Source organism: Crocuta crocuta, unplaced genomic scaffold, assembly GCF_008692635.1.
Source record: "Crocuta crocuta isolate KB4526 unplaced genomic scaffold, BGI_CrCroc_1.0 scaffold26, whole genome shotgun sequence".
In the NCBI taxonomy this organism is placed as follows: Eukaryota; Metazoa; Chordata; class Mammalia; order Carnivora; family Hyaenidae; genus Crocuta; species Crocuta crocuta.
The window spans coordinates 3,138,877-3,283,055 of NW_027532249.1; the positions used below are offsets into that span (position 1 = coordinate 3,138,877).

Here is a 144,179-nt window from a genome sequence, read left to right on the forward strand (position 1 = left end):
AGAGCAGTTCTACACTAGGTAAGCTGGAAATATCCTAGGAGGACAGAAGCATAACCATGAATTTGTGCCAGACTTAGAATTCTGTTGTTTTTCTTTTTTTTTTTTTAATTTTTAATGTTTATTTTGAACGACAGAGAGACAAAGAGAGACAGAGTATGAGTGAGGAGGGACACACACACACACACACACACACACACACACACACACACAGAATCTGAAGCAGGCTCCAGGCTCTAAGCTGTCAGCCCAGAACCCGACATGAGGCTCGAATTCACAAGCCATGAGATAATGACCTGAGCCAAAGTCAGACGCCTAACTGACTGAGCCACCCAGGGCCCCTAGAATCCTGTTGTTCTAAGAGTTGATGGAGCCTACAGGTGCTGGGCAGGAAAGGCTGAACCACTGATGCTCCACGGCAGGTGCTTCACATGCTACATGCAGCTTCCTGGGACATGCCATTCAATGGAGTCTATTTGCAGCTTTGTTCCCAAGAAAGAAGCCATGTTTGCTGCAAAAAAGACTTAGAATGTTCCTCTATAGCTAAGGAAAAAGAATACAGAAGCTGTTCCCAGATATCACACAGAGAACACAGCTAGAAAAAGAGAAACAGCTTTATGACCCAGAGAACTTCAGCTTGTGAGACAATGAGCAGAAGCTGTGTCTCCAAGGGCTCTGCTTTCATTGGTCTGAGGTGGCTTTTAAAAGGCTCCCACATTTGTTAAAAGAAGCACCATAGGTAATTCTGCTGTGCAGCCAGGTGGAGTTTCTCTGGTTTAGAGCATAAGTAGTAAGTCAAATACAGCTCTTACCATGGTGTGACTCCATCATTCTCAACAAATCTGTTTGTTGCTTTCAAAGGGTCCTGAGTTACTCATTTTTAATAAAAGAAAATAAAATCCAAACCATCCTGAGTTACCGTTTCTCACTTGTCAGATTAGAAAAGTCTAAAGATTTGACAATCAACCCAATGGGGAGGTTGTGGAAAAATGAGACCCTCCTGTATGGGTGGAAATGTAAGAATGATACAGTCCCCTGGAGGGCAACGTGGCAAAATCTAGTGAACCTTCAAGGGCATTCACTCTTTGACCTCATAATACTTCTGGAAATTTATCCTATAAAAGGATTTGCACACATATTTACAAAGCTATCCATTGTAGCACTGTTTGTAATAACAAAAGACCTGAAATGAGCCAAGTATCCATCTACAGGAGATGATTTGAATAAATCATGATACCTCTAGATGAAGGAATACTATACAGCTATGAGAAAACAGTGAAGATACCATCTAAAGAGAAATGTGGAAAGATGTCAGAGCTTAGTGAAAAAGGAAAAGTGCAGGTTTGTGGATATGGATGAAAGTGGTCAAAAGGCACAAATCCCCAGTTATATAATAAATAAGTTATGTGATATAATGTACAGCAAGGTGACAGATAGTTAACAACTTTGTACTCTATATTTGAAAGTCATGAAGAAAGTAGATCTTAGAAGTTCTCATTACAAGAAAAAAATTGTAACTGTGTGTGATGATGGATGTTAATTAGATTTATTGTGGTGATCATTTCACAATATATACGTATATGGAATCTTGATGTTGTACACCTGAGACTGATAAAACATATGTCAATTATATCTCAATAAAAAGCCAAAAATAAATTCAAAAAAGGAAAGATGCAGGGGTGCCTGGGTGCTTCAGCTGGTTGAGTGTCCAAGTCTTGATTTCAGCTCAGGTCGTGATCCTAGGGTCATGGGATCGAGCCTTGCATTGGGCTCCACAATAGGTGTGGGGCCTGCTTAAGATTCTCTCTCTTTCTCCCTCTGTACCTCTCCCTTGCTGAAGTGCTCTCTCTCTCTCTCTCTCTCTCTCTCAAATTAATAAAAATATGGGGCATGTGGGGGCTCAGTTGGATGAGCATCCAACTTCAGCTCAGGTCTTGATCTCTCAGTTCACAAGTTTGAGCCCTGCCTTAGGCTTGCTGCTGTCAGTGTAGAGCCCACTTCAGATCCTCTGTTCCCTCCCTCATTCATGCTCTCTCTCTCTCACTCAAAATTAAACATTAAAAATTAATAAATAAAGGAAAGGTACAGATAATATAAGAATTGGTGAATGACAGGAACACATTTGCTCATATTTACATAAAGAACCACTAGAATAATATAGGGAAGCAGAGATTATAGGGAGGAAATAATAAGGTGATAGAGAACAGGGTGGAAGGGAAGATGATGGAAGTCAGAACCCTCAATCTATACCTTTTTATATTTGACATTTAAATCATGGGTTTTTTTTCTTTTTTTAATGTTTATTTATTTTTTAGAGAGAGAGAGAGAGACAGAGCGTGAGCAGGGTAGGAGCAGAGAGAGAGAATCTGAAGCAGGCTCCAGGCTCCAAGCTGTCAGCACAGAACCTGACAAGAGCCTCAAACTCACAGATCATGAGATCATGACCTGAGCCAAAGTTGGACGCTTAACCGACTGAACCACCCAGATGCCCCTGAATCATGTATTTTATATTTCACACACACGCACACACACACACACACACACACACACACACACACACACACAGGATGATCAAATATAGATATCTAAACTGGGCAAGTCTTACATGATGATTAGGGTCAAGATTCTGGCACCCAGAACATGCAAAATCAAGTGATTCAGAACTTTAACAAAGATTTTTTTCTTTTTTGAGATTGGTATGTTTTCTGTCAAGATTAAAAAACTGGAATAGAGTTATTAAGATTTATTCAAGCAGGGCCGCCTGGGTGGCTTAGTCGGTTGAGCGTCCGACTTTCGCTTGGGTCATGATCTCGTGGTTCGTGGGTTCGAGCCCCGCATCGGGCTCTGTGCTGACTGCCAGCTCAGAGCCTGGAGCCTGTTTCAGAGTCTGTCACTCCCTCTCTCTCTGACCCTCCTCTGCTCACTCTGTCTCTCTCTCTCTCTCCTAAAAATAAATAAAACATTAAAAAAAAAGATTTATTCAAAGCTGCTTAAGAGTTGAAGAAATTTAGAAATAAATTATCTTGTCCATTTCTCTTTCAAATGGGGACACTCAAGTTTCCATCATATGACAAGGGTCACGCAGTTAGGGACAGAGGCAGCTCTGCAGTCATGGCTCCTGGCCCAAGGGGACTGCTCTGTGTTCACTCCTAGATCCCATGGCAGAATGGAAGATGGACTCCAAGACCACCCTCAAAATGCTGTTAGCCCTAAACTGGAGATCCAATGAGGAAGCAAGGAAGTGAAATATTTGTAGACTGGAGAGGGGAAAAAAGAAGAAATTTAATCAAAGTGAATCTTACGTCTAATAAATTGTAAAGGAAACAGCTGTGCTCAATCTTTAGTGAAGAGGGAGCCAGAATTTATGCCAGAACATGAAGGATAAGATAAAAAGAGGAAATTCCTAATCTGGTTATAGATGAAGATATCATCAGAAAGCTGTGATGTTGCCTTCACTGGAGGTCTTTATTTTTTTTTTAAGTTTATTTATTTTGAGAGAGAGAGAAAGAGACAGAGAGAGTGAGAGAGCACAAGCAGGGGAGGGGCAGGGAAAGAGGGAGAGAGAGAATCCCAAGCAGTCTCTGTGCTGCGAGTACAGAGCCCAATGTGCTCGATCCCATGAACTTTGAGATCATGACCTGAGCCAAAATCAAGAGTTGGATGTTTAACAGACTGAGCCACCCAGGTGCCCCTGCAGGTCTTTAAAAAGACCTTTTCCTTTGTCTCTAGTAGTTCTTCCTAAATTATGTTTCATTTAACATATTTCTACAATTTGAGAAAAATCTCACGTAAGGCACCTGTACTGTCCCCCCAACACACACACCAAATACTGACTGTGGAGGCTGTGACCCCTCCTTCAGCACCTTGGTGGACAGAGGCAGTAGGCGGTGCTCAGAGCAGCCCCCCACCAGGTTTCTGGGGTGGGGGTGTGACTGGAGCTTAGAGTGGAGCAGACTGCTTGGGGGTGAAGAGTGCATCCTGAGGTGCATTAGCTGGTTCCAGTCTCAGTTCTGTCACTTGTACATCAGCTGTGACCCTCACAAGTGACTTGAGCTCCATGTAACATGTGCATACCATTCAAACCTGCTACACTTAGCACAGCGCTTGGCCCACCATGTATTTTGTAGCAGAGTCTGCTGTATTCCTCCTTGGCACATAGCTAGACCTTCCCAGGATCTCCTGTAGTTTAGCAGGTGGTATTGACTAAGTTCTGACCCATGGTAGGAAGTGATATGTGATGGCAGATCTAGTCATTTAAGACTTCCTACACATCTGCCTTCATCCTCTTCCACCTCTGGCTTGATGCAGATGAGTGAGGAGAACCTGAAAGTCAGGAGTTGAAAATGACAGCGCCACAAGACGGAAAGAATTGGGACTTGCATCGTGGTTTGGAGAAGAGCTATTCACTGACAGGGAAAACCCGTTGGAAACTATTACATGAGACACAAGAAACCTTCATTCTTTTGAGCCACTGGCGTTATAGTTTTGTAAGTCACATTGGTTAGCATCATACCATAACTTATCTAGAGAATGATTAAGGACAGCGGACTTGGGGGTGGTTTCTTTGATCTGGCATGAATCGATGTTTATCTCCATGCTCCAGAGTGGACACAGAAACCACTGGCCATTTTCCATATGACATCAGCCCCTGATGAAGTAACATGTGGTGCCCCATGCAGCACAGAAAAAAAAAATCCCCTGCTATGAGTAAACATTTGCAGAATGAATGAATGACCTTCATGCCAACTCTTGAAGACATAAAAGGTTATGATTCATTATTTTATGAACAATCTATCTTGTTTGCTACATATTTTACTTGTATTAAACACTAAATTGAATCAGATAGTATTTCTTTCCCTGTGTAACATTTCCCATAAAGTCTTTTGGCACAGGATATTATTATTTCATTAACATGAAACAATATATGTCGATATTGACAAGAGGTTGATATATTAACCTGAAAAGCTCTCCTTTCCCTAGCTGCCAAGTTTCTGATCATTTGAATGTCCTCTGCCCCTGAAACAATAGCCAAAAATGAGACAATAAGTCCCTTTGTCCCTCTGCCATGCGCCTTCTTCATGATCGCATGGCAGTCCCATGGGGAACCATGGTGGGTCACTCTCTTTGATGCTTTCTGGGGCACTCAAGCAGCTTACACATCATATGCCTTTTTCAGCTTCAAGACAGCTTTTGACTTCATGTTAAACATGTGAATCATATGCTAAGCTGTCATGTTGGGTGGGAATTCTTTGTCCTAATTCACTGCAAGTCCACCTTTTTCATGAATATGTCACATCTATTTCCTGTCAATAAGAAAGTAATTTCTAACTTCCTGTGGAACACATTTTTCTAAGACCAATTCAAAGACATCCCTCGACACCCTGTCTTGATGAATAAAGAATTGGATGTTGAAATGTTGCTTTGATGGGTGCTCATCTTCTGTAGCCTCCACACCTAAATCTCAGAACCCTAGAAACCCCAGAATCTTTGTGGGCCTCTGGAGACCATGCTTCAGGAGTTTAGAATTCAGACCATGTGGCCTTCCAAATGGTCAACTGTACTCCCCAATCAACATTGCAAGGAAACCATATTGAAAAATGTATACCATGCAGGCAAAAGCATACAGACAATTTCCCCATAAATATGAAACTATTGGAAAAAATCAAATAATGGAAGATGTCACGCAACATTTTCCTTTTCCATTTAGAAGATCTGAAAAGTCTAATTTGAAATTTAGGTTAGTTCAATTTTATCAACTTACTTGAGTTTGAGGTAAGATTTTCACGGCAAGTATAGTTTTTTTGTCAAATTTTTCCTTCCCTCTGGCATGGTCGTGGATATTTTGCTAGACCATAAACATTGCCTGCTGAGCATCATTTATGACTGGTCTGTGACTGGTTTGGAGAATATGTGCATGGGCTTTCTTAAAAGAATCAGCATTTCAGGTCAGAATGTCAGCATTTGTTCATTCAAGCAGCAAGCCCAGCCAATTGGCAATGACCCCATGACACTAAAATATTAATATGAAGAAACAATCTATTTTTCATCTAAGGTAGTTGTAGCAGATCTGCCAAGGAGCTCTCTCTGCTCCGTTATTCATTCATACTGTGTGGAATCCATCGAATTCCATCTATGTATTGCCCTGTAGGGAAAAATCACGGTGGCTTTCATCCAGCGAGTCTTGGCAGACTCCTGCTATACATTGTTATTTGATTAAAGATTTGGCATATAACTAAGGTAAGCCTTTTTATGGCATTATCCAGAATGAGCTTCCTCATAAATGACATACCCCTCAAAGAATGCTTCCAAAGAGGCTGTCATAAGGCTTTCCATGGATAGAAATTTGATGTGCAGCCTGCTTACTTTATTTCATAAACCTAGTAGAATACCACTAACCCACTCCAGCATTTCTCAAACTTGGGCCTGGACCTCCTGGATGTGCAGGTGGGAAAATCCACAGAGGCTCTCTAAGAGCTAGAGAGCTGTTTTGCGGTAGTTGGTGCAGGTTGTAGTAGATTGCAGAAGAATGAATGAAAGGAGAAATGCTCTATTCTGGGCCCACCTCCTTTTCCATTATGCCTAGATTTTTGACTCAGCTGTAAGGGTAAGAGGAAGCCTAGAGGAAAAGTGATCCAAGCAGCTGTTGGCCATGGGAAGCCTGTAAGAAAAGCTAAGGAGCCTTTTGGGAAATGGAGAGTTGTCAAGTGTTGAGAGATCTGTGAAGTCATGGGGTTCTGCCTAAAAGGACACAGCAAATTTTAAGGACTCTGCCTGTTCAAGAGGCCTTCAAGTCATTCAGGATGACTGAGTCAGCCCTATCTGGTCAGGCTCAGTCCTGCAGGAGACCTTACTGCTGGGGAGGAAGCCAGTGCAGCCTTCCTGAGCAAGTCACTGAGAGACGCAGAGCCAGAAGACAGTCCTGGCCCGAAACTCAAACAGGCTGGCTCCATCTCCTTTCCAGACTCCTCTCATTGCACATTGCCCAAAATATTCCCTCCAGTTCAGCAAGACAGGAACCTCTAAAAGGTAGACATCAGCAATACTGGAAGCTATCTTTAAGGTCAGAGATTAAGTTCCCTTCTGCAAATAAAGTCTTAATGGGACTGTCTGGGAAGTTTCGCTTGAGATAGCAAAGATACCACAAGCATTTGGGACCAAGGAGTTCCGAGTAGAGTAGCCACAACTCCCAGACTACAAGAATTTTCCAGGCAGAGTTTCACAAAGTCTCATATCCCTCTGGGGCTCTCGGTTCAGCAAAGTCAAAAACACCTTCACACGCCAAAGGCAGGAGATGCCCCTTGCGCCCCAGGACTCTCCCACAGACACTGTAAAGCCAGCTTTTGGGCTTCATATCCTCCTACTACAGGAAGGACCCCACTAAGAGGGCCTATGATCAGTCAGTAGGTGGGCTGCTAGGCTTGCCTTTCAACCCCGTAGGTGCTGGAGATATAAAATGAACACTGCAGTTGAAATGCTTTAGTGATTTTTTTTTAAACTTATTTTTTCTCTCTTAGCTCCACTTTCCATACACACCGGTAAAGGATGAGTGAGAGAGGGAAAATTCATTTTCTGAAATTGCACTTATGAATTTCTATCCTTGAACAATGACGTTTTGAAAGTTTGGGCAGATGGTTCAAGCTTCCAAAATCTCCACCTCGTGTCAATTCTATTTTTAGAGCCACTTTGGAACTGTCTGGGGATGGGAAAGTATTTGAAATCAGGGATACCCCCAGAAAATCCAAGCCTCATGGCCTAATAAATCCCTGCTTCTTGTCACATGAGAGCTGGCATGGGTCAGCAAGGGCATGGGGACAGGAACTGTACTTATACTTGTCCCAAGGGCCTCAGGGATGCCTTCCCTCACACTGCCTTTGGGTCTCTCTCCAGCTTCCTGCCTTTGACTTTCCCCAGATTCTCTGTCCCATAGAATTCTTTTTTCTTCCCCAAGTTAAATTGCTTAACTTTGTTTTTTAAATTGAGTTATAATTGACATACAACATTATGTTAGTTTCAGGTATACAATGTGATGCAATATTTGTATCTGTTGCGAAGTGATCACCACCAAAAGTCTATTTAACGTTCTTCACCACACATAGTTATGGAAGTTTTTCTTCTGATGAGAACTTTTAAGATCTAGTCTCTTACCAACTTTCCTATATGCAATACAGTATTATAGCTAGAGTCACCATGCTGTACCTTACATCCGCATGGCTTATTTCTTTTATAACTGGAAGTACCTTTTGGCTCCCTTTACTCATTTCTACTCACCCCAAAATCTGTTCTCTGCAGCTATGAGCTCAGTTTTTTGGAATTTTTTTTAAGATGCCACATAAAAGTGAGATCATACAGTATTTATCTTTCTCAGTCTGACTTATTTCTCTCAGCATAATGCCTGCAAGGTCCACCCATGTTGTTGCAAATGGCAAGATTTATTTCTTTTTATGGCTGAGTAATATTCCATTGTGTACATGTACTACATCTTCTTTATACATCCATCCATCATGGACACTAGGGTTGCTTTCATACCTTGACTATCGTACATAACCCTGCAGCGAACATGGGGGTGCATATATCTTTTCAAGTTAGAGTTTCCATTTGCTTTGGATAAATACCCAGAAGTGGGATTTCTGGGTCATGTGGTAGTTCTATTTTTAAAATTTTTTTAGGAACCTCCATACTGTTTTCCATAGTGGCTACTCCAATTTACATTCCCACCAACAGTGCACAAGAATTCCTTTTACTTCACATCCTTGCCAACACTTATTTCTCGTCTTTTTGATAATAGCTATTTTGACAGGTGTGAGGCGATATCTCATTGTGGTTTTGATTTGCTTTTCCCTGATGGTTAGTGATGATGAGCCCTTTTTCCTGTACCTGTTGGCCATCTGTATGTCTTCTTTGGGAAAATGTCTATTCATATCTTGCCTATTTTTTAGTCAGATTGTATTTTGTTCTGTTTTGTTTTGTTTTTTGTTTTCAAGTTTTATGAGTTTTTTTTATGTTTTATATATTAACCCCTTACCAGATATGATTCACAAATATCTTCTCCCATTCAGTAGGTCGCCTTTTCATTTTGTTGATGATTTCCTTTGCTATGCAGAAGTTTTTTGGTTTGATGCAGTCCACTTGTTAAATTTTTGCTTTTATTGAATGTCACATGGACTTCTTGAAAGCATGAGCTTAAGGGTCATGCAGGCTCCACCACTGACTGGCCAGTGACTTGATTCATTTTACCTACATCCTCTAAACCTGTGCTTTCTTGGTACATAGTCAATCCTCAGTAAATCTTAGCCATTATTAATTTCAGTCTTCCTGTAGATTCTGAATCAAATGAGTATTAGGCACAGGAATCAGAGATCCAAACACCAGATGATTTTCAGGGAAAGCTGAGATGGAGATCAAAGCAGTTTCCCACTCTTTTCTGTTAGGCTGAGACTTTGGGATGCACTAAAGGGGAGAGATGGGGCTGCAAAGAGGTCATTGCCCACCAGACACATGGACAAATGACTTGTAGAAGAACGTTTGCCTGGGAACTCAGGACAGAGTGCAGTGGCTCAGGCAGTGCCCAGGTTTGTTTAGTACCTGGAAGCAGAGGTGATGGGAGAAAGCTTGTAGCCAGAAGACAGGTTCAAGGTGAAAGAGGGACAAAGGCCCTAGAGAGACCTAGGCCATGCATCTTCCCATGGAAAAGACAGAACTCTCATCTTGTGTGTGAGCAGGAATGCAGGAAAGGGGACAGAATGCTCCTTCTTTTGCTTGTGGCGGTGTGTTCATTATTGTTCTCCTCTTTGGCTGAGGATGACGACACAAGGGCCCTTCTTACAAAGAGAGACTTTAGTTCCCTCAAACAGGTATGGGAACCACCAAGAATGTGTGCTCAGGAAGGGAGTGGATCCCAGAAGTTGTCATTAGGGTATGGTCCCCTCCTGCACTTGTTTCCTGGGGTCCCTTCCCCCACCCTTTCTGTCTCTCTTCCTAGTGTCTTCCTCATTTCTGCCCCCCTCAAAGAATCCCCCAGCTCTGAAGTGAACAAAGATGGAGTCTGAGATGCGTGCATGGAATCTTTGAGCCAGGCCACAAGAAATGTTGAAGGCCTGGGAGAAAGGCCCCAGCCCAGGTAATGCTCATCCTCAGAAACTGCCAAAAGGAGGGGCACACTGATAAGGTTCCCCCTAAAATATGCAGGGGAGTGTAAGATAATATCCTAATGCTTCATCCTGGACAACACTATCTTCTTTCTTTAGACCTCTTACCCAGCAACTAATCCACGTAACAAATACAGGTAGGTTGAGGGACCATTTTGTGAAGAAAGCTCCTCTCCATATGGATCAGGGCCACTGGGATGCAGGCAAGGCCAGGCCTTCCCAGATGTCCTCTGAACAGCCAGAAGCTCTCAGTTCTCCATATCGTCCTTCCCAAAGGCCTCTTCTTTCTCATTTGGCATCGTTGAGGCCCCTAAATGTCACTTGCTCTTTTTCCCTTGGTTGATTTTTCCCTTTCAAAACAAAAGTTCCTTCAAGCAACTGCACTTCCACCAGGAGAAAATTCTCAAGTGCTTCCAGCTCTGAAAAACAGAAAATGCTTCAAAATAAAACCCATTGTTAGGCTGTCCGGGAGCTTCTGCTCAGGGTGGGAGATGGGGAAGCAAGGGCAGTGGGGTGGAGAGAGTCACTCCTTCAAAGGCCTTTCCATCTGGAAAGGGCAGTGCATGGGGGTGTTTGGAAAACCCTGGGCACAGGAAATGTGAACTCTTAAAAAACAAACAAACAAGCCAAACAACAAAAGAAAACTGCATTATTATCCCAAAGTGATCTGAATGGAACCACATGTGTCTTCTGGGTGAACAGAGCCCTGGGCCTGTTCTTTGTGCCCTGGCCAAGCCCGTCCTTCCTTGAATTTGAAACAGGCAGCCCTGGGCAGACCCACACTGCAGGCTCCCCCCTCAGCCCCCTGGGACCACTTTCCTGTGTCCTTCTTACCAGGGGCTACCTCCTGCCCTGTGAGACCCCTTCACATCATGGCTTGTTGGATGAGCTCCTTCACCAACCTGTGGGTGAGAGACAGGCCTCTTGGGCAAGGCTACAGTCTCACCTGGGAAAGCTTGGAGTCAGGTGTAGGATTTGGGCAGGAAGAAGGAGGAGTCAGAGTATGGGGCACCAGCCACCAGGCTGTGTGCAGGGGGTGGGGGGTTGGCATATCCTTTGCAAAGCCATTCTCCTCAGGAGTGTGGGACAAACCCGAAGCGGCTTTTATCCAACCACCTGCTTTCAGCCGTGTTCTCCATTCCCCAGTCAGAGCTGCTTCTGGATTTAGAGTAACAACTTCTATTTGGAGAAAATAATGTTTTAGCTTTGGTACCTAGACCAAAGGGCTTTTCTTACCTTGTGTTTTCCCAGTGAAATGGTGCCATTAGAGACCATTTGAGCTGGAAGGATCTTAGAACTCACCCAGGCCAGCTTTTCTACCTTACATACAAGGAAATGCAGTGTGACGTCAAAGGAACAAGTGGTCCTGGCCCCTGACTTTCCCAGGCCTCCGTGCAGGCTCTCTCCCCTGGGCCACACCTCTCACTGCAGCTGTTGTCAGCTGTGGTACTTTGCATTCCGGCCGTAATATTTGCAACATGGTGACGGTGCCCCTGTGGGTCTCTCCAGGTAGAGTGTGAGGTCACTCATGCCTCTGTACACAGTGTGTGTTTAACAAATGCATCTGAATGGCAGGCACCACAGCCTAACTCACCCAGTGTCCCCATCAGGTCTGACCTGCCCTTCTTGGATAACCTTCTCTCTGAACCCTTCGATGTGGCCTTTAATGCTCCCCAGATGTTCTACGGAAGCAGCCAGGAGAACCAGGCCCCAGAAGGGAAGCATCAGTCCACAAGCCGGAGGCCTCAGAACTATCTTTGCACAGAGGTGCCTCGAGCCAAATGAGAGTTTCTGGAATTTTAACACATGACACAGATTCAACAGAGTTGATTGGATGGGATGTCAGTGTAATTCACAGGAAGAAAAATGTTTTAAGGAAAAGTGTGTTTGGCAATTTCTCTGAGCAGTAAACAAGTAAGTAAATTAAACAGCAGACTTCAGGGGCACCAACCAGTAAACTCAAGTCAGGTCAGCTTCTCTAATCCGGTGAATTCTCTTATTCTATTCTGTGCCCCAAGAATGCATTTGTCCAGAGGGAGAGGTGACTCCAGGACAACCAAAGGAAAAGGTTTCTGAAGACTTTTTATTTCTTTCATAGTTTATTGTCAAGTTGTATTGTCACCGTATAACACCCAGTGCGCATTCCAACAAGTGCCCTCCTCCATGCCCATCACCCTCCCTCCCCTTTCCACCCCCATCAGCTCTCAGTTTGTTCTCAGTATTCAAGAGTCTCTCATGGTTTGCCTCCCTCCCTCTCCCCAACTATTTTTTCCCTTTTCCTCCCTCATGGTCCTCCATTAAGTTTCTCCTAATCCTTCTATAATTGGAAGCATATGGTATCTGTCTTTCTCTGTCTGACTTATTTCGCTCATCATAACACCCTCAAGTTCCATCCATGTTGCTACACATGGCCAGACTTCATTCTTTCTCATTGCCATGTAGTATTCCATGGTATAGATAAACCACATCTTCTTGGTTCATTCATAAGTTGATGGACACTTAAGCTCTTTCCATGATTTGGCTATTGTTGAGAGTGCTGCTATGAACATTGGGGTACATGTGCCCCTATGCATTAGCACTCCTGTATCCCTCGGGTAAATTCCTAGCAGTGCTATTGCTGGGTCATAGGAGAGTTTTACTGTTAATTTTTTGAGGAGCCTCCACACTGTTTTCCAGAGGGGCTGCACCAGTTTACATTCCCACCAACAGCGTAGGAGGGTGCCCATTTCTCCACATCCTCGCCAGCATCTAGAGTCTCCTGATTTGTTCATTTTAGCCACTCTGACTGGCATGAGGTGGTATCTCAGAGTGGTTTTGATTTGTATTTCCCTGATGATGAGGAATACTGAGCATCAGTTCATGTGTCTGTTGGCCATCTGGATGTCAGAGGACTTTTTAAAATTATGTTTTTAAAAAACTGGACAGCAAAGAGTTCCTACGGAATATATACGGAGATATAAAAAGGCACCAGACTGCAGTGACCTGAAGGATTCTGTCCCAGTTCAGGGAAGGTTTGTAAATGGGAAGCTTCTGGTCGGCCTGTTCACAGAACTAGCTGGAGAAGACCTGAGCTAAGGAGACAAACCCCAGGCTCCAGTCACAACCCACCCACCACTCTGTCATTTGCGAGTGACTCACCTGTGCTTCCATCCTTTCTCACCTGTGAAATACAACATGCCAGTCCACCTCATGTGGCTACTATGAAGATCGAAGGGAATGCTCATGTGAACGTGTTCAAAAATGCTGAAGCATGATAAAAATCAAGCAATATGGCTCCATATGACTGGCTGGCAACTGAAAAAAGTAATGAAAATTATATTCTCCTTACATGAAGAAATACTGCTAGTATTTGTGAAGCATTCTTCAAACTTAGTCATCACTGAAGTAGATCTCTGTATCTCTAGAAGCCTAAGAATAAAGCTCTCTTGCAGATGCATGAGAATCTAGTTGTGGCCTGAATTTGGCTTTCCCACCTCTCTGACAGAAGTGAGGCAATTGTGGTCACTATGGCTTTGTCCCAGGAATCCTAATCCAGACTGTATCTAATGATTTTTACAGCATAGCTGGCAGCAAAGTTTTAAAACATTTTTCCCCCAATTCCTCCAGAGGAGGAATGCCCTTTGTATGGACTGAAAAGCTTGGCCCAGCAGAAAGTTGGGAAGCTCACAGGGATAGCCACCTACCTCTTCCCTGTATCATTCAGGTGTATACAAGTTGGAACACCATACACATTGAACAACTCCATTGATTTGGGGTTCCTCTGCATTCTGTGCTTGCCCTTTGGGGGCTCTAAGTTAAGGCTGCCCACACCCTTGACTGAGTGGAAGGGTTTCCTGAAAGGAGGGTCTTTCTCTCTCCAGGGCCAGTTATGTGTTTTTTTCTACACGGATTCTCTTCTATTAACCCTCAAATTTAATCAATTCTTATTAACATGATTCCCTGTTCTCCACCGCACAACCGGGAATTAAGGAGAGTGTCTGTACATATTCCTGAGGAAGAGATCAAGAGGACACCAACATCCCTAGACCCATAATGCGGTCAGAGCAATGAGCTATCCAAGGACAGGTGAACCTTGGAGATGTGACCTCTGAGCTACAGCTGCCCCCCACCCCAAGCCAAACTAGAGGATCTGTGATGGGCTTTATTAAGATGACCTGAAGGTATGGGGTGCCTGTATCGCTCAGTCAGTTAAGCATGTGACTCTTGTAAAATGGTAGGTAAGTCATTCAGCATCAAAGTATGAGATTAGCAGTGAAAATCAGGGCTTAGTAGGTACCCCCTCAACTCCTTCTCTCTGTCTCCACCCCCTCCGTGAAAAGAAGAAAATAGCAGAGCCTGCCAGACTTTGTGAAATGCAGCATTGCACGCAGCCATGTCATAAAGGATCCTGCAAGAGCTAAATATCTGAGAAGCAATTCAAATGCTATTGACTTAACAGAAACCGACCAGGCTGCTTTTATGAACAAATCTAAATCATACCACATACTTCAGGGCTGGTTTTAAAAAGAGGCTCCAGGACCTTTTGCTCTTAAAGAGCCATGTGCTTCTACACACTCAAGCCTGGCTGCAGTGGACGTGTCCCGTCTGTGAGTGCCTCTGGTCTGTCTCCTAGAGCGCAATGCTAGGCTAAGGGCTTGTGTTAAATGGATCCCCAAGTGCTCACTTGACACATTTTCTTCTTTTACACTCTTAATGTCTGCATTTACCTCAACTGGTTTGGTGGGTTCAAACCACAGAAACTGGCCAGGTAGGGACTTGTTTATAACATAGCCCCCAACATACAAAACCAACATGGATGCAGCTTGGCTGTGCTCTCAGATCCCCGGTTTAGGGCTTCAGGGGCCCTGGCAGGGTCTGGGCCTAATAGCAGAAAATAGAAGGAAGCTAACACATGGGCCACAGTGGGGGTGCAGCTTCTGGGAATGACCGATTGCAATCTGGGGTCATGGGGAGGTGGGCAGGGGAATGTAGGGGAGTGGTCTACTCAGAAAGACTAAAGCTCCAGACACAGGAGAGGGTCTTACTTCTTCTAAGACGTTTGGAGGACTTGGAGAAAATTTGATTTCAAAGTCTGACACCAGAACGGAGGCATGGTTTTCAACTCGGGCAGGAATTCACACAGTCCTGATGAAGTCCTGGCAGGGAGGAAATAACTCACCTCACCTGCCTACTCTGGGAGATCAAACGCTCCCCTCACCCTGGGGGTATCCGTCTGGGGGCCAGGTCCCATGGACTTCTTCACAGCCTCATCATTCTTTCCAGAGTGGACCCAGCTCTGCATGCTGTGTGGAAACTGCCTGCTTACAAAACACTCTGACCATTGCCAGATGTGGGCACCTGGCCAGCTTTTACATAATTCAGCCTTTTCTTTGCTCAAGATGGTACAATTTAAAGGAGCCTTAGAAGTTAATGTGTTTTAACCTCCTCCCCACCTCACTTCACGCTTCTCCTCATCTCTGCAGTGGACTCTCTCACCCAAGCACACGGTGGCACGGTATTGTGCGTGCTAGAGACATCAGTACATGCGGCTAGAAAGAACAAGACCACGCATTTCCCGTAAGCTTGCTCAAAACTAAAACAAAAATAACTGGGAAGATTTGCTGTCTGCCTCCCGTTGCCCAGGCCTTATTTTCTACATGTCTCTCCCCAGAGTTGTCAGCTCTCGAATACCCAGTTGAGAAGCTCAGTGCTCAGGAATGTGAGAGGGGATGCAAAGCCCAGCATGGTGGAAGAAGATCAATTTTATTCCTGTCATCAGAAGTAATCTTTTATAACTTAAAGTTACTCTTCTCATGTAAGAAGATCAAAGTAGTGCACAAAGCCCTGTTAAATGAACGCCGACAAATGTATATTTGAAAGTCAGAGCTGAGTTGGGGCTTTCCCGCTGATCAAGCAAGGTCATAGGTTCTGGGAATTTTAATTCCCATTTCATTTCTTCATTAAAGTGAGTGGGTCACATTGCTTTTTATGAGGATTCAAGTCATGCTTGCTTTTGTCATCTGGGTCTCATCTGAAAGGCTGTAGGTCAGGGGAAGCCACAACTTTTCTCTGAGACATATGCTCAAGCATGTATGTTCAGGGATACATATATCTCTGATGTATGGAGATGGCAGAATCAATCTCTCCCCTCCTTCCCTCTCTTTCTCCCTCTCTCTCTCTCTCTCTCTCTCACACATACACACACACACACACACACACACCAGTTGACTCAACCTCTCCCAATTAGAACAGAATGTCAAAAATCAACTGGTATTTTATTTTTCCCTCTTTGTTGACTACATCCAACTGCAAGGAGCCAGCAGAATCTGCCCCCCATACATGGGAAACAGAATGTGCAAGTTCTCAGGCACTGCACTGTATTGAGGGAGAGAAGTTTGTTTCAAAATGTGAATGCAAAGTTAGCATTTACCTAGCAATCTCCAGGCACCTTACACTGGCCATGAATTTTTCTTGAAACTATCTTACTACTGATAAATAATTGGGCTGGTAAATAATCCTGAGGGTTTCTGTCAGTTTAGTCAAGATTAAAACCAGCTTTTTACCTATTTTCAAAATGCACACACAGTTTTAGGGGGCTGAAAAATATTCAGAAGGATGTTATTTTGATCTGCATTTTGGAGTTCATATATCTGAACATCTGTTTCTCTAAACTAGCTTAGAAGTGGAATGGACAAGACTCCTGTCTAGGGTTTCTGTACTGGCCAGTGGCAAGGAGGCTGAGAATCATCCTTTAGATGTATATCCAGCTTGATTTTTGTAGACCAGTTTCAGGCTGTGTGAGTGGGATGTGTTTAAACCCAGTATAATCCCATCACTGATATCAGTCAAGCTGAAGAAAACAAAAGGAGGAAAAAATATTATCTTGTCCAGAAGTCTGTCCACAGACCAGCCCTGATTAGAGCTTTGATTGCCATATTAGAAAACCAAAGTGGTCATTCCATGATGAGGAAAACATTCCCTTGGTCAAACACAAACTGCTCACAGATTCTGATTTAACTAATACAGGGCCTGTGGTTATCAGCAGACACTATGATAAAGCATTTCACGTGCTCTCTCATTTACCCTTTAGGGTAACCCAGAGAAATAGGCATGGTGGTTTCCCATCCATAAATGGACAAATGTACACTAGGCTGGAGACAGCCTGTAAAACCAGTGACCTTTTCTATTGGACAGGTGTGTGCTTTATCCTTCACACATCCAGCCCCAAAATTAGGCAGCCCTGCTTTGTGATCCAAACTCTTGCCCCTCCAAAATCATTTTTCACCAAAGTATTAAGAAAATTCCAAACTTTTCCAAATGTGGTGGCTACTGCTCCATGATTTCTCCTTATGTTTACCAAAAAAAAAAAAAAAAAAAAAAAAAANTTCTGATGCTACCTGATATAATCCAGGGTTAACCCGGGAAGGAAGGCTGAAATATGGCTATTTTGGAAGAAAACTTGGAATCCCTTTTCCAACAGAGGCAGAATTTCCAACAGAATGAAGAAACTCAAGCCTTTATGAAAACATCTTGGGAAAAGTACTATGGTCTAGGGAAAAGATCTTGATCACCACTCATTGGACCATCTGGCACCAACAAACAATGGAGGTGACATCAATTCTTGAAAGAGATAGGATGCTGAGACTTAAGGATAATGCACATAGAGTTCCTAGTTCATTGCAAGCAAGCAATAAATGGTGACTTTTATCATCATTTTACAAAAAATATTAGAGGCAGTGGTATAATATGGTTACTTGAATTTGGGAAGTTAAGTTTGTTTTAACCAGAAAATTCTAGTTGTTTCCATTCTCCATGTGGAAGACGTTTCTAAAACATATGCGTGCACTTATTTTCCTGCCACACAACTGAACACAACTGAATTTTTCTGTGATGATTAAGGATCTGGCTGTGCCCGGGGCAATCATTCTGAGAGCGAAGGCTTCTCATTGTTCAGCACTTAGATACAGATGTGGGAAGTCGTGCAGACCCAAGGATGGGCATCAAACCCTCCAAGTTAGTCGGTTGTTTGTTTTAAATAAATCTCTGATATCAGAGCACTTTACTAGGGTTTGCCTTTTACTTATCAAAGCAGGTTGGGAACTATGTGTAAGGGTTGGCTGCATTCCCAGTGGAAGGTTGGCTCCTAGTTAATCCAAGTTTTGTTTATTCTCGTTTATGATGCACATGAGTCTTCCCCAAGTAGAAGGAAAGTCGTGTCAATGGCAGAAGCCCAATTTCAGCTGAACCCAAGACCAGGCTAGACCTTTATAATCAGACTGCAGTCAGAACTCCTTAAAGTCATCTGTCTGCCCAAATTTATTTGTAACGTCAAGCACTTTCTAAGGAAAGGGGAAGTGGAGATGTGGGAGGTGGGAAGTCAGCCCATGTTTTTCTTATTAAATGCTTATGAAGGTTACAGACATCAATTACAAATTCTGGGAAAGGAGAGACACATTTAGGTTGGCCCAAGTCACTTAGGTTCTGGGTTGAAACACTGAAGGGGAGAGTATTGGTCTGACTCAGGAGGGGATGGCCACTGTGTGTCCCATACCCTGTAAAGTTCTGTGACAGTCTCCTCGAGTACCTTGAACACCAATAGCCTTTACCAGACAGCAGTCTGATGACTTAAGTGTAAATGAGTCAGAAACATACGGATTGCATTTTCCTGAGAAAATAGATCTCTTTAAAAATGAAGGGGCAAAGTGCTTGGGAAAATGTATTATGGGTTCTGTCAAGGCCAAAAAGGAAGTAAACTACTTCAAATATTCTCTAAATGCCAAATGTAAGCAAGCATTTTGAAGAAACTGCTCTATGGGGGTGTGTATATATGATCGTGTAAATGTCTCAGTTTGGGAACCTCACCAAGATGATGTACATCTGTATATCGTCTCAGGCCTAGAGAGTGATTTTTGCCAACAGTCAAAAAGAATATACACAAACAGGGGCTCCTGGGTGTTTCCATTAGTTAAGCATCTGACTCTTGATTTCAGTGCAGGTCATAATCTCATGGTTGTGGGATCAAGGCCCGTGTTGGGCTCTATGCTACCAACATGGAGCCTGAATGGGATTCTCTCTCCCTCTCTCTCTCTGCCCCTCCCCCACCTCTCAAAATAAATAAATAAATATTTTCTAAAAAAGAACATACACAGACAAGACAATAACACTGACTAGTATCAAACATTAGAAACTGGAATTTAACTCAGTGTCTCCTGTGAGAAAACCATTCCCACTCCTCATCCTACTCCTTTTTTCTAACATTCTGCGTTTAAAAATCAAATAGGAAAATCGATGCAAAGGTTTGCTATCTGATTTGGGTTGACAAACAAACAAGCAAATGAAAACCCTTAAAAATGCACAGCTGTAAATGGATTCTGCTTTAATCAGGCTAAAGTTTAGCAATCATTTTAAAGATGATTGTCGAAGTGGATGGAAGGGAAACCCAAAGAATCGTTCTTCACAACCAGGTTGCCTAGGGATGAAGTGATGGTGAAATCCCAGGGGGCCATTCCCCCATTCCCATGCCACTCCCGTCCTCCAAAGATGGGCTCCAGGGAGCAAGGAAGGGCTTACTGGTGACCTACGAGGTCTGTATTGGGACAGCCCTACATTATCTTCCAAGCAATGAATCACCTACAACATCATAGTGAGAGCTTAGTAGGGAGAGAGCTTCAGGGCAAAGAAGCTTGGAGGACAAACCAGGTGTGTGGCCCAACTACAGGCACCTTCAGTCTGCCTCCAGGCCCCCCAATTCCTCTTGACCCATCCAGGACAGGATTATTTGTATTTCTTGTCCTGGTTGCCCTAAAAACTCTAATGTGATCTGTCTCTCTCCCTCCCTGTCTGCTTTTCATTGAGTCCCCTTTTAGTCTCCATCTTCCTGTCTCAAAAGTATCTCTGGGTCTTTTCTTTTCTTGAGTATTTCTTCCTCTGTACGGATTCTTCTCTGTCTCTATCTGCTTCTTTTCTCCCGTACCTTCTCTCTCTGAGCCGTGCTGTGTTTGAGAAAACAAGGCCCATGGCCACCCCCTGCATTTAGGCAGAACTGCCTCCATAAGAATTGGCAGCTTCTTCTCCATGTCTCAGTTGGAGAGAAGGGATGCTTCTCATTTCCTCTTGATGTTTCTTCATTCAAAGTCATCTCTATTAGTGTAACTTCTACAGCTGCTCCTCCCCATGGGAAAAGAACGGCCTAACCAGGTGTGTGTGTGCAGCAGCCTCACTTCTTCTCCCACTCAGAGGTTGGCTCTGTCACTTCTCCACACAATGTTGCCTGAGTCAGGTCACAGTACCTCCTGGAAGGGGGTACAGAACACAGACACACTAAGGCAGTCCTCAGAATCAGTCTTGTCAGAAACAAAGATGATCTTTCAGCATGCCATCAGAAGACTCCCATGCCTCATTTCTCAATTGGGTAAGGATAAGGCTGACATTCATTAGACTCCCACAAAGCCCCCCACCCACATTCTCATACCCAGAAGTCTTGACTCTGTTCCCCAAAATGCCTGGAATGTGTCTCCACTCTGGCCTGCAGTCTGTCTTCACTTCTCAAGACTTCCCCTCTTTCTCTTCTGCAATAGAGATTACTTTGATTCACTGATACTCAATTCCCCTCTACTTCTAGCACACAGGAAGATGTGTGTTCTCACATGTTGAAATTAGGCCTTCATCTTGTGTTTTCTGACGAAATGTGACATAGGGGATGATTGCTCTAGAATGTTAGTTACCCACACCACAGGGGAATTTTAAGCATGAGAAATGAGCCTTTACAGCTTAAAATTCCTGATCAAGGGGATCTTTGTTATTACAGCATAACCTCATCCATTCTGACAGATATATATTCCTTGTTTTGTCTCACTCAATCCTAAATCTTTGTGTCTCAACTCTAGGTTCATCATTTTACTAACACATCTCCACTTACTATCCTTTTTTCTCGACCCCTCTAGCTCACCTGGGTTCCCTTTTTTTTCTTTATAATTTGTGTTTATTTATTTTTTAATGTTTTTTCATTTATTTTCTGAGAGAGAGAGACAGCATGAGCAGGGGAGGGTAAGAGAGAGACACACACACAGAATCTGAAACAGGCTCCAGACTCTGAGCTAGCTGTCAGCACAGAGCCCGATGCAGGGCTCAAACCCACGAACTGGGAGATCATGACCTGAGCCGAAGTCGGATGCTTAACTGACTGAGCCACCCAGGTGCCCCCTTATGATTTGTGTTTATAGCTAACACAAACAGATTGGCTTTTATTTTCAGCAAAGATGGGAGAACATAATTTGAAGAACAGACTATTCAACACAGACATAAGAAAAATACTTTTTAAGCCCAGGGGCCTGGAATGCTTTAAACCTAGAATGAAAAACAAAGAAAGAATGTGTATTTGTTCATCTCAGAAATCAGAAGGGAAGGGATGTTGTCAAAGCCTTAATACATCTGAACTACAAGTCCCTATAAGAGAAGAATAGACAGACTTCTTGGACAAATTAGAAAGAAACTGGAAAACTCCCTGTGGCCTTGAAACCTTGAATTCCTCAATGTATGAGAAAAACAACAACAACAGAGGAGAGCAGAGTGACGTCCCAGAAGTTATTCTGCAAGTCAGTTCTTCCTGACCATACAGCTCAAAGGCAAGTGAGAAATTTCAGAGGGGGGGAAACCCTTTCCTCTTAATGCAATCCCACCTTAAATTCCCAGTAGGACACAAACCACATGTTGGTGTTATGGATAAATTCTGAAAAGCATCTGAGGGTAAGTGTTTAATTATGCTTGGCATGCCTACACCTTTTTACTCACAAGAGAGGAAATCCCCCAACTATTAACTGCATTCGACCTCCACACACCAAATGAGAGCCTTCTTGGCTGCTCTCTCCAGGATGCTCGGAGCCGACTTCATTTCTGGGGCAACAGTAGTAGCACCTGAATCCAAAGCCTTATTATGTGGTTCCCGTGGTTAGAGGCCAGGGGGACACCCCCTCCGACACCCTGAATGGCATTAAATAAAAGAATTAAACCTTTTCCAGGCTAAGCTCCACAGTGTCTGCCTGGGAGAGTTCAAGGTGGTTTGGTAAATGGGATAAACTGCTCCAAGCTCACTCCCAGATGTCTTGAAATTCTTATCAGGGGTAACACTGTGGTCTCTGAGTGGCAGAGTGGCTACCCCTGCCTGGGTAGCAATTGTGGGCCAGCCTCAGGCAGAAGTGAAGTAGCTAGAGCACACTGTGCCCCAACTTCTTTTTAACACATGCTGCCTGTTATAAATGACTTCATAGTTCATACACTCCTTTAAGGTTTATTAAATATCGAAACAAAAACCCGGAGGTGCTGTGAGATACTCTCTGACTTGCCCTCCTTGAGAACCACTGTGCTTGAATTTCTAGCCCTTTTTTAATTAATTTTTTCACCTCATCTCTCTGTTTTCAACATCCACCCATCTATACTATATCCATCTATTCAATCAGCAAATGTTTATTAAACACTTATTGTCCACTAACTGAGTCCTGGGCATTAGAGAGATTAAATAGAATAAATCATGATCCTTGCTCAAGGGGAAGATAAACAGAGACAATTTTATTAGAGAATGGCCAGTTCTCTGGTAAGGTGCATGCTGGGTAAGAACCAGGACCCACACGTATCCCAAAGGTGGTGAGATGCAGGGTTGGGGAAGATTTCCCCAAAAGAATGAAAGCTTTGTCCCTCTCTCTGCATCCTATTCAAACCTATTCACTAACCCTTTCATTCAGATGAAGATAAAAATCACAAACTCTCACAACATTCTCAAATCTTAGTTATCAAATAAATTATCTTGATGGTTTAGTCCAATGTTACCCCAATTTACAATACAGAAAATTGAGGTTTGGTCTCCAGCCGCTGGTTCAGGGTCACATAGGTGCTTAGGAGCAGGACAGTGATGAGAGAGAGGTTACGCTAAATAACCAACAATTTTTTAAATATTTTATTTAGTTTTGAGAGAGAGAGAGAGATAGCATGAGCAGGGGAGGGTCAGAGAGAGAGGGAGACACAGAATCCGAAGCAGGCTCCAGGCTCTGAACTAGCTGTCAGCACAGAGCCTGATGCGGGGCTCGAACCCACGAACCGTGAGATCATGACCTGAGCTGAAGTCGGACGCTTAACCGACTGAGCCACCCAGGCGCCCCAATAACCAACAATTCTGAGAGATCTCCCTTCTAGTTACCCATCTCTGCATAACAAACAACAGCAGAACAAGAGCAATCATTTATTTCACTGATGAATCTGCCATCTGTCTGGGCCTGGCAAGGACAGCTTGCTCTAATCTGCGAGGCATTTGGCTGGGGTGAGTCTCCAGAGCTAGAGGATCACTTCCAGTGCTGGCTATGGGCTGGCAGCCCAGCATCAGCTCCTCTTCTCCTGGGCCTCTCCATGGCGCTTCTTGAACTTTCTCACAACATGGCAGCTGATTCCAAAAGCAAGTGTTTGAGAGATAGGAAGTGGAAGCTGCCAATTTCCTAAGGCCTGGTTCCAGAAACTGGCACAGCATAGCTTCTGCCATATTCTCTTTCTCCAAAATCCAAGGCAGTAAGGACATTGACCTCATAGTGGGAAGAATGGCAACTAATTTTTGGCCATCTCTAATTCGCTACATCTGCCTGAGTGATTTTGCATTTTGATGGACTTCAAAGACTTCGTTTAAAGAAATAACAACCAAGTGCAAGGACAGCAGGAACAGCTTGCCTGTGGCCTTTGGCACTTACGCTGCAGGCTGCTTCAAGCTCCTTCGGGGCCTTTTCAGGCATCAGCCAGATGATGAAGGCAAACGGGGAAAGACAGAAAAAGATGGGGTTTTCTGGTCAATGAAGTTACCCACGCAGCTCCCTTACATATGCATGTAAGGTACCCACACTTTGCTGCTTATTAGAATAACCTGAGACCCTTCAAAAGAATATATAGATTCCCACTGCCACCTCCGATTGATTAAACCACAATTCCCAGAGGTGGCCAGAAAGCTATTTTGAAGAAAGACCCCCCAGGTGATGGGAGGCAGTTCTGTGGTCAGCACCTGTTTGCAAATCCAGACGTTGAGACTGCTCCCAGAATCTCTGGCACTTGGTTGAATGAGGGTCCTGCATATTCTTGTAGATGTTTAATGATGAAATGGAGGTACAACCCTCCACCAATTATGAATTCCACTTTGGCTGTGAAAAATTGTCCTGAGATAAGATAAAGAACCAAGGGAAATGTATGGTTCTTTCTGGTCCAAGAGCTCTGCACTGGGAAATACCAAAACACTGAGGCCAAAATAAAAGCCCAGAGGATGGGGAGGAGAGACCTGGACCACTTTGGGGCTCCAGTATAATTATTTTGAAATTCATTCACGTTGTTGCATGAATACAATAATTCATTCTCTTCTATTGCTGAGCAGTGCTCCATCATATGACTAGATAACAAATTGCGAATCCATTCAGCTCTGAGTAGTGTTGGGGAAATAAAGCAATCAGATCCCCCAGAAGACCCCTCCATACCAATAGCAGAAAACACGCTTTATTATTGAGTAATCTTTAACAAATTTATATGCATGTAGCCCAAAAATGACTGCATAGTTTAGGAGAAATCTGACACATTTTATGCAACAAAAGAAAAGGAAAAACAATAATGTCTCTTATCTTCCAAAGACTAAACCACTGCTCATTACCACATTTCCTGTGAGAGAGTCTTGAGCTAATTCCTGAGGTTCCATCTACTTGGCCAGCCCAGAGAAATACCTTTATGTTGCAACACTGGAGATGGGGCTCACTTTCTAGAAACATGTACCTCTACTCCAAACAGAGCAAAGATTCAGATTCTCTATGTCTCTAAGAAAATATTCTAAAATGAACAGAAAAGGAACACGATCTCTTTGCCCTTTATCTAAAGGAGAAAATAATTTTCATTTTTCCTTACAATAAACATTTGGGTTGTATCCTGTTTGGGCTATTTCAAAAAAAGCTGCCATGAACATTCACTTATGGGATTTATCTTTCTGTTTCTCTTGGGTGAAGACCTACAAATGGAAAGGCTGGGCTGAGTTATAGAGTGGATATATGTTTAACTTAAAGGAAAATACCAATAGGTTTTCCGAAGAGGCTGCACCATTTTACATGGCTGCCAGCAGCCTATGAAAGTTACTCCATATCGTTACCGACATATGACAGGCTCTGTATTCTCAACTGTTGCCAATCCAAAGAGAGGAAGTGGGTATTCTGTTATACATTTCATTTTTCTTTCCCTGATACAAATCGTGTTGAACACTGCTTCCTGTACTTACTAGACACTTGTGTGTCTTCTTTTGGAAGTGTCCAACTCTTTTGCCCACTTTTTCCTTGGGTTGTTTGTAACTGAGCTGTACAAGTTCTCAGTGTATTCTCTATACAAATCCTTTGTTGATATTTCCTCCCAGCCTGAGGCTTGCTCTTTCACGTTCTTATGGTATCTTTGGGGGGAAAAATTAACTTTGATGTAATCCAATTAACAAAAAGTACAATTGATCTCAGACTTCTGGCCTCTGGAAGAGTGTGGCAGATTTCTGTTGGTTTAGACCACCAGGTTTGTGGTGATTTTTACCGCAGCCTCAGGAAACTGATCCACCCGTTAGGATGGTTTGGGTCTGTCCTTGGCACAAGTGGCATGGGGGTTAGGCTGAAATGTGTGTGGATTTATACACAGAATTAGTGGAGCCTCTGTCTTGGTTTCCCCTTCTGGGATTATCTGTACCCTTTTTTTCATCTGCAGGGCCCTCTTTTCTTAGCTCCTCTGGCAACAAAGATGGAGTTTCTATTAAAGGATTCAGCATCCTATGACTGGGACCTGCTCCTGTGTGGCATTATTTCTCCAAGTTTATCTATTCTCCACTGACTGCCTGCTCCTGTTTACTTTTCAAACTGCTGAATAGTTGTTTTTGTGGGTTGTCCAGAGCTTTTGTTGTAATTAGTGAGCGGGAAGGGGCGTGGGGAGCTTGTCTGCACATCTGTCCCATCACCGTCAGCCAAGACCCAGTATCTTGCTGTAGGACATGTGAGACAGCCCACTCAGAACAAATCTTTGCTTCGGTGGCTCAGCTTTGTGGCTATTCTTGAACTTCTTAGCCTGGGAGAGGTGGAAAGCAAGTGTAGAAAATGTCAGTTTCAACTAATATATTTCACGGGTAATTGTAAGGCCTTTGCTGTATATAACAATACCCAGCATGCACAATCTATTCTGTTCACAATTAGCTAATTAAGAAAATAGACAATTCTGGAGTGAGGGGGAACAAGGAACCTTTAATGATGACTCACCCCAGGCAGGGTGCTTGGTGCTCAAGTTAGGCGATGGGGTCCTCCCAAGAGGGGCTTAGAATGGGAAAACAAACAAGTTTGCATGGAGTCCCCTTTGATGAGAAGTGGTTCCAAGGAAACAGTCCAGAAACACAGAAAAGGGAGGCATGCATTTTTATTATGTTTGGGGAAAAAAATCCATAGTGTGGTGACATTGGATCTGAACTGTAAAGATGTTCAGATTCTAACACATGGAGGATCAGCCAGGTCGTTTCAGGTTGGAAGCACCAGGTAAGTGGGGCATGGAGGTTTGAGGTGTCAGGCATGGTGCCAGAAGGAAGGCAGCCTGGTATGATGAGAGTCCAGGGTGAGACAGGAAGGCCACACAGAGCCACAAAAATGCCTAGCCGCAGAGAAGCTGTGGCAGTAGTTCAACAGAAACTACCTTTGACCTGATGGGGCCAGAGTCACAGCAAGGTACCATGTAAGTCAGGTAAGGGATGTCTTTTCTTTTCATACTGGGATTGGAAATGGCAGGGAGTGAGCCTGGCTTTATTATGACGGAGGAGACAAGAGGTGTACATGGCAGAACTCTGGATCCATGGCTGTCTTTCTCTTTTCTCCTATTTCCCAAGTCTTTCAGCTGGATAAGCTGGGGTAGGGGTTCTGGCATGTGCAATCCATTCTCAGGGGACAAAGTTTCTCTGTGACAAAGAGAAAATGGCATGTGAGGCGCCCAAGTGCCAGCTGATGTTTCAAAATAACAGTAAAAAGTGTTCCTGGCGACCATCCAGCATCTGAGTCTGAGCCGACAAATATATCAGGCCCAGGGGAAAGCACCCAGCTATGGCCTCCATGGGCCTTATTCTCAGGCAATCATCTCAGCAAAGGGATGAGGTTGCCAGAATGTCCTCAAATGTAACAACAGCTCATGACATGCTACCACATGTTCTGACAAAAAAAAAAAAAAAAAGGAAAATTATCTAAAATGTCTCAGAACTTTAATCTTTTGGTTCCTCCCATCCACCCAAAGAAAGTTATCATTTTGACTATAATCTTAACTTTGGTGGTTTCCAACGGGAATGAGCAGTTGGAACCCATGGGAACTATAGGCTTAGGGCCACTGCAATCTGATGTACAAGAAAATTAAAGAGTCAAAGTTATGAACCATTGTTTCTAGCAGCTGTTGATATATATACTACTTGTAACCCACTTCAGTAAACAACAATATAACAAGAGAGCCTCCAGGGATACAGATGTACAATTAAAATTGAAATTGGACATTGGGGCACTTGGGTGGCTCAGTCAGTTAAGTGTCTGACTTCAACTCAGGTCATGATCTCACGGTTTGTGAGTTCAAGCTCCACATTGGGCTCTGACCTTACAGCTCAGAACCTAGAGACTGCTTCAGATTCTCTGTTTCCCTCTCTCTCTGCCCTTCCCCTGCTTGCACTTTGTCTCTCAAAAAAATTTTTTTTTTAATTGAAATTAGGCACTTTGGAGGACCAATTTTGATGTTATCTGTAGAAGTCGACTTCTACAGTAGAAGTTGGATGGCAAATTCCCAAGATTATCATCTACTGGCATAGTTGGTTCAAGTAAAGTTTCATCCTAAAAAAGAAAGTTAGTGCTGTCATTCCTGGACTCCTGGTAGGGACTGACTGTGTCCCCCACCCCCTCAAAATTCATATGCCAAAACCCTACTCCTTGATAGCATGGATTTGGAAAGCGACTCGGGACTAGATGAGCTCAGAAGGTAGAGCACTCATGATAGGATTAGTGCCCTTGGAAGGGTCACAGGACAGGGGGCTTGCTGTCTCTGCTCTCACCCTGTGAGGAGAAAATGAGAAGTCAGCGTCTGCAGCCTGGAAGGAGGTCCTCACCAGAATCTGATCAGGCCGGCACCCTGATGTCAGACTTCCAGTCTCCAGGACTGTGAGAATAAATGTCTGCTGTTTATAAGCTGCCCAGTCTGTGACAGTTTCCTATAGCAGCCTGAGCCGGGGCATCTTTTATAGGGTCCTTGGGGACCCAAAACATCTTCCACAGTAACAGCCTCTGCAAGTGCTTCTTCCTCTTCTTTTCTACCCACAAATAACCCCACCCCCAGGTCTGTCTCTGCCTTGGGGTCCAGTGACACCTGCAGCAGCCGGGATTCCACCTTACCTATTCCACTGCCACACTTTCCTACCTGCTCCCCTCCTGGCCTGACCCCTCTTCCACCACACACATGCCTAGTCCTCAAGGGAAAGGTGGCATTGCATCATCCATCTGCCCCATAGAGGCCTGACCTCCGGTGCCTGGTTTCCATTCCTCCCCTGCCACCAACTGTCTCGAGTTCTGACTCTGTGTGGAAGATGCACAAGAGGATGAGATCATGGCCCTGTCCTTAAAGACCTCATGGTCAGATGACAAGAAAACCATCACAGCTCCTGTGAATTCAACCACTTCTGTGAATCAGGGATGGAAGAACAAATCCATTCGTGCTGTCTGGAAAAGTGGTGGGAGCCAGGAGGCATGGGAGGGAGAGCTGTGCACTGCATTCTGTACAACGAATAGTATCTTACCAGGTAAGAAGGGCCCCAAGAGAGGAAGCAGGCATGGGCAAAGCTCAAAGAAAGTCCACATCCTGGAAATGGTAAACAGCTGGGTCCAAGAGATGATGTACATAAGGTCTGAGTAATGGAGGATGGCTAGAAAGGCCAGCTGAGCCTAGATCCTGCCATAGTGAGGTGCTTGATCTTTATCCTGTGGGCAGTGGGGAGTCATAGAGGCCTTGTAAACAGGGAGGTGATAGACCTGGTGACAGTGTGGACTGAAGAAGAGAAGGATTGGGAAGAGGAAGGGCAGCTGGAGCCTCCTTCTTCTCTTTCCTTCCTCATTCCTAAACTGCATCCAGACAAACAGCTCTTTCTAATCTCCCCCTCTCTATCCCTGAAGCCACACCCCAATACTTTGAAGACAGCCCCCTCCAAAGTTGCTGTCCCCATACACTTCAATTAACTCCCTAAAACACTACCACATTCATCCCCCATCTGGAAGCTTCTGGAACCCAATTCCACAACAACTTACCCCTGTTGTCTCCATCTATAAAGCCAAGGGGTAACTGGGATGGCCATCTTAACACAGAGGGTCAGAGGCCTGTGGCATGTCCAGGAAACAGAGATGAACTGATGAGAAGCCAGGGAGCCCAGGTCAGAGTAGGTGACCTGCATGGCAAAGCCAAGAAGTTCCTCCGAGCTGGCAAATTGTTCTTAGGCCAAGCACTCTGACCCAGGTTCTTCCTGAGACGTGTTATTCGGGCATCACAACCTGAAGATGGAGGCTCTATTGGCCCTATGTTACAGACCAGGCAGCTGAAACACAGAGTGCAGTACTCTCAGACCACATCCCCATCAGTGAAGGGTCTGGGACCCAGCTGTCCCAAAGCCAGATCTTCGTGCTGACAGGCATCCACTTCTCCAGCATCAAACAAGCACATGTCTCCTTCTTTTTGCCAGTTCACATCAACTGGGAGTAATTATGGCCTAGGATTGCATGGCCACACTCTCTCACCTGGATTCAGCTTCAGAGTCATGGGGTAATAGAATTTTGCAGCAACAAGGAATCCAGCTCTCTCATTTATTGTAAAGTTCAGTGACTTGCCAGAGTTGCATGCTAGTGAGAGTCAGGGCAACAAAATTCGAGGATCCCGCTTCATTCCAAGCTCAAGACTTTCTGGGGATCATCTCCCCTAGCCTGTGACATTGCATTTCTTTTCCCTCTTTTTCTAAAGTAGCCTCTTTAGTTTCTTTTGGTGTTTGGAAAATAAGCTTTATAAGTCAACACCACCTCTATCTCCTGAAAAATGATGTTTTACTGGTCTATTTCTGAAACCTCATATGATTTCCACTGACCATCTTCTAACTATCAAGTTTACACCTGAAATTTTCAATAGTCCCAAGACTTTTCATGGCAGTTTATAACATACCTTCTACATTAGTATTTTTAATTGAATTAGACTTTAGCTGTAGCATGTGTTTGATGAAAATGATTATAAAAGCTTGTTCTATGTCAAAAAATGAAACCTCTCACTTTTTATGTATGCAAAATTACAGGAAAATGTCTTAGAGCTTAAACAATGCCTAATGACATGTATGATGGAAAATCACAAAGCAGGAAAGCTATACTAAATTAATATTAAAAATGATCTAGATTTTGTAGAGCCATCAAAAATTGTTTCATTGTATCTCAGATTTTGAAAGATTCCACTTCAGTACAAGGCAATTGATTCTATTGAATATATAGCTCTTAATTGAATTAACAAGTGCTGATAACCACTAATCTAGTTATCTTGGAAAGAAAATCAGAAAGACATCCATAGCTTTACATACATGTAAGAGTGCACAGAATTTTCTAGACCCAACCTTAGCTCAAGGTTTCTGAGATTATTTTAATTCTTATTTTAAGTTTTTTCTACAGCTACTTTTTTTAAAGTTTATTTATTTATTTTTGAAAGAGAGAGAGACAGAGAGAGAGAGAGAGAGAGAGAATGAGCAGAGGAGAAGCATAGAGAGGGGGACAGAGGATCTAAAGTGTGCTCTGCTCTAACAGCAGACATCCCAATGAGGGGATTGAACTCACAAACCATGATATCATGACCTGAGATGAAGTCAGAAGCTTAACTACCTGAGGCACCCCCACAGCTACTTTTTTGAGAAGGAGGAGAGATGACATTTGTTATTAATCAAGACTGTTTTTATCTCCTTCCTTGAGATGGTGTCATTTTTCTGTTACTTCCCTTGTATTGAGGGCCAATTCCAGTTGAAGAAACGCTACATGTATCCACACTGTTTTTTCTCCAACATCCATGTATTACAATGATTATTTTGCTAGAAATCACCTGCCATAGATTCAATTAATAGGAGTTAGAAATAGGAAGTAAATAGTAAGACTTAAAACCCTCCAGCAGAAAAATGGAAGAACCAAATAGCTTCATCCCTCTAAAGACGATTATATAACATTTATTTCATGCTTTGTAAGTGGCTGTAGAGCTAATGTGTGTTTCCTGATAGGTGATAGGTGGGGTTGGCTGCTATATTTGAGAATTTGAAGTGTAGTTTTACTTCAGAGCAAACATACACAAAATAACTCAGTTCAGTACCCTTCTTGGCTCTACCAGTCATCCTTTGATAAAGGTCACATAGTCTTTCATGATTTCTGAATGACTACTGAGCATATAGAAACTGATAAAGTTCAATTATCATTGTAATGAGCAACAAGAAAATATATCCATTACTGTAGAATTCCTGGGGTATATGTGAAAATAGCCCATAGAAACCTTTGATGAATTATTATCCATTACAATAAGATTTTACCTGTATGAATACTCTACAGTACTCTAAAAAAAAAAAATCACTGGCCAGTTAAAATCTTCAAAACCCTTCACTGAAACATAAAAAGAGAACTCTCAGTTCCAAAGAGTTGGATCTAAAAGAATTACTGTAATTGAATTGCATTTTGCTGCTGTAAGTATGGAACAATGGCCCCCAGGCTAGTAAATTTTCTTTAATCAGGATCTTTATAAATAATTTGGATATATATGGTGTCTACTAAATTTTAATTTGGAGAATTTTTGTAAGTCTTAAGAGTAAAAGTTTAAAAGTAATCTGAAAATCATGGTTTTCTATTTTCCAAAAGAAGAGATACATTTATAATGTATATGTATATAATATATACATGTATGTAGAGGATATATAAATTAATGTTTCCTCTGACGTTTAAGAAGTGTTCTTATTAGCGATGGCAAAAGGCGTTCTTAATTCTAAATTAAATGTATATATTTCTTAGAAAACTTTCAGAGAATTTGAAGTGAGTCTGCTTTAATCACAAATTCATGGACTCATTCATTCATTCAATTCTTCATGAATAACAAACATCTTGGTTTTCTTAATTAAGTCTTAGTTTAACAAAACAAGGCAGTTTTAATTCAGACACCCGGATAGGGGTGCCTGGGTGGCTCATTCGGTTAAGTGTCCGACTTTGGCTCAGGTCATGATCTCATGGTTCATGTGTTCGAGCCCCGCTTCGGGCTCTGTGCTGACGGGTAGCTCAGAGCCTGGAGCCTGTTTTGGATTCTGTGTCTCCCTCTCTCTCTGACCCTCCTCTGTTCATGCTCTCTCTCTCTCTCTCAGAAATAAAACACCGACACCCGGATAAAGAAGACACCATCTGACCCTGTAAATCTGACCCTGTAAACAGAAATCTTGGGACTGTGAGTAGGCATATCTGACAGGAAGACTCTACCTCCTCACTGGTTCACCTGAGGAAGGTTGTTTTAATCTCTCAGCTGCTGCACTTTAGGGACAGAAGTGGAAGGATAGACTTCAGGAAACCCAGTAACAAAGTCCAGAAAAAAATTATCACGAAAGGTGGAAAAAGCCATTTCAACAAGACAGAACAGAATATGGAAAGGGATTCAGTATGAGAGAAGGACACATTGGCTAGGAGCTAGCGTGCAGAGTGGCCTGGATGCCATGTCTGGGAGCTGGGTCTCCCCACAAACAAGTAGGCTCAGCTCTGGGTCAGTGACACTGAGAACCACATGTCTCTGTGCTGGTAGCAATACGTGGAGGGCAGATTGAAGGAGGACTGGAGGCAGGACAGTAGAAACAAATATGGTAAAGGGGCACGTGGATGGTTCAGTCAGCTATGCAGCCGACTCTTGGTTTTGGCCCAGGTCATGATCTCACAGTTTGTGAGTTCAAGCCCCCATATTGGGCATTGGGCACTGTGCTGACATGCAGAACCTGCTTAGGATTTTCTCTCTCTCTTTCTCTCTCTCTCTCTCTCTCTCTCTCTGCCCCTCCCCTGCTCTTGCTCTCTCTGTCTCTCAAAATAAATAAATAAACTTAAAAAATATGTATGGTAGGAAGAACCTCTCCATGGTGCCTCTTCCCAGTTGTAAGATTGATTTCAATATTTTGAGTGCTTTCTTTTCTTTCTTTCTTTCTTTCTTTCTTTCTTTCTTTCTGTCTTTCTTTCTTCCTTCCTTCCTTCCTTCCTTCCTTCCTTCCTTCCTTCCTTCTTTCTCTTTCTCTTTTTCTTTTTAATGTGGTGGGATGGGAATAAGAGTTTGAAGCTGAGAGCCTGGCCCAAAATGAAAACTGTATCTTCACTGGTGAGTCTTGGAACGTTGGGCACAGAGGAGATCCCAACTCCTTCCACTCCTCACATCCATGGTTTGTGTCTACAAGTCTGGAAAGTGCCGGACTCCAGTTTAGTTCGGTGATGAAAAAGGCACAGAGCATAAAAGATGATGATATCTGGACTTCTGAATAAACCTTGGAACTAAAGACATTTGGACCATGTTGTTGGCTCCATACAGAGTTGTGAGTCCATCAGATGAGCTGGAGAAGCAGGATATCTGTGCAGAAAGATCTGAAGTGCAGTATGGTTGGACTCCCCTATCACCCTTTTCTGCCTTCCCTGTTTTCTTCCATGTGCCTTCATTAGTCAAATGGAAAGGGCATGCATGTTGTTTCTTGGCTAAACCAAGTGAAATGATTGCTGTCATGATTATAGTTCCCAAAGGATTTCTGACTGAACATTTTTAAACCACTATGTATGACAGGAAATCCAGTTGGTTGGTTGGTTTTTAAATTTTCTATGTGCCCTTACTGAATGCTACACTTTATTACAGCTTTCCATTTGTTTCCAAAGAATGCTTAGAGCTCTGGATAGAAAGAGACAAAAGAATAAGGGCAGGGGTGCCTGGGTGTCTCAGTCAGTTGAGTGCTGATTCTTTTTTTTTTTTCTTAAATAGTTTATTGTCAGGTTGGTTTCCATATAACACCCAGTGCTCATCCCAAGTGTCCTACTCCATGCCCATCATCCCCCTTCCCCTCTCCCCAACCCCCATCAGCCCTCAGTTTGTTCTCAGCATTCAAGAGTCTCTCATGGTTTGCCTCCCTCCCTCTCCCCAACTATTTTTTCCCCTCTTCTCCTCCACGGTCCTCTGTTAAGTTCTTCCTAATCCACCTATATGTGCAAACATATGGTATCTGTCCTTCTCTGCCTGACTTATTTCACTCAGCATAACACCCTCAAGTTCCATCCATGTTGCTACAAATGGCCAGATTTCATTCTTTCTCATTGCCATGTAATGTTCCATTTTATGGATAAACCACATCTTCTTGATCCATGAACTATTGGGACCTCATCAAGATAAAAAGCTTCTGCACAGCAAAGGAAACAATCAATACAACTAATAGGCAACTGACGGAATGGGAAAAGATAGTTGCAAATGACATATCAGATTAAGGGGTAGTATCCAAAATCTATAAGGAATTCACCAAACTCCACACCCAAAAAAGAAACTAGTGAAGAAATGGGCAGAAGACATGAACAGACACTTCTCCAAAGAGAACATCCAGATGGCCCACTGACACATGAAACGAGGCTCAACGTCCCTTATCATCAGGAAAATACAAATCAAAACCACACTGAGATTCCACATCACGCCAGTCAGAGTGAGTGTCTGATTCTTGATTTCAGCTCAGGTCATGATGTCACAGTTCATGGGATCGAGCTCCACGTTGAGCTATGTGCTGACATTACAGAGCCTGGTTTGGATTCTCTCTCTCCCCCTTGCTCTGCCCATCACTCGAGCTCTCTCTCAAAATAAATAAAATAAACTTATACAAAAAAGAAAGGCAGAAAAGCAACCGTATGGCCTCTTGGGCTGACAACAATGGTGGTTTCTTCTTCATTCTGCTCCCAGACTGAGAATCAGTCAGTTGGGTTGAATTCTTCTTAATGGGCCTGTCAGTCGTTTGTGACAATTTGAAATAGGTAATAGGAAGGCTCCTGGCAATCCTCATTCACTGGATGAGCTCACCAATCCCACCATTTTGTTCCCTACTTTTGTAATCCATCCTACTGCCCTCTCACAAGGGTGACATGTCCCCAGCAAAGACACGGAAATAGAAGCTAAGAGCATCAAATATTCTGACCCTTGACACTTCTAGATATCTGCATCGCCCTTCATTTAGCAAAGAGATGTGGGTGAGGGCAGGGTGAGAAAACTCCTTCTCCAGAGGACTCTTGTTTTCTAGTATGGCCCCACACTGGCATTCATTCATATGAACAGCAAATGTACAAGAAACCTACTGGGTGTTTTGCATCTGGGTGCTGGTAAGGTGCATGTGAACAAAGCTCAATCCTACTTTGGGCAGTAGCCATGTAGACTCATACAAAGGAATCTAGCCATCATGGAGGCATGAAATAAGTGTGGAGGTTGCCTAGAGGAGGCAAAGACTAATTCTGCCAGGAGAGTATTGAACCATAACAAGTCAGGCAATGGTGGGGTTTTTTTTTTTTCTTTTTAATCCTCTAAATTTAAGACTGTATGAGCAACTAGCTGGAAAACTCAGGCTAAGCCTTCTGGTACCCACCCAGGCAGAATTAATCCAAGGGTCTTCTCATTTAACACTTTGTTCTAAGTGCAGCCCTATCACACTGTATAATAATAGGAAGCTGGTTATCCGCCTGTCTACCCCCATTCCTGCCTCACAAGACCAAACTCCTGGTTGGTCTTTAATGCCTATGGGTATGAAATGAATGAACAAACAAACACAGCTGCTGCTACCTGCTTCCTTTCACTTTCTCTCCATACGTTATGATGGAGGGAACTTGAAACTGTATTCATATATTTAAATCAATCTCTTTCCTCCAAAGCTCAGAGACTAAGTCCTGAGTCTCACATTTCTTCTTTATTTCCTAATTGTAATTTATTACAGTAGAGCAAGGCATTATGAGATCATTTCATAAATTTTGCCACTTTGATGGTCAGATGGAATGGGCAAGGGTAGCACTCTGTTACCCACTGGAATATGAACAGAAAGTGCATATCAAACAGAAGCTTGAAATAAGTGTTTGAGATATATGAATATAAGTTTCTTTAAAACTGTTTACAGTATGTAGGATGAGCTAAATGGAGTCCTTTGTGGAATTAGTTATTTTGAGTCTTTTCCAAACATTTCTATGTTCCCTTTTCTTTTCATCAAGGCATTAGTTTCTCACCTTTCGTATGAGATTAAAAAGCCCTGGTGGTCTTGTTTCTTTCTGTATGTACAGAACAAACAGTGACTCATTGTGTGGCTAACGTGTCTGGACAAAATTTGAAGAGAGATCAGAGGGGTCTGGGTGTGTGCATGCATGCGTGTGTGCGTGTATGCACATGCATGTGTGCACATGCGCGTGAGCACACGTGTATGAGCATGTGTGTGTGTGCGTGTGCACAAGTGCACGCCCAATCTGTTTATATTTGTGGGATGATTCAGACAATTAACATTCTTTCCCCTGCTACAGAAAATGAGTATTACTTTTATCTTTAAACATTTGTTTCCCAGAAAGGCTAAAGTAAAAGAAAATAAACTCTTTGCTAAAGACACTGTTGGTAGGGTGGTTTGGGGGATGCAAATTACCTTCCTTCACTCCATCCTCTGGAGAATAAAACTGGTAAAAACTGAGAGTATTGTAACAGAGGAATTAACCTTCTGAGTTCTCCTACTATTTGAGCTGCATAAAATAATTTATAGTTTGGGTCTTTGTTATTTTTATTGTTTGTCTTTATTTCTTAATAATATTATTTTGCTAATATTTTTACATATTTGTCTTCATAGACACCAGCTTGTCTTTGCTCATTGGTTTATATGATCTATTTAAATGATGCTGATAATGACAAGGAAAATGTTGATGATGGGAGGAGCCAGGCAAGGTACCCAGGGCCTTTTACATGGTATTATACACGTATATGACAATGTATATGACAACACTATGACACAGGTTTTATTATTCTCCACTTAATTATTCTCTGGGGAGTTAAAGCTCAGAGAAGTTACATGACTTGCTCAAAGTGACCTAGAAAACAGGGTGCCATCGTGGGCTTCTGCTTCTCCCACTCTATCTGGTATGCCTGAGAAAACTCATCCACATTCCATGTTTTCAACATCTACATATATACACTCATCATGGGGCACTTGGGTGGCTCAATCAGCTGAGCATCTGACTTCGGCTCAGGTCATGATCTGACTCATGTCTTCAAGCCCCACATTGGGCATGCTACTGTCAGCACAGAGCCCACTTTGGATCCTCTGTCTCCCTCTTTCTCTGCCCCTCCCCTGCTCATGCGCTCTCTCTCTCTCTCTCTCAAAAAAATAAACACTTAAAAAAATACACTGATGATTTTAGCCTGGCTGTCTCTGCAGACTTCAGACATATATATCGAACTGCCAACTAGATATTTCTACCTGCACACTGCAAAGTTCCCAAGTCTAGATCTGGATTCATTGCCAACACAATTTCAGAGATTTTCTGAACAACTTCAGAGATTTTCTGATTCCCATATACTCTCTGTTTAATTGATGTCTTTACCTTAGGCCAGGGACTAAGATTATCAGATTTAGGGGGTGGGAGTGGGGAATATATATATGTATATTGCTTCATATATTGCATGAGGTATAGTTACACTAAAAAACTTCTTTGTTTATTTAAAATGCAAATCTCACTGGGTGTCTTCTATGTGAACGGGCCATCCTACCAGATGGCCAGCAGTGAGTGTGGGATCCATCCTTATGCCCTCCCGCAGCCTCACCTTGATGTCATCAATTGACCCCTGCTTATTTTATCTCCTGACCGCTTCTCAGAATCATCTTCTACCTGTCTTTATTCCCATAACCGCTGCCCCATCCAAATCTTCATCATCCCTAGTACGGATGTTCGCTCCCAGAATGTTTTCCCTATGTCTTATGTTGCTGGTTTCTCCAGACTTTTATCAGAAAGACCCTTTCTCTGTTACCCAGGTGACTAGGCCATGCCTTTACTGAGGCTCTTCAACAGCTTCCCAGCCAACACCCACAAGAGCAGTTCTCAGCCCTAAGTGCACTTCAGTCACACAGTTTGGAAAACAAACAGCAACACAGCCAGACCCAGTCCAATTAAACCAGGACCCTTTGTACAGGGACTGAACATTTTACCTTTTTAAAGCACCAAAGGTGATTCTAATATGCAACCAGAATGAAACCCCAGGTTCGTGCTATACAGATCCCTCCATCACCTGGCCCTGAAGACATCATCAACCCTGCCCTTGCTACCCACCCCTCTTCACGTTTCACACTCCAGAAACACAGGCTTGCTTCTAGGTCCTCTTACACACAGGGATTCCTTATCTCTATCCCTTTCCTTTCTGCCTGGAATGCTCTCTCCTATTCTCTTGTCCCACCTTTCTGTGACCTCTTAACTTTCCTTCAGATTTAAAATTCAGATCAAAGGTCATTTCCTCCAAGAAGATCCCCCCATCACTGATTCTACCCCCTGCTCTCAGAGGGATTCAAAAAACCCCCCTTTTTGTATCCTTCTACATATCACTTTACCTCTACACTTGTCACATCTTTAAAGAGTAGCTACTATGTCCTCGCTCACTTTTTTTATGTCCAGAACCAAGCATATTGCTTGATTATATATTTGAATGAATGAACCAAGCGTATTGCCTGATGATGTATTTGAATGAATGAATGAACAAATAGTGTGGCAGTGCCAAGATCCTAACTCAGTCTTCTTAAACCCAAAGCCTGTGCATCCTGATACCATATAGTAAAATTTGTTTTACTGTCTAATAAATTGCAATTCAACACTCTACACTTACAGTAGACAACAGTGATCAGTTATGTTACAAATGATAGTCTAAAAGCCAGTTCCCAAACACATCAGCCCCATTTTCATGTTCACATTTTTGCATATGTGGCTCTCAGCCCTAAATGTCCTTCTCCCTTTGCTCAGCCAGCTTCAGCCTTCAGCTAAAATACTTCAATCTTGGGAAGACTCCAAGGTCTTCCTCACTCCCCCAAATAAAACCATCCATGTTCTTCTGTTTATAAAGCATTCTTTGCTTACTTCAGCTACTGTCCTAATTGTTTGGGACTCTGATTGTTCAAATGTCTGTCTTCCCACTGGGCTAGAAGCTCTCTAGGGCCTTGTGGAACTTTACGTAGAGCACAGTATGGGGGCTTAGCAGATTTCTGTTTCTGAATTATTACATTCCACAGAATTTGTTAAGGATATTTTATATTATTCCAATTCCTTGAAAAACTGGTAAGATCACCTCATTCCATGACACTGTTAAGTGACTAAGAGTTTATGCTTCTTTGATCTCTGCCTTTTTATTTTAAGCAGTTTCAACTGTTTGGTCAAGGATTCTTGCACTTCCCAGTGAAAGTCATAAGAACTTACTTATAAAGAAACCTCTGGACCTTTTTTTCACCATCCACTACCTGCCTACCTATCAACAGTTGTAATTGGATTGGACAAAGCTGGGAAAACAGTGTTTGTCCTCCACAACAGGATTCCCCCAATCCTTTTGCCATGGTTAATTTCATACAGGCCAGAAAGCATGCAATTGAGGCCAGAGCCAGGAAGGAGCAGTGCACACTTCCCTGCTAGTCTTTGATGTGCAGTCTTGGCTCTGTTCCATCTCTACTCCGGGCGGGAGCCACAGCTGGCCACCATGTGTAAAAGCAAGTATGGGGGAGGGTGCCGGTCTGTCCTCTGAGCCAAATGTGGATTCCACAACTGATGTGGAAAATTCACATCCTCCGTCTGATAAGTGCACAGTGTGAGCATCATAGCATCAGTCAATCCTGCGTAAACTGAATGTCCTGGGTTCAATTCCTTGCTCTGTCACCTCTTAGAGACTTGAACCTAAGCAATTTCCCAAACTTCTCTCAACTGATATTTGCACAATGGAGTCCATTTTCTTTACCTCAAGTGTTGATGTAGGGTGTATGAATGAACTACATGGAAAATCCATATACGATATAAATCACAGTGGGCACTTGAATGTTTGCACACTTTCCATTACTTCCCCTTCCAGTAGAAATTTTGAAAACAATATACAATTAACAAAGGCCCCTTCTACATCAGGGTGTCTAGCAAGCAACTTCCATCTTGGTGAAAAATATCTGACCCTTTGGCATCTGAGGGCAGTGATGTGCCCAACTCCCAAGCAGAAAGGAGTCCCCCTTCCTTCCTCTTATGAGCTTTGCCAGGACAGAGGGACCCTGAGGAAGTCTAGGATGCCTCACCTCTAGATCCCCCTCACTGCCAATTTTCCCTGCTCTTCATCCTGCTCATCAAGGCTGGAGTGACCAACAGCAGCCTATGATTCTCAGGTTCTTGTACAACTCCACATTTGGTTATGACTTCTAATGTCAAATGAATTCCCTCCAGCCTTTTTACCAAGTGACTCTAGGAGTCCCAAACATTCCCTGAAAAGGAACCTCTGACACCTTCCTAACAACCAATCAGTCTTCCCAGTGACTGTCTAGAAAACATCCCAACCCTTAAAGGCAGGGATGGGGATCAAAGGCCCTGTGAGGTGCAGTGCGTGATGCGCCCGGGGCAGGTCTGGAAGAAAGGGAGGTGAGTAGACAAACCAGAGTGAAAAGGTGGTGTCTGGCTCCCCTCTCTCCGTCTCTCATCAGTGGGGTCGCCCGCATGGCAGCTGCTGCCAAAGTATTGGAAATACTGGTCTCCGGAGAGAGTGAAATCCAGGCCTTTCAACACAGGATACTCAACTTAATCTCTAGACCTAATCCACTTAGAGAATGGCTTTTAAGTCCCATTTGAAGCGACACAGAGGCCAGGACTAAGGCAGATAAGCCCTTCCCACTTGGAGGGGCTCAGCCACACTAGCACCCTACGGTCAGCCTTTCAGAGGCCTGCCTGCTCACATTACTCCCCATGTTGTGATGTATGTGTTAACGCGGGGGACACGGCCCAAGCAACCGCGTCCCTGGGAGGCAGAGTCCTCTGACTTCCTTTCCATCCCTGGGAACCAGGGTGGCACTAACTTCCTGCCAGCCACCACTGTGCCATCAGGAACAGCTTGCTCCATGAGCAACAGAAGAAAATGCTATTGGAGGGTGCCCTGGATCGTTTCCCACCCACAAGGGGGCCAGAACCTCTCAGGCTGAGGGGGGTGGGGGTGCATTGTCAGAAAAATAATGACCACACTCTAAAAACAAGTAGAGGATTCTGGGCTGTGAGTTTCTGGCAGATGTTCATTCAGATGCAATAAGCAAACAACACTCTCCCTGAAGTTCTTCCGGACAGGCCCAGTCCCAGAGCCCCACTGTGAATGTGGGCCACGGGCGGCCAGACGGTGCAGCCAAAAAATAAATTGATAAATAAATAAAATGAAAATAAACCTCCAGAGTTATTATTTCCAAAGACATAATAGAACCCGGACAACAGAGACATTAATTCATAGGGAGGAAAAGAGATAGTTAGGCCATTTCCTCTTCTGTCCCACCTGACTTTTAAACTGATCCCCACTTTATTTTAAGAACTTGAGTAATTTTAAGAAAGCAAGATTAGTATTTCAGATACTTGAAGTCAGTGTAGTTCTTGCCCTCCCTTCCTAGGATGTAAGAATTGAAGCGAGCATTCCTTTTCCCAATTTTTCTTTCCTTTGTAAAACTAAAAGTGCGCATGAACATGCGATAGTGTGTACCTGTGTCTGTGCGTGTACGTGTATCTTTCTCCTACAACAAAATTTGTAAATACTGGCCTTAGTTTGACCCTTGAAATGGTGTGGAAAGTCCAAGGTGCAATCACGTTGTACACTGTTGGGTCTACATGCAAACACACTGTTTTAAACATAGCTCGGATGGGACTATAGCAGCTGTGTGACATTGGGTAGGACTTGAACCTATCTGGGCCCCAGTTTCCTCATCCATAAAACAAACCCATTGCAGGAGACAATCTTGGAATCTACTATCCTAGTAAGTTCTGTGAGGCTGGGAAAGTCCTGATTTTCTGGACAGGTATGGGAAGGGCTCCTTTCCTTACACAGAAAGACCTTTAGCCAATTGTATTTCGAGAGACAGAGACAACACCCTAGCACACATACTGATCAGTGAGTCAACCTGCCAAAACTCTATCCACACTTACATTTTTAGGAACATGTGGTTTGCAGTAATCTCATGAGGAACTTACTGAGAATCAGTTAGACTCACGGGATAAGAAAGTCAGATCCATTAAAAATTTAAAATTGGCGTGGGGGGGCATCTGCCTGGGTGGCTCAGTCAGTTGGGTGTTCAACTTCGGCTCAGGTCATGATCTCATGGTTCGTGGGTTTGAGCCCTGCATCTGGCTTGCTGCTGTCAGCGAGGAGCCTGCTTCGCATCCTCAGTCCCCCCCTCTCTCTGTCACACCCCCACTCTTACCATCTCTCTCAAATATAAATAAATATTTTTAAAAAATTAAAGATTGAGGTTTTTCTGTAAATGAGGGATCTTGAGCTCGTCACAGTCCTAGATCACGTCTGCTCATCTTCGTTTCCTCACTCTGGCACCTGCATCCATGAGGTATTCTGGAGATGTTTACAGTTGAACTTTGGCCACTGCCAAGTCACAGGTGAGAAACAGGCGTAAGCAAGTATTATCCCACCTAACTCCAGAATGGCTGGTGCCCTTTCAAAAGAGTTCACTGCTCTTTGGGGGGATTAAAGCATTTTATATAAATCCTGTTTATGTTTTCCCAGGAGTGTGTTTAAGGTATTCAGACACAAGTAAATGTGCCTGGCCTCCTAATCTTACCACAGAAGATAAAAGAAACTTTTTTCTTTTGAAGTGAGTACGTAGCAGCTCCATTTAGTCCTCTGTTTCCCTGGAAAGGACGAACTGAACTGAGGGTGTTGGAATGTGGAGGAGGAAACTGGAGATGGCAAAACCAGTCCCCCCCTCCCCTGGAGGGCTTCTCTGCTTTCATGGCCATGGAGCCTGACACCCTCCTCCAGTAGGTTTATGTCTTGCTGTTCTCAGCAGGCAAGGCCACAGACCACCCCCAACCCCCCACCATCCACCTTTCCCATACATAGGTCCAGAGACACCTTGGACATGTGAATCCAACAGAACAAGTCAAGGGGTCCACAGTCAGCACGAGTCAAGGCTGGACTCCATCCTGGGGAAGAATGAGTTCTATGGAGGTCTCGGTCAGGCAGGGACTCATGCAGGTGAACTCAGAGTCCTCATCCCACCTTCCCAGACCACTAAACCTCTCCTTGCTCTCTGAGGATTCTGACATGTTGAAACTGTCCCTCTCCAAAACTGTCCCCGACCCAGACACCTTTTCCTATGCCCAAAGCCCTAAATGCCTGGTGCTGGGAATGCATGAATTTATATTTGCATCAGGTATAAAAGATGTGTGAGAGCAGTTTTAAGAATCATTATGGTAAGCGGGACATCTGAGTAGCTCAGTTGGTTAAGCATCCAACTCTTGATTTCAGCTCAGGTCATGATCTTGAGGTCTGTGAGTTTGAGCCCCGCATCAGGCTCTGCACTGACAGTGCACAGCCTGCCTGGGTTTCCCTCTCCCTCTCTCTCTGCCCCTTTCCCACTTGGGCTCCTTCTCTCTCAAAATAAATAAAAAATTTTTTAAAAAGGAATCATTTTGATAGGAAGACTTGTAAAGAGGTGATGATGGCAACTCCCAAAGTAAAAGAAAGAGTATCACAGAGGGGCAGACTGAATGTGACAGCAGCAGGTGCTACCCACCTTCAAGTGGCTCCCTCTGCTACCCCCCACCCCACCCACCGGACCACGTTCCTTCAGGTGGCTGGAACCTGGTGCTGAGGGTCTGAAAGGCCAGAAGTCTCCAACCTCATGAAAATGAGAGCGACTTTCCCAGCAAAAGTGAGGAGGAGGCCCCTCCCCCCCGGAACATCTCAGTTTGCAAGCATCCTCACTCATCGTGCAACCTGATGAGGGATGTCCAGGACCCCCAAAGTCAGGGCAGAGCTCCCTCAGTGCACATCACTCAAACAGAGCAAATGAGTTTCTTATTTGTTTCCCTGACTGAGCTGTGTTTGAAGCTTTTTTCCCCTAAAGGTGATCTAGGAGAGCAGCACCCAACACCAGTGGCTCCTTCAGATGGGAAGGCTGGCTCCTACAGTTTATTTGAAACAATCATGCGGTTGATTTTGGAGGCATTAGCTACAAATTGTCAATACTTATGACCTTTAGCTACTTGCCTGCTTATGGTCCAAGAACTGGACTGGACGTGTTGAAGCCCTCTTCATGTGAACCCTTTACCTGGCTGTGGGTTCAATCCTCCTCTGTGTTCTCCAGAAGAATGTTTTTCCATTCCTGAGTTCTCTGCATAAACATAATACCAGAATAAAGGAAATAAGCTTTTCCCTACTGAAGACGACTGACTGAAACGCCATGCCCTTCCTTTTACCTTCACAGCAGCCGCTTTCACCAGTAGGCTGGGGAGCTGGTTCTATGCCAAGGGTTTTCCAGTATTTGGGAGGGGAACCTCCTAACTCCTGTGTTTGAAGCCCACTCCACCTTCCTTTGTTTTCCATGGTTCCAAGTCATTATCTCTGAAGCTTCATAAAGACTGAATATTCATGAATGGGATCACTCAGATTCTTTCTTCTGGGCCTCAATTCCACCACTCCTTAGAATAAACTGCCTAATGAGATCCAAATCACTTTGATGTTACTGAAATTTACTGGCAGATAAAATATCTTTCTGGAGATATTTAAAGACCATGTACACGTAATACATGTTAAACTAGAACGACCTGGGATATAAATGAAACATGGTTTGCTTCTTCAAAAAACCCAAATAGAAAAACATGCCATGAATCAGGGTTTGCTGCCTGAGGTGGTTTCATTAGAAATTATTAGAAATAAAAACCTATCTGGAACTATGGTGGACTTTATCCCATTATGCTTGCTTTATGGAAAACAAGAAAATGGCTGCTCCTGAAGGAAATTTGGGGACATGATATTTCCACTGATTTGGTGAAGTCATATATCCCATATTGTTCTTACTCTACATATCTCACCCTTCCACCTCCCTCAGAAAAATATAAGATTACTGATATGGGGCTTCATGTGTTTTCTTATTGCCAACATATTGTTTCACAGACTTGAACTTCTCTTCAACAAAGAATCTGTGTCCTCTCAAGCACATAGTAAGAGAATTGTCCATGAGATACCCAAGAACAAGCTAATAAGAATGATGGTCAGGCAGTCCCTTTATCATACTGTGGAAACAGAAGTAAACTTAGAATGAGCAGTGGTCTCAGAGCCCAACTGTGACACTGTGAAGGTCACATGCAAGGATCCATTTGCTATCTATAAAAATACTCAGGAGCAGCCCAGGGAAATGGGTTCATTTCTGAAATTAGCCAAGTGCCCACTTGCATGAGGTTCTGTGATCAGCCAAACAGCCTTGGGGGAGCGTTATTAACTCTGTCCACACTTCCCACCCACATTCCAGCTGACTCCAAGGCCAAGGGAGGGGAAGGAAGTGGATCTAATTTTGCACAAGGCGTGGGCTCCTGGGAACGCCCTTCCACTTTGCCCAGGAGACCCAGGATGGCAACCAGGACAAGGAGGGGAAAATGGACTGCATCTGTTTTATTTTGGATCCATTCAAGTGCCTGTCAGATGGAAGGGAGGTTTGGTCAAGAGCCCTTGCACAGAGACCAGGGAATATTTGCTCACCAAATATAGATGCCCTGTAGGCCAGCAGGCAAGGCTGTGCTAGTGCAGCCAGTAAATGGCTGCTACTGATTTATCCCACTTGAATATTGGAACAAAATAACGACAAAGGGCTCTTCAGTGGGACAACTATTATCTGCTCATTTGAGAGATGTGAAGTTAACGAAGATAAGGCAGGAAGGAGTTCGCCATCTCTCCAAGCTTGAAGGTTCCACTTGAACAAGAAATATGTTTACACATTCTACATGGTAGTAGTTGTATCTCTAAGACACACTGATTGAAAACACATAAGATGACTGTCATGACAGGAACCTGTCATGAGTTAGTAATTTTTAAATAGATTTGTATTTACCAATTACAACAGTATCAACATACGTTTGAAATATAGTGTGAGAAATATCACTTTAAGTCTCCAAATGAAGGTAGGATATACCAAAATTCATCCCTCTGCACCCACTGTCATTTTCTCTGAAGCTTCATGAAGGTTCTTCTTTCATGAAGGCTCTGAATACTTATGAACACACCTGGAGAGGCATGGCTGTGACATTTTGACTCCACCGAGTTCCAGTTATTTCACAGAACCAAATGTGGTACTCGAGCTTTCTTTTCGTTGTTGTGGTGGGGTTTTTTAAACGTTTATTTATTTATTTTGAGAGTGAGAGAGAGCATGAGTGGACAGAGGGCAGAGCCCAACTCAGTGCTAGGTCCCACGAACCGTGATATCACAAACCTGAGCTGAAATCAAGAGTTGGACGCTTAACTGACTGAGCCACCCAGTCGCCCCCAAACTTTCTTTAATTTTTTTAATGTTTATTTATTTTTGAGAGAGAGACAGAGCATGAGCTGGGGAGGGGCAGAGAGAGATGGAGACACAGAATCCCAAGCATGCTCCAAGCCCTGAGATGTTATGATGTACAGAGCCTGACAAACTTTCTTTGAACTATATACATATATACATACATACAAATATATACATATGTACACATACACACACACATATAGATAGATAGATAGATAGATTAGATAAGATCTGACCTGCTTTGACTAAAGGGGGTGCAGGGAGGAGAAGGTTTCTTGTCTCTCATCTTCTCAGGACTCCTTTGAGCGCCTCCTGCAACCTCCTAGCTTCGTGGACACGTCTATATTTCCAGAAGAAAGTTTTGCCTTCACCATTCAAGGAAAAACCCATCCTTACCCTGTGACATTTGTCACATTCAGGGTATTTATGTCAAGACGACTGCCCTCCATGTGACAGATGGGCAAATGAGCCTCTAAAATAGAAATACCTTAGAGGTTCTTTATACTTTTGAGACTATTTTGAGTGCTTTGTTCCTTCAGAGAGGAATTTTGGTCCCTTTAGAGATTAATATGGGAAAGTTGACACTTGTTTCCTTTTTCAAATGCAAAAAAGATACTCCTAATATATTTCTGGAATTGGACACTGGCCAGGTCAAATGACCAAGGTGTCACCATGATTCCTCTTGCAAGAATAAACATTAGAAATGGGGAAGACCAAAAGACCATAATGGAATCAAAACCAAGCTGGCGTATGACACAGAAAATACTAGCAGATTTAGCCTAACACAGCCAAAGCCATCAATAATGGTATAAGATTACATTGATTCTGGTGATAGTGTCAAGAACAGCTGCAATAGAATACTGATAATGTAATCAGTGATTGCAACCAGTAGCCTTGCCCAGGAAGACATGGCAATCACAGTGATCTTGACCAAGCATGAGGAATGGCTGCACCTGGACTCGGGCATTTCTTGCCCATCTGATTCACATCACAACCAGAAAACCCTAAAAATCTGTCCCAGCAAATGGAGGGCAACTCTCTTGAGTTGCCCTGAATGTGACAGGGTGAGAACAGCTTTTCCCTTGTAAGGTGAAAGCCATAGACCCAGTGGCCCTAGAAGAAATGATCTTTCTGCAAATACAGACCTGCCCAGACATGCCTGGTGGTGACAGGAGGCACCCAGGAGCCCCATGTTAAAGACCAGTGGCTGACTCCGAGGCTGACCCAGGCCTTCAGGTCTAAGAACACTTAACTCTGGAGGTCAAGGTGAGTCCTTGTTCTTCCCAAACTTGTATGGGGTCAGAGGGGGTCTTTCCTGATATGAGGACAAGGGTCACACTGAGGTGAGAGCCCATTCGGTGCCCTGGGATGCCATCCAATCCCCTTTGGAGTGGAGCCGGCATCCTCAGCAGAGGCACATGAGAGAGCTGCTTATCATGGAGCTTTGGCAGTGGGATTCAGGCAGCACTAAGGTGAGCAGGCAACATGCTTGGTAAGAGAGGAGAGGAGAGAAGAACAACCATCCCAACCACAGTGGTGTGGAGGCTGCTAAATCAGAAGGAAAGACTGGCTGACAGGCTCCCTGTAAAGACAATGGGGAGGCATGTTCCAATCCTTGGAGACAATAAGGACTATCTTGAGTAGACTGTACAGACCTGCCATGCAGGGGACAATCTCAGTAGTGACCCAGGCAGGTGACTGACTCATCTGGAGGCCACAGAGGAGAGGAGATGATACAGAAAAAGTTGCATGCTCTTCACTGGTTAGAGGATCCAGTGTAAGGAGTCCCAACCTTAACTGAGAGGCTCTGGGTCAGCCTGGAGTAACGACTACTTCAACAGCAGCAGACCACTCTGCACATGAGATGGGCAGGAACTGGAAGGAAAGGAAGGCAAGTAAGATGGCCGATGTCCCAAATCCAACTATTTTTGCTATTTTTTAAAATGGTTATTTATTTTTGAGAGAGAGACAGAGTGTGAGCAGGGGAGGGGCAGAGAAAGAGCAAGACACAGAATTCAAAGCAGGCCGCAGGCTCCAAGCTGTCAGCACAGAGCCCGATGTGGGGCTTGAACTCACAAACTGTGAGATCATGACCTGAGCCAAAGTGGGATGTCAAACTGCAACTATTTTAAATACCCACAGGACTTCTAAAGATCTGGATTTATATTTCCAACAATTGTGGTAGCTAACATCAGACCCAGTCCTAAATGCTTTCTATATTTATCCCAGTAACAATTTATGAGGTAACCCTTCACTTACAATTACCTCTATTTGGCAGATGAGGAAACTGAGGTTTGGAAATAAAGGTCATGTAACCTGCTAAAGATCATGCAACTTATGAGAGGCAGATGACCTTCAGTGCCCAGATCCTTTGTCACCAGAATATACCAATAGTTACATAAGTCTTGCTCAAATTTAGGTGTATCACCTGGCCCTGAACTTCAACTAAAGTCTCCTAAAATTCTGAATCTATCTCTAAGCCCTCTGGAAAAGGAGAAGCAATTAGAATGTCAAAGAAGTTTCAAGGTGTCCATAAAAATACTTAAAAAGTTATAATATGGCGAAGTCAGAGAGATATGAATTAAATTTTTTTTAGAATGTCATATTTTGAGGGTCTAGCCATCATGACAGAATGAAAAGGGACTGTCAGTTAATGACACAGAAACACAAGAAAATTCATTGAAATAGGAGCAGTTTTTCCTAATCAAGAAGCCCTGTAGGTTTGCGGACTTTTCCAAAGGCAGGTCATGGAAATCTCATTAGCTGAGTCATTTAGAATGGAACCAGACAAAGTGTCCACAAATGTCCAGGAGTGCTCTCGCCCACATCGGACAAAATGACCTAACTGGGCCTTTCATCTCCCATTGTAAAGAACTCATTTTTCCACATAGAACTGCACAATCGGTTCATCAGCTTTCCCTGTCCTTTGGGTTCATAGAAAATACGAAGCTAGGACATAACGGTGCCTTAGAAAATTCAAACAAATATTATACTAAATTACACCAAAACCATTCTATTTTCTGGTAATCCAGTAAGAAGCAATTTTTTTTTTAAAATTCAAGCACAAGTAAAACCAATCTCATGGAAATATCCTTAATGACATAGAGGATAGGTTTATGGGTGTATGTTTGTTTCCCTTCAACCCTTTTTCCCTTCCCTCTTCACCTGCTCTATAGCTGTGCTCAGTCCCAAAACCCTTCATTTACTGGCAATTTTTTTTTTTTTACAGATAGTTTATTGTCAAGTTGGTTTCCATATAACACCCAGTGCTCATCCCCACAAGTGCCCTCCTCCATGTACTGGCAATTTTTTTAATCAGGAGAAATATGAAGAAAAAACATTTTTTAATGTTTTTTAAAAATTTTTAAAATTTATTTCTGAGAGAGAGAGAGAGAGCATGAGCAGGGGAGGATCAGAGAGTGAGGAAGATACAGAATCCGAAACAGGCTCCAGGCTCTGAGCTAGCTGTCAGCACAGAGCCCGACATGGGGCTCGAACCCACAAACCGTGAGATCATGACCTGAGCTGAAGTCGGATGCTTAACCAACTGAGCCACCCAGGCTCCCCAGAAAAAAACATTTTTAACGGACACTATTTTCTTTACTTAAGTGATCTCTATTGATATACACTTTTAATATAAAAGCAATATATGCACATGATCAGAATAGTCAAGTGGTACAAAAAGCCACAAAATAAAAAATGAAACCTCTCTTCTGCAGGATAATCATTGCTGACAGTATCTATGCTTCCTTCCAGAAAAGAAATTATTCATATGCCAGCATATAGTCTTTCATTTAAAAACAACAACAACAACAACAAAAAAACAACTATCCATGGCAGGCTTCTCTATGGACGGATCCATGTATTTATTTTTTAACTTTCTATTTTGAAATAATTCAGTCTTACAGACAAGTTGCAAAAACACTTCAAAGGATTCCTGGACACTCCATCCAGATTTCCCAAATGCCACATGTTACCATTTGACTGCACTTGCTTTATCATCCTCTCTCCCCCTTTTTGGTATATTACTGTTTTCTTAAACTGTTTAAGATTGGGTTGAAGACATAATGTCTCTTTACTCCTGAATACTCCTGCAGGTTATGTTCTAAAGTCAAGGGCACGCAGCACACTCAGACAATCGGGAAACCCACACTGATCCACAGTGTATAGGGCACTGACAGTGTACTGACACATACTGTATGTGACCCTGAGACAGATGATTGGGAGGCTGAGTTAGGATAGGGCAGTTTGATCAGCTCAACTGCCCACAAGACCCAGACATGCCATCGGAACCCTTCATGCAGATCGGTGAGGGGTGTAGTGCCCTGGAGACCTGCATAAATGGGGGTTAGCATTTAATGGGGGCAAAGTTTCTGTTTGAGATGATGAAAATGTTCTAAAAATGGATGGTGATTATGGTGGCACAACAGTGTGAATGTACTTAATGCCACTAAATTGCACACTTAATGTGACTGAAATGATAGATTTTATGTTATGTGTTCTTAACACAACAAAAAAATGCAAATGCAAATGCAAAAATAAATCCTGTGCAGACCAAATAGACCTGACTTCAGGCCAGAGCAGACCACTTGTTTTTGAATGCTGGTTCAGTTAGAGCATTGTTATCACACAGGTGAGGAATTCAGCCCAGAGAGGCACTGAGTTGTCTGAGACCACAAGAATCTGTCATGTTAAAGCTGGACTCTGCACCTAGAGCTCCAGGCACCCATTGGGACCCCCTTCATCCACTTTAGCTCTTGCAACATCGAAGAAGTCTCAGGATCCTGCATCTCAGGCCTGGCACTGAAAACCTCTACCTAACCCCGTGGAGTAAGTGGATGAGCAAGAGTGACCTCCCCAGAAAAGGCAAGCTATGGGTTCCTACCTAATGCAGCAAACTGAGTACATGCCCAGAAGACATGGCCACATCTACTCACAGATATAAGGCGCTGGGACCTCCTGGCCCCTGCAGGCCTTCAGAGCCATGTGGATCTGCTCTGGGGCAAGCTGATTACCACTAGGTTGGGCCGTCTGGCACATGATGCCACAGTCCTCAAAACTTCTTCACTTACACAGCCACCCACTCCAAGCTACTCCAGCCAAAGTGTCTCTTGGCCTATCAATTTGCTGGCTGTGAGCCATGGGTGACACAACTTTTGCCTGCTCCTTAAAAATCCACCACTCTGTAGGTAACCCACTGCTCACTGGCCAAGTAACCCATTGGTACCACTGGCTACCATGAATTACCATGGGCAGTTCCTGTTCATCATACCGAATTTTAGTGTAAAAGCTAAAACATAAGGGTCAGGGAGCATAGATAAATAAAAACTAACATGTCATGAGGTTTGGGAATTTACCAGGTTTCCATATACATTAGCTCAATTGATCCTAACGAGAATGCTGTAAGACAAGGTCTTACCAACATGCCCTAGCCATCTGGTGAGAAAACTAAGGCTCTTTTTAACAGACGTTGGCAAATTACAACCTGCGGGCCAAATGTGGCCCACTGCCTGGTTTTGTAAATAAAGTTTTACTGACACAGCCACACCTATTTGTTTACACATTATCTCTGGCCCCTTTTGCACTACAATGGCAGCATTGAATAGTCTGGACAGAGACTCCATAGCCTACATAGCAGGAAACATTTACTTTTTGGCACATTACAAAGAAAGTTTGCCAACCTTTGACAACCATCCTCTGTAATTAAAGGTTTGGGGTTCAAATTAAAAACTTTAGACCTCAAACCCTGTGGTCTTCCCATCACATGATGCTGCCTTTCTCCTAGGCAGGTTAAGTTGTGTTGCTATTCAAGTTAGTGGACCACATAGCAGCCCCTAGTTATACAGCATTTTCTGTTCTGACATGAAAAGTCTTTACTTACTTAGGTATACTCTGCCACTCTTCCCAAGGGATTTGATGCAGCTTATAGCAAGGCATATAATACAAGTAGGAAAGAGTTGAAGAGGTCAGAGTAAAAGAAAAGTAATAATAGAAATGTAACAGAAAAGGTGAGTTATATTTCAGTAATGTGATGAAATCCTGTGTTTTCCTCAGGGAATTGTTTTCTCTCACTTGTCTGCAGAACTTTTGTGAAACCTTATAGGTATGATGTCTTTGGAGAGCGTCACCCTACTTGCCAAGTGAATTTCTCATCAGGTGACCAACCTTTTATAGCCTTGAGAACAAGAGTGGACACAGAAAGTGGCTATCCTCAGAGCTACCTTAAAGGTGTAAAGCCAAGACATTTTCCAAGCCCTCACACTGACCAATGGACAACTGTGCAGGCAAGAAAAGCAGTACTCTGTCCCTTGGAGTCTCCAGGAAAGCCCTGGGGGACCGCTGTGCAGGCAACAGTCCTCAAACACCTCTGTGGGCCATAAACAGAAAAGGGTAACAAATGCCACTCCCCTCAGACTGCCTTCCAGAGACTTCGATACCCTTTAAAGCTGCTCCCAACATACTTAATAACTTAAGGGGGTGTCCTCTGCAATGAGGTTTTCCCTTGACTGCCCAGCTTGGGCCTGGCCTTGGCCCTGCACCCGTATGCTCACCTATTACTGGTGTCTGGGCATGACACCAACAGAGCTAGCAAATCCTCTTCACTCTGTCTGATCCCTGGCAAACCTGGAACAGGGAAGAAAAGCTACACATCATTGCTTGGACAAGTATCATTTTCTTCTCATTTTTTGTCCTTGCCATATACAGAAGCTCCTTTCACAACAATTCAGTGAGGGTAAATGACCCCCACCTTGCACATGAAGAACTTGAAGTTTATGGAGAATGGTCACCTCGTCCATATGTCAACCCTTGTCTATGGTTATAAAAGTCCAGGGCAAGCAAATGAACCCAGCCATCCTGGATACTGGGATGAGGAAATGTTTGAGGCACCTCTAACCTGGACTCAAGGGGCCTGAAGCTGCTCTCACTTCCAGGAATCAGAATAGAGCCAATGTCACCTGAGATAACACAAGCTTGTGTGACTCTCCTAGGGACAGATCCCTGACCCCCAACCACCGTCACCACCTTTCAGGAACAGCATCTACAACCTTGTGGTAGTGCCCAAAACACTGAATGGAAGAAGAAGAGAGTTCCCTAAGTTAAAGGAACCTGCCAATTAGTGACCCAAACACAAAACAGAAAACCATCAGAAACCACCTGTGACCAATTCCTTTTTACTCCTGAGCATTACTGAAAATGCTGAATTGTCAGATTTTTACCCAGCCTAAGTCCCTGCGGATGCTAAGTCTGGAGCTTAGGAACATGTCACCACTGTGCACAACTGTCCCCCAGGAGGCTGAGGCTGTTAATGGCTTTCCCAAGCCAGCACACTTCTGTCAGAAAGGATAACGGGGTCCCCAGACTCTCTCTGCCATCTGACAGGGTGGCCTGGCAGAGAATTTCAGAGGCCTATACAGCAGAATTTTTGGGAAATGTATGAGTCTGCCCACAGCGTTGTGTGTGTTTTCCCTCCTCTCTCTTCCACTGTTCCTTATAACTCTTCCCACCACCCCTGTTCTCTCTACACCCTCTCATTCTCTTTACTTATTAGCCCTATCCCCATCCCTTCTCTAGGATCCCAGAACCCTGTCTTCTCCTTGTTTTCAGCAGTCTGGGGAGAAAGTAATCATTCACAGCGGGGGAAATGCCTTCACCCTCAACTCCTGCAGTGCTAGGGCTTAAAGATTACACTGGCTAAGGATCTGGGAACCTCAATGGCGCTGCCTACCTGCATACTGTGATCCAAGCTTTGTGCTAGCGTGATGGTGGCAGAACCGCCTTCTTCACCTCCTGCTGTTCCTCCCGTCTGGTTTTGGGTTGTGCAATTCAGACACGGATCATGAGGCATGGGCACTTTACCAGTCCCATCCTGGAACTAGAGCTGCCTGGTCTGGGACAAAGCACCCAGCACGCAGAGAGGGTGTGCCCAGCAGGTGGAGAGCACATAAATGGAGGGACCATGGCCCAGGACAGGCCAGGATGCTCCGAGCACAGGGGCTATGCCTTTCTCCTGGTTCTTCATTGTCTCAGCTCCTTGGAGTCCCTTCCCTCTGGGGCCTGAGCAGCCTTTCCCCCAGGGCTGGTCTGAGCAAATTTTATTGGCCCCACAAGATGTGAATGCCCAAAGACTCCCCACTGCCCTCCCGGGATGGACCAGAGGAGGGACGTAGTGAGCCAACTCAACCTCATTGTCTGGACAGTTGCCTGCCAGGGGCACTGTGCAGCTGAGGCTTAGCAAGCCTTAGCATCCTTCCCTTCTTCCCTTTCAAGACTCCTTCTGCAGCAGGCTTCTCTTGTGTCTCTTTTACAGACCCGGGGTGGGGGAGGCGGGGGTGGCAAAGGGAGAGTTCAGAAATGATCAGCTACTGGGGAAATGGTACACTTTTAAAGTTTTACAGACACATTTCCAGAAACACATCTATTGCATGAAGAGATGTACACCATCTCGTTGACCCACAAAAATGTCAGCAGGAACTTTTAATTATAAAATCTTCAGCCATATAAGTATCTCAAGAAAATATTTCTTGAGGGTGCTGTGATAGCTATAAAGAGTGAGTGGAAGAAAGCTGACAGAGGTAGGGACAAAGGACTGTTACACTAACAGCTTGGCCTCTGGTTGCTGTGCTATTTGGATGGCAGATTTCACTGAGAGATGAACAGAAAGCCTCTCCCCACTCTAGGGGAAGGACCCCATTTTAAGGTAACATAAGTATTTGAGAAATGGGGCATCTAAGGTGGAGCCAATGACTGAGAGGCATTCTCCCGAGAACATCAAGAGCATCTTTGTGTAAATAACCTATGACCTCACCAGTCTCACTGGATTACCCTGGATAGAAGGAAAATTCTGGAAGGATCTGAGGCTTCTTCCCCAGTAGGACTAAGGAGATGGCGTTCAAGATCCCATCAGACATGGTCTGAGCTGAGTACTCTTAGGAGATATTGCCAAACACGACCTTGCATCAACCTACACTCTGTGCACTGTGAATAAAGCCATAAGCAAGCCAGACTGTGCCCTCAGGAAGCTGACATTTTAAGAGGGAGAAGAGGAAAAGTAACCAGTGGAACAAATTCTACAACTAGGACAACTTGAAGATGCTTCTTTCATAACAGCTGTCCCTCCTCAGTCTGAGAGAGTCAGAGACCACTTCTTCCTACAAAGACATCCATGTTTCCAACATGCTTTCTCACCTACAAATGCAATAACTTTCATTAGAACCCCGCTGGATTATACAGTTCTAGGTAAAAAGGAAGCTTGTGGTTGGTTTTTCCACTTGGGGGTGGCATGAATCCAACATTTGATGCTTTATGACTTAAGAGCAGACTGCTAGAGTGGTACAGAATCTCAGAGGTCATGAATCAGTGGAAAGAAAATGTTGTCTAAATCAAAAGACCTAAGTCTATGTGCCATCTATCCATTTTGGCAGAGTCATTTAATGGCAGTGTCTTCATCTGTAAAGTGAGTGTGGTATTGCCTGCATTAGGAATCTACACCTCTGACGGGGTGGTAGCAAGGATCTAGCAAGTTCATGTAGATTCACACACATTCATGAGCCAAGAGATGGCACACATGCAAAGGGAGATTGCTCTCAGCAGCAGCTGCACCATCCGGTGGGATGGTAAGGTTATCATTCTTATTCAGGGAGGTCTGGTAGGGCGACTTATTTGAAAACTGAAGGTCTCAAGTCCCAAAAAGCTCCCCAGTCCCAGGCAAACACAGCTGGCCAGTGACCCTCTAAGAGTGCTGGCAAATCAGACCTTGAGTTTTAATTTCTCATTTACTCCAAACTTTCCCTTCGAGCCCAGGCTCATTCATTAACCCTGGAACAAACCACATCTGGACTTCACTTTGTCAAGAAAATAAAATTAAGAATAGTTTCTCTACACTGATGGTATGTTAGAACTAGAAAGTACTTATGTTTTTCCATTTGGGGGATGCACCCCAAACTGATTATTAAATCACAATATAGTTACTATTCATTACTAAATGACAGTCTCTGTAAGGTAGTGCCCGGTCATCAGTGTTTTGTTTGATGTTATGTTGTTATTGGTATTGTTTATCTCTGGGTGATTCCAATATGCAGCCAGCACCCCAAGTTAGAACTCTGTCCCCTCTCCCCCGCCTTCCAAGAGGTCCCTGATGGGCTGTGACACCATATCATTCAGAACATGGTAACCTGCAGATGAATGTGCTCTGGCTGCCCGGCCTCTCTTCTCATGTGTTTGCTCTAATTGTTGCTGAGAGTTCAGGCGCACTCACATATTAAAGTTGTTATTAGTCTTAAATTTATGAATGTTAGTGGCTTTTGTCAGCAACCCACGTATTTGCATTACTAGCTCTGTTGCGAATGAGAAGCAGCATATGCATTTTTTGAAGTGCCAAGTAAGTACCCATATAAGGTAGAAGAGCTAGAGACCATATTGTACAGTCACCAAAACGCACCGTCTATTGGATGTGACCAGCACTCCCCTCCCCAACCTACCTTCCTTCCAGTTGTGCGTGTCCTCTGCTGGCAGAGGCTCTGGGGTTCCCGCGCCCCCTCATGGACCCTCGTGGGAGCTCCGGTGGCCTGTCCAGACTCGTATGAACGCAAAAGGCTTTTTGCCTCTCTTTGAGCAGAAGGCGGGGTGGAGGTGAAGGCAAGCTGTTCTTTAGAACTTTCTGCCAGAATGAAACATGAAAATAGATGTAAAGACAATTTGGGAATAAGGTAAAACCTAAGTCCAAGTGAAAAGACTGACTTTAATTTATAATGTCATATTTCAAAATGATGTATCCCCTAAAAACTAAAGCGATATTCAGAGCATGGGCCACGTGACCTGGGACTGAAGAAAAACCGGTGTGGGCATTCATAAAACTCAGCAGATGCAGATGGCGTCGGACACCCAGGGAGGGAGGGTCTGGCCATTGGCGAGATGAGGCTTTCCCAGAGCTGTCACCAGCCGCTCCATTTGTGGCCTCGTCATGTCTTGCCGGTGAGTGACTTCACCCTCAGCCCAGTCCTCTTAATGTAAATGGGAAAGTTCCAACCACTCTGTGAATTAATCAAAGGGTAAATGGCCAAGTGACACTCCAAGACTCTGGCTCTGAAGAGCAACCCGTCTCTTACACAGCAGGCATCTCCCAGCAGGGCCTGGTTGTGCCAAATGTTTGTACTTCCCAGAGTAACCCTGGTAACCCAAGACAATGTGCCTTCTGGTGCGCCTTCCTGGTCCCCGGCATATGGCTCCTGCCCAATGAGAGGCTGCCCTGCCTCTGCCCTCTGCTCCTCTAGGCCCCCTGCCCAGAATATCTCTTGACCCCTACCTCCATTATCTAGGGCGTGCCACCCCTCAAGCCCCAGCCGATGCCCTGCTCTGAGGCCGCGCTGCCTCAGCCTAGCTCACAGCGATAGTAACAGATCGGGTCCGGGGTGCTTTTGCTGCTTGTCTGAAATGCACAAAGCACTGAAACAACAAAAGTTTTTCATACTTCATTTAGTGGCAAAACCTGACCTGAATCAACATGAGGCAATTTTTAATCTTTGTGCATCCTACTTTGTATGAATCTCCATACATTTCTCTGGAGATATATTAACATTTTCGAGTATGGGGGGGCAGCCCCAGACCCTGTCCTAAGATTTATTTAATATATGGCATATTCACCATGTTTCGTCTCCAAAATGTGAAAATTTTGAATTCTGAAACACACTGGGCCCTGGGGCTTTCATACAAGGGATTGTGGACCTGTGCTAGCACTTAGTTGGCTGTTACTCAGGTCAGGCACTGTTCTAGATGCTTTCCACGTCCAGTTTTCTGCAGCAAAATGTTCTACCACCAAGTTAACTACAACAAAGCTTCCCAAAGAGAGAAAGTTACATTGAAATCATATTGCTGGAGGTCTGTTTGATTTATAGGGTCTTTGATTGACTAGGCGAAGACATTGAAACTTTCTGAGCCAGAGAAAGGTAGGTTCAAAATGTCTAGTTTTGTTCTGTTTTGAAACACCTTCTAGATACAAGTCTATGATGAGGTGTGTACTACGAAGAATCACCGGTCAGTGGGATGTTTACCACTGACAGACTGGGGAGGAGAAATCTGGGAGCCAGAATAATCAGTTAGGGTAGCATCGAAATGGTCTTGGAAAGGGGGTCAAAGGGAACAAGGAAAGAACAGAGTGGAATGTTAGTCCAAGGACACGGCCTCAGGCATGTTCCCAGAGCCAATGATTAGGCACAGGAAGCAAAGGAGAGCTCCAGCTACCAATTCTGGGAGCTGTGTGGGAAGCAGAGCCTGGGGAGAAAGCAGACTTGTAGTCATCAGAGCCAGGGCATAAGAGCCAAGCTCGGAGGGCTCTGACGTGGGAGTGATGTGGGTGTCACCAGTCTCCCCGCTGGCCTTTTGGGTTCACTCAGTGACCCAGAGAATACCCTGCCCCCCTCTCTCCCCACCCCTGGCTCCATGCTTTTGTGGCTTCCTGTGCTGTGTTGAAGCAAACAAGTTCCCAGGAGGGAAGGACGAATCAGCAACTCAGGGGCTTATGAGGAGCGTGTTTTGCCAGAGACCCCAGAGGCTGCCTGGTGCTCAGGCTCAGGATGCAATGGCAGAGCTCCCTGGGGACAGGACTGTCCCTCGGGCCAGCACTATGGTGACGAACAGGGTGGCTCCAGGGGTTCTAGGGATGAGCTACAGAGAATGGGGACTCACGCGCCTGGTGCTCACACGCAGGATGGCTGTCGGTAACACTTAGGATGCACACACAGTAAATGTGTGTCACTGTGAATGAGCGTGAGCAAGTACAGGAGACATCTTTCCCTGGAAGGAAGAAGGAACAGAGAGGTTGTAAGGAACAGATGAAAGGTAGGAGAGATTTCAGAAAAGGCAAAAAGAAGAACTGGAGCTGTTCTAGCATTTGTACAGCCGATTGGTGATTCCTTCTAGGTACCTTTCCTGCTGAGATTCTGGTAAGGGCTGAAATTTACCTGGAAGGCTTTGAAGCCACCTGGCCCCATCCTCATTCTGGACCCTTCTAGATACATTGCCTTGGGCTCCAAAAAATGGTCTTCAACCTTAGGTTTCACTTTGTTTTTCAATTTCATTGAGATATAATTGACGTATAGCACTATATAAGTTTAAGGTGTACGGGATCTTACTTGATCTATGGAGATTGCAAAATAATTAACAATGAATTTAATCTGTCTTTTCATGTAGTTACCAAAAAAAAAACCAGTTTTTTCTCTTTGTCATGCTTGGATCTATTCTCTTTGCAACTTTGAAATATATCGCACAGCAGTGCTAACTATGGTCATCATGGGCTCTATTACATCCCCAGGACTTACTTATCTTATGACTGCCAGTTGGGACCTTCTGACCCCCTCTCCCCTTTCCCAGCCCTACAACCCTGCCTCTGGCAACCACACCTCTGATCTCTCTTTCTGAGTCTGGTGTTGCTGTTGTTATTGTTGTTGTTTAGATTCCTCATATGAGTGAGATCATACAGTATTTGTCTTTCTCTGCCTGACTTATGTCACTTGAGCATAATGTCCTCAAAGTCTGTCCATGTTGACAAATGACAGGATTTACTTCTTTTTATGGCTGAATAATATTCCATTCTATGTATGTATAACCAGGTTTAGTTTTTAATTACTTTTTCTAAGCAGAAGAGAAAGGGCTCGACTTATAAATTCCAGGTCCCTGGAGCAAATCGATGCTAAGGAATGGGCCTCTCCAGATGGTGGATTGGGCAAAGAAGGAGGATTGGCAGGGGATGCCAGCATCAGGAGAAGGTGATGGGCACTGGGGGATTAACCAGCCCAGTGGCCAGCATGACGCCTAAGGCCCCAGAAACAGAAAGAAAGAAATATTATGTGGAGAAACCTACACATCGTGTTCCAGGGATAAGCCAATGCAATTCTCAGAGAGGAGCCGCCATTGTGTTTAAGGTAAAATACAGCTGGTTTGTTCCAAAGAATTAAAAATACAAAAAAGAAGGGTGCCTGGGTGGCTCAGTAAGTTAAGTGTCCAACTCCTAACTTCGGCTCAGGTCAAGATGAAGGTTAGTGGGAATGAGCCCTGTATCAGACTCTGCCAACAGTGCAGAGCCTGTTTGGGATTCTCTCTCTCCTCTCTCTCCCCTCCCCCGTTTGCTCTCTATCTCTCAAACTAAGTAAAACTTATAAAAAGACAAGAAAGAAACTAGCAAATAGGAAGAAGGCAGGAGATGTGAGGAGTTTGGGGCAGAATGGGGCTCTGAGCGTTGTGGCAGCAGTCAAGACCCTGAAGAGGACGTCAGAGAAGGCGTAATCCCCTCTGGGGTGGTCCAGTGGCCAAAGAACACCTGCATCTGCCTCTGGCTTGCTGTGCCCTCATGTCACCCCGATCTCCACCCACACAGAAGCCTGGGTTGCAGTTGCCTGGGGACTAGAAGGAAAAAGGGCTTTGTCCCAACTTGAAGTCAACACGGAGGAAGAAAACCAAAAAACGAGAGAGAGAATCACCACAGAAGACAAACTGTGAAAGCCATCGGGAATTCAAGGGGACAAGAAATCGGAGTGAGAGGGGGCGACCACGAGATCAAAAGCTTCTCAAAATGTTTCAGAAATGTGGAGGAGACAAAGCCTCACTTTGTTGATAAAGATCCAGCCGTGGCTGGAGAAATGCAGGGGTGGCAGATGCTTTGATGACATTTCCGATTCAGCTCTTGCTAAACCTTTGCAAATTGGATTTTCTACTTAGAAAAGCCAGGGAAGTTTATTTAGGCCAGTGGTTTTGCAAATGCATTTTGTCCCGCCTCGGAGTGGTTATTCAGACTGTGTCTTAGCCCAAAGCCTGCGGATAAAACAGGTGCAAAGCGGTACAGCAATGGTTGGGAACAGGCAAGTGGGGCTGGAACCCAGGTCCTCACAGACTCCTGCCCCCCAGCCCTGAGGCAAGCCCACCCTCCCCGTGGGCGAGGCTTGGGCAAGGGTGCAATGGAGGCCTGTTTTCATCTCTTCCTCCCACCTCCCTCCGTCTTACCCCCCACCCCCGGGGGAAGTGCACGCACGTCTGTGGGCACCCTGGCCTGTGAACAGCCCCTGCCTTTGGGGCCGGCTAGCAGGCTGTGTGGGGAGAAGCCGACTCAGAGGCCTGTGAGCAGGGGACTTCCAGCCCTGGGGACCAGAGCCATGGTCTAGAGGATGGGGTGCAGGCTCTGTGTGGGCACATCTCAGGGGCATTAGAACCCCCTCCCCGCCGTGAGAAGGGCCGACTAAGAACAACCAGAGTGGAGGCTCTAAGCTCTAGGGCTCAGGCTGGAGTACCAGCCTTTGGACCTAGGCACGCTCCATGGAGCGTGTTTGCAAAGTTTAGACTTCAGCCAAGACTAGAGAGATCGGTGAGGCTCCCCCACCCACACACTCCAGGCATCAGGAGTCGTGACCTGACTGGACAGGATGGCCTTGCGCCTCCACTCTATCTGCACACTGCAGCCCTGAATAATCTTTCTCACATGTAAGTTTGCCCACGACCCTTCAGCAACGAGGCCTGGCCATGTTCCTGGGCACAGTCTCCCTCTGCTGCAGACCACCCCTCATGCCTCTCTGTATGCTCTGGGCAAAGGGCATGTAATTCCCCTGTCTTTTTTTGTTGCTGTTGTTGCTCACGCCATTCCCACCACTAGAACGCCTGTTTTTATGGCTCTGGCTTCCCTGCTCGGCTCTCCCCTCAATGTTGTGCATCCTCAGTGGAAACTCTGCTCTGTAGCTGCCTCCTGGTCCCCCTGACCTTGCACTAGACCCTCATCTTCTGTCCACAAGGTCTGCAGTACATTCATCTGTGGGTCTTGCGTAGGAAGCACAGAGGGTGGGCAGACCGGTCCCTGGTAATGTGGACTGGGCAGAAGTTAATAAAGGTGGCCCTATACCAGGGCACAGAAACCCAGCCTTTAGAGAGACACTTCTTCAGAGAAGAAAAGAGATATGGAAACAATCCTCAAGTGCCTGTTGTGTCCATCACAGGGTGTTTCTGCAGGTCTCCTGAGCCTGGGCCCGGATCACCAGGAGCAGAGCCCTCAGGCCCTTTGGCTGCACTCAGCACACTTCCAGCTCACTTCCAGGGACAGGTACCTGCTTCTCTGTGCCCAAGGGCTTTATTCGGGACACGAGAGCATGTGTGCACCAGGCCCCCGGTGCCGAACAATGAACACCCCAGCCTCCCTCCATAGGCTGCTCTTAGTCCACAGTCTTTCCCTCAGATGGACAGAAGATGTGAATTTCGTACCATGTCCCTAGATTTTTCTCCATTTTCCTGGGATTATGCTCCAGTCGTGCACTGTGGTTACTGGCTTGCTAGTATTTACCCTCTTGGTTGCCTCCCTTCCTTAATTATCACGCCCACACTCACTCCTGGCATTTCCTACCCTGCCCAAATGAATCCTGGACTTAAAACCTTCTCTCAGGGTCTGCTCTTAGAAGAATCCAGTGTGGGGTGCCTGGGTGGCTCAATTGGTTAAGTGTCTGACTTTGGCACAGGTCATGATCTCATGGTTCATGGGTCCAAGCCCCGTGTCAGGCTCTGCTCAGAACCTGGAGCCTGCTTCAGATTCTGTGTCTCCCTCTCTCTCTACCCCTCTCCCTCTCTCTCTACCCCTCTCCTGCTCTCTCTATTTCTCTCTCTCTGCCCCTCCCCCAGTCGTCCTCTGTCTCTGTCTCTCAAAAAGAAATAAATGTTAAAAAAATTAAAAATAAATAAAAAAGAAGAACCCTGTGCAAGGCAGCATGATACCAAAATCAAGTACACTCAAGAAGTATCTGCTTCCACTCCTTTTTTTTTTTTTTTGGCCTGAAGTATACCTTATAAAAATAAACTTTTTATTTTTTTGTAGGAAAAATAAAATCATTATTTCATTTGAAGATGCTCCATCTGCATTATGCTTGGTGGTGTCCTTGTTTCCATCAGAACCAGCTCTCCAAGATGCTTGCTGAGTGGTCACAGATCGGTTGAGAGATGTTCCACATGTCAGTACTGGAAGTAACAAATCCCAGGCCATTCCCCACTGGACTTGCAGTGCCCCCACGGGACCTCTGTCCCAGTCCCTGCTCTAGCAAACACAGCAGCTGGCGCCAAATCAGTCTCCAGCCGACTTGGTTTCCTTTTTCCCTGGAGTGAAGGAGATGGGCTCACAAAATGAATCTTATCAGCTCCCAGGAAAATGATCCCTGCGTCACCAGGCCAGCATGATCATAGTAGCACTGGTTGGAGGGATTGGCAAGGAAAACCAAACCTGATATTTTCTGGTTCCACCAATGGTGGTTGTGAGGAGCAACCAAGCTGTGGGCCTGTGAGGAGCCGGTCCTCACGGTGTGGCTTCTCTGATCCTGGAAGGGCGTGGGGTCGCCAACTGCTCAATGTTTGATTTGTTTCAGAAACCTATTGGAGCCTCCGCATTTATAGTGAGACATACGCATGTCAAGAGTGAGGTCATTCATGGGGCGCCTGGGTGGCTCAGTTGGTTAAGTGTCCGACTTCAGCTCAGGTCATGATCTCATGGTCTGTGGGTTTGAACCCCACGACAGGCTCTGTGCTGACAGCTCAGGGCCTGGAGCCTGTTTTGGATTCTGTGTCTCCCCCTCTTTCTTCCCTTTCCCCACTCACACTCTGACTCTTTCTCTCTCAAAAGTGAATAAACGTTAAAAATTTTAAAAATTAAAAAAAAAAAGAGTGAAGTCATTCAGTGACAGCACCTGCCTCAAACTCTGCTGTCTGGGACGCTCTGGGAAAACATTTTCAGGGCCAAGTGTGGCCTAAAGCAAATGCTGCCCCTCTTCTGCTGGCATTTGCCACCGTCTGCTAAATGTCATGAATAAATGGGGTTGACCTTCTCATCCAGGCTCTGAGACAACATTGAAATTGAAATACAATGTTTGAAAGATAAGTCATTTCTGACAATGACAGCATGCATATCTGTAAAATATAAAGTATGATCCATCAAAAAGATACAGCAATCATGAACCAACAGAGCTGCCCTCCTCAAAATCAAAAGTGTTCAGGGGCACTTGGATGGCTCAGTCAGCCGAGCATCCGACTTCAGCTCAGGTCATGATCTCGCAATTCATGAGTTCGAACCCCGCATCAGGCTCTGTGCCGACAGCTCAGAGCCTGGAGCCTGCTTCAGATTCTGTGTCTCCCTCTCTCTCTGCCACTCTCCTGCTCACACTCTATATCTCTCTCAAAAATAAAAATAAATATTAAAAATTTTTTAAAAAGCAGAAGTGTTCCAAATTACGAAGAGAAATGGACAAGTTTGTATTTTAGCAGGATATATGGCATGCGTGTCTGAGAAATTAATAAATAAATCAACAGAAGTTAAGTAGGCTATTTATATATGAATTAGCAATAAAATTTAAGAGCTGGGTCTAATATTATAAGTAAATATAAATATCATTTACCCAAGGAAGAAATTCTCTTCAAGTACACATCAAAGATTTGGAAACACAACACACACACACACACACACACACACACACACACACACACGGCTAAAAAGAAATGTTGATAAATGGCAGAGAATTTTTTCTGACAAATTGGCAGCTATTTTAGAAATCCACATTTAAAGGTTATTTAAATAAATATATTTGAAACACTAAAATGGTATTCTTCTATAACTCCAGGGTAAGAGAAGTCTTAATTAGAATTATAAAGTATTTAGGATGGAAGTGAAAGTACTTCAATGTGTATTAAAAGTGATACATAAAGGAATATTTTTTGCCTTCAAGTAGGTATTAAAATTTTTTTTAAAAAATGAATCCATGTCAGTGGACTATTGCTCAATTCAAATGCTTGAAGAACAATAAAGTAAACCTAAAGATGTCATAAGATAAGAGCAGGAGGGGCGCCTGGGTGGATTAGTTGGTTAAGCATCTGACTTTGGTTCAAGTCATGATCTCATGGTTGGTGGGTTCAAGTCCCGCATTGGGCTCTGTGCTGAGAGCTCAGAGCATGGAGTCTGCTTCAGATTCTGTGTCTACATCTCTCTGCCCCTCCCCACTCGCACTCTTTCTCTCTCTTATTTTTCTCTCTCTCTCTCAAAAATAAATAAATATTAAAAATCTTTTTAATAAAATGAAATAAAAAGAGCAGGAATTGATGAAATAGGAAACAAATATATAATAGAGATCAACAAAAACCAAAGCTTACCTTTGAAAATACTAAGTAGGACAAACATCCAGCCAGACTCATCTAAACAAAGAGAAAAAACCAAAATTACAATATTATTAACACAAAAGTGGATACCATAAAGATTTTTAAAATTCCAGTAAGAATCTATGAATACTTTTCATACTTTTATACTTTCAACTTGAAACGCTTGGAAGAAATGGCCAACTTTCCATAAAAATATAAAGTTATATATACATCTAAATTAAATGTAAATATGAATGAAAATTTTATTCAAAAGAAATAGAAAACCCAAGTGATCATATAGCCATTAAAGAAACTGATCTAGAAATCAAAAGTCACCACCCAAAAGTCACCAGACCCCAGTGGCTTCCTAGGTGAGTACAGTGCAAAACATTTACAACCCAGTCACATTTATGAAAGCACAGATCTCAAATAAAACATTGGCAAATTAAATTCACAGTACGAAACCGCAGATGAAATCATAAAGATGTTGCACTTGACACAGGAATCCAAGGATGGTTTGAAATACATTTTGAGAGACTGTAGAAGCTGTTGCCTACCTATCCCTGGCCAGCAAGGACAGTTGGGAGACCCAGGTTCCTTTTATTCCCTGTGTTTAGATATGGAAGGCATCTATATTTAACACATTCTAATTTATTAAAATATCTTAGACTATAAGGAAATCTTGTAATTGGAAAATTTTGTTTAATTTTTTTAAATGTGTATTTTTGAAAGAGAGAGAGACACATAGTGTGAGTGGGAGAGGGGTAGAGAGAGAGGAAGACACAGAATCCAAAGCAGGCTTCAGGCTTTGAGTTGTCAGCATAGAGCCCAATGCAGGGCTCAAACTCATGAACCGTGAGATCAGGACCTGAGCCAAAGTCAGACACTTAACCAAATGCGTCACCCAGGTACCCCACCTTGTTTTTGAAGCATGTGGTTTGTGATGGCTATCTTCTCTTCAGTTGCCTAAATGATTCATGGTGTGCAAATGCTGTGCAAGTCTATGACCTACAAACTAGAGAAAAGAGATGTCAGGTTCAGTCTTTCCCCAGGAAAGTCCCAACAGCATCACTGCTACATTCAGCCTCCTTCAGTGCACTGGCCAAGGTCTGGAAGCTTCAGCTCATTTCCCCCAGTGCTCACCCTCCCTTAGGGCCTCAAACCCCCCAGCTCCTAGTCACACCATGCAGACCAAGCCCAGCAGACAGGATTGCTCATATCCACTGCTGTCCATCAACACCTCCACTTGGGGAGGAAGCACCTAGATATGGTTCTTCTGTCCCACAGAGTCAGTGAGAGGCTTTTCCATGAGGCCTGGGGCAACAGAGAAGAAAAGGCACCTGTATTGTTGTTGTTCTTTTTTTCCCCTGAAGCTCATAAAACAAATGGAGAAAAAAAAGAGACAGACAAGAAATCTGCACAGTGATAGTCAGGTGTCTTTCAAGTAATTCCTCAAATTGTTGATAATACTCTCAATACCTTTGTGTTGCTGTAATATGTAAACTATGAAAATAGTTCCTATTCCCCTGGTTATTGTGGTATGTGATGCCAGCTTTATCTAACTCTTGACAAAATTTTCCCATTATTTTATATTGTATTCTTATTTATATTATAAGCCGGGAAAATGGAAAAAAATATTAAACGCTGTAAGTGGGCTCCTAGATAGCTCATATTATTCCACTGATACAAGTTGAGCTCATTCATACCAGTATCCTCTCCTGGGGTAGGATTCCACAGTGGATCTGGAGCATGTCCAGGGCTGCTGGACCCCTGAGGTCACCTCAGTATGGAGGGAAAAAGAGGAAAGAAGGAATAGCCATGCTATTCTTGCTCCTCAAAGAACACAAAGTGCAGGTGACCCCATTTGTCTGAACCCCCTAACAGTATCTTTAATTATTTTGTACACAGTCCTGAGACACAAACTAGGTAAGATCATTTCCTTGAGGATCAGATAAGCAATGTTCTTTCTCTTAGTGCACATTCATTCTCTGCCTTTTTAAAAAAAGAAGAGAGACTAAATCTATTTCCTCATCAAAAGTAAAACAAGTGAAAGTGAACTTTTGTTATTGGAGGTCCCTGAGATGTGGGGCTTACTTGTTAGAGTAACTTGCCTAATAGAAGCTGACTAGTACAGGTATCTTAGCTTAAATTAGTATATGAAGGCTCTGCTTTAAAAATTCAAGTATAGTTGCAATATAACACTAAATTAGTTTTCAAAGTGTATAATGTAGTGATTTGACAACTATATACATTATGAAATGCTCGCCATGTTAAGTGTATTGTGATATTATTGACTATATTTTCTAGGCTGTACTTTTCATTCTCATGACTTAATAATTTTATAACTGGAAGTCTGCACCTCTTAATCCCCTTCACCCATTTCACCCCTCCTCCCATCCTTCACCCTTTTGGCAACCACCAGTTTGTTCTCTGTATTTATGAGTCTGTTTCTCTCTTCGTCATTCTTTGTTTATTTGTTGTTTTTAATTAAACATGTAAGTGAAAGCATACAATATTTGTCCATCTATGTTTGGCTTATTTCACTTAGCATAATACCCTCTAGGTATGTCCATGTTGTTTTCAAGCTCTTGTCAAAACACAGGACCAAAGAAAAAGAGCATAGGAATAGTCAACTTTGATGGGGAGATAATAGTCATATGTGGCCTAGTCTCACAATAATTTATGGTGGATAAGTCAGTGTATGGAGCCCATGGGGAGTTGAGCTTAGAGAATGTTAAACAAATTTTAGTCATTTGTGAGATGGTTATTGAAGTTTCCTATCTAGCACAACATTGGAGACAGTCTAAATGTCTACCACAGTTACATACATTGAGGTAAATGTACTCTACCATTGCTGTCTAGCCATTGGAAACTATAATTATAAAGATTAAGTAACCCTGGAAAATCTTTATGATAAACATGAAGAAAAAATACAAATTTTTTGTACAGTCATCTAAAAATAAGTATACATATGAACAAATACAAGAACAGAACACAAAAACATTTTAAAAATCTTAACTTTTTGTTGCTTTAAATATTTAAAATATTACTTTTACAACAATAAAAAATAAAAGAGAATAAATTCACTAAATCAAACTGTTTCAATACCAAAAAAAATGTTTGGACTTCAAAAATTATTGACAAGAGGGGCACCTGGGTGGCTCAGTCGATTGAGCGTCTGGCTTTGACTCAGGTCATGATCTCATGGTTTGTGGGTTCCAGCCCCACATCGGGCTCTGGGCTAACAGCTAGTTCAGAGCCTGGAGCCTGCTTCAGATTCTGTTTCTCCCTCTCTCTCTAAGACTCTGCTGCTCACGCTGTCTCTCTCTCTCTCTCAGAAATAAATTAAAAAAAATTTTTTTTAAATGGCACCATGTTGCTTCTATTTTAAAAAAATTATTGACAAGGAGCACTTGGGTGATTCAGTCAGTTAAGCATCCAATTCTTGATTTTGGCTCAAGTCACGATCTCACAGTTTCATAAGTTTGAGGCCCTCATTGGGTTCTGCCCTGGCAGCATGGAGTCTGCTTGGGAGTCTCTCTCTCCCTCCCTCTTTGCCCCTCCCCTTCTCACTCATGCACTCACACACACTCTCTCTCAAAATAAATAAATAAACATTAAAAATTGTTTTAAATAAAAAATTACCGACAAAATATTTGCATTTTTAGATTATAATTTTCCTGCTATCATGTGAATTACTAGGAAGGACTTCTCCATTTTTGTGGTTCCTTTTTTTTTTTTTTTAATGTTTTATTTATTTCTAGGAGAGAGAGAGACAGCGTGAACAGGGGAGGGCCAGAGAGAGAGGGAGTCACAGACTGAAACAGGCTCCAGGCTCCGAGCTGGCAGTCAGCACAGAGCCCGACGCGGGGCTCGAACCCACGAACCGCGAGATCATGACCTAAGCGAAAGTCGGACGCCCAACCGACTAAGCCACCCAGGCGCCCCTGTGGTTCCTTTTTAAGAAGAGCAATAGTTACCCTTATGGTAATGGTCATAAAGCCACATGACTTCCTATAGATTGGCTCTGCTGATGTTCCTCACAAGACCAGAAATGGATATTCATCAGATGAAGAACTGCACTTCTTTTTCTCAAAAAGGACCCTGTACACAAACGTTACAATTGCTCTATAGTTGTTTTTTTTTTTTTTTTAACATTTCTCCTTTGGTAACATCCTACTCAACCTTTTGCTTCTTAAAAACAACAGAAGTGTTTATACTGTCATTCGATAGATAGCTACCTTGATCACGTAATTCTTTTTTTTTTAAATTTTAATGTTTTATTTATTTCTGAGAGAGAGACAGTGTGAGCAGGGGAGGGTCAGAGAGAGAGGGAGACACAGAATCTGAAACAGGCTCCAGGCTCTGAGCTAGCTGCCAGCACAAGCCCAACGCAGGGCTCGAACCCACGAACTGTGAGATCATGACCTGAGCCGAAGTCAGACGCTTAACTGACTGAGCCACCCAGGTGCTCCTGATCATGTAATTCTTGTGCTGTCCTAGATTTGTGTTTACAAATGATTGAACTCAAACTTACATATTACCCAAGCTCTGCACAATCGTCATCAGTAGGGAGACTTAACAACATTCATTTTATATCCAGAATAGTCAGCCTTTTTGACTTCACACAGAAGCAGCAACAGCAAGATGCTCACTCCTGTCCCCACTCTTTGAAGAGATCCTAGGAGCTCCTTTGGAAGGAGATGAGGTAAGGAACTGGAGTAGGGAAGGTTTCCATCTTAAAACTCAAGTCCTAATCCTTGGCTACAAATTCCAAGTCACAAAAGAAATTCCAAGTAAAAGCGTTTTTTTTTCTTCCCAGTTTTATTGAGAGATAGTTACATAAAGCACTGTGTAAGTTTGAAATGTCCAGCATAATGATTTACATATATCATGAAATGATCACCATAATAAGTTTAGTTAACACCTATTATTTAATATAGATACAAAAAGAAGAAAGAAAAAAAACCAATATTTTTTCCTTGTGATGAGAACTCTCAGGATTGACCCTTGGAGCAACTTTGCTGTATATCACACAGCAGTGTTAGCTATAGTCACCATGTTGTACATTATGTCCCCAGTACTTATTTCTCTTATAACTGGAAGTTTGTACCTTTCGATTACCAAGTAAAAATTTCTATGTGGAAGGAAAAAGACAAAGTAAAATCCATAAGGAGGATTATAATAAATTTGGCCTACTTCAAAATTGATCTCCAATGATTCCAGAACTTGATACCTTCACAAAAAGCCAGTTACGGTTCTTACTACAGAGGTGCCAACACTATTTCCAAAGAGAGAATCTGCAACATCCCTACACATTCTGATTTTTGTAGCATCTTTCAAATTACCTATAAACTTCTCACTTGGGTGTCACGTGTTAGAATACACATCACTCAGTTCTGTGATTTTTCTATTAGCCTATTAATGTCTAAAAATGAGACGAGATGGACTTAAGCTAAATTCTTTTCTTTTTGTTAGACAATAATATTTTTCACCATTTTTTCCCATAGATTTCTAAGTGCTAGCCAAGCTTTTTTCCCATAAAATGGTACACATCCAAAATCTACTTTTTCATTATGTTGTACACCTGAAACTAATATAATAATATATGTCAACTATATACTACAATAATAATTTTTAATCCACTTTTTAAACCTACTTTTTCAAAATTCTTTTTGAATCTATATGCACAAAATAAATTAGAAAAAAGCAATTTGATCATTTACATTTGTTCAGCAAAAAACACAATTATTAGAAAAATTGGGTTATGCTATTACTACAAATAACCCCAAAACCTCAATGGCTTAACATAGCAACAGTTTATTTTTCATTCATGCAAATTGTATGTACAGGCAACTCTTCAGAGAATCTACCATCACACACTTACTCAATACTCCAGGCTGGGAGATTGCACTTCTCTCACTAATTCTGCAAGGGATGCAAAAGTGGTAGTAGTTCTTACAACCAATTAAATGTTACTGCATAGAATTGTAGTCTTCCTGTGTGTCTGGAATAAGAGGAGAAACAGATATGTAAGGACCCTGGAAATCTCTGCCACATTTAAATAATAAAATTGTGTATAAATTAGACCATCACACCCTCACTCAAAAAGTGTCTAAAACTAGCTTGTATTTCTAGTCATCTAGAACAGCACTATTCAGGGGCACCTGGGTGGTTCAGTCGGTTAAGCACCCAACTTCAGCTCAGTTCATAATCTCATGGTCCATGGGTTTGAGCCCCACGTCAGGCTCTGTGCTGACAGCTCAGAGCCTGGAGCCTGCTTCTGATTCTGTGTCTCCTCTCTCTGCCTCTCTCTCACTCGCACTCTATCTCACTCTGTCTCTCAAAAATAAATAAATGTAAAAATTTTTTAAAAAACAGCACTATTCAATAAAAATGTAATGCAAGCTATTAATATGAGTCATGTATATAATTTTTAACTTTCTAAATACCCATATGAAAAATGCAAAAAGCAACTAACAAAATTAATTTTAAGAATATATTGAATTGGGGCACCTGGGTGGCTCAATTGGTTGTGTCCAGCTCTTGATTTCAGCTCAGGTCATGATCTCACAGTTCATGAGTATGAACCGCATGTTGGGCTCCATGCTAACAGTGTGGAGCCTGCTTGGGATTCTCTCTCTGTGCCTTTCCTATGCTCACTCTCATTCTCTCTCTATCAAAATATATAAATAAATTTTTTAAAAAATATTGTATTTACCCAAATATATTCAAAATATTATTTTATTATACAATCAATATTTTAAAATTAAATATTTTAAAATTAAAATATTTTCTTTTCTTTGTACAAAGTCTTCAAAATCCAGTATGCTGGCACACAGTAATTCTGACTAGCTGCATTTCAAATGTTGAGCAGCCACATGTGGCTGGTGGACAGCACAGAAGTGGAATGTAGAGAAAACTATGTTGTTGACTACTGGCTTGCCATAAATTTGCATAAATTAACATACTTAACTCTCACAACACTACTATGAGGTAAATAATGTTATCTCCATTTTTAAAACTAGGGCACTCAGGTCTGGAGTTGTCTAATAAGAGACTCAGGGCTACCTGAGTGATTTAGACAGTATTCAGAACTATGTCTAACTCCAAAGCCCATGCTTTTTCTACTTTTCCCATATGGAAATTCAGAGTTAAAAGAACACATCAGACATTGAAGCATTATTTAACAAGCAGTGGTATCCTACTTTATGGCTTTATTGTTACTTCCTCTAGAAGATGTTTAATTTCATCTTCTCTATAATTAGGACTCAATTGAACCATTATTTCACTTGGCATTTTTAAAAGCAAATCATGGGGCGCCTGGGTGGCTTAGTCGGTTAAGCGTCCGACTTTCGCTTAGGTCACGATCTCACGGTTCGTGGGTTCGAGCCCCGCGTTGGGCTCTGTGCTGACTGCCAGCTCAGAGCCTGGAGCCTGTTTCAGAGTCTGTGTCTCCCTCTCTCTCTGACCCTCCCCTGCTCATGCTGTCTCTCTCCTAGAAATAAATAAAACATTTAAAAAAAAATAAAAAAAAATTTAAAAAATAAAAGCAAATCATTTCTCCAGCTTCTTAAGTATTTTCCTTCTCTGGGCTAGGTGTGGCAAGAGAGAAATAGGAGGCAAAAGAAACACAAAGGATGAAATAGAAGGTAGGATAAGCCCAACTAGGACAGGTGAAGCACTGATGTCACTACTCTAAAACTTAGAGGGAAGTTTTAAATAGCTTCAAACAACCATTTTGTTGGATCACATAATTTTGTGAGTCAGGAATTCAAGTAGGGCTTAGCCGTTCTTTTCAATGTGGCATCAACAGAGGTCATTCAGTGGTGGATGAACTGGCCTGGAGGGAACAAATAGGCTTTGGGCAGGGTCAGTGGAAGGCTAGCTCAGCTGGCCCACCCAAGCTCCCATAAAGCCCCCCAGCATGGCAGTATCAGGGTGGTCAGACTTCTTTCATGATAGCTCAGGGATCCAAGAGACAGAGTCCCAAGATGCAAGGTAGAAACAATACGGCTTCTTGAGGCCTACCCTCAAAAGTCCCAGAACTTCACTTCCACCACATTTTATTGGTCAAACAAGTTTCCTGGGCAGACTGGAGAGGAATGGAATTAGACTCCATGTCTCAATGGGAGGAGCAGCAAAGAACATGAAGTCATCTCTAATGTACTACAGAGAATGAAAACAGTAGCTTGAGGAAGATTAACATTTATTTTTTTTCTCATAAAAGTCTGCATGGATATGGATCACTCCAGGATATGGAACTTGAAGGTGTCAGAGAACTAAACCCCTTCTATCTTATTGCTCTGTCTTGCCTCGCATACTGGTAAGGATTAGCAAACCATAAGCCTGTGAGCCAAATCTGGCCCACAGCTTGTTTTTGTAAATAAAGTTTTATTGCCACACAACTATACTCATTGATTTATGTGACTTATTCTCAATGACTGCTTTCTCACTAGAGTGGCAGAGATGAGTAGCTGTGACAGAGACTGTATGGCCTGCAGATCTTAAACTATTTATTGTCTAGCCCCTTACAAGAAAAGCTTGACAGCTCTTGGGCTAGAGCACTATCTGAAGGTTACCCATATTACTTCTGCACATATGACAACTACAAAGGAGGCTAGAAAATGTTTTTATTCTGGTCATGTTCCATCAGAAACTGGGACTTTTCTATCACTATAGAAAATGGGGAATGTATAAAATCTGGAGCCAACCCACAGACTGTCACCGAGGCCCAACTACAATAAGAAGTTGAAAAACCAGACAAACACCTGGAGAATTAAGCCTTAGGCAACAGGAGCTAACTCAGGCATCCATTCTTGTCCTGACTCTGCCCCATCAGATGGGCGCAACAGGGCAAGTGGAAATCCAGGCGGGGAGGAGCGCCATCAGCCTAGGAGTCAGTCAGCAAACGGCTGTGTTCCTCTTTGGAATGATGGGGTGGAGGCTTGGGTAAACTCATTACTGCAATAAAAAGGACAGGCTTTCCATTCCAGAGAGACTGGAATAAATGTTAGGATTTCAAGAATAGAGGAGTGCAGAGGGAAAGACAAACACCTATTTGATCCGATACTCCTGAAAAGTGGAAGCTGGTTCCAGCAGGAAGGAAGACAGCTGGGTTAGGAGGAGGGAAACTCAAACTTGGAGTCAGGCATGAAGATACCCAGAGTTCACAGCTGACATTTTCTTAAAGTCTTCACAAGGTCTGTGTGGATCTGAAAACCCAGAATGGCAGAGTCCCCAGAAGCCACGTGACCCCATCTCGAAGGAAAGAGATGGCAGAGTCTGTGAGTAAAGCTGGGCCCCACAGTCTGTCCTCATCACTCCATTTTCCACATTTGCACTTTTCAACCATCTGAGAAAAAAAAGTGTCCAGAGAGTTCAGTGGTGCCAAGCTTGGAAACCAGGGTCATTAACATGAATGAAATCAACATAGATCCCAGACTGGTCTTTTTCAGGTATCTTCTGTGTCTTTCTTTTGTATCTTCAAAAGCCCAATCTTCCTGTCCTATCTAGGACATTAAAAAAAAAGAAAAGAAAAGAAAAGAAAAAAGAACACACCCATCCAAAGAATATTCTTTCAAGTCCATTGCCCATGCAGCTAGATGATTATTATCCAGACTATTAATTACTAATATGGTTACTACTGACATGATTTCTATGCTTTTCTGTGTGCCTGTCCAATCCCACATCTCGCCACCACAGCCAGTGTTGGGTTTTGCCTGGAAAACAGATGTCCACACTCAGATCTGAGCAGGCACGGACACTGAAGGCAGCCACCATGCAGATCTAAGCAGAGTTGAGTATGTTAGAGAGCAGGTGACAGGATCAAAAACAAGTGAGCAAGTTGATGTCCCCAGGAGGATTGGAAGGCACAGGCCCAGTTGCCTGCTGATGAAGCATGGTTTCATAAAAGCATTTACTCCAGTGAAGCCTCAGAAAGCATAGCCTGGGTATAGAGAGAAACATGAAGAGTGCATTGCAGAGCAAGGCCAAACCACAGAGAAGGACAAAAACACCACGCCACCCACCATGATCCAGGAGAGAGCAGCCAGATCATCCTCAAAAGGAATGGAGCCAAAAATCCAGAAATACATCTAGATCCTCTCTATGCGACTGTGCTTTTTACTATGGTATTTTGGTTTCCAGTTTTCTTGATGACTTTTCTACAAGCCACATTACATGAAGGTTGCTAGTGCACGTTTCTCTTTCCCTTCCACTAGGTAGTGAGCTCCTCAAAAACAGGGCCTAGGTCTTGTTCCTCTGGTTTCTCCCACACTGAGTACAATACTTACAACACAGTAAGATTTAGCATAAAAAAATAATTTCATGGGATTATGGACTGAAAGGAAATGTCTTTAAAGACCTGGAGTTGTCATGAATCTGGGGTGTAATGAAGGTGGCAGTTCACAGCAGATGGGGAAGGAGAGAGCCCAGGAAGGAGAGTGACTGTGAAGGCCTCCCCCAGCCTTCTGTACACACTCTCAGAGATGCATCTACATGGAAAGAGATACGCCTAGAGATACCGCCACACAGACACAACCACACCAAGGGCACAAGTCCACAACACCAAACTCAGAGACACTGCCACACAAATGCCAGATCTTCCATGCAGAGTGATTCAGCCTTTCCATAAAAGTCTCCTCTCTGCCTATTAGAGTTCAAACGTCTCCCTGTGAGGGGTAACTATTGATCTTGGAGAGTGAATACCATTATGAAAGCCAGATATTACAGGATGAAACTGACAGTGCTGGGGCAGTGTGAGAAGTGGTCTGCTGGACCATGAGGTGTGCAGCTCATGGCCATGGCAGGCTGATGTCAAGGCTTCCAGGAGGCCAGCAGATGGTGGGGCATCCAGGAGCCCCCGACATTCTACAACTGGAGAGTCATACAGGCAGCCTAGAGCCACAACAGACATTTGGAACAAAGGAGGCAGGCTCTGGATTAGGGGGATAGTACTGGAATCTATGTGCATGTTCCCAATGCAAATGATATAAAGCAAAAAAAAAAAAAAAAAAAAAAAAAAAAAAAAAAAAAGAAAGAAAAAAAAAAAACAAAAACAAAAAACAAAAGAGAAAGAAAGAAAGAAAAGAAAAAAGAAAAGAAGAAAAAAAGTGGTGGAAGGAGAGATCTCACCTCTGACCACTGATGAAATGGGCAAATACCAATATAGAACCCAAGCTGCCATGAAGATGAGCTCACAGAGGACATAACTCCCTCAGTGTCTGGGAACCCCAAGGAAGCTAGTCCAGGGCCTGCAGGTAAGAAAAAGTGATCAGTGGCTTCAGGTGACTGGAAGTGAAAGGGTATGAAACAGCGTAGACTAATTATTGTAACAAACAACCAGCAGATCTTGGAGACTCAGCCCAACAGACATTTATATTCTGCTCATGTGTGTCAGAGGAGGAGGCAGGCATGGTCCAAGTCGTTTGACTCACAGAGTCATCCAGGAATCCGGGACCCTCCCTTCCTCCATCTTCCATCTCCATCTTCACCTCTTAGAGTCTTTCCCAGGGTTCTCTGCATCTTGTCAGCAAAAGAGAGGAGAGAGCTTGGATCACACTTGAGAAGGCTTCACTTTTGCCTACACTGGCCAGACTCAAAGACATGACCAAGGAGAAAATCTTGGAGGAAAAGGAAGTGTGGCAAGTCAGAGCAGCAGCCCATGGAGAGCAAACATGCCCAGAACACAAGAGATGTGAGGCTCTGGAGCCAAAAAGGCCCCACAGAGCAGGAAAAGTTCAAAGAATAGAAATCAAGAAGGTACTGGTGGCATAGTGGCTGATGGTCATGACGTGTTGGGCCACTTACCAAAGCGTCCGCCTGTACATCAGGATGGGACAAGACAGCACTGTGGATGGTTCTGGAACAATCTGGGGCAGTCTTTGGACGGTCTAGGAAGGATGCAATAAAAAGCAGTAGCAAACAACAGTGACAAACACAAGAAACAAATCAATATAAGCTCTCAGTATGTGTGGCTGTGGTAGAGAATAACTCAGTTAAGACACAGCTATGGAGAAAACTAAAAAGCTGATGACTCCATAGAGCCAAAATTCCCGGCCACTTCCCACCCTTCATATTTGCCATAAAGATCATGAAGAAACTTGGCACAGTGAGATCTGCACAGCCCTGGGTCCCATGTGTATATTCACAGTGGCTGTGAGGGGGTGGGGTCTGCACTCAGGTACCTATCACCTTGTGGGGGTCTCCATGTAACAATCCACACATGTTGTGTGGTGCCTTCCCATCAATAAACTCTGAATGTGACTCTGTATTTCTCATGGTTCCAGAAATGCCTGGAAAAGAGCAGGGACCATGCTTAAAACTAATAACTAGAGGGAAGTTATGAAATGTGGCAATCGCTACGTCCATTTGGGGGAAAATGCAGTTGGAAATAGACATATCATCCCTTTCTTGGAAAGATGATTGATCCAAACCACCTAGATGGAAATGATTTCTCAGTATATGGCTATGGAATATTTTCTGTCTTCAGCATCTCAAGAGTCCCAGGTAAGGTAAAGGCAATTAACCAGAGTCTTCCCTCTGATTTTAGTCCAAATTTCAAAGCTTGTCTCATCCAAGCTTGTCTTAAAAAAAAAAAAAAGCTTTTCCAAAATCCATTTATCAGAAGTTTCCAGGTAACAGTGGCCAAATCAGGATAACATTTATGAAAGTTTGGGCAGAAATCAGGTCATTAATGATACTGAGCTTTATTTCTCTGCCAGCCAGTGTGGCAATACACTCAGAATGTCAAGAGCTAAAGGACCAGTGTGGACCACAGGGTTCTGTCCTTCTGAAGTGGTGTAGAGCTGCAAAGGCGCCCACCCAGGGCCAGTGCCTGCCTGACCAGTTTCGTTGTAGTTCCTGTTCTTCTCACAGACATTTCTTTCTTCAGCTACCTGCAGGCTATCCCGGTGTCACAGATCGAGACTCCAAAAGCGACCAAGTGAGAGTCAAATTCCAGAATGAATCCCCCCTTCTGCCCATTCCCAATCTGCTAATACCAAACTCATATAGGCTAACGAACACAAGTGAGAGATGCAGTCCTAATCTGCATCCCAGTGATTCTCAACTGAAGGCAATTTTGACCCCCAGAAATTGTCACCATTGGGAGGATGCTACGGCATCTAGTAGGTAGAAATCAAAGATGTTGCCAAACATCCTACAACGCACTTTGTCTTAGCCCAGTCTGCCATAACAAATCCCCAGACTATGTGGCTTCAACAATGGAACTTTCTTTTCTCAGAGCTCTGGGGGCTGAAAAGTCCAAGATCAAGGAATCGCAAGATTTGGTTTCCGGTGAGAGGTGTCTTTCTGGCTTGCAGACAGCTGCTTTCTCACTTTGTCCTCTCATGGTTCAGAGAGAGGGGACTGAGGGAGAGAAAGAGAGAGAGAGAGAGATAGAACAACCTCTTTAAAAATTCTTTTTTTAATGTTTTATTCATTTTTGAGAGACAGAGAGACACAGAGCACAAGCCAGGAAGGGGCAGAGAGAGACAGAGACAGAATCTAAAGCAGATTAGGCTCCAGAGCCTGATACAGGGCCCGACCCCAAAATTGTTGTTCAAGGGTAACTGATTGGGGCGTCTGACTGGCTCAGTCAGTTAAGTGTCTGCTTTGGCTCAGGTGATGATCTCACAGTTCACGCCCCACATCAGGGTGTCTACTATCAGGATAGAGCCCTCTTCAGATCCTCTGTCTCCCTCTCTCTTCTGCCTCTCCTTTGCTATCTCTGTTTCTCAAAAGTAAATAAACATTAAAAAAGAAAAGGGCAATTTATCATCAATTTATCTGCAGCCTGAGATACATCTGTGGAAGGGCTAAGCTGAGTGGTTTCCCTGCAGACGTCCTGAGGCACCGATGGGGGTCAACAAATTTTTTCTGTGAAGGACCAGACAGTAAATATTTTCAGCTTTGCAGGTCACATGGACTCTGCTGTACCTATTCAACCATAACTGTCACACAAAAGCAGCCATGCACCACAGGTGAAGCCACGGTGTGACTGTGTGTCCGTGAAACTCACACTGTCAACAGGGCAGACTTTTCCCCCTGGACCTTAGTTTTCTGATCCCTTCATCAATTCCAGTGATCATTTCATGGAGAAGGTGTAAATCCAGTTTGCATGCATCTGAGCTCTTAAGACTCTTAAGTTTCCAATGATGGCTTCAAAACATTAATAGGCAGTGAAATATACTTGAACTCGATAAAATAGTGCACAGCAGTTTAATGATTTCACGAAAAGATAAGACTAAAAGACTATACTAGACAATGTCACAGTGTATAGAAAGGGCAAATATTGCTTCATGAAATTCTTTTTGAGGCTGCATGTGTTTAACAGACAGAGAGAGAGAGAGAGAGAGAGAGTGTGTGTGTGTGTGTGTATGGTATCAGGATAAGATGCAAAAGTATTTCTTAGAGTAAGTCATAGTCAGAAAGGTTGAGAACCACTAGCCTATTGCAATCACTCCCAATTTGCTGTCCCCAGGGATAGTATTAACTACAAGCAGATTTGCTCACAACCTGCATTTGAATGGTACCTACCTGGATTATCCATTATCCAGCCATCCTTGTCAAGGTACCTTTTCAAAAAACTCCTCTTCAAAACATTTTCTTATTCCTTTTAGGTTTTTTTAACACTCTCTTTGGCCCCTCTTCAATGTACTTTTTATGACTTCAGTTGCCAAAGGAGAGCTCAGGTATCAACTCTGAGGCCTGCTGTGATTTCATTCATGTGTAATTAATTCAAGCTGTCTGTTGCCTTTAAATGTCAGCATGTGCTGGCAGTGTATCCCTGGAGCTTGGCCTGGGGGGCTGGGAGAGCCCTTTGGATCATACCCCAAATGAAAGATTCTCACTTTGACTTGAGAGCCTCCTTGATGAAATGTCTTCTTCCCACCTTTGCCCTTATGAGGCCAAGCCTGTGTCTGAGCAAATGACCAACAGCTAGGACAATGGCCATCACAGCCAGGCTCAGGAGGGGCCTCTGCATGACCACTGGCTGCAGACACTTGGGACAGTCCCTTTCCTTTCTAAGGCTGGCAAATGCTTGCACCAGATTTGGCGACCGCACGTGTCCTAAGCGCCCAGACGCTTGTCCCTGAGCGTCACTCCAGGCAGGGGCTTAGGGCTTATATTCCTGGGAATACTGGCCTCCTGCCACTTCATCTCTGTCACTTGCTCAATTTCTAAGCGGTGCCTTGCAAATTGGTGCTCAATGCACCTGTGCATGTGGCTGGGACAAGGTGACTACCAAATATCAAGAGTTAATCATGAAAATGGACGTACGCCAAAAGAATTTCAAGTCCCCACCAAAGTACCTATGTAGAGAAGGACTTTTTCTAATCAAATGTAGTTTCCAAATTGCCTTCCAAAAGCTTAACTAACAAAATGGGTCAAAAGCTTTCAGACTGTGGCCTGGGGTATATCTGATCACACATTTACGTGCATGTGGTTAGTGTCACATATGGCAGTGTCTCCTTATGATATTAACAAGCAAGAAGGTCTCTAACATGATGACCCAACGGATTTGGGTGCATGTCAGTTCCGACCGAGATACAGAAAATCAGACATTTTTTTCTCTCTCCTTTCCATTCCTGTTACCTCCCATATTTTGATAAGACCTCATTTCAAAATGCCCTGAACACACATATTTAACCTCATTTTTCATTTCAAAAACTGGATTAAAGGAGAGACTGTCTGTGCCTCACCGGTAAAACAGGTGGTCTAATAGAAGTTTCCCACATTCCCCAAATTACTTACTTCCCTCAAACACATTGCTCAAGCTTGTTAATTCACATAGCAACTCCTCATTAGAAACGGGCATAAAACAAAGTAAATAATTGTTTCCCAGCAGGATAGATTTTAAGATGCACAGACACAATTTCATATTCTCTGTCGAACACCAGACAAAAGCAACCCATCTGGCAAAGGATGGCAGTGGTGAAGATCTCTCTCACCCTTGAAGGAGCATGTCCCCTTCTGAGTTAAGGACACTTTTCACACAAAAATGTAGCCATTCAAAGGGAAGCACAGGCTTCTGCCCAGATCGGAATAAAAGGAGAGAGACAGACAGCCTGAAACTGATGCTTCAGAATCCACTCTTGACTCAACGTCACCAAGCAGCAGTCCAAAAATGCACTTGGTTTGGCAGGCTGCCATTTTGGATTTGCACATTTTTAGATTCTGCAGTGAATATTTAGGTCTCATTGTAGGAAGCCAATAAATATTTGGCATCTGAAAGCTTTTCCTCTTCATTTTACAAAAACTAGTTATGATATTAACATAATGAACCTTAGCAAAGCTAATGACACTAAAAATAATGTAAGGGACTCACCATACCAGAAAGACTCTGATTGACTGTGGGGGACAGGTCCTGTGCTAGGTGAGACCCATCCGGGGAATTTGGAGGAAGCTGCAAAGCCAGCTGGTCCCCAAGACGCTTCAAGGAACCTTGTCTCTCAGGATTGAGCTAAATCATAGGGACAGAAAGAGAACCAGGGAGGCCACCTCTGTGTCATGATAATAGTAAGACTGTGTGGTTCCAAGTTCAAAGGACCACTGGCTCCAGTAACACCTCGCATACACATTTGTCCATGGTTTATCTTAAAGCACTGTCCAACCACTGCTGGTTGAGTCTCATAACAGTCCTGCAGAGGCTGCCCAGGGCTTCAATCATATGAGCTATGCACGAGAATGACAAGAATACTGACCTCATCACATGGTTAGGAGAGCCTGGTACTTATGAAATGCACAATAGATGTGAGATCCTCCCAACAAGGAAAGAGCGCTGTCATTAGAATTTCCATGTGAATTTGCTCATCAGATGACTTTCTTCTTTCACAAGAGGGTCTGTGCAGATTGAGATCACTCGCTCAGGGGTTGGAAGACAGGCTGGAGGTGGCAGGAAGGGGAACATACCAGGGGAGATGCAGGGGTGTGGAACACAATCTTGGCTCACTCTAAGTGTTCTTGTGCTAGCCGAGTGGGGAAGTGGAGGCAGTGACTGCAGAAGTAGGGGTGATGAGAACACGGTGACTGGGCCTCAGCCAGGAGTGTGGACTCAGGAGAAAGTGTGCATGTCATAAAGGGGAAAGGGCCCCATGCTGCCTGAATGGGCAGACCCAAGGAGGGGCAGCAAGGCAAAGCATAACCCTAAAGCCTGGGCCAATGCAGGGGCAACGCCTTGAGGATAGGGGTTGGGGGTGGCAAGTGTAAGGCAGCAGGAATGTTTGAGAATCATAGAATTGGGGAGGGGGAATTGAGCTGGAAACAACCCTGAAAATCACATGGCTCCATTTTTGTTTTACATTTCATAGAAACCAAAGCCAGGTGCTTACATGACTATTCCCAAGAAATAAGGAAAAGTCGGAACTCAGATTAGTTGTTCTTATTTAAATCTAACAACCCAGAGCTTTTACATAGCTAGCTAGCTAGCTAGAGAGATAGGGTGGTAGAGAGATAGATAATAGATGACAATAGATAAATTTTAATTGCAACTTGTTTTCAGATTTCTAAATAATGCAATCAAGAGCCAAGTGATTTTGATTGTGAATAATGTTCCAATATTGGGCAATGAAATCTTAATAGCCTTCATGACTACATTGTCTGTCAGGGAGAGAGGCTCAGAACAATGGGAAGACTCGGCTATTTGCATCCGTTTCACTACCTGAAAAATACCAGCATGTGGATCACGTTGGGCTCTGAAGGTTTTATTTCACCACAAGCAAGCAATGCTTATAAGCAGTTTGAAAGTGAGAATTATCTGAGCTGCCCAAATACAATGGCTACTGCTAACTTGAATTATTTGTCAGACCCTAGTGATAAAAGTGGAGAATTGGGAACTAAAGAAAGTACAGTAGAGGAGAGAAGCTTGTTATGAAATCAGGTGGTGACTTTTGGAAAGTTTACAAGAAAAAAATGGAAGTTTTCACATGCTCAATATACAGACTCAAGATTTGATATCTCTTACAATGTCACAATGTGGGAAAGTCAGAGTAGGTGCATGTTGGTGGCCTCCTGAGGGACTGAGTAGGAGAAAAAAAAAATCCAAGGAGGAGAACCAAGTCTCAGGAGACTCCAGAAATGGGCGAAGGATTCCTTGGCATAACTTTTCTCTGATAAATCTAACTCTGTGAAATCTAAGGGACTTTCTGGTTTCCCAGGAGTGTGGCTGATGCCCATGCTGGTGCTGTGCCTCTTTGGTGAGAATCCCGTCTGTAGTTGGGGCTTCTCTCACCCTACAAGATATGAAATCTCTCCCTTTAACTCAAACATCAGCCAAATACCCCGAGCTCCCACAGAGCAAGCACTGTGGATGTAAGCAGCAGTACCACCTGGAGAAGAGGGTTTGGCTATTCCCAAACAATTCCTCTGTACCCTTCACCTTGCGTGATGCAAACCAATCACGGTGGGTGTCACAATGTCCATTGGCCACTTTAGCTATGGTACTCAGAACAGTTGACTCACCCACATATGTGAAAACAGTTCCCATTTAGGACACCTCCATTTCTCATTGATTAGCTCTCCAAAAGTCAACATCGACTTTCTGGGTTAGTTACAACTCTGCTTGACGATTCAATACATTACTCATCAAATGTGAACAGAATCCAGGTCAATATCTAGTTAATGTTTACCTTGTTGAATCTGCCCTATGACTGATCTTTTTAGGTGCTTTCATCTTGAAAGCTGAAAATCAAACAGAAATTATTTGCAGAACAGAGGGGCCTAAGTGACAGTTCTCAGCAGGGGGTTGGGGCACCCTCTGGCAAAATGGTGTTTGCCAACTTGGCCAATCCAGTTTTCTCTGACCTCCACTGTCAGCCCTTCTCCAGCTTTGGAGAAAATTCTATATTCAATTGACAGAATTAGTCAAAGCCAAATGAGCTCCCAGTCTCCAGTCACTTTAGGAAGTTTACATGAAGACTGATCTCTGATTTATTTTTCCTGTTATTTCCCTATAAAAGTGAAAAAAAAACAAGAAATATTTTTCGACTGTCAGGATTTATAAAGTGATTCTTGAGTAAGTCCTCGGGGTTAGTCAGCTATTCAGAGCTAAGGCAGATCATAATGAAGCATTCTGTGATGGATTTTATAACAAATCCCAACCCGATACCTTCAAGGCCAGTTTCTCACCTGAGACTAAGATCAGCTGCCTCCTAAGCACCTACATTTTTGATTCAACAAGCCAAAAGCCAAATTAATCATCTTCCTTTTCTACCCCTCCTACTTCTGCCCTTTGGTCCCTGTTTTATAAATTGAACCGCCATTAGCCCAGGGATTCAAGCCAGAGATTTGGCTTTCATCCTGCCCCTTCCACTCAGACCCCAGATCTCATCACGTCGGGCTTGCTAGGACTTCCCACACCTGCCAATCTCCTCTCGACAGCCGCTGCTACTGTCTCTCAGATAGGCACCAGTATCACAACCCTTAAGGCTCCTCCCCTTCCAGTTTGGCCCAATCCAATGCTTGGTCCACCGAGTAGTCAAAAGCGGGGGCTCCTGGGTGGCTCAGTCGGTTAAGCGTCCGACTTCGGCTCAGGTCATGATCTCACGGTTTGTGGGTTTGAGCCCCTCGTCATGCTCTGTGTTGACAGCTAGCTCAGAGCCTGGAGCCTGTCTTTGGATTCTGTGTCTCCCTCTCTCTCTGACCCTCCCCTGCTCATGCTGTCTCTCTCTCTCGCTCTCAGAAAGAAATAAAAGTTAAAAAATTTTTTTTTAAAAAAGTGGGTTTCCCAATGCCGATTCTTTTTTGAAATCATCTTCCCTTTTACAATACTGGTGGTTCCTCCATGCCCTCCAGATAACACACAGACTCCTTAATAGAGCTATGGGACACTCATTCAGCAAGGATTTATTGAGCAGGTTCTCTGTGCCAGGTCCTGAGAATAAATGTAAACAGAGCACATATGGTCTCTGCCCTCCTGAAACTCAGCTAGCAGGGGAGCCAGCACCACACACACAGCCACACCCATCAACACCCAATCCCAAGCTGTGTGTGCACTGTGACGAGACATGTGATACAGAATGAAAATGAGTAATGGGGGTGAGGAGACAGTTGCAAGGCTTCCCCAAGGAAGTGACGAGGTGGAGGGAGGAGATTTCCAGAAAGAGGGAACATCAATTATAAGATCTATCTGATAGGAAGGAGCATGTGCTTGAGAAACTGAAAACAATGCCCCCAGAGCTGGGGTGGAGAGGGCAAGGCTATGTTGGGTGTGAGATGAGACCACAGCAATGAGAAGGGGCAAAATCACACAGGGCCACCAGGCCGTGCAGAGAATGATCCCTCTTCCCCATTGTATGCAACTGAACCAATGTGGCTGGTGTTCCAGATAAGGTTGAGATTGGGGAAATACAATCCAGATCCTTGGAAAGCTGAGTTCAAGAGGGTTTGAATCATCCTAGGAAAGATGTCATGTAGAAAGTAAATACCTGTCTAAAGCTAAAAAGAGACACTGCAACCGGAAGGAGGCATTTGATAAACAAGCCTTGTGTCTGGCCACTCTCCTTCACAGCCCACATGCTCTTGCTCTACAGCACATCGATCTACTTGCAATTTCTCAAAGCCCCTCATGCCCTTTTCTTTTGAAGACTTGCATCCAGACCCTACATTCAGAACCACTCTCTGTCTAGCCTTTGCTCATCCCCTACTGATTATTACCTGCTGACCCTCTACTTGGTCCTTCAGAGCTTGGCTAAAACACAGCCCCAGCAACTTCCCAAAGCACCCAGGCTTGCCCCCAGAGTCATAGTGATCCTCCACGCTGAGCTTGCCAACTCTCTTGTCTTTTCTCCCTACTAGACTCTAAGCTCTAGGGGATGTGCTCTGCTCAGTAAATATTTTTTAAGTAAAAGAATGATGAATTGCTTAATTATTGATTATTTATGAACCCTAAAACTGCAGAAAACCAAAAAGACAAAAAGAAAAGCTTACAAACAGCCAGAGGAAAAAAAGATGAAATAATTTTTGGTGAGCAGTAACGAGACTCACATCTGATTTTTGACAAAAACAATAGAAGGCAGAATGATATATACAAAAAACTAAAGGAAATTAGCTGCCAAGCTAGTAGCACACTGTACCTGGGTAAAATGTTCCTTAAGAGTAAAAGTTAAATAAAGACATTCTTACACCAACAAATGCCAAAGTATGCAAGTGGCAAGTAGATCCACACTAAATGAAATACTGAGAGGCTTTCTTCTGGTAGAAGGAAATATTCCCAGATGGAAGGGCAGAGATAGTAAACAGTAAATATATGGATACATACAAATAAAGATGGAGTATATAAATCAGCACTTGTTATATCTGGGCAAAGAGAGGAGAGGTACCTCTCTCTGGTCAGAACAGGTAAGTATTAGTTGGAACTTGGAAAAAGAAGAAAAAAATGTTTATTGAGAATCTGCTGTTTTCCAGATTTTTCTATCACCTGGCTACTATTCCTAGGAGTAAAGACTTCAGTTTCTGAGGATTTTTAATATACTATAACTTTATAAGCTAACTTATGAAATCCCACCGATTCTACACAGAGAGAAAAATGACCCACTGACTCCACACCAGCTCCGAATCTGTGGTGGAATCTTCTCCCCTCCTCCCATTCAATGGCTCCACACAACAAGAGTTTATTTCTCACTGATGCAAAGTCCTCTGCAGGTCCAGGTGGCTCTCCATGGCAGCTGCCCCCCAGGTTTTGTCCAATCTTAGGGCATTCCATATCTTCTTGGCTCTCAACATTCCCATGGCAGGGGGAGAAAAAGGAACACACAAGAGCACCAGCAATAAAATGTTCTTTTGTTAGCCTGAAGAAGTTATATGGCCATGCATACTTCATGGGGGTAGGAAAATGGCTCCCCTAAGAACTAGAGACTCAAGAATTGAAAAGTAGCTCTCCAGCCTGGGATGATCCAATATTAATGCTTTAATCAGACTCAGCATTCTGAAAGTTGACTGCCTCTGAATTATTCCCAACACCATCAAGAAGTAAAATAAATAATAAATAAATATAATAAAAATAATAAAGTTTTAAAACTCACTAATCCTTATGACTCTATAAAACCTGAAATTTACATTTGATTTCTCCCACCCTCCCTCCTTCTCTGTCTGTGTCTCTGTCTCTCTCTCTCTTATTCATCTTATTCATGAAAACACATCATTCCTTTCGTATAAATATCTCTTGAATTTTCCCCCTTCCCCTTAGGAAACTGCCTTCTCTCCTAGACTTATTGCTCTTTCTGCTTCCAGCCTCAACTCTATTTTTGGCACCAACTCTAACTCAGAACGTTGAGTATGTTATGTCTCTTCTTAATACCCTTGGTGACTTTCCATTGCCTCAGTACAAAGTCAACCTCTACATGGCATAAAGATGCTCCATGAGCTGGCTCTTCTCTTTCCCCATCTTCATCATCAGCTTTTATCATCTACTCCATGCTTTGGCCATAACAATCAATTGTTGTTCCTCAAACCCTAATGCACTGGAAAATACCCTCTATCATTTTCACCACTTTTCTTTCAGCCTACCTGCCTGGTGAACATATGCCATTGTGGAAGAATCAGTTCAACATCCCCTCAGTGAAGCCAGCTTTACCTTCTCCCCCCATCTCCTGTGTTACTCGAAGGCGTGAGTCCTATATACTTCTGTACACACAGCCTAACAGAGTGTCTGGCAGAGTAAGTATTTTTAAATGTTTGTTGGCTGGTTAATAAGTGAATACTAGCTCTTCCACTTGGCATTCACAGGCTATGTCCCCAAGAACCTGGGTCCCTATTTGCTGTTGATAAAAACAATAATATAGATACTTAACATTCATATGGTGCCTACAGTATATCAAGTACTATTCTAGGTGTTTTACCTATATGAACACTCATAATCCCTCTAACTGCCCCAGGCGGGAAACACTATTTATTACTCTTATTTTCCTGGTGAAGAACCTAGAGCACTGATTGGTAAAGTTCCAGGTTACACAGCTAGCAAGTGGCAGAGCTGAGATGTTGAACTCATGCTCTCCACCTTACTGGCTCAAGGGAGAGCCAAAGGCTGTGTCCTGATGGCCTCTCAAGGTCCACACATAGACCCTCTGGTGGATACACTCCACACCCCGTATTTGCCCAACATGCAGTGTAACTGTCTCCTGCAAGAAAATGAGGGTGATCCTCTCCCTGGTTCATGTGTTGTTCCCTCCACATCTAGAAGGGACAATAGAGGTGTGTTTGGCAGTTTGCCATAGGGGTCTGCTTTTACCCTATCGATTCTCAAATTGACAGAAGGACATGTTAAGGAGATATTAAAAGTTCATGAGAAAAAGATTCAATCTCCATCTAGTAATAATAATGGACATATAAATAACTAGGACAAAGCAGAAAGTCTTCTAAGAACATATACGTGCTAATTAATTTAATCCTCTTAATAACCACTGTGCTGCAGTGGATACTGTCACCAGCCCCTGTTTATCAGATAGGGAAATAACTCAATCTGACCATTGATGACCTTGCCCAAGGTCATATGATACCTAAGTGGCAGGGCAGGGATTCCCACCCAGACATGTGTGGCAGAGGGTGCCAGCAGTATCTGGCCTCTCCAGGACACTGGGCTGCGTCATTCCTGATCCAGGGAGGTACAACTTGCTTAGCTCACCTTCTGTGCCTTAATGCTCTATCTTCCTTCCCTTGAAAGCTCAGAGCTGTGCTACTTCATGTTTTCTCCCATCAGCGCTGCCCTGGCTTCTCTACATGTATGCCTCCGCTGTGATCTGTTCTCTTTTTTATGAGGAAACCAAGTTTGCATTTTCCTCCCATTTGTGCTGACCCATTCAGATCGTCTTTCCAGGAATTTCCTGTCCAATTGGCTAATTGTTTTCTATAGTCATCAGGAATGAAGGCTGAAGATGGGGAGTTCCCCAAGCCTCATGTTAAAGGAGTTTTGAGTTGCCTCTAGTCCACATATGCCAAACTGATGTGAATTGTAGAGATCTGTCAAAACGCACATACGAGGTTTTCAATAACTTGTTCCCTAGAATGAAAAAGATAGTCAAAAAGTCCTTTGCTAGATACATCCTCTGCAGAATAGAGCCTCCAGCTTGCCTTTAACTGGGAAGAACAGCATCTGGAAGCAGTCCACTGCCATGTTTTATTAGAACATTCAGATCACCTCATGAAAGACCCTGGAGACACAGAAAAAGGATGAAAGTTATCAGTTCATTGACATTGATCCTGGACCATCTGTATCCATCTTAATTTGTCATCCTGGCTTTTCAATAGCTGATGACTAGACAGACTCCACATGAATTCTAACTTTGTTTTCTAGGACTTATGAGGCTACAAATCTTAATCAAATGGTCTGTTGTTATCTCTGAGCCCCCAGACCAATAAGAAACCAAACTCATGTCAAATAACCCCAAAGTTTTCATGATGTTTTGTGAAGCATGAATGACAGCAGTTAAGACAGATTTTTCTCTGATGGGGAAAGAGATGATCACATGATTCTGAGACCTCATCAATCCCCCAAGGTTGAGTGGGAAACAGAATATGGGAATCATAAATAAATGGTGGGAATAATCACTGTGATTATACTTTCACTCTGCAGCAGCTCTGATCTCTTATTCCTCTTAAACCACAATGTCACATCAGGTCATAAATTAGAAATAATATGAGTATGTGGCCAATTCTTCTCATGGTGGTCACAAAGGAGTACAGGAGACTGGGTTATTTTCCATAAAGCACTTCACCTGCCCAAAGACGTGACAATTTTCAGTTAGGACTTGTTTTGTCCATATTTGTTTTAGGGACAAATGGAAGGGAAAGGGGCCAAAGAAAAGCCAACTGTCCCCTTCACTGGGTGGTGCCATATGGTGAAAATCCTTTGGAGAAAGTTCTTTTCTCTGGGCTTTGGAGACAGAGCCTCACCTCAGGAGTCCCTGAGTCCTCGACCTTGCCTGCATACCATGCATCCTTGTTGAATCATGCAAGGTGGTGTGTAAGAGTACGTGGGCAGGCTTTGGATGAACACAATTGTAATATTTACATTTAGCTCATAACAGACATGGTTAGTTAACCTACCTCTGGATTCAGAGCCGCACAAAATGTTCATAATGCAAAACACACCAGATACATCTGTTACTATAAGTGATTTTGAAGGCACTCTTCATTTCTTTCTAATAAGTACAGGAAGATGTTTGGGGACCACCAATAGACTAAATGTTATAGCATAATCTTTATTTCTCTAGCTTGTGGTCTCTCAACTTTATGCACATTTTTAAAAAGACATGTTTATTTTTCTCTTGAACTTTTGAATTTGGGGCTGCTGCATTCTTCTCTCTTCATTCCTGTAAGTAGTCCTTCTCTGATTTTTGTTGTTGTAGATCTGAAGTTACCTATTATTTCTTGATCTTGGCAAAAAGTAATATCTCATAGGTTACAATCAAATTATAAACAGTATTATTATTATCTGGAGAAGAGGAGCAGAAATTCCTGGGCATATGAAGTTTATTCATTAGAAAATAATAGTATGTGTCCTCCAATATTTGGTCAAATGTGACCTTGGCTACTCCTACATTCTATATCACTTTAGAAAGTATTCAACAAAGAGGAACTCAACCCTCTACCATTTCATTGCATCCAAAAGACACCCTTATTTCCTACAAAGGCTGTTCTGTCCATTTTAGTGAATAGTGTAATATGGAAGAGGAAGGTACAGACTATACACATGGGATCAAATCTTGGCATCATGTGACCTGGTCAGAAGTCAGCCCTTCTAAGCCTTATTTTGTTTATTGGCAATAATATCACCTGACTCACAAAGTTATTCTCAGGGTTAAATGGGATAATAGAAAGAATTTACTATGTATGGAGCCTGCAACATATAAATGTTAATGAATGTTAGAAGTAGTAGTACCATTTTAATGATCTGAAAAAGATTATTATTGACTTTGGTCTATAAGGCATTGAATGTCGTGATGTCACAGCCACACACACACACACACACACACACACACACACACACCCTTTCCCAGTACTACTGCTGCCATCTTGCCACTGCTTTCTCTTCTTCATGGTCAATTCTTAAATTCTATGGTTCCCTGACCTAGTGCTGTGTGTTCTCTTTTAGGCTTCTAGACAAGGATATAATAAAGTTTGTGGTTTCTATAAGGTTCTTAACTTTGAGTGACAAGGTCTGTATTAGAACATGCTGACACCATTAGGATACTTTTTGGTGAAATGTCTCCAATGATACTCAGATGCCACTGTTCAGAAAGAGCCCAAGAAGAGCAAACAAAAGCAGATTCCTCCTCCAACAAGAACCCAGGCAACAGATGGAAGCTGGTAAGTGGCGCCCATTGGACAGAGAGAGATAAGATGACTTGGAGTTAGTCTGATTATCAGAAAGCCTACATTTTCAAACTCGGGTCAACAGCTCAACATCTATTTATATCATGTTAGACTGCACCCTTTAATGCAACATACAGTCACTAGAAAGTGTTCTTTTCTCCCCCTGCTTTCCCTTTATAGGCATAAATTCCCCCTTATACAGATCAGCTCTGCAGTAATGATTGGGTCAAGCCTGAGTCAAAACAACCAGGCCTTTCATCCAAGAGGAAAAAACAAAACAAAACAAAATAAAACAAAACAAACCTATCCCAATCCATTGTGAGAAAATTGTATGGACCCCAAATTGTTTTAACTGAATTTTGTACTTTTTACCGTATGTATCTGCATCTTTTGTAAATGGTTTGGAGGCCAACTTGTTTGTATCTAAAACAATAGTACCAACATTGAATTTTAAAAATAAAAATGAAGGAAAATAAGAAAAACTAGCAAAACCAAAGCTTGCATTGGAAGCAGTCCACTAGAAAGTCCCACAGAATTGCCTAAGGTATCTCAAAACTTGTCTCTACTCTGCTTATGGCCAAGACAAAGCTTATGCCAAACAGCAGAGATGGACTCTTATAAACTAAATCTGCAGGTTTCGATTATATTCATGTAAGAAATGACCAGCGCTGAATGGGGAAAGTTCTGGGAAGCAGCCCTGTATAGGGACCTCTAAGTATCCTTTAATAATGTCCATGCCCCAGAGGGAATGAAAGGGCCTGATGGTGGTGTGGCCCCTGCCAAGTAGCGGGAGATTCTGGTTAAGCTCACAGGAAAGGGAAAGACTCTGCCTGGAGCCAGCAGCCAGCAAGTGACCTCACCCAGTGTGGCTCCCGCCTTTTCAACTTTTTCATTAAAGCAGCCATTTTTCACCAAGGCAACCAGAAGGCTTTCAGGGTGGGCGGGGGCTGTCTGTGGGTGGGGCCGAGACGGGTGGGTGGGGCGGACGCTCACACCTGCTCAGCACTAGGGTCCAGCGCCGCACTGCGTAAGGCAGGTGTGCTGGCTCCGCCCCTGTGCGCTAGTATGCAGCCAGAGCCAGAAAGAGCGGCTGTCCCTGGGGGGCCTCGTGGAGGGCTCTAGGAAGGCAGGTGCACCCAGACAGCGCTTCACCCCGCAGTAAATTCCATAATTACAGGTCACCGAGTGGGCGCCTCTTTGAAGTGAGGGACTTTCTTGTTGTTCCTGCGGCGGATACAATTTGGCTGAGATATCAAATGCAGATAGTAAAAATTTAATTAACAAATCAAAGCCTTTATCTGGAGTTTTTAGAACTGTGGCCAACAGTTTTCTTCAGTCTCAAGAGCTCTAGTCAGAGCCTAAGAGAAGAAAGCAGCGCCTTTGTAGTGCAGAAAACGTACAACTTTTCCTGATGATTGCTCTCACAGATAAGGCTCCTCTTAACTGCCTGCTCCTTCGGGAAGAGGCTTTGAGGCCCCTTTGCAAAGGGCCTGCATTTTTGAGAGCCCTTTGACACTTTGCTCTGGTTAACCCTTTATCTTCAGAGCCCAGGATGGTTCTCCCAGCAAGCCAGGCTGCAGGAGATGATGGATCTCCCTTGTATGGTTGTGTGGACCCGCAACACATCCAGGACCTAAAAACATAATCAACCCAGACCTTATTAGGAGCCTATTGTGGGCTCGGTCTTAGAAGAACTAGAGATAAAGTAGTGTTAATTACTTACAGGTAACAATTTACTTCCACATCAGCCTCGCAACAAATTCACAAAGGCCATCACTATCTACTGCAGCTGCAGATGGAGAGAAACTGAGAGTCCAAAAAGTGAGGAATGTGTTCTGCCTCCCTGTCCAGACAGAACTCTTATGAATAAAGCAAGAGGAAATGATGCAACACAATGTGTAATTAACATGTAATTAGAACATCAGAATCCATTTGGGTAGACGTACTATACATACCTATCTGTATAAAATAAAATTATCAAGGTGTCATCTCTGAATGTGATTAAAGGTGATTTTTATTTCCATTTTTTGTATGCTTTGCTCTAGCTGTCAGCTTTTCTAAATTAACATGGGTTAAATTCATAATAACAAATTACTACAACCGTTAATTGAGCTCTCAAAGGCAGAGACCGAATGGCCCCAGTGGCTGGCTCCCAATGCTGAAAGCATGTGGTTTGGGATTAATCGAACTAGACAGGGTTGAACTGGATGCAATGGAGAAGGAATAGAGTTCACTCAAGATTGCACACATAGGATATGAAGTGGGTCTGAAAGAGTAATACAAAGGAGAAGCAGGGAGCTATCTCTAGGAAATAGCAATAAAGACACAAAAGTGAGACCAGATTTGGCTAGAGGAAATTTAGGAAGTTCCCCCCTCATATCACTCCCTTTTCCAGTGTCCAGGCAATGAACATAACCTGGATGATTCTAACTACACTTAACCCCTGGACCATGCAGGGGTTAGGGGCACAAAAAGAAAGGCCAGGGCTGCAGAGAAAGGCAGAGAGAAAGGAAAACAGAATCCAAAGCAGGCTCCAGGCTCTGAACTGTCTGCCCAGAGTCCAACATGGGGCTGGCACTCACAAACTGAGATCATGACCTGAACCAAAGTCAGACAGTTAACCAGCTGAGCCACCCAGGCTCCCTTAATAGCCTACTCTTGACCAGAAGCCTTGCTTAACACCAGAAATGTTGATTAACAGGTATTTTGTGTGTTATATGCAGTATATCCTGTATTCTTACAATAAGTAAGGTAGAGAAAAAAATGTCATTAAGGAAATCATAAAGAAGAGAAATACATTTACAACGCTGTATTATATTGGGGGAAAATCCATGAATAAGTGGGCCCGCGCAGTCCACACTCATTTTGTTCAAGGTCAACTCTATTCTCTAGTCCACCATCTTTTATGCTGCTCATGTTGGCCCAGTGATTTGAAGAAGAGCAGAAGTGATAAGGAAGCATGAAGAGGAAGAGAGGAGGCAGCCCCTGAGACCTGAAGCACCGGGGCAGAGCAAGTCTCCCCATTTGATTTGATAGGAAGTGCATCTCACAGGCCATGCCTAAATGGGGCTAAAACTGGGATTAGTTTAGTCATTATATGGCACCAATATATTTGGATGTGAGCAGTGAGGATAAATAGGCAAGTTGTCAGGGAGAGGGAAGGGGTGCGATAAGACAACGTTAAGATGGCCAATTCAGAAGCAGCATAGCGTAAGGACCTTTATGATTGCATGAAAGCAGACAGAGCTCCTCACCACTGTGTCCCAAGTCTGGGAACATGTCAGCATTGCCAAGACATCTAGGGAGGTTTGTCTCTTGAAGGGAAGTGCCAGATTAGACTGAGACCATCATGCCCATGGCCTCCAGAGGAAAAGTCTGGAAGCAGTTGACCAAAGGAATCCTCTTCCAACTCTATGCTGCAATCCCAACCCATTGCCCACCATTATCCCCCTGGGAAGTTTCTGCTCCAACCACTAGAATGTTCCATTTCTGAACATAAATATGATCTAAGATGCATTTAACAATTAAAGCTATTTATAACCATCATGATCTCTCTTTTAAATGATCATTTTGTTGGAAAGACAAAAAAAAAATGTCTGTGATGCTCTCAAGATGGGTGCAAGTCATCAGAAAAACTGTTAAGAAGGTGCCATCATGTTTAAGGCAACACTTAGTTTTAAAACACATGTCCTCACCCCTTAGTAAAAAGAGAAGGAATTTTTTAAGGGCTTCAAAAAACAATAGCATTGTGGGTCTTAGTTTATTTTTATAATTCACTGGGTCTGTAATGCATTAAACATGAGAGGCTCCTCTTGGCCAATCTGTTTTTCATAAGTGTGCCTTGATAATTCATTTGCACTTGCTTAATGACTGTGAGGGATGCAGAGAAAGGCCAGGTCTACAGAGTTCTTGAATGGCACTCAGCTAGCATTTGATGAATAGGATCTGATCAAAGGGAAGCTGGCATTTAGGCTACAAACCCTAAAGGGAAATGTTCAAAATGTCAGGTGTCCCTATTAATTTGTTAATGCAATTAATTACTCAATAATTATTAACTTTAGTTACTATTTATTGAGTACTTATTATGTGGCCAGCCCTTCAAGCTATTGTTCAATCCCAACAGCATCCCGCTGAGAAGTAGGAACCGTTATGCTCACTTTTTAAAAATGTTTATTTATTGTAGAGAGAAAGCAGGAGCAAAGGAAGGGCAGAGAGAGAGGACAGAAGAATCTGAAGTGGGCTCTGTGCTGACGGCAGCAAACCTGACATGGGGCTTGAACTCACAAACTGTGAGATCATGACCTGAGCCAAAGTCAGATGCTCAGCCGTCTGAGCCACCCTAAGCTCACTTCTTTAAGATACATTAATTGACACAGATAGGATTTGACTTCAGACCTACAAAAGGAAGCAGTTGACCAGAGGAATCCCTTCCCAACTCCACACTGCAACCCCAACCCTTTGCCCACCATCATCCCCCTGGGAAGTTTCCACCCCAACCACTAGAATGTTCCATTTCTGAACATAAATATGATCTAAGATGCATTTAACAATTAAAGCTATTTATAACCATCATGATCTCTCTTTTAAATGAACATCTTGTTGGAAAGATAAAACAAAATGCCTGCTCTAAACCAATCGCACACTGCTACCATCCTACAGGGAAATTCATTGCCTGATAGGAGTGTGTGGTCTGCTTGTGCAATGAGCTCTACCCATAAACTGTCAGCTCCCTGTGATGGGGTGGAAAATGAGCACTGTAGCATTCAAGAGGGAGAATGAGCCTGTCTGCCTGAATTACCAACAAAGTTTCCAAAGAGAGAGCGCTTGAACTGGCCATCCAGTGATGATATCAGGAAAGGAGACTTGAAGGCAGCCCACGCTAAGGTTTTCACAAGTTCTGAGTAGGTTATAAGATGAGAGGATCGTGTCTTAAAACACCTTTACATGTTCATGCAAAACTTATGGGGAAAGAGTCATCTGCTTGAGCTATGATAGTATCTGAGTTAGGTCGATGATAAAGCTCACAACTCCACACCAGCAACAGCAGCTACTATTTATTGAGCACTGACTCTGTGCTGGACACTGTAGGAAGTCTTTGCAGCTGTTATCTCATTAGACTTTCCTAATGCTAAATCCTATCATAGCCCCATTTAACAAATGAGAAAACTGACACCTATGAAGATAGCTAAGTTTCTCATGTTCATACAGCCACTAACTGGCAGAGCTGGAGTGGAACTGGGTCTCTCTGATGCCAGAATGTGCACTGCAGCACTTGGCCACCCTGCCTCCCTAGTGCAGTAAAGTATGGAGGACACAGGTAAGGATTGACTCAGAAGTCAAGAGTCATCATTTCCCTTTTTTTTCCTCTAAGAGAAGTCAATCTGACAAAGAATCCAATTCAGAGGGCATGGCTAACAGCACACGTGTGTGGCCCTGGATGACCACAGGTGATGCACACAACAGGAATCTGAAGGGCCCCCGAAGAGGCCCAGACCTTCAACCTGAGAAACATGAACATCCACAGAATAAAATCTGGTGGCCTGGGAACTTTGGGATTCCAAATGAAAATACTGGCTTGATGTTTGTTACCTGTCATTTTCCCTCTAAGTGGTGTATATACATAGTATGAGGGTCTGTCCCATAGTTAGTGTTCCCCTGGTTGACACACTCAGTAATAGTAACATCTGTCTACAACTGGCTTTTAGTTCGATGGGTACCAAAAGGCTGTGCTAACCACAGAGGCTGGCCAGACAACCACACCACAGAGCAGGGTTTCCCCTCTTGGGCTGTGACTTTGGGAAGGGGTCAGACCACCAGGCACAGAGCTACCCAAAGGCCTCCTTCCCACTCCCCCACATCACAGTTCTTTCCCCTGTTCCTCCCTTCCTCGAGGGTCTGCTGTCTCCAAACCTACAAACACAGCACCAGAAACCATACAAAACTCATGGCCTTGGGAGGTGCCTGGGTGGCTCAATTGGTTAAGTGTCCGGCTTCAGCTAGGGTCATGATCAAACAGTCCATGAGTTCGAGTCCCGCATCGGGCTCTGTGCTGATAGCTCAGAGCCTAGAGCCTACTTCAGATTATGTGTCTCCCTCTCTCTCTACCCCTCCCCGCTCATGCTTGCTCCCTCTGTCTCTCAAAAATAAATAAATATTTTTAAAAAATCATGGCCTTGGGGAAGGGTTTGTGATTGAGAGCCAGGGATCCCAGACCAGCAGTGTGATCTTATATAATAGGACAAGCAAAGGCAGTGGCTGAGAAGTTGAACAGAGGTTTTTGCAAACTCCCAGTGCAAAGAAAACCTGCACTTAGCAAAGAGAACAGGTCCTGGGAAGCAACTCAGGTTGTCCATTTGAATCCCACAAGGCTACACTTGAGGAGCAAGAGGGAACCAGGAATGGACCAGCCTCACAAGGACTGCCACCAGCTTGACCCCTGAATCACCTCAGTCCTCAACTGGATCAAGACACTCAGCAGCCTCTCAGAAGCAAACGTAAATCCTTCAGGCAGAAAGAAACAGTTCCAGGTAGGAAACCAGAAATGCAGGAGGACACAAAAAACAATGAGTGTGGGGGTCAAATAAATGAATACTAACTATATATTAGTATATATATCCTGCCCTGAATGGATTAAATATGTAAAATTAAAGCACACAAAAATAACATATATATATATATATATATATATATATGCATTTTAAGTGTCTGATATTAAACTTTTTAACTGTGATGTAAGCCCCTGACATTAGGCTTTTGATTGCCTGGACATCCATTTCAAAAACATCTATCTGAAGTAAACATACTGCCAGCTGTATACCACAACTACTAGCAAATCAATGAGGTATGGAATCAGGTTGCACCCAGAACTTCAAAGTGAAGTTAAAAAGCCCTGGGTAACCCAGATATCCAACAACCATTTGAGTGGCCCTGCTTTTCCCTTCTGCTAGCCTAATTCCCAGACGCAGAGTGAACCTGCAAAACCATAGGCACCCTGGGGCATCTGGGTGGTTCAGTCAATTGAGCATCCGACTCTTGATTTCAGCTGAGGTCATGATCCAGTCATGAGATCAAGACTCACATCGGGCTCGGTGCTGAGCATGGGGCCTAATTAAGATTCATTCTCTCTCTCTCCCCCTCAGCCCCTCTCCCTCACTTGTGCATGTGCTCTCTCTCTAAAATAGATAAAATGAAAAAAACAAAACAAAACAAAACCCTAGGCACCATACCCTTGATCCCAATAAAGGCAGAGCCCCAGTTCTGCTCTATCTTTCTTACTCTCCTTCTCTCTCCCTATTCCTCCCCACCAGTGACCTTACTGTGTGGCCCTGGGCATGCAGTGCATCCTCCAGGACTTGTGAGTAATAAGCCTTGATGTCTCGAAGTTTTCTGATGGTGGTCACTGAGGTGCATCTTGCAATTCTAAAAAATACCACAAGGGCCGGTCCAGCCACATTGATTATAGCTGGGGAAATGTCTGTAAGGGCTTACCACCAGACCTACTGGCCCAGATGAGCACCTCAGGCATCTATAACCAAGAGCATCACTATTAATATACTAAGACCCACAGAACAATGGAGTTAAAGTATCCTAAGTTCCTTCCATTTGGAAAGACATAAAAGAATTCATCTATATTAGACTTTAGTGAGTCAGGGAAGGATATTATCGCTTCTATAATAACCACGAAAAGAACAGTAAAGCAATATGTAACTAACCTAAAGAAAAGCAATAAAAGAAAGAAAAAGGAACATAAACAGGAAAACAAATGGGAAACAAATAGTGAAAGGGTAGATTTTAACCAAATTATATCAGTAATTATACTAAATGTAAATGTACAGTTCAATTAAAAGACAAAGATTATCAGCTGGAATGGGAAAAAAATACTGATGCTTACAAGAGCCATGACTTAAATGTAACAGTAAAGAAAGATTGAAAGGAGGGGAAGGATTCAGCATGTAAACAATAACTAAAGGAAAGCTGGTATATTTGTCCTAATATAACATACTTTAAGGCAAGAAACATTCCCAGAGATAAAGAAGAATTTCATAATAATTTGCCTAATAGAAAATAATCTTTTTACCAATGTTTCAATAAGTAAGGAGGCAGGCCATAGAGTGGGAGAAGCTATTTTTCATGCACCTATATGATAAAGGACTCTTAAATTTGTAATATAGAAAGGACTTCTACAAGTAAATAAAAACAAGGAAGATAGTACAATTATTTTTTAAATAGGAAAAATCTCAAACAAGCACTCTACCAGAAAAAATATATGCAAATGGTCAATAGACCTATAAAGTGATACTGAATTTTATTAGTTATCAGGGAGGTGCTACGTACATACCCCAGTTAACGACTAAAATTAAAGACAGACAATACCAAGTGCCAAGTATTGACAAGGATATGGAGCATATGAAACTCTCATACCCTGCAGGGTGAGTTTGTGTTGGAACAGACCTTTGAAAGCTGTGTGATGGTATACACCAAAGTTGAACATATCCTATGACCAAGCAATTACACTCATAGGTATATAGGTGACAGAAATGTGTGTACATGATGACCACAGACATGTTCAAGGCAACTTTATTCATAACATTGCAAAACAGGAAGCAATCAAAATGCCCAGTAACTAGAGAATGGATTAATACGGTGTCGATAGTATATCCATACAATGAAATTCTGCTTATAAATGAAATGAAAAAGGGTGAACTTCTGCACCATACAGCAACCTTGATGTACTTCAGCAGCATAGATGAATCACAAAAGCATGATGTGAGAGAAGGAGGACAGTAGTCACCTTGGGGGGAGTAGGTAAAGACTGAAAGGGGATTCTAGGAGTTTCTGGAATGTTCTGTTCCTTGATCTTGGAGCTGGTTACAAAGGTAAGTTCAGTTGTAAAATGTCCTTGTGCTGTATGTCTAACAGACATGCACTTTTCTGTGTGGATGTCATTCTTCAATTTAAACAAAAAGTTTATTTTCAATAAGTTCTATCCTGCAAGAGGAAGAATCTCTGGAAGTTTGCATCTTTCTCAGAATCCATGATCAACAGCATAGCAGGGCTGGGCCCTTTAGCCCAAGGCAATGGACGTTCAGAAATCCTGCACTCTCAGGCGCTTCCCAGACCCAGCTTTTAGGTTTGGGTTCATGATGAGCCAATTTCTCTGTCACTAACGCCCAGGCCAACACAGGGTCCTGGGGCAGCAAATCAGACTCAGGCTAAGGAAAGTAGGGTAACCAGTAGGTGGTGGTGGTGATGGTGATGGTGGTGGTGGCAACAAAAAGCCCTTAATTTTTGAGGGTAGCCCTACCCTGTGTGTGTTGCAAAATTACATTCTCTAGTAAATGAAGTACTAATTAGATTGAATTGCAACAGGCGTGGGTCAGAAAAAGAAAATAATAATAATTGTATCTCCTGGCAGGCAAAACGATGGCTCTGGTCTCCTTACACCACTTTCTGGAATTTGTTTCCTAAGTGAACAGCTCAACAGCCGAGTTAATGACCTCAAATTACTGAGGTGTGAACTTCACTGTGAATTTGTTTGGATCTTCAGCTGGCCAGTGAGACCTGGCGAAGAACAGACAATGGCAGAGAAACTTGATTCCCTGAAACCAAATTGGCTCTTATCCAAGTTAGAGATGTAGGGTCCAGGGCCGTATGTGTCCTACATCCCTCTTCAGCAGCCTGGTGGGCCCTGCCCCCAGTACTTGGTGTGGAAACTGTCATTGACACACAGTGAAAAGTGTCAGTTCCAGAAAGCCAACTTGATGGGGAAGCGGAGGCCCCTGACCCCGTGGAGGAGTAGAAGGAATTGGGGGTTTTCAGTTATGTGAACCCAGGCCCTGGTTTTAGGGATAAGGGCCAGTGTAGCTGGATGACTCTCTCTATATAATTCAGGGAGGGAAGCTGGGGTGAGAGAGCTGACAAGGAGTCAGCACAAGGTAAAATGAGAGTGAGCTGAGCCCTGTCTGCAAAAACAGAAGGAGCAGGAGATTTTAAGAGCGGGCATTCTGCTGTCTAAGTAGGCTGTGTGCTGTGCAAGGGTGCGGTACCTCTGCCCACTGCACTATCTGCAAATCGGTGATAAAAGCCTATTACACGCGATGCCCTGTGTCAGCAGTACCGGGGAAGAGGGAATTCCAGTTACAGCGTGGAAGGAGCCAGAGCAGAAAAAGAAGCAGCCTCACCGAGGAGGGGAGAGAAAGAGAACCGTGTCGCCGGACGGCGGAGCGAGGGCAGGCCGGGAGGGGGACTGCGCACCTGCACTGGGGAAGCAGGTCGCTAAGGTGCTCTAAGCCTGGCCGGCCTCACTCCTGGGCCATGGTGAGGATTGGGTGAGAAGACACAGAAAACGTGCATACTGTGCACCCAGCATAGTGGCTCAGACCTAGTTGATAAAAGGAAGTGATCATTATCTTTCTTGCTCCTTGAAGTACCCTCCTCCAGTGTCTGACTTTTTCATAAGTCCCAGCTGGCTAAGGAGCCATCTTCTTCCACACATCCACCCTCACCCAGGCTCTCCTGTCATCCCCGCCCTTCCTAGCTCCCCCAGGAGAATCCTGCTTAGACACAGTATTATTTTTTTACATATAAGATTTTTATTTATTTTGAGAGAGAGAGAGAGATCATGTAAACAGGGGAGGGACAGAGAGAGTGGGAAAGGGAATCCCAAGCAGGTTCCACATGTCAGCACAGAGCCCGACACAGGGCTTGAACTCACCAACCGTGAGATCGTGACCTGAACCAAAGTCAAGAGTAGGATGCTTAAGTGACTGAGCCACCCAAGTACCCCTCAATACAATATTCTGCCTTCAGACTCTGCAACTTCCCACTGTTGACTGCAGGTTCTACAATACCAGAAGAGTTTTCACTCCGAGGCTTCGGTATGGAACTAAATCATTACAGGGCCTTGGGGGCCGAAGAAGAGTTCTGCCACAAGCTAATACCTAATTAAGATGAGTAATCAGACAACCTGCAAGAAAGATGTTTTCCTGTCAATCAAGCACTCTCACACCTTGGAGAATTTAATCTTTTTTATTCTACTTCTGCTTTCTATTTTGACATCGCCCAACAAAGCCCCAATAACATTTTAAAATATCCTCAGATGGAGGCAAGCCCCCCTGCCCCCTGATCAACCTGGTTTTGCACTTTTCGGGAGGGTGACATTGAAACAAGTTCTGTTCCCTAGATCAATGCTTTATTAGGTTGAAATCTGCAGATGAAAAGGGCTGGCGAGGTTGCATTGTTGCCTGCCAGGAAATCTGTGAAAACTATTTTCTTCTTCGGTAAGAGGTAAAATATTTATGTCTTTAATAAGCACAGTGACTGAGACAGAAGTGTACTTATAAATAGCTACACCAAAAGTGTGCGTATACGCACTACTTAAAAGGAACATGAAGCCCTCCCTGTGCTCTGATTCCTCCCCAGCTTGTGGCCCATGGGGCGCAAGAAAGCTGCCTCCATAAACTTCAGAACAACTCTGCATCTTCCACGGCCACCGGGCCTTGAGAGGCAAGGTCCCTAACTTTGACATGGACACCCTTCTTCCAAAGTCCCTATGATGGCTATGGCAGTTTCAGCCCAGGCAGAGGCAATGGCCCACATAAGTGTAGCTTTTGCTGTGGGTACACTGATCTGTTGGTTTCATGCCAGGGGTCAAGGTGACCAGGAGGCCTGTGCATTGAGTGGAGCTGGCCATGTGTCAGGTGGAGATTCTGGCTGCGTGTGCCTATCCACGTAGAGGCATCCTCCAGGACCTTTCTGAACTCCCCCAGAACAATTATAATGCTGTGCAAACACACGTACACCCAAACACGACTGTCTAGCGGACAGGTCAGAATAAAGCAGTCATCTGACCATAACCACTAAACCACTCAGTACAGGGAGCTCAGATTACAGGGACTGTGAAACCTGAGTAAAACTTGAAGGACCCAGGACACTTTCACCAGCCAATCTCCCTTCTTTACTGCTGAGTTAATGGCGATGTGAAAGAAAACGTGTGTTGGCACCAGAAACAGTTATGTGACCCAGGTCCTATGGGCTCAGCAGATCACAGCCAGGATCACATGTAAAGCTCACCGGACAGAGGGTGTTGAGGCCATTAAAGGTATTGAAAGAGATTTCACTGCCATGGAAAAGTAAATAAACACAGTTCAATAACGAATACATAGATGTCTAGAATTCTTCAGGAGATGGCAAAGTACCAAAGCACTCCGGGAAGTATTTTTGGCATTCAGGTCTGCTCTGTGTGCATGCACACATCATCTCTCTGGGAGAGGTTCGGGCAAATCGAATAAAGCCCTCCAGTTCCCTGATTTATAGGTGGAGTGGCCTTTGAGTTGGCCCTTATCCACACCCAGAAGTTAATCCTGTGATTTTTCATATGCAATTGAGTGGAGTGAGGGGTGATATAAAATAAACCCCAAGCCAAACACACATATCCTCACTGAAAGTACACGAACATAAACAGATCTTTATTTGACACATGAGTAGCCATGGTGTTTATATTTAGACTCGGACCCAGGAAATTTTATGTGCAAGTTTTCAAATGAAAATGTTTTGTGGAAATTCAATAATGCACAGACAAAGCATTATTAAAATATTTTCAAGTGAGAGAGAAGTCCTAAACCAAAAGTTGGTGATTAAGAGTTTAATCATCTTCCATTTTAAACATATAAGACATAATTATACACTGTTCTTACAGATTCCTACAGATATTTCTAGGATCTTTCCAATGTATCCCTGAGGTTCCCAAGGGAGGGACTCTGTCTCTATACCTCAATTATCAATGAGATCAGACACAGACCTGTGACAGATGGGGCCTCAGGGCAGCAGGGATGTGCTTTCCTCCAACCTGGCAGATAGGCAAAGCATGCGTAATTGTCAGAAATGGGATAGAACTATCAAAGGCACATAAGATAGTTACAAAAATCATAAAATGTACGTTTCCATTCTATTGTTCTACAACAATGAAAAGCTGCGACTTTTATCAGGATGGCCAACAGAAGCTACAAGCTCTCTGGGGCGAGATAACAGTCGATACCGGCTCAGGCCACCTGCCACTTGGACACACACACACACACACACACACACACACAGGTCAACTCTCGCACAACTTTGTTTCACTCCATAGAAAAACATTTTACTTCTCCTAGAAATGGGATATTTCCACGAGGGTCAGCAGGAGCTGCTTTCTGGATACATTGGCATAATGGGAAACATTGTCCAAATTTCTTGATAGCGATCTTTCCAGAGCAATGGTTTCTGTGTGTCACCCATTCTCTCATGCTGTCAGTCTTCTCTGGCTCCAACTCCCTCTGTCCTCCCCACTGTTGCCTGCCCTGACCTGGGTCTGGATTTTTGAGAAAGGCTGGACACACACCACCTGTGAGCACACGAGAAACAACAGTGCCTCTAAACGTAAACATGGTTCAGAACCATTGACGAGAGGACTCAGGTGGATGTGGCAAGTCATATACACGTACTTGCTTGTATATGAGTTAAATACTTGTGTGGGTACATGTGATGATAGATGATAGATAGGTGATAGGTAGGTAGGTAGATAGATAGATACATACATACATACATAGATAAGTTAAATACATACATATATGTAGTTGGCCCTTGAACAACATGGATTTGAACTACACAGGTCAACTTAATGCAGATTTTTTTTTCAATAAATATACTACAGTCCTGTAAATGTATTTTCTCTTCCTTTGATTTTCTCAACATTTTCTTTTCTCTAGCTTACTTTGTTGTAAGAAAACTTTAGCATATTATAATACTATAATATATATCACAAACAAAATTGTGTTAATCTACTTTATATTGTCGGTGAGGCTTCTCTGGTCAACAGTGGGCTATTAGTAGTTAAGTTTTGGGAGTACCAAAAGTTATATGAAGATTTCTGGCTGAGTAGGTGCACAGCACTCCTAACCCCCATAGTTCAAGGGCCAACTCTGTGTAAATTGTCTAAATTACATTATTCCTATGTCTATGTTTGAATACTCAACAACTCTTAAGCAATGGATATTTGGTTTCTGTCTGCTGAGATAACTGAATCTAAAATTTATCATTTATAACTTTAGTAAAAACCTACTGTCTGGTCTTTCCCTAACTGAAGAATGTCATTAGAACTTTTCTTACACCTCGCTACAGATTTGAGTAAGAGAGAAACTTTCCTACAATCGGTAACTAGGAATTGGAAGGAATCAAGGATAAGGATGTTTTTGGTATGCATATCGGAAAAAAGATTTCCTAACATAAAAAGCATGGATCTGTGAGAGATGAAAGATGGTAGCTGGTGTGTGTACACTTCCAAAGGGAAAGGGGGAAAAGTGGTGGTCAAGACCTTAGTCAAAGAGTTTTTCACATCAACCACCAGGTGATTCATCTGCTCAGGACTTGGGTAAAAATAACAGCAATGATAATAATATGTAATGTTGATTGAACACTTATCGTTTTCCAGGCACTCTAGGGAGAACTTTTTCTATGTTAACTCATGTTAAGATTGTGAAATAGGCAGAAGAGATTACTGGACACCTTTTCATTGGAATACCAGATACTCCTCTGTGGATGTTTGCATTTGACTAGACTGTTCCACAACTCAGTAGAGATAAAGGTTAGCTGAGAGTAATACAACTTATTCTTAACCACAGAAATGTAGATTATATCCAGTGGAATGCCATTGATTACCACCCTATAGATATTGGCCAGTTTTGCCAGCTTTGCATCCATCTGTAAATTCGTTTCTTCACTCCTTATCTGATTCTAGATATGTGCCCCTTGAACCAGTCCTAACATCCAGTGGGTCTCTAATGCGTCTATGAGTTAAGCACAATATTTGACACATGTTCATTCTGAAATTATATGAAAGTCACGATTTGATTCTCTTTTAAAATTTAACCTTTAACACTCACCTTATCTTTGGAATAGTACTATGTAAAATGGGAGCAGAGTTGATGAGGGCCTTCCAGCAAGTGGACAAGGAGAGACAGTGAACCACCAACCCATACACAGATTCGATCACTTTATACGCACTCCCTCACAGTACATGATACTTCTTCTCCAGCATTCCAACCTATATAAGTAATGAGTGAACAAGAACTCGGTTAGAAGGCAGTCCACTCCAAAGTTGGGAAACTATGTTTCGGCAGATATTTCCTATACTGAAAGGAATTTTCTCTTTCTGAAATGTCAGTCAGTCTCCTATGAAAAAGGCCTCCTCCTTTCTCTACAAAAAAGTCTTTTAAGCGTTTGAAGGCAAATATGTGATATCCCCACAGTCTTCTCCAACACAAAATACACTAACCTCGCCCTTATTTGAGATGATTTCAAGACCTCCCCACTATCCTGTGCCTTCTTGTTGTGCTCCAGTTCATAACATCCATCTAGAAACATGGCACCTAGAGTTGGAAACTATATTCCGACTCACCTAGAAGATCGTTCCTGTGATCTGAGCCCTACAAATGTGTGAAACGCTAAAGAGCCCCATGTTTACAATATGGAGTGTGCCTATGATTTGCTAAAATTCCTTCATGTCAATGAATCTGGTACCAGTTCTTTTTGTCTTTTATATGTATTCACTATGTAGAGCAGAAGATTCTTTTTAATATGTACTCTTACTTATTTTTAGTTAGATGTATCAAAATCATTCATCCTAAAGTTTAGTAATCCCCTTTGTTCAATTTTTCTTGGGAAAAAAAAAAGACACTGCTATCTTCTGTTTATGTTGAATTATTTTTCTACTAACAAATTAACTCAAAAGATTAAAATTTGTCAAACTCTCTATGTGATTTAATACCCAATGGTCAGATTATTCCAATGTGATAAAGAATTCATTTTGACACTAAACTAACAATCAATCAATATTTATTGCTATTCTTCATACTTGTTTAAGAATTCATGCTGATGAATTCCACACTTTTGACAGATCTTTTGCTAGAAAGCTAGCCAGTTGTGGGAATCCAATGTGGTGATGACAAGAACCCACGGGCCTCTGAGATGCTAACAAAGCTGCAGAAGATTATCCCAAAGAAATACCCTCAAAGGCCCTTGGGCCTGTAATTAAAGTGATCAACTACCCGCTCCTATAACTCTCCATCTCCCAGCCCCTGACCAGGCCAGCCCGTGAAAGCCTAACCTGTAATCAGAATGGGGGAAAAAATAACAAAGCAGAGAACAGGAAACTGTGGATATCTTCTCTACCAGATGTCCCTCTGCTCAGTGAAGTTTCAAAAACACGGGAGCTTTAAATCTGACTTCTTTCCTTATAGAACTCAGCCCACCCTCCCTGCTGAGCTCATTCAGGGGCAAACAGACAGCCCCTCCCTGAAGGTTATTAGCACGACTTATCCTTGTTTTTCAGCCATTGTTAATTATGCACAGGACACACTCAAGCTCTATCACATGTTGCCAAAATAACTGTTGGATAAAGGAAAAATACAATCAGCCCACTAGTTCATTGATCTTCATGATATCCAGACACTGATTTTTTTTAACCACATTGATTTAAATAAGGACATTTTGACATCTTGTAGAGACAGAATCTAAATTCTTCAATGTTCTTCAATATAAACATATTGCTTATCATATGAGTTCTTCATGACATGTAAAGGCCCCTTTGATACTGTAAAACCATCATAATCATGGGGAAACAGATATTGAAAGAGGAGGCCATAGGCCAAAGGTCACTAGCAAGGTCAGGGATGAAATCAGATTTAAGAGTGAAAGTTTCCACTTTGTTAGTCATTATTCCCCAGCGAGACTCCAGAACATCCTGTTAGATCTTGTTATGTCTACATTCAAAGTGAATTTCTATCCTTAGCAAGTAAGGAAACCATCTGAGTAACATCACAGAATTCAATTATCCAATTTGATTATTTGGGGTATAGAAATGTGGATCACTTTCTCAAGGTCAAGTAACACCCTCAATGTTTCTCTTTAGTTAAATCTGGCTAACTCCTTATACCTAAAATGAGTTCCTAGTTCGCTATTGATTTCATTCCCTTGGGAGAGCCAGAGGTAGGAAATTCTGACAGAATTCCTTGACCATCTGTTCTGCACACCTAGGCCTTCGATTTCTGAGTGAACAGCATTTATATTCATTTGTGTACCACTTTAGCTGATGTCTGGAAAACCCCTTCATACATACACAAGAGGCTTGGGTGGGCAATAAAGCTTTTTCATTTGAACAGAGAACTAAACTGGCACCCCCTTAACACAGTTGATGTAGCCATAAGGTTAGAGCAGTCACTTGGCTATTCAAACCTGTTAGAAAAAAAAAGGCGGGGGTGGGGGGGAGCGGGGAACTGTGCATGTATCTCCCATGGAGCAGACCAATCCACAGCCCACAAACAGTGCTCAAAGAGATGAGAAGAGCTGCCTGGTGACAAAGCTGTCTTCAGGACAGGGCTGGTCCAGGAGTTCACAAGAGCTAAAGAGCAGGTCATCCATCATCCACCCTGGCTGACAGAACAAATAAACCATTTTTTTGTTTCCTTGAGATGCTTGCAGAAAGAGCTCCTGGGCCCTAGCATGCACAGAGCAAGCTGCTCAGAGCCAGTTGTGTCCAGGCCTCTCAGATCAAAGATGGGTTTGGGGCAAAAGGAAGTTTTGAGTTTGACAGGATTTTCCTGGACACGTTCGAAACAGGAATAACGTGACAGGCCAGGAGCAACAAACTCAACGGCATGAGGCTCTTAAGGGTGACACGGTTGGGTGCATGGGGGCAAATTCTTCAGGGTCCGAGGTGGTCCTGATTTAAAGAAAAGCTTCAAGGCTGGAGACTGGCCCTCAGCGCAGTAATCCACAAAGTTTGTGGTGAGACTTAGAAGTACAAGGAGGGAGGAGGGGAGGCAGATTAAAGTAAGCAAACGAATTCTTTGACGTATGCCTTATGAGTTTTGACACTTTGATAGGAAGAATCTGTTACAGTGCTTAAAAGTTCCGAGCTCACCCCGCAGGGTATGGGGGAAAGGAGCAAAAAGTTCAAAGCGAATAATTACCTGTTATTGATGTATTATATTTAAAGACCCTGGCTGAGGATTAAAGACACTCTCAAGGCCGTTACCAGCCTGCAGTAAACAAGTCATGTTTCAGAGAGGAGGAGGAGAAAAGAATTTCAGAAGGATTTCCTCCATCAGTCTGGAACCCTCTGTAGGTAAGGCAGAGTGTGCATATCTGCCTTCCACAGAAGGACACATTTCAGACCAGAAAAAAGAGTCATCAGATACTCCCAGAGCTTGGTCTTGGTCCCTGGGGTTTCCTCCTATGAGCTTTACTCTCTTTCAAGGACTTTGTCTAACTAACCATTATGTGTCTGGCACCACAGGATTGCAACCAGTAGGGATGAAATGGATTTTAGTTGGTTGGGAGTGGGGGGTAGGTGGGTGGTTTCCTAGTTGAACTCAATTTCTTTTTTGTTTACACTTAAAGTTTAAAAAAAAAAAAAAAGGTGCCTAGGGGGTTCAGTTGGGTGAGTGTCTAACTCTGGATTTCAGCTTAGGTCATGATTCCAGGGTCATGGAATCAAGCCCTGCATTGGGGTCTGCACTGAGTGTGGAGCCTGCTTAGGATTCTCCCTCTCTTTCCCTCTGCCCCTCTCCCCTGCTCATGCTCGAAAGGAAGGAAGGAAGGAAGGAAGGAAGGAAGGAAGGAAGGAAGGAAGGAAGGAAAGAAGGAAGGAAGGAAGGAAGGACAGAAGAAAGAAAGAAGGAAAGAAAGAAAGAAAAGAAAGAAAGAAAGAGGAAGAAAGGCTTTATCCCTGAGGTAACTGGTGCAGACTGATTACCAGACCAGCACGTCTTCCCTGGTGCAGGCCTTGAAAAAGGATGGTCTCTCCTGAATAGTTCCCCAGAGGCAACCACTGGGTATCTCCCTCAAGGATGCACTTGATGGTTCCCTGTTCCTGTTTCCCTCTCTGTGGTATCTGATCTCTCAGCTGAGGACTATTATTCTAATGAAAAACACTTCCAGGAAATCAGTCCAAGACAGATTTAATTTGATGTGGAAAAGAATTTCAAATGCACATTATGTCCATCGGAAATTATGACCAGCTTTAGCTTTCAAGTACCCAGATCTGAAGATGCCACAGTGCTTTGAAGGACACAGGGAGGGGTACTTCCTTGCTTTTTGGTTCTGGTTGGTGTTTTTTTGTTTTTTGTTTTTCTTTTTTCAGGAAAAACTGGAGAAGAAAAAGAAGAGACGTCCTTCCCCTCCCCACAGGTGAAAGACAGTTCTGATCAACATAATCACAACCTTTGCACAGGCAGTGCCTAGCCATGCACTAAAGCCACAAGGCTACATGTGGCTGCTGGAGGCAGCATGGCAGAGCCCAGCCTGCACAGCACCTGGTACCCAGAGGCCACCTCTCCCAACCCACACTCTCCTCTAGCACTCCTCTCTGCCCAGGAGCCTTCAGCCACTCCACCTCAAAGCTCTGAGCTGAGAGTCAAGACATCCCCAACCCCTCTTCACTTGACTTTCCAAATCCAGTCCCCATGCGTGCCCTCAACAAACCATGCCCTATATCCTCCAGGTTTGTCCAAAGCTTGTCACCAGAAGACACTTCACCATGCCATGGCCAACCCTTCTCTCCACCCCCACCGTCCCAGAAGGGGACAATTTTTAGAGCAAAAAGGGACCTAATCAGCACTGTACCAAAGTCCCAGGATAATAAAATAAAAAGATTAGATGTACTTACATGCCACTGCCTCTCATCTCTCAGCTTTTCAAGACCTAACCTCAAGCTCCTTCTTATTTGTGCTTCCTGTGTACTGGACTCAGAGGACACACAGATAGGGCAAGGCTTCTGCCCTAGAAATTCAGATAGGTATGCAAAGACATTAAGAACCACCATGGTGCATGCTCTGTCTCCATTTATATATTTTCTTATTTTGGCAAAATATATATGACAAAATTTGCCATATTAAGCATTTTTAAGTGTTCTATTCAGGGGCATTAATTATACTCACAGTGTTGTGCAATCATCACCACTGGTTCCAAAACTTTTCATCATCCTGCACAGAAACTCTGTACCATTAGGCAATAGCTCCCCACCCCACCCCCAGCCCCTGGTAACCTCTACACACTTTCTGTCTCTCTAAATTTGCCTATTCTATATATTCCATGTAAGTTGGAATTGTACAATACTTTTTCTTTCATGGCTGGCTTCTTTCACTTAGCATAATGTTTTCAAGGTTCATCCATGTTGTGTATGTATCAGATATTTATTCTTTTTAAGATTGAATAATTTCCCACTGTGTGTATGTCCCCCATTTTGTTTATCCATTCATCTGTTGGTGGATACTTGGGTTGCTGTGAATAATGCGGCAATGACACGGGTGTGTAAGTATCAGCTTGAGTCTCTGCTTTCAATCCTTTCAGGTATATACCTAGAAGTGGGGCTGCTGAGTCATCTCTCTATTTATATTTGATGGATAAATGAATGAACAAGCATTTTCAGTAGAGACACCAATTCGTGCAAAGGCACCAGGGTGCAGCACAGCCATTTGGAATGGCTCCTCTCAGGGACCCACAGATGAGGCCACAGGGGCAGGAGCTCTCCTGAAAGCCCATTTCCATCCCCTGAATGTGCTTAATCCAAGTAAACTCCCAGGAATAGCCAAAATGGGACTGGTTCCCAAATATTCCTCTTTCTTGACATCCAAGACAGAGGTCACTCAAAGAAGTAAAATACCCATGGACTGTTGACAAAGTGGCCTTAACTCCACCTCTTTTTCTGTCAATCCAGAAAGATCTCCAGCTAAGGAGACATGTTCTTTGGGAACAATCATTCTTATGTATAAGAGAAGACCAATGTTCAGCATTTCATTCTGAACACCTCTGTTGCCCACTCCTCAGTCAATAGAAACAAGTTATCAGAGGTAGAAGAGTCTTCTGCAGCCTCTGTCTCATGGATGCATCCCAGGGTGGATCAGCTGACTTGTGATGAGCTCTATTAGCCAGAGCAAAAATATGGGAAGAGAGAGGATTTGGGGAAGATGATGCCTTTGTTTTTCGTATAAAGACTGATAAGTGACACCCAGGGGAAGAGTGGGGGCAGAGGACAGATCTCCAGGGAAAGGTCAACCTTGAGAGACAGCTGTGAGGATCATGGACACATGGGATGAGACAAATCAGCTAGGGATATAGCTTCAAAAAAGAAAGAGTCCCAAGACCAGAAGTCTGATTAATTCCATTTGAGAGATAAGTCATCAGAGAGAAGAATAGCAAAAAATAGCAGACAAGGGAAGTGGTTCAGGGAGAGGTGATCAACAGAAGCCAAAAGCCCTGACGCATGGTGCAAGGGAAGGATTTATGGGGTCTGAGAGCTGCAAACAGTCTCAGGAGAGCAGGGGCCATGATAGACATGTTGAACAGTAAAGGGAAGGGATAAATTGGGTTCTGAGCCACCACATTCGGTAACCGATGCAACACATGGTAGGTTGTCAAATGTCTGTCACATCTGTAAATGAGGGAATAAATACCCACTTACAAAGAAGCAATTAGGACTATTGTCACTGCTAAACATATGACCATCTATATTAAGAGTAGGAGGGGTGCCTGGGTGGCTCAGTCTGGTAAGTGTCCAACTTTGGCTCATGATCTCTTGATTCATGAGTTCAAGCTCCACATCTGGCTCTGTGCTGACAGCTCAGAGCCTGGAGCCTGCTTCAGATTCTGTGTCTCCCACTCCCTCTGCCCCTCCCCCTCTCATGCTCACACACTCTCTCTCTCAGAAAAATAAATAAACATCAAAAAAATTTTTAAAAAGAGTGGGAGATGGGCATATTTGCAATTGCTAATTAGTTACAGAAAAGCCTCAAGTTTTTTTTCAAGTCAGATAAACACTATTTAATGATATGACCGTCAAGTTGCCCATGTTTATAATAAATTCAGTGAATCAAACCATGAAGTACACTGGACAGTGATTATTAGACACTCAGGCTTTGAAGATCTGATGATCTGGAAGAGTAGACCTTATTCTGACTCAGGCCCACCTCACTGAAGGCAGAGCCAATAGTCTAAATACTTGTGGGTTATCTCACACGTTTAAGAATATGGATGAAAACATAAAAGATGATGACCAGAGAGAGGACAGCCATCTGAATTATGGGCCTGTTTACCTCAGGATATTAAACTGAGAACTTTCTTCAATCCTTTCAGTGGCCATGAGCCGAGGAGTGTGTTGAAGCCAACTCCATGCACTTGACATACGGAAAAATGAAATAAAATTAAAATCAGTCTCCCACATTACAAAATAAAATACCTCACCTCCTTATACCTTGCCTTAGCTCCAGAATGGGTCTTACTGATAACCTGAGACTCTCACTCACTGGAAACACTAGAATCAAGTCACACAGATGCAGTGTTCCACTGAGGGCTCCTGCACACCTCTGTCACTTTGAGACTAGTGACGGGGACGGGGGACAAAGGTAATAGACCCTCTGAACTGACCTTTCTCTCTCCAACCTCCATGTCTCAGTCCCACAAGTCTGTCAACTTACTCTTCCTAAAATGCTATTTTCATCCCATTACTATATACCTCAAAAGTCCTCAGTGAGTTTTTATTTCCAGTTAAAAAACCATGCAAACTCCTCAGGCTCGTTCCATGCTAATTTTAGATTCCCTAGATTCTTGTCTTAACCGTCTTCCATGAATTCTCCAACCAAACTGACTTGCCATTGTACTTCAGAAACTCGACCCAGTGATCCTGCCTCAGTGCCTTGTCTCATGTGAGCCCCTCCCTGAAGGGTCTTCCTCCACTAGTGACCTCATCCATGACCTTCCTCCTCATGGGAAGATACATATCTAATCTAAGCTTCTTGAGGATGTAGGCTGGGCATCAAATTCTTGTGTTTCCCACTGTGTGGTGTGGTGCCTCACAAAGGCTCAGAAAAAATAATTGAAGGCATGAATTAAAAAGTGAATCCATAGGGGCACCTGGGTGGCTCAGTCAGTTAAGTGTCTGACTTCAGCTCAGGTCATGATCTCACCACTTGTGAGTTGGAACCCCGCATCTGGCTCTGTGCTGACAGCTCACATCTCTGAGCCTGGAGCCTGCTTTGGATTCCGTCTCTATCTCTGCCCCTCCCCGCTCACGTTCTCTACCTACCTCTCTCTCTCTGTCTCTGTCTCTCTCTCTCAAATATAAATTTTTAAAAACATTAATAAAAGAGTGAAAAGATAAAATAAACTCCAAAGTTGCAATGATTTTTGGAAAATAGGTGTATTCACTGGGAGGCTTTGAACCTGCATTCAAACTTCCTCACACAGTAAAGAATATGCTATTTCTTATTATGACACGTAACCAGAAGCACAGCAAGAGGAAGAGTATCAGAGCTGGTTGATAAATGACTCAACACTGCCATCAGCAATGCAAGCCTTTCCTATCTCCCTGTCCCACACCCATCCAGCTGGCTTCATCCTAAGTGAGTGGCTTGGCGGCTGTGAGGGTGGCTGCCAGCAGCAATGGGGGTCATGAATGTTTTTGTTCGAATCTGGTAGGAGGTAGCACACTTTCCGACAGGCATCCCAGGGAAGCGCCCTGCGGACTACAGCAGCTTGGACTACAATTAGGGGTAAAGTCAGACCACTTAAGACATGTGGACTGCCCTAGATAGTTTGCTTTTTTTTTTTTCTTTTCTTTTTCTTAACATTTACTTTTTATCAAGAAACACAGAGAGACAGAGCATGAGGAGGGGAGGGGCAGAGAGAATGGGGAGACGCAGAATCCGAAGCAGGCTCCAGGCTCTGAGCTGTCAGCACAGAGCCGGACGCGGGGCTCGAACCCAACAAACTGCTAAGTCATGACCTGAGCTGAAGTCGGACGCTTAACTGACTGAGCCACCCAGGCGCCCCTGCCCTAGATAGTTTTCTAACAAGACCAGACAACACTCTTGCTAACAAGTTGTGCCAACAAGAGGAAGGGTGATGGTAAATGACGCTCGGGAGATAATCTGAGGCCCTAGCAGGACTAGAAAGGAAATCACAATGCTCTGGCATGCATTACCTCATCCAATCACAACGCCGCGAGGTAGGCACGATTGCTCCCATTTCACTGAAGAGAAAACTTGAGACACAGCAACGTCTAGTAACTTGTTTTAGCTCACACAGGTTTTAAGCAATAGAGCCAAGATTTAAAAGTTGGGTTCCTAATAACTTCATGGCTTCCAAAATGACCTAACTGGGAGGCTGTAGAAAAATGCTACACTCCTGTTTACCAACGACAGGAGCCAAGAATTCCTGACATTAATCATTCCTTAAAGGAGAAATCAGCACCACCACCCCGCCCACTCCACCCTCCAATAAGCAAAAACATAAAAGTGTTATTTGGGAACACTTATTATCACTTAACATGCCTGAAATTAGGTAATCAGATTAAAAATTAATCATAAAAAAACAAATAAATGGGGATTCCAATAAAAGCTAAATAGTGCCAGGCACTATCCTAAGCACCTCTCATGTATTTTTATTATTAAAATTCACAAAAACCCAGTGAGGTCATACTATTTCCAATTTACAGATTAAGAAAGTGAAGCCCAGGGAGGTTACATAACTTGCCTAAGGTTAACTAGCCAACAATTGGCAGAACTAAAATTTGGACCTTCCTCTTAAAACCTATTCCATATCCCCTCCATACATTAATAATTATTGTATCTGTTATCTCTATCACAAACCCGATTGGGTTCCAAGCAAATTAGGAACGAGTTTCTTTTCCCATCTGTCTCAGGAAAAGAAAAAGGAGATGGCAAGTATGGCCTCTTTAAACCAGGCAATTTTCTTGAAATGCTTGGGCCTTCAAAGCGTGCGTTCTCAAGGTGGGAAACATCACCCATTGAGGCACAAATTAATTCTTTGGGGCCCCAAAACACAGATATTATAATGGTTTGTGGCTTTCCAAAGCTGGATGCTACCCATCCAAAGCTTCCTCCTCTGAGTATTTCATTTCCTTCAATAGGGAGAACTTTAATTTAAGCTAATTTTTCTCCTAAGGGAGGTGACAATGAAAAAAGTGGTTGAGAAACACAGCAAGAATCCACTGGGAAATGAACCAAGATTGAAAATGGCCTGGGGGCCCCACCTGTACCCACGTTCCTTCCCTGAGTCTGGGCAATGTTGGCTGCTAACCAGGTCTGTTCCAAACCTGCACAGCCCAGAGCTTGGTCATCTTGGGGCACCTTCTGAGATGGGGCACACTTTGGGAAATGCTGCTTCAGACCATAGTCCCCAGCACCAGGCTTGCCTGGCACTCAGGATGTGGTGGGAGAAAGAGACAATCCTTGCTGCTTGCATTTTCTTTCTTGCCTTCTGAATTAGGAATGACCCGATGCTCAGCTCTGCTCCGACCAGGCCGAACCTTGGAAAAACCTCCACAACAGAAAAGTAGAAAGAGGAAAGCATCTGTCTACACGGTTTTTGTTCCCCTTGCAATCTACACGCAGCAGCCAGACCCAGCCACACACCTCTTCCCCAAACACACACTCTGCCTGCCATTAGTACATCCCGAAGGGTTTCAGACTTGTGTCCATGAGGACATGGGGATTGATTTATTCAGCAGGAACGTGGTTACAGACAAGGGAGAAGGAAGAGGGGAAAGAAGCAGAACTCTGCCAGGAATTCCTCTTGCAAAGGGAATCTGCTGAAGAAGACAAGGAGAAATGGAGACCCGGGAGATGGAGTGAATCTCCAAAATTGCAGGGACTTAACAGCAAGGCTGAGCACAGAGCCCTGAGAGCCTACCTGGGGCGCTCTGGGCCAACTTGCACAACCTCTTACACCCAGGGGTTCTTTTAATAGCACGCACTAAAAGAAAATACTCCAGAACATTGAAATTGCCTGAGCACTGGCACCCTTTATAAGGATTTCTGTGCTGCACATTCTCATTTCCTTCACCCAGCAGGACCACCTTCTTTGTTCAGATTTCACCCACTCCTTGCTGTAACAAAGCATTTCCAAGCTGGGATTCTGGAGGAGGTTTACAGGCTACCTTTGACCACCTCCTCCCTTTCCCTTCTTAAGCTCAGTGGGTATTTTCCGAGTGCAGGCATTTGGTTTGGCCCTCGCATCCTTGACTGATGAAACGGACATATCTCCAGCAGGATATTTAGTTTGCTTTGCTGTCCCCTAAAGATATCTGTACTGGATTGTTCATGGCCAAGGATCTTAACCTCCCTCACTTCAGAAATTGCGCCCAAAACTGCAAGAACCCCTCACTGCACAGCATCTTGCTTTATGTGGCATTTCCACTGACATCTATAACAATCAAATTCAAAGTTTAATTTCCATCTTTGGGAGCATTAAGTATTTTCATCAGTGATTTTTATTTTATTTAGTGATTTTTTTAGTACTTTTTCTAAAAAAAAAAGTATTTTGGATGTAAGCATGTGTGCAAGGGCAAGGGTACTGAATGATGTTTCTTTGATTATCCCACTTAATCAGCAACCCCAAATGTCACCCCAGAGCATCTTACGCATTGCTAAACCATGTGTTTGCAATCGGCAGTTGTTCTGTGAGCCGGGCTAGCATATGTTTTTGGCTTTTGAATTCAATTTCAGCAACCTTGAGAAGGCACAACATAGCTGGGCAGGAATTTGAATGGTATTAGCTTAATTCGGATTCTATAGAAGCCAGATAACCATCTACCCCTCTGTCTGTTCCAGGACATCCATTTGCACATGCACACCAATCGCTCACTTAGTTCTGGGCCTCTCAGGCATGTACAGATAAAGCCAAGAGAGCAAATAAGTACACTGTCTGATTGATTGAAGGGTGTGTCTGCAAGAAAAAGCCTGGACATTTCTACATGATGAGGATAATGAAGCCGGCAAGGTTTCTGCCGAGCTCTGGCTTTTAATTAGTCAGTGACGCTTGATAAATTGCTCACCTCTTGGGCTGTATCCTCAGACATCTGGAGGGAAACTGGAAGGGAAATGTCCTGTTCATTCCAAAGAGCCAGATGTGTGCCATCACGCAGAAGGAATGTCCAGATGCCGGACGTCTCCACTGTATTCCTCCAAGCAAGCCTTTCCTGTAGTCTTTTTGAAAGTCAGATGAAGAACTTCTCTTTTTTAAAAAATGTTTTTAATGTTTATTTATATTTGAGAAAGACAGAGAGCGAGTGGGGGAGGGGCAGAGAGAGGGAGACACAGAATCTGAAGCAGGCTCCAGGCTCTCAGCTGTCAGCACAGAGCCCGACGTGGGGCTCAAGCCCACGGGCCACGAGATCATGGCCTGAGCCAAAGTTGGAGGCTTAACTGGCTGAGCCACCCAGGTGCCCCTAGATGAATAATTTTTGAGACTTTCTACGACTTCAAACTCTTTAAAAGAGATAGGGGAATAGATAAATAACTCATTTTATTATGAGAAGTCTTTAGTCTTTCTTTTTCAAATGAAAATTCCACATTTAAATGGACTTCATTACATACATGGAGTGTGTAAGAGTATTTGCCTGAGTGTGTGTGTGTGTGTGTGTGTGTGTTGGTTACAGCAGGGATTGTGAAACAAGGCTACCAGTCATCATTACCTGAAAATCTTTCTGGAAACACAGATTCCTGTTCAAAACTGGATCTATTGAACTAAATAAAGTCTCTAGTTTTGGAATTCAGAAATCAGTATTTTTTAAATGCACCCAGTTGGTTGTGGCATTGGAGCAGAGTGGCATTTGGGAACCAGAGAGTAAGGAGCATATACTAATACTAATACTAATACTAATACTAATACTAATACTAATACAATACTAATGGTCAACTTTCATTGAACTCATACCATGTGCCAGGCACTATTCTAAGTATTTGACAGACACCTGCTTTTAGCCTTGACCAGCACCATATTATGGAGGTGCTACAGTAGCTCCATTTTAAAATTGAGAAAACTGAAGCTCAGTCACAAAGCTTAGCAAGTGGTGAGGCTGAACATCCAAGATCTGAGGCTAAAGGCTTGGTTCTTGTTCAATTACAAGCTCCTGCCAGGCCAAGGCAGACGTCATTCCCTGAACACTTCCCCTCAGCTCTGAAGTCTCCAGTTGATTAGAGCTGAATCGGGAGATTAATCTATCCTTTGATCTAGCCCAACCTGTTTGTTTTACAGATGAATAAACTTTGACCTAAAGAGAATAAGTGCCTCTTCTGGGAACACCCAGATGAGAACTTAAATTTCCTGATTTTGTCAGAGTTCTTAAAAAAGCACCACATTTCTAGTTTAGTAAAACTAGTTCTCCCCATGACTTAAACATTAAAAAGTCCCCCTGGAAGGATAGCCACATTTAATGGTGCTCAATTAATTTCCTAAAAGTTTCAGGTTTAAGGATCTTTGCAACTAAGACCTTCTGGAATCCCACAGTGTACCTGGGTTTTGTGTTTGCTTGTTTGTTTATTTGTTTGTTTGTTTGGGGGTCAAGATAAGAAATATTTCCAAATTTACCTTGGAAGACTGCTTTTATGATCCCAGCTCCGTGAGCATTTATTTAGGGGGTGAAAAGTTTTAAAACAGCTACCTCGTGGCATTCGGAGACCAGACACATGTCTCAACAGTTTTCCCTGAGGCTCCCGACTCACATGTTGCTTATTGCTAAACTTTGAGTTAATAGGACTGCTTGGGATTTAGACCTCAACAGTCCGCCTACTGACATACTCTGGAAGCTTCTTCTCTCCATCCCACACACAAGATTTAACTGTTGACACTCTTACATAATTTTCCTCAAACTCAGGTTGCCAAGACGGGTGCGTGGGGCTCCTACTGTCTGCTGAAGTGTAGCCGTGAATCTGTCCAGATTCACAATTGCTTCTCAGCCTAAATGTTTACACTGAAGGTTCAGATCACTGAGATGGAAACTTGACACTGAAGACTTTTACTGAGATGTGTGTCCGTGTATGCCTGCAGGGTAGCAAAGTGAAAAACGCAGAAGGGTCAGTGACCTGGTTCCTGCTGTGATCCCCTGACAATGGCCAGATTTGCTCTCATTTCCTCTAGGATTTGGTGACTTTCTCCTTCCCTTCTAAGCTCAAGGTACCAACACCTCTTATTTATTAGAGAAGCAAAACCTTGTACAGTTACAGGAAAGCTTGGGAAATAAGGCTCCAAAAGAGGGACTCATTAATTGAAACTGCAGAGGCACGGCACCAATGGACGAGTCAGTATTTGCCAGAGTTGCTGGGACCAGGCACATCCATCTCCCAAGAGAAGAGCCAGTAGAGAAGGCTATGGAAGGCAGGCCTTGCTCACTTGTGGCCAGCAGGGCTGGCTGTCGGGAAGATGAGCTGGATGTGGAGTGGGGTACAGCAAGGATAATGTGGGCCCCACCAGCAGCTGTCTGATGGACTCTTACTGAGGAACAGAAAGAACAGCCTAGAATCCACTCATGTCTCTACATTTGTCTCTCACCACATCTAACCACAACTATCTTCAGAAAGTAATGGCTGTTGCTTTCTTTCCACCTTTCAAACATCATACAGTTTCTCCTTGAGTGCATCTAACTCAGATCCACACAATGATCCTTGGGAACATATTTCCAGCTTAGCCAACTTGCCACTGTACAAAATCACCATAGTCCACCCTTTTTCAATGAGATATCCATATATATCTTTTGAAGTTATTTTTTAAAGTTTATTTATTTATTTATTTTGACAGAGAGAGAGTGCACAAACAGGGGAGGAACAGAGAAAGGGAGGGAGAGGATGTCAAGCAGGCTCCGTGCTGTCAGTGCAGAGCCCAACATGGGGCTCAACCTCACAAACCGTGTTATCATGACCTGAGCCAAAATCAAGAGTTGTCTGCTTAACTGACTAAGCCACCAAGCACGCCTTAAATCATTTTTAACTCCCAAATAAGGATGATTAAAACTATGTTTTCACCCAAAATGATGCAGCTACCATCACATGACCAAAGATAGAATAAGTCTCTCCCTAAAGTAGCATTACAAAATCCCATGTGTTACTTGATCCATCTTTGGATGACCATGTTATGCAATCTTGTATAAGGTAAGATGGAAGTTTTTCTTATCATTAAGCTGGCCATAAGGAATCCCCAGTGATGCGGTATGTGGAGGTTGAAAAAGAGGAGGCAATAAAGCAGAACTAGGAGCTATGAGAATCTGAGCCACTTGTTTTTATAATTTACGTGTGACTTTTAGGATCTGCCCAAGACTGATATTGTACATGTAACATCCACCTGATGACTGAAAGCTGTGCATGCCCGACTTCATGGCTTGGTCTGTCAGAAACTCTCAGTTCATGATGGACAGTATGGATTCCATGGTTAAGTGTTCAGTCTCTGCTCTATAAAGACATAGAGACTGGCTTGTAATGAGCTGAAGGCTATTTTTCAAACGAATAGCTATCTACAGAATGGCATAGCTATGCTCCAGAATCCTAAAGGTCTTCCCTCTGGTTCATTTACAAGGAGCTGCCAAAGTTTCAGTATAGCATCCATGTGTCAGACACACATGAAGTGTCATACAGTATTCTGTATCACAAGTGCAACCTGGCAACACAGCTTGCCAAGCCATCTACTACAGAGCCTTCTTTTGTTATGGGGCCTACTCAGAACTGGCATCTTTTGGAGTCATTCAACAAATGATGCAGATGACATGACCAAATGAAGTGTATGCTGCCTTCAAGATCCAAAAAGGCACTTTGTATCTTCTTCATAATGGAGAAAGTACTAGACACAGAGACTTCTCTTTCAGCATGCTTTGGGGTCTAGAAATTCTCACTGAGATAAAGCTCCTAAATTTTTGTGGGATTTATTTCCACCCTTGGTTACACATATGTCTTATCAAAGTGTCTAGGTCACTTTCCCCCAACTCACTTCTTGCTCACTTCAGCATATCATTAATGGCCATCAGTATAATACATCGATATGATGTCCTGTAGGATGGAGGGACAAGCAAGAAACCTGTGGATTAGATTATGCCAGAGGACTAGAGATGAGTTCATTCAGTGAAGGTACATTGCTAGCTCTGCCAGCTAAGCACACACTGCTTCTGATAATCTTTACTAACATGTACAGAGGGGAAGAGGCATGTGCAATTCTGAGAGCTGCATGCCAAATGCTAGAAGATGTGAAAAATGTACACATCTGAAATAGCAATTGCAATTGGAGTCACCACCTGATTGAATGTACAGTGATCTGCTGTTGGTTCCTAAAATCCATCTGTCTTCTACACAGGCTAAACAGGCAAGTTAAATGAAAACACTATCGAATTTGCTAACTCTGATTTTCAAGTCCTTGATCATAGCACTAGTCCCTGCAGTCCTTCCAGAAATGCCATAATGCTTCTGAGGCAATTCTAGAATCTTCCACTTGGCCTTTCCCACCATAATAGCCCTTAGGTCATCCCATGGGTCAAGGAAATAATGTGGGGATTCTGCCAGTTGCTGAGTAAGTCTTTTCCAATTATGCACCCCAGAACCAGAGATGTAAGCATAGAGTAGGTTCAGGGACACACTTGGCCCATTGTGAAATGGACCTGAGTCAAAACCCTATTAATCACTTGACCTTAATAATCCCCTACTCTGGCTGATGGGTCATAGGAGCATTTTGAGTCCCTAAGAGGTAGTATCATTTCACAGCCAATATCTAACAGTTCTCCCAAAGTCTCACTAGTTTCCCTTCCTCAACATGCAGTCACCTGCAAAATGGCAGCACATCCCTCTGGAGAAGGCCAAGGACACCTACAGTGTGCACCTGTGATTGTGCTTTTAGGGTCAGCCTCACTGCCAATGAGCAGTCACAGCTGCAACTCCATTTGCTCCAAGATGCACACGCCTCAGAGTGATGGACTCTTCCCCAAACATGTCCTCTTATCCACCAAGGGCCAAGGGCATCTTCCAACTAGGTGTCTTTTAGGCGTAGGGCAGTTTTACACCCCTACAGTGTCCCTTATTAGGGAAACTAAGTCTCTGCAGCTGCCCAGAGAGAAAAAGGCTGCCTAAACTCTGCTCCCTTCTTGTGAGAACAGGAGCCCCTAATGAGATTCTTTGCAAATAAATCCGTTAGCACCTTGGTACAAAAAAAAAAAAAAAAACAGACCCTAAAGTCAGGTATTATAAATCCCCCCTGTATTCATTTCCTAGGGCTGCTGGAATTACCAGCAAACTAGGTGGCTTAAAACAACAGAAATTTATTTTCTCACAATCCTAGAGGCTAGAAGCTAGAAATCAAAATGTCAGCCAGGCCATGCTCCCTCTGAAAGCTCTAGGGTAAGGATCCTTCCTTGCCTCTCCAGCTTATGGTGACCTCAGGCATTCTCTGGCTCATGGTGTCACACCAGTGTCTCTCTCCATTTTCATCTGACCTTTCCCTCTATGTGCATCTCTGCATGTGTTCACCTCTTCCTATAAGGACCTTGGTCATTGGACTCAGGGGCCTCCCTACCCCAGCATGAACTCAACTAATTATACTTGCAAGGATCTTGATTCCAAATAAGGTCACGTCCTCTGGTTCAGGGAAAATATGAATTCTGGAGCCGACGCGTGTCAATCCCCCAAGACCTCTAACAGTATTTCTCAACCCTAATGGCTTTGTAAGGCCTTGGAGACTCCTTCTCCAGTGTCCTTACTGATGTGCCCCCCCCCGCCCCCCACCAAAGGACAGAGCATTCTGTCTTTGGACCTCTTTGAACTGCTGGAGACTTCTGTTATGCCCAGATTCACATTCTACCTCCTGAGATTCGGCATTAGTCTTGCCAGAATGGAATCTGGGTATCTGCACTTTTGAAAGCTCCCTAGCTGGGCTTTACTGACTTTATCCCAGAGGTCCACATGGTGTATGACACTTCTCAACCATCCTAGATTCAAGGAGAACAAAGATCTCTGCCCTCCTCAAGTCCAGATCCCAATCACTGCTGACAGCCACCTGTCTAGATCTACAAGATCTACAGCCACCATCCAAACTTTTGCTTTAAAAAAAAAAACCACAGGACATCGCATCCACATAGTCAGAACTAGGTCTTACACACAGTAAGTACTGCTTACTCAGATCTACCACACCATTTTTACTTTGCACATCTATGCTGTCCCCTAAAATACTCCAGGCAGTAGATTTCACCAGGAGGTGATGGCACTTCTCAGTTAGATGACATCTTGCCACACCATGCCTCCAAGGTGCACAAAACCCTCAGAAAGCACAGGCCCTCTTACTCCTGATGCTTCTCCAACAGAGCATCTCTTGTAGGTTAGGGTGTCCCTGAAGGTAGGACAGACCCCCCCTCTGTATTCTTTCCTATCCCTGGTGCCCAGCCCCCATGTCCAACTTGCTCTCTCCCGATATGCACATATGTATCTAAATTCCCTTTGGCAAAGCCCTATGAGGCAGGCCCACATTCCTGCCTTCCCCATGGTTTACACATCACCGTTAGCACAACTCTATGGACTTACATGAACACACACAAATACATGTTTGTGTGTCTATGGGTATGGTCTGACAGGTTTCATTTAGGATGAAATCAAAGATTGGCTTCCGGGGGCACCTGGGTGGCTCAGTAGGTTAAACGTCCAGCTTCAGCTTAGGTCATGATCTCACAGTTCATGGGTTAGAGCTCCATGTTGGGCTCTGTGCTGACAGCATAGAGTCTGGAACCTGCTTCTGATTCTGTGTCTCCCTCTTTCTGCCCCTTCCCCACTCCCCCTCTATCTTTCTCTCTCTCACACAAAAATAAATATTTAAACAAATAAAAAATTTAAAAAAAAGACTGTATTCTCCAAACCAAAACACTGGTAGTTTTCCTTGCTAGCTTCAAGAAAAGAAATTCTCCTTTGTTTCATGTTAGTTAAATTTTCCAATTGCAGAAGAAAGGCTATGTTTTTCACTGAGTAATTAAACTTCCTAGATTAAATAAATCTACATTTATTTTGACCCTGAATGCTCACAGAACTGGGGATTTTCCACTGTAAAGTTGCCCCCAGATTGTCCTCCTAAAACAGGGCCTTGTGCTCCAAAGGACCACTCTGACTTTGGACTGCCTTATTATTGGGGCTCATTATTATATCTTCTCTCAAGGCCACTACAGTGACTTAGTAACAGGGAGGTATGGCCAACTTGCCTGGTGATTGGTGGATGACTGCTCATTATTCCCAAGGCTCTTCCTAATGTCAGCTAATTCTGACAAGTTTAATAGCAGATAATAAAATATCTAATCATTATGTTATATACAGTATATAATATAATAATAAGCTAAGTTTCATATCACCTAGCAAGCTATAGAAAATTCTTATGAGGATACCATCCTTATAAAACAGATCATTTGATTACACAGTAAAGTGGCCCTAGCTTATGTCTATTTGCACTTTCCTCCACAACAGTGAAACACTCTCTCTCTCTCTCTCTCTCTCTCTCTCTCTCCCCTGCTCCCATCCTACTTGATGTTTCCATCCTGGTTGTTTTCCTTCAAATGCTCTGCTTGGGGTATTAACATCTTTGTGGTGAGAAGCACATCTTCCTATTCCTGGAAAACTATATATAAAGTAAAGGAAGTGAATCAAATACCACGAAAAGGACACAAAGAAACCTTGCCCAAGTGTTTTCCCCAAGGCTATGGAACGCCGCCCTGCTGCTTCCTGCAGTGCCACCTGCAAGGGAGCCCCAGCAGGATGAGAAGACAGCTCTCTGCCCTCTCATGGAAACTGTGCATGCAAACACCACTCACTTCTTCTAGGTTTGCCTCCAGGCAATGGCTTAAAAAAATCAGAAGAAAGCACAACCCCTCAGGCTCACCCCCGGGGCATCTTTGACATCCTTGGCAGGAGCCCTCCTTGTACCTAAAGAAGAACCCGAGTCCCAGAGGAAGCCCAGAGTGGGGGTGGGAAGAGTCAGGTGACCCAGTCGACCAGCCAGCTCTGCTGCATTTTGAGGATGCCGTTCCCATCCCCATGCCTCAGTTACCCCATATTCAACAGTCTAGGAATTCGATTTAGTGACCTCTCATATTATTCAAGACCTAATGGTCTGAAATGCTCAGGCAATGCAAACTGCTAACAAAGATTGACAATACCTCACCTCTGTTCTAGCCATTTAACTGAATTGGCACAACACATTTTGTGAAGGAAAAAAGTCTCCGTGGTTTGCATACACATCTAAAAGCTTTGCACAAACAGGAAGTTTGTACCTATCTGTAAATATTTCACTCAATGCCTACACCCCAGGGGCTTATCATTGCAAGCAACTGTCCTGTGCTCACTCCTCTTACTCCTTAACCTGGCTCAGGTTTATTTATTTATTTATTTCTGGAGTAAATTCCTGGTTGCTACTTGCCTTGTTAGAAATAAGGCCGCCATGTAAAAGCTAAGCTATGACATAATTCAATGGACCTACAGCAGAGACGTGTTACCTTACATAGAAGAATAACAGAAACACTGCTGTGTGCTCCCCACACCACCTCCTTTGTCCAGGAATGCTGGAAGATACTTTTCTCAGCCTCCCTTAAAGCTGGATTTGAACCACATGCCTGAGCCTTCCTCACAAGTCTGTGAGCAGCAGTAACGCCACAGCCAGCCCAGGACAGTGGGGAGCAGGTGCACCTTCTCCATGCCCGCCGTCATCTGCGCAGTTGGAAGCAGAGAACTCCCAGGGGGCAGAGCTGCCGTGGGAATTTCTGTGGGTTGCTGAGTCCCAGTTGGGAAAGGGCCTCTGAAGGAGACGTTGGATCACCTTGGAATGTGGTGAAAGCAAGAAATCAACTTGTTTGTGTTTGTGTTAAGATATGTCAGGGTTTATAACTCCATCAAAACCTACTCTATCCTGAGACCTCAACAGGCCCATCCCAAAAGCAGAAAGTAAGTGTTCCAAAGACTGTCAGCCACTGCCCTACCCAGCACTGTCCTGGAAGGTAGAGGTGGGAGGATTAGTCTTCAGAGCTTTTCTGGTTCCCATTGGAACGTCTTCCAGGAGGTAGAAACTGATACGGTTATTCAGTCATCTTGTTTAGTTATCTGAAACTATTAAGTTACCAGTTCAACCTGTGCCCTTTGTTCATATTCACAGCACACTGAAAATATAATTATGATTTGGCATCTGATACAGCTTTATTGACAGGGAGAGGATGTCACATCAAACGAATTTTGAGTTAAAACATACCTGTGACAGGAGCGCTTGGGTGGCGCAGTCAGTGAAGTGTCCAACTCTTGGTCTCAGCTTAGGTCGTGATCTCACGGTTTGTGTGATGGAGCTCCACGTAGGGCTCTGTGCTGACCAGGTGAAGCCTACTTGGGATTCTCTCTCTCTCTCTCTCTCTCTCCCCCTCCCCTCGTTCTCTTTCTCTCTCTCTCTCAAAATAAATAAATAAGCATTAAAAAAAATTATTCCTGTGACAGAGTTTAATTAGACATAATCAGTTCTGGCTTCTGGCACACTTCTAGCCCCTTGCAGGGGAAATGTCCCTGCCCATAGGCCCGGCTGACAGGCCAACTTAGGCAGCCATGTTCTGACCATGGAGTTCCCAAACCACAATCTAGCTTATGATTCATTCATTCAGTTATCCATTCATTCATTCTACAAGTACTTATTGAGCACGTACTCTGTGCCTGGTATAGGCACTGGGGATAGAGCTGTGAACAAACAAACTTTCTGCTCTCGTGAATATTATATTCTGGAGGGCGAGAGGCAGATGCTAAATATGAAAATAGATAAATAGATAACACGTCAGATGGATATAAAGACTCAGCAGAAAAATAAGTAGGGTAAAGGGGATAAAGAGTGTGATATGGGGCAAAGGAGGGATTGCCTTTTTTATGTCTCAAGGGAAAAGTTTCTCTGGTGGGTTGACACTTGAGCAACACAGTGAAGAAATTAGGGAGATGGCTACGTGGGCATTCTCCAGAGCAAGGGGAAAGTGTGGTTGTGAGAGGAACAACGGTTGCAAAAATCTTTAGGTGGAGCAAGCTTGTTTGGTCAAGAAGCCGCAGGAAGCCAGAGGGGCCCAGGGGATGAACAAAGGAATGATAATAGGGATGTAGATCAGTGGGGAACGGGGGCTAGAACACAGAGGCTCATGTAAGCACGGCAAGGGCTCTGGCTTTGAGTAGAATAGGAAGCCACTTAAAGGTTTGGAGTCCAAGAGTGGCACTATCTGACTTAGATTTTAAAAGGATAGATCTGGTTGCTCCATTGAGAGGAGACACTAGGAGAATGTGTGGAAGCAAGGAGAGCCACTGGGAAGTTACTACAACAATTCAGGTGAGTGATAAATGGCTCCTGTGGTCTGTGGCATAGTTCATCAAACTCTCCTAGGGATCTGAACAGATAATACCAAGAGAATGAAGCAGGGAACTTCAGGGACAGCTACTGAAAACACAGGAGGCAAAGAGCTCAGGGCCCCAGGGCACAAATAGCCTCCCCTGGCCCCTAACCCCAGATGCTGGCCTCACTTCTTGGTACCAACAGCCTTACCTCTGGGGTGCTGAATCTTGTCTGCATAGATATATAAAACCCACTTCAGTTAGCTGCATCAGTCAGCTATTGCTGCATAACAAACCATCCCAGGTCTCAGTGGCAAACAATACTGGGCATTTATTCTCAGGGTCAAAGATCTACAGTTCAGCTAGGAAAATTCTGCTTTGGGCTACAGGCCAGCTGCAGAAGCTCGGCTCCATGTAGTCATTCTGCAGCCTTAGGCTGAAGAGGCAGCAGCTTCCTGATGGATTTTTTTCTGTGTGGAAGCTAGAAGCTCCCAGAGGGGCAAGCAGAAACAGGTAATGCCTTCTAAGACTTAGGTTCAAAACTAGCACACTGTCACTTCCTTCCACATTCTATTGCCAAAAATTGTCAATCATCAGGGCAAGCGAATATACTTCTCAGTGGAAAGAGCTGCAGAGTCACATGGAAAGAGTGTGGATCCCAAGACGGTGAAAGATTGGGAATAACAATGCAACCTGTCACATTACTCCATCGGGAACTGAGTCAGGGATCTCGGATAGGGTTTCTCAGACACTGGGCCTCGTAAGAATTGCCTCCAGAGCTCATCAAATACAAATTCCTGGCCCCATTACCAGAGATCCAGATCCGGTAACTCTGAGATGGAGTCTGATAATTTACATTTCTAACAAGCTCCCAGGTGACCCTGTCACTGCTGGTCTACAGGCCACACGTCCAGTAGCAATGACCTATAGTGCATTTCTAAGGACTGAGATCAGATCCATGGGACAGTAGGTAGAAACATTTTCTTTCTCCAGGTAATATCTAATATCCCATAGATGGTAGGACATCTCCTTAGCTGTGGAGGGAGAAGCCTAAACACATCTGAAGACAGACCTTGGGGGGGAATCAACACGTTGTTGCTCCCTGACCTTGAGTAACTGAGAGCACACAACTTGTACTAAACTACTCAGCTTCTCTCTCTCTCTCTCTCTCTCTGCCAAATAAGGATTATAACTTCTAAAAAGCATGCTATAACCCAACCCCTAACACATGCATGCTGAATTAGCCCTTCCTTCTACTGAGCTCATATATAATCTCTTTTAAAATAGTTATGGCAGAGTGTTCTAATTATCTCTTTCCAACTCTGCTTTCTCCAGAGCTGGTAAACTCTGTGGCAGCCACCTCTGTGTCCTCTCCATGGGTCTCCCTAACATCTAACACTTATTAGGGTCTCAACTCATGTTTGTTGAGTGAATAAATGAGAAGAAGAGCAGGATGTTGGTCTCCTAGAGAGACAGGACTCCTGTCAAACCATTCAAGAACCAAAGGATCTGATCCCCGACCCTGTGCCAGGCCCCTGGCCAACCTTTGGGCAACCTTTCCTGAATCCACACAGAGCAATGGTTTTCTTCATGGCTGCATGAGAAGTACCAGGAGATATTTAAAAATCTCAATGCCCAGGCCACTGTCCAAACCACTTAAATCAGAAGCCTCCAGTGAGACCAGACATCAGTAATTTTTTAAGCTCCTGGTGATTTCCACGTGCATCCAGGAACGAGGACAGCTGAGTGATCAGAGGATGACCAGCTCCGCGGGCAGCAGTGACACCTGCGAGGCAGACACAGGGGTACCGATGAGTCATGGATGGAGTATAACCGTCACTGCCACGGGCACTGCAGTTATTTCAAATCAACAAACAAGCTGGAGAAACAAGAAACAGATTCTCCAAACCTTGTTATGAAAACAAGGGATTAGCTGTTATTGCATAAAAGCTGGTGCCTCACTAATCCTTACAGAACCTGTTTTGTTGTGAGTTCCAAAGAAACCATGGGTCCTTGGAAGGCCTTCTTGGCTAATGAATGGCCTGCCCACAGGCTAGGAGAGAGCAGCTGGCAGTGGGGCTGGTCCAGGGGCCCCTTGAAAACACAGGAGCTGAGGGGGACAGGCCCTCACATCACAGATGGTGGCATATCACAGGGTGAGGAGCGCACAGAAATCACATGCCGGGAAAATTGGAGAAAAGCCAGGAAAGAGGAGGAGGAGAAGGGAGAACCAGATGAGCAGGGAAGAAAGGAGGGGAAAGGCAGGAAGGAGAAGGGCTGAGAGGTGAGGCTGGCCCCTTGGAGGTGAATTTGGCCAAGACCTGCCCTGCACCTCCTTGCCCCCAAGGCCCCTCTCTAACAGTCACTGGGGTCAGACTCAGGACAGAAAACTCAGTGGTCTCCCCTTTCCCACTGCCCCAGAACTCTCTATGCACCTCTACCCTGGAGGACCTCATCCCCAGGGACTTGAAGTCATGGTCTCCAAAAAGGGAATACACGGACCCCAACCGTAACCCAAAGTCCTATGTCATAAATATCCACTGGTTTAGGTGGAGAACAATGCTGGTGGCTCTGGGCCCCTCCTACCCAGACAGTCTTGTTGGTTTCTTATCGCCCAGAGGGATAAGCAATGACTCTTAAAGCAATAAAAACTCTCCGCGGATCAGCATCAGTCAGGCAGTAAAGCAGCCTGGCTTTATCAGATGCCTTCGTAGCCGAACACAGGAGAGAATCCCTGCATCCAGTAATCAGGAGCAGACGGCCCATGGAACCAGCAGAATTCAGCGTCAGAACCAAGGCCTTTGGAGACCCCCAGCCATTGGTGTCTCGGAAACGGACTGACAGCGGATGAAGGCAGTCTTCTGGCCTGTGTCATACTATCAAGAAAATGCTACATGACCATTCCCAGCCATTTCTTCTGTAGCAGGTACCATCAGTGTTCACAGCCCATCACATCAGAGTGAGACTAAGCAAGGCTCCCACCTTCTCCCCCTGCATGCAAGAAAGGAACAAGGATGTTGCAGAGTTGGGGATTTCTGCCTTGGCCAGAGCAGAGGGGACATGCTGATTGATCTTCTGATAATATTTTGCCCTCTCAGGAATCTAATGGCAAACCCAGTTCAAAGTGAGCCACCCACATCGAGAAGACTGCTCACTCCTGCGTTGGGATAGAGGTAAGATTCTTAACAGTGTGTGCAACCTGCTCGGGACACCATTTTGCTGGTTCACCCACATACGTCAGCGTTACAAGCCTCAGGCAGCCCCAAAGCCTGCCTTCCAGATCAGCAGCTCTGCGGTCATGGTGTCCATTCAGCAACCAGGAGAGTACAAATCAGGCAAATACAGGCTCAGCTCCATTTGGGCTCAACATGGGACAGCAGCCACTGCCAGAGGGTCCCAGGAGTGGGGGTGAGGAGGTCCAAAGAGATAAAACACACTGAGGACTTGAGATCCTGCCAGGCGCATGGTAAGTGTTCTATGACTATGGCTCCAGAGCTCCAAGTCCCTATCTTACCTCATCTTCCTGAGCCACGGGCAACTCTGTTCTGCACATGGAGTGGCCACAGGAAGTGTGGCTAAGGGGGAGTCATGCTCTTGTGTATTTGTTTGTTGATTTGATTGCTTTTGGAAAAGAGAGGAGAATTTCATGGTACGCTAAATTTCTTTACAGAGCCGGAAACACACACTCACCAGTATCTGTCCCCTTCCCATCCGCATGTGTTGTCATCTATTTCTTCCTCCCCTTTTCTCTGTTGCCTTTTTCCTTCCTTCTTCATTTTTATCCTCGTCCCCCTCCCCTCCTTCATTGCCGCCTACACCCACACTCAATGGGGCTGTCTGGGTGGAGGGCAGAGCAGTGATGGTCAGCAGTGGGGGTCGGGTGGGGAAAAGTGAGATATTCCAGCTCCTTTTCACCATCTCAGACTGTTCACGTATATCCTCAGTAGGTTAAACAATTTTGTTTCATTATATTGTGCATTTTAAGACGAGAAAGACCCCCTAAACTAAACTTATTTCTAAAATTGTAAAGTGAAATGTGTCGTGAGTGACTGGAAATAATCAGGAAACCTGGTGGCCGTCTGCATTTCTGTTATAAGAAGTAAACTAAAATCCACTACAATGGCGTGGGGGTGACATAGGACTGTCCTCATACTGGAGTATACAAATCTGATTGGTAAATATTTACCACGACCCTATTACAAACAAAGTACAGGAGGTCCTCAGAGTTTCTGCCTCAGGCTCGCCTAGATTTAGATGGCCCTGTGGAACTGCTCAGCAGGGCAGCTCTGGACAGAAAGGGGAAATGATGCTTCCTCTAGCACCACGTTCCCCACTGCCCCTCCTCCAGCCAATCAAGGGCTTTAACCTTCCCGACCCTCTACCACCCAGCCCCTACCTGTTAGAACTCCTTCACCACCATGGGAGGAGTGGCCATAACTACATCTGAGCCCCAGTGGGGGTCTATGGACTCTGTGGTTCTGAGAAGGTGGTGCCACCTCATATTCATGGGATGGATCCCTCACTTAGTGACCTCACCTCCAGGAGCATCTCACCAGGACCCTGGCCTTTCCCCACCTCTCCTGAAGCCTTTGGAGCCATTGCCCTCACCCTGTGTCCCCCCCCCCCCCCACATTCCTCTCTCAGTATTTTGCAAATTAGCTCATCCCATGACTGTCATGCCAGCTGGCCCTCACACACAAAATATGCTCCTGTCCCAGACAGATGGGCCTTTAAGAATATGAGTGATTTTTATAAACTCTTGCCTGCAAAACAGTCACCAAAACAATTCCATGCTCCAGGGTGCTGACCTAAAAACTTCTGATCACAGCTCTCCCCATTAAATGTCAAACTTTTCCCAGAACACCTCCAAAATGAGATGAGTTCAAGACTGCACAGTAGATGCTTATGAATTCAGCTATTTTGAAATGGTAACACAATGGGAACGAGTCTCTGAGAAATATGTCCTGGTTGAAATTTCCATGCAGGAGCCCAGTTGAGTTTGCTCTTTAAATTTCTTAAGAGATTTAAAAATAACAAATCCCATTCTTTCTGCCAGGGGAGTGGGGACAGACTGTGAGAAAATTGTTTCTGGTACTTTAAGGAGGTGAAGATCTCTCCTGCCTACACAAGGATCTATTTCTGTTAATCCTTGCCTCCTGATCTGTGCAGATTCCTGTTGGTACAGTCTAGCTGATACCTGGCTCTGGTCTGGCTGGGGAGAGAGGGAGACAGAGGCATGCCTACCATCCCCATCACCGTGTACCAGACGGCCACTCACTAGGTGATAAAGTCTTCACTTTCATGAGCTGTTTTAAGGACAGTTTGACTTTCAACCCATTGATTTATTTCCCTCCACAGCATTGTTAGAGATAGAGAAATACAAACCCAGTTTACTATTTTAATGGACACATCAATAAAAACAACATGAGTAACACTGTGGTTGCATGGCATTTAAACAAAAATCGGGTTGCTTTGAAGAGCCAAAAATTAAGTCCTCCATTAAGAGAAACACGGGCTGCATGTAGCCCCAATCCCAGTTCCAGGAAAAGCCTCAGATTGTTCAAGGCTAAAGCCATCCTTGGACCGCCCTCAGTTCAGCTAATCAAAAAGAAAAAAGAAACACTCCTATGGTCTGAGTCAAGGCTGGGAACTGCAGATACAAACTAGCCAATTTCTCACCGCTTGCCTGAACCCCACGTGGGCCCTTTGAACTCACCTCATAATTGGTCATTTTCAAAGGATTCTCAAAGTCATGATTGGGTCCCACCAAAAGTAATGAACACCTCACAGATGCTGAATGGTCAAAGCTGTTACCAGGGGTGCTGTACAATTGTAAGTGGTGCTTATGTGATGATGCTACATGTACTGTAACACCCCCATCCCTTACTCTTTAAAAACCCTGTTCACTATTGTTCTTCGCTTCACCTTGCTGCCACGACACCGGTAGGCGGGTGAGCCCCTGCTCGAGCTTGTAATAAAGACCCTTTTGTATTTGCATCGGTGCCGGCTCCTTGGAGGTCTCTGGGACTCGCAATTCGGGCACAACAGCTTAATCAAACAGCCAACAACCTAGGAGTTGCTATTTCCCCAATATTTTGATCTCCCCCTGGGTGGTAGAAAGATTAAACAAGCTGCCAGAGGTCAAACCACCTGCAGTGGTAGATGGGGCCAGGGCTTCTGCCTCATTGGTCATTGCTCTTCCACCACAGCTATGTCCCATCAGAAGCTGCTGAGAAGCTGTTTCATTCTTCTCCTTCCAGCAATGCCACACTTGTAGAAAGAGCAGAGCCTGCCTATTTGCAAAGTTCTCCAAAACAAACACACCCAAAGTCTCCTGGGGAGTGCAGCTGAGGGCGAATGCCATTGTTTCACTGTGTCCCAGAGAGACACTCCTGTTCAGTCATCTCTGGGACAGAGGAAAGAGGCTGCCTTCTCCCTCCAAGTCCTTCTCTTCTCAGAGACAAGGAATGAGCACATGCTTCAGCCAGGGTGCAATCAAAGCAGCAGACTGCTGCCTTGAGTGAAATGGAAAACAGGCTTAATTACAAGGGATGGCCCTTCTGCCATTGTGAGAGTCAGACAAGGCATCTGTGCAAATCAGCTACCTCTGTGCCTAACGCATAACAGGCCAGAAGTCAGCAGGCCAACCCCCAGGAAGGGAAGCAGGTGGAAGTGGCAGAGACCAGCAACAGATGAGAACGTCATTTGTCCCTCACTGCTTCCTCCTGTCATGATGACATGGGTGACATGGAGGGTAAATTGGAGACAGAAGAAGAGGTCCATGGGAAGCCAGAGCTGTTCAGATCTGACTGCTGCCCCGCCCAACAATATCAGCCAGCAGGTTAGGGAGTTGGGGCTCCGTCTGCAGTGCTGACCCATCGATCATAACAACGGCCACTACTTCACTCCTTCCAAGTCCCATACAAATTTTTCCTGTGGCAAACTATTTTTTCATCCCATCTACCCATGTTAGTGTTTTGGTTTGGTTTTGGAAACTTGCCACTCTCTCTGCAGTTCACTTCTCATTAGATAGAACCCAAAAGAAAAACCTGATTTCAATAGGATTGATGCCAGACTTACTTAGGTTAGGGTCCAATCTGTATGCTTAAGCCTATTTTGAAAAGGCTTCTTCAATATTTTCCACTGTGTCCTATTTCACATAAACTTTCATGAAACTTTTTAGGGACATGTGACCATGCATGAGATACTCTTATTTCTTGCTCAGGCAGAAAATCCCACCCCAAAATACACTGACACTATTGACACACTGAGATGCACACTTTGTCACTCATCTACAGTGGACAGACTTTTCAAAGCAATTTGCCTCCTACTATTCTAAAACGTGACTTTAAATTATTAAACCAAAGTAACCACTGACCCCCCCCATAGTTCACCCGTGCAATTTGAATGGTGGTCCATCCCTCTCTGCACTAATGCAGGGCCATCTCATGTTCAGATCAAAGATAGCACATACCAGGTCTTCCCCTAAAAAGAAAATAAGACATCTCATGTGGTCCTTAAAGGCTCTAGTTGATGAAACCTGGCAAGCCTTTCTTCTATGCATGCATATGACACACACACACACACACACACACACACACACACACACTGATGAATAAAATCTGTCCAGATGCGTAAAAACTTTCTGATCTCTGTTATGAATAACAAAAGGACCCAGAAACCAATAGATTGCCTGGAAGTGTGTTGGTTTTTATTTCCATTAGTTGATTAAAGTCCAAGCTGTCATGATGAATAGAGCTGGAGCTTCACTGTTTTGGGAAACTATGTCACATTATCCCAGGAAACTCTTGCAAAATCACACGTCTGGTTAACTAAGCTTTTTGGTAAGTTCAATATTCACCAGACCAATTTTGGAATTTTTGAAATTTTTAATAAAATATATTGGTCTATTTTCTCGCTTCACTCTATAACACAGGCCTAGCACATGCTAAACAATAAATAGTCATGAATGAAATAATTAATAATGTTTTCCATTGTTGATCTAAGATTTTGAAGGGCTTCATATTTATATTCTGTATGCAATAATTCCTTTACCATGCCACAAAAACAAAAGCTAGGTATAAATTATTGGCTGCATCTCTATTAAACTTAGAATATACTTTACAAGATTATTTTAAATAAATCCCTACTCTGAATTTGTTTTCTTATCACTTCCTTTTTAAGGACTTCCTGCCAAAGGATGTTCTGGTAAATTGAGGAAATCCATTGACTTGCCAATTCAAGAAGATTTTCACACTTCCTTTGTTTTAGACTCTATGCTAGCCATGAAAAAGAGATATAGAGTTCAGCCTCTATCCTGAAAAAACATGGTCTAAATTTCAAGATACACTACAAAGCTGTATAAGTCAAAACAGTATGGCATTGGCACAAAAATGGGCACATAGATCAATGGAGCAGAACAGAGAACCCAGAAATAAGCCCACACATTTATATGGTCTGTTCATCTATAATAACGAAAGCAAGAATATACAATCATAAAAAGACAGTCTCTCCAACAAATTGTGCTGGGAAACCTGGACAGCTACAAGCAAAAGAATGAAACTAGATCACCTTCTTACACCATACCCAAAAATTAACTAAAAATGAATTAAAGTCCTAAATGCAAGACCTGAAACCACAAAATTCCTGGAAGAAAACATAGGCAGTAATTTCTTTGGCATCAGCCATAGCAAACATTTTTCTAGATGTGTCTCCCTTAGCAAGGGAAACAAAAGCAAAATTAAACTCTTGGGACTACATCAAAATAAAAGGCTTTTGCACGGGGAAGGAAATCGTCAACAAAACAAAAAGACAACCCACCAAATGGGAGAAGATATTTGTAAGTCATGTATTTGATAAGGGGTTAATATCCAAACTATGTAAAGAAGTTATACAACTTAGCACCAAAAAAGCAAGTAATCTAATTAAAAATGGGCAGAAGACATGAACAGACATTTTTCCAAAGAAGACATTCAGATGGCCAATAGACAACATGAAGAGACGCTCAACATCACTAATCATCAGGGAAATGCATATCAAGCCCACAAAAAAATATCCCACAGCTGTCAGAATGGCTAAAATAAAAAACACAAGAGACAAGTGTTAGCGAGGATGTAGAGAAGAAGAAACCTTCATATACTGTTGGTGGAAATAAAAAACTAGTGCAGCCACTGTGGAAAACAGTCTGGAGTTTCCTCAAAAACTTAAAAATAGAAATACCATATGATCTAGTAATTTCACTACTGAGTACTTACCCAAAGAAAATGAAAACACTAATTTGAAAAGATATATGCATGTTATGTTTAATGCAATATTATTTATAATAGCCAAGATATGGAAGCAACCCAAGTGTCCATTCATAGATATATGGATAAATAATATGTGGTATATATATATATACATATATATATATGCATGACATAGTATATATGTGGTATATAATGGAATATTACTCAGCCATAAAAAGAATGAAATCTTAAAAAAAAGAAGAAGAAGAAGAATGAAATCTTGCCATTTGCAGCAACATGGATGTACCTACAGGGTATAATGCTGAGTGAAATAAGTTAGTTGGGGATATAGAAATACCATACAATTTCACTTATATGTGGAATTTAAGAAACAAAACAAAATAAAAAGAGACAAGAAACAGAGTCTTAAATATAGAGAGCAACTGGTGGTTGCTAGAGGTGGGTAGGGATGGATGAAGTACGTAGAGGGGATTAAGAGTTTACTCATTCTGATGAACACTGAGTAATGCATAGAATTGTTAAATAATTATATTGCACACTTGAAAATAATATAACTCTGTATGTTAATTATATTTGGATGTAAAAAAAGTTAAGCCAATCAAAAAAAGAATGATGACCAAAAAAAATACATATATATATGCTCTGACTACTGATGTGGAGAAGTAAACCAGAAATTACGACAGTGGGATAAGTTCAAATGACAAATGCTTTAAGTAGGGGAGAGGCTAGAGTGGGAGAGGGCCACCCTGGTGGGAAGGAATAGTCTATTTCTGCCATTGATTAGATTTGCTGGTGTGAGGTAATAAATTGACTTCTAGTCAATTTCATCAATGTTTTAAAATTCCCTGGAGACCATGTACCTCTTATTGCCTGCACTGCTCCAAGGCCACCTACCTACCTCCTTGATGGCTCCTGATTGGCAGGCAACCAGGAGACTCACAGAGCAGAGCAGAGCAGGAGAGAACATGGACAAACCTGAGTCCCAGCTAATCAAAAACCATTCCTCAGAGAGCCATCAAGGACTTTGGGGGCTGTTGAGTTTCTGGATCAGATCTGTTGTGATCTGGCCATGATTGGGAATTAATCTTAATATGAGGTCATTTGCAGTCAAGTTGGTAAGTCATGGTAATAAGCAGGTAGCATGACGGAAGTCTCCAGCAGTTCAAAGAGACCCAAAGAGAGAATGCTCCGTCCTATGGTGGGGAGCTCATCAATACAGACACTGGAGAAGGGCAGCATCTGTCTTACCATGTAGGTGGGTAGGCTTGGGAGTCTCTGGGCAGAAGAAGCCTATTGGGCAAAGCATGAAACAGCCTGGCCACTGAGAGATACCAGCTGGCACAGAGAGAGCTAGAAGCAAGTGCAGGGGGGTCTGGCAGATACAGATGGAGAGATAGACTAAGGGCTTTTATGGTGCCCTGAGGAATTAGGACAAAAATTTGGACTATACCTTGTGCTTCTCTATTCTCCTATGGCCCTCTTCAGATTTTGTACTAGCTAGGTAGCTAGCACATCAGAAAATATTTTGGGTAAAAGTGGTCAAAAGATACAAAACGCCATGTTTAAAATAAATAAGCAATGCTGATGTAATGTACAGCATGCCTGTAGTTAACCAAACTGCATTAATAACTTTCAAGTCACTTAGTAACTTGAAAGTTACTCAAAAGTTATTGAGATCTAAGACAGTAGATCTCATCACAAGAAAAAAGTGTAATGACAGTAACAGATGTTAACTAGACATTTTGCAATATATACAAATACTAGATAACTATGTTGTATATTTGAAAGTAATATAATGTTACATGTTGATTTTGCTTTAATTTTATAAAATTAATTGGCATGATGCAAAAAAAGTATTTAGCAATTTTTCTAATAAACTGGCACTGGTGGAGGGTGTTAAGCATGGAGTGCTGTCAGATTATGGTTTAGACGCCTCGCCCTGGCTAGATCTGGAGACTGGAAAAGTGGAAGGAGCCAGGACAGAGAGGCCACAGCCTCCCCCCCACCCCCAGGCCAGGCACAGGCCAGAAGAGGAGGGAGGAAGGCCACTCAGTAAAGAGAAGCTGTGGATCTAGTATCTGATAAATCTGTCCTTGAGGAAAATGGAGGACTCTGGTCTGGTCCCGGTTTCTGGCACAAATGGTAAAGGCACGACTCACGGAGGGGGGCCTCCAGGAGAAGGTCAAGATTCAGGGGCAAGAGGGAAACAGCAACTGGGGCCAGGTGGGGTTTGAGCTGTCGGAGGACATTCTGCCCGAGTTACCCCGCGGAGTCTTCTGCAAATGTTATAGGCTGTGCACATTCCAGGAAAGAGGGGTGGGGGGAGTTACTCAGCAAGAACGGATTGTGTGACAAGAAAACAGGGTAAAGGACAGGACTCTGGGAAGCGCTGACATGGAGAAGTGGCTGCAGAGAATATCACCGCTCTCGGGAAAGATGTCAGAGGGAAGAGGAGAGGCTGGGGTTCAGAAGCCGAAGGAGGAGAGAGTTTCCAGGAGCAAATAACCCACAGCAGTGCTGTCCGATCAAGATAAAGTACGAGACATAGCGTTCCTGCAGCCGCGCCGAGAAGAAAATCAAAGCAGGTGACACCAACTTTAATAATCCATTTTGTTTAACTCTCCATAGCCAAAAGAGTATGATTTCGAAATGTAATTCATCTAAAAAGTACTGAGAAAATTTACATTCTTTGTTTCAAACCAGATCTCAGAAACCTGATGCGTATTTTTACACGTACAGCACATCTCAGTTCAAATGCTAAATTTTCATCAGAGATGGTTGGGTCGTGTTTAGATCACATAAAATTTCCGGTTGAGAAACTACATTCACAGGCCCAAGTTGCTCCAATCATACTTAAGTTTTTCAATCACCGAATCAAGCATCTGCTTTTAAATTTAAATTTAAGGTAATTTATAAATGAACAATTCAGTCGCTTCATGCACTGCCACATTTCAGAGTGTTCTTGAAATAACCCTCTGGCCAGTTGGCCACTCTTCTGGACACTGCCATGGACAGTGCAGGCCACAGACTCAAATGACACAGTGCCGCCAACGGACACATTGGACCAGAGACCACTGCAGAAGGCAGTGGGAAGAAATGACAGTTTGATCGGATTTGGTGCCACAGCCTGGAAATGGAGGGTCGAAGGACGAAGGAAAACTGAGGAAACATTAATAGGCAAAGTAAATTTCTTGGGTATTGACTTTATAAGAAAGGAGAGAGAAAGTATAGTAGCCACAGTGAATGTAGAACCACAGAACTTTGGATTTTTTTCCCGTAAGACAGGAGAGTATTAAGAATATTGACAGACCTAGGGAAAGAAGCCATACAGAGAGAGAGCTGTGGTATTGGCCAATAATGGAGGCCATCTTTGAGGAAGCTTCTTTCTCTGAAATCCCAGTTAAAGCAACATGGGATAGTAACAGTCATACAATAAAGTTTACTGAGCACTCACAATACTTTCTTCACGTATTATCACATTTAATCAACGTGCAATTACAGAATCATAGATTTTGCTTTGGGAAGAAAAGCAGAGACTGAAATAGGCATTGTTAAATCACAGTTGGAGCTGATGCATCATCATAATCAAAACAGAATCCCTGAGGGATATGGGGACATTTGGATCTTGGCCCTGACAAGAAAAGGGTCCCAGGTATATTGACCTACTCTTTCACATGGCGGGCTTGGCTTGCTCATATGCATAACTGACAAAGCAGCTTCTGACTCAGAAGCGGTGGAGGAAGAAGCAGGAAGAAGGACGGACAGATCCTGGGTCTGTGGTCCCAGCGCAGTGCCTTCCCCCCGGGGTTACAAAGCCTTGGTGAAAAGGCTGCCTGCGAGGAGCATTTGAAGACCACTGCTCTCGGTGGAGCCAAGGATCCCCTTATTTGTCCACCGTGACTGAATCATGTGCAAAGTCGATGCAAGATCCCTCTGTCCATGACTGGAAATTGTAAGGAAAAACAGTTCATCTGAACCAGCCCCGCAAAGAGGCAAACAGCTGCTCACACATGCAGAAAACATGCCTAGCCCACTTCAAAGACATTGTGCATGTCTTAACCACCAAAGGAAGGAATTCTAAAAAGAAAGCCATAAATAAGTCTTGCAGGGGGGAAGGCATATTCAGCATTTTTGATTGCTCTGTTGAAAGGCAGAGCTTTTTTCCCCCTTTTTTCTTTTTGCTGATCTCGAGCCAATAAAGCTATTGACATAATTTTTTTTCTGAGTCCTAGAAATGTATTTTTTTTTTTTAAGTTTTCCCATCTGGCATAGCAATCCTGGTACATGAGAAGGAAGGCAGTGGCCTCACCTTGTCTGCAGAATTCCACTGCCAGCCAGTTCCAAAAGTTCCGTGTGAGGGAGACTCTTTGGGCCACAGTGGCAGAGACCAAAGGACACCCTCAGGTTAATCCTAGTGTTCATCCCCACTTAAGGGCTTTCTGGTTTGTTCAGGTGAAGACGATTGGCCACGGGGGATCATCAATGTCTGGTCAGTACAAAGACCATGTTAGGACTTCATGTTAGGGGCACCTGGGTGGCTCAGTCAGTTATGCATCTGGCTTTGGCTCAGGTCACGCTCTCATGGTTCATGGGTTCAAGCCCCATATTGGGCTCCGCACTGACAGCTCAGAGCCTGAAGCCTGCTTTGGATTCTGTGTCTCCCTCTCTCTCTCTCTGCCTCTCCCCTGCTTGCACTCTGTCCCCCTGTCTCTCAAAAATAAGTAAAAACATTAAAAAATTAAAATTAAAAAAAGAAGCCTCTATACTAACAGCTAATACTTAAGTGGGCCAAGCAAAGCTCCGAATGCTCTACAGATTTACATATTAAAATTCCTTTTCTCTTCATAACAGCCTTTATAGCCAACAAAACTGAGGCACAGAATGGTTAAGTAACTGTCCCAAAATCACACAGCTATCAGGTGCCAGAATTTGACCAGACCGCTTGGCTCTGATTCTGTAAAATGCTTGCTAATCCCATATGTTTTACTTCAACTCAACTCTTTTCTGGATTGTTCTTGGATTTTAAACCCTACCGGGTCCAGTGAGAAGGGACTGACACAATTAAGGAAAAGTCTCCCAGGTATTCCAAAGCAAAAATTCCTACATATGCACTAATGAATATATAGATGCCATTTGAAAGGCCAAGAGTTTACTGAAGAAGGGCTTGTTATTCCCCAACTTACATATAAATAAGGGGCTCCTTTCTACTATTTCTAAAGCTGGACCTATCTAGATGGACAATTGGTAGTGTTTGTTGGTCATTAGTCACATCTCTCGCAGAGCGTAGGAAATAATATGGGTTTCTTCATTAGTTGGGTTCTGGTTCTGGCTGCTTCCAGAAGGTTCCAGGGAACCAGGACATCACAAACATTAGTGAGCTCTGCAGGGAGGGCCAACAGCAGTGAAAACAGGAGGTCTGTGAGGACCCATTGTGTTTTCCATCCCTGTGTTCAGGTTCCTGTCACCCCCAAGAAATGACTGACCTACTGCCAGAGGGGACGCCAACAAGACAGGTAAAATACAGTAAACTCCAGCTTCAGAAAATCAAAGAGCCACCCCCCCCACCCTAGCCCCCCAA

The 144,179-nt window shown here is 43.6% G+C and overlaps 1 long non-coding RNA gene across 1 annotated transcript; it reads right to left on the reverse strand.

Moving 5' to 3' along the window:
* Window positions 1-58,105: 58,105 nt before the first annotated feature.
* On the reverse strand, window positions 58,106-119,148 carry LOC144243200 (uncharacterized). Its single transcript, XR_013338568.1, has 9 exons — window positions 119,069-119,148; window positions 77,683-77,765; window positions 77,310-77,397; window positions 77,008-77,126; window positions 71,759-71,878; window positions 66,789-66,886; window positions 65,887-65,928; window positions 59,419-59,526; window positions 58,106-58,179 (listed from the first exon to the last, which is right to left on the reverse strand). It is a non-coding gene; the product is annotated as an uncharacterized LOC144243200 (long non-coding RNA).
* Window positions 119,149-144,179: the final 25,031 nt, after the last annotated feature.